General features: G+C 35.0%; 1 protein-coding gene across 1 annotated transcript; it reads left to right on the top strand.

The window, feature by feature from the left end:
• Positions 1-53,288: 53,288 nt before the first annotated feature.
• Positions 53,289-139,982, top strand: LOC126971618 (polypeptide N-acetylgalactosaminyltransferase 2-like). The gene is made up of 10 exons (XM_050817976.1): positions 53,289-53,429; positions 113,433-113,665; positions 114,029-114,127; positions 115,367-115,434; positions 119,240-119,427; positions 130,826-130,939; positions 136,052-136,230; positions 137,109-137,315; positions 138,578-138,709; positions 139,712-139,982. Exons 1-10 carry the CDS (start codon positions 53,337-53,339, stop codon positions 139,740-139,742), a joined length of 1,344 nt encoding a protein of 447 aa, XP_050673933.1. The 5' UTR covers positions 53,289-53,336; the 3' UTR covers positions 139,743-139,982.
• The last annotated feature ends 4,197 nt before the right edge of the window (positions 139,983-144,179 follow it).

The raw sequence follows: 144,179 nt of genomic DNA, 5'->3' as shown, positions 1-144,179 counted from the left end.
TGATATTAATTTTTAAATGAAAGAGAGTATCATCATTTTTTGGTAAATTTTTCAATGGTTTTATATTATTCTGCTATTCGGGACGGAGGCAAATCCAACAAATTCAAAATCACGAAAATCAGATCAGCCGTTCTCCAGATAAAAGTGTTCAAACAACTATATTGAGTAATGTATGTTAATTAAGAATTTTTATGATGATTTTAGCACCAAAAGGTATTATAAGCGCTATTGTTTGTAAGGATAGATAGATACGGATGTATGTATATGATGCTTGATAGTAATGCAAAAGTTATGGATAGCAACTGCAATGTGGAATAGATTGCTATGTCCTCCTAAATTATGTAAAACGATTTATTTCAGTCAGGATAAACATTTGCGATTTAAAAACGCGTGAGTAAGTCACGTAGAGTTGGCCGTAGGAAAAACACGGCATTCTCAAAAATATGTCTGCTTCTTATAAGAAGCAGAATCTTAAAAGGTTTGACCCTGCGATTTGTTAATAGTCATTGAAAATGTAAATTAATTGAAACTGCAGGCGTTTAAAATTAATAACTGGGTGGAGGAGTTTTCGTCCGATCTCCCGCATGCCCATCCCACCGCCTGCCACTGGACCGCACTACATATCGCGCATTCGGTTGTTAATCGTCTTAACTATTAAATTATTTGCTCAAATAATGTAGTATAGACAAAATTTATCTACAATAAATATCTATTATGTAAGTGTTATGTAAGCTATATTACTGTAAAGTTTCAATAAAATGCATTAAGTAGATTTCTCGTGAAAGAGCAGCAAACACACATCCATACAGCCAGACGTCTATACATGCTTACAAACTTTCGTATTTATAATATTATATGATACTTCTTTGAAAAGCCAGAGGGTAGGGCCTGTGGCAGGGCTGAGATTTTCACAGGGTTGTATGATAACGGCACTATATCAGTTCTCACTCTTTGCCTCAGGTGGATCTAACGTCCATCACACACAAATAATTTAATATGAATGACGCTATGCTGTGCTATGTTTTTGTAGTGTTTTACTTTCCCGCGGGAACCCGTCACTTTTATGGGATTTGTAAATTTTATAATACACATTGTTTTACCGGGAATTTAAGGGATCAACTTGACAAATTATACTAAATTAATTGCTTAAATTGAATTTACTAACGAAACTATACATTTTTAACTTTCCCACGGGAAAAGGTTGATTTTATAGTATCTAGTATCAAAGATGTTGATCGGCAATATAAGGTATCAACATGTCATATTTTATTAAATTATGTGCTCAATTTTTTTGTGCACTCAGCAATATTTGTTACTTTAGTTTTTTAGCTCACCCAAAGGAACTCTTTAATTTTCTAGGATGAAAAGTATTTAAAGTGTTGACCGCCAATATAGGGTACCAACAAGCCGAATTTCATTAAATTATGTGCAAAATTTGTAATGTACTGCGCTATATAAGTAAGTATAGGTTTTTTCCGGGATAAAAAGTATCTAAGATGTTGACCGGCAAAATAAGATATCAATATGCCAAATTTTATTAAATTATGTGGATAAGTTGATGTGTACTATATAAGTAACTATAGGTTTTTAACTGTCCCACGGGAACTCTTTAATTATCCAGGATGAAAAGTACCTAAGATATTGACTGGGGATGTAAAGTATAATCATGCAAAATTTTTAAATCTGTCCAGTATTTTCAGAAATTAGCCCGTACAAACAGACAAACAGACAGAGAAACAATAAATTTGAAAAAATTCAAGACTTGTTCTATTTCTCTTCTTACATCCCCCTGACTCGGTTTTGATCATTTTTTTCTTTGTACAGAAATTTGATCTCTACAGATTTATTATAAATATAGATTACAGACTAAATTTGCTCTCCTTTAAAGCAAAGTAAATCATGCATGTGAAACCAACAACTAAATTATTACAATCGCTTATATAAGCGACTTCAAAAACTATTCAAAGTTATTTCTAGAAAGTACGTCGTTCATAACAATGTGAACGTGAAATGTGTTATGTCTACTTCGAGCGAGAAATGTTTTAATTACAACTTCAAAATATACAAGAGGCGTAATTAAAAATTCAACAAAGGTAATTAGAAGACCTAAAAACTATGCAATGAAAACATAGCTAAAATTGTTGTGCCAATTAAAGATTTTTTACTACCGTTGTTTAGGCGAAGGATAAATAGAAAACACGCAAACAAGATGTTTTTAGACAAGTTTTGTGGTGAAAATATAGCATTTGGAGCTATGAACACGTTTTAATCCTGTTACATATACCCTTAAGTCTTAATTGTAGGTTGCTAATGCTTGCTGTTGGTTAAAGTTAACACTCCAGAGCTATTATGAATTGGCAGTTTTCTTTGCAGTTAAACAAGTTTTTCTCGGAATGATGCATTTGCTTAGTATACTACTCTCATAAAAGTTGTTCTTATAGCTTTTGATTTTTTGTGTAGGTACATTTATTCACATTAGTAATCAATAGTGAGGATTGTAAGCATTTAACTATTTGCGCCTGTTAAAATGTTACATTTTCGACGCAAGAATTTTGAAATTATTGGCTTTGTTACATAGGAGCCGTGAACCCATATCGCTCGAGGTAGCAGGCATTTAGTGTCGCCTTAATATAAATTGAATTCTGAATTTCTATTAATTAATTACCGTCTCAAAGAAGAATCGCAAGAGAGTACATGGTTCATTAGGCTGATCGTGCTTCACCCAAATTCAATCGGTCTTCTTGGTGTAACAAGCTTTCCACACCTCGATGAAAAGCTCGGTTTTAACTGGTACGAAGGAGAAAAGTGGCCAATTCTCTTCCAGCAAGACAACTTTTTTCCCTTGTACCAGGGACTAAAAGCAAGCTTTTTCATCCAGATGAGAAAACAAATCGTATACGCACCACGTGAGATAAGTAGGACATTGCCACCCTCGATTGTCACCCTCGCATTCGGCTCGGGTGTAATATTCCGCGGGTGAGATTGACCTACTTTTCTCCCTAGTATTAGTATACTATTTTCAAATGTGTATAATTGCTTTGTCGCTATGTCGTAACGACCGATATCTCGATCGTGGTCCACACTTCCAAAAATGGCACCCATTTTATCCGTTGCAGGGCGACCAGAGCAAGCACAAACTACCTACCTTAATGGCACTGCATTACTCTTATAAACATCACAATTTGTTCATGTTTTTTGCATTACACGTTTCTAATTTAATCTAATTTTGGAATAAAATTTCAAAATGAACGATCGAGCTTCTTCAAATTAAAATCCAAATAAATATTTGCACATTTTCATGTAAAAAGATCAATTAAAAATTAAATAAATTAAATTTTCCGTGTGTGTCTCTAATAAATATGTAAGTGTTTTAACTGAAATATTATGACCCGGTGAATATTTTTTGTTATGAAAATAAGGGACAAGACGAGCAGGACGTTCAGCTGATGGTAATTGATACGCCCTGCCCATTACAATGCAGTGCGGCTCAGCATTCTTGAAAAACCCCAAAAATTCTAAGTGGCACTACAACTGCGCTCGTCACCTTGAGACATAAGATGTTGAGTCTCATTTGCCCAGTAATTTTACTAGCTACGGCGCCCTTCAGACCGAAACACAGTAATGCTTACACATTACTGCTTCACGGCAGGAATAGGCGCCGTTGTGTTACCCATAATCTAGCCGGTATCCTGTGCAAAGGAGCCTCCTACTGGTTTTTTACACTTCTGCCCGTGACTTTGTTCCGATAATTCGTGTTGCGCTCTTTCAAAAAAAAATATTATTCCTTGCGGACATCGAGCTTGCAATTCGTTGCTCAATTGGACGACTACAAGCTACATAACTCGGTTAACAAAGTTCCACGGCAAACAAGTATTTAAATTCTCACCGATAGAATATCGAATTACACCAAATACAGAGTACGATCGCGTGCCTCTGCAAGAAAATTTAATATCTGTCAACATGGCCGACGATGAAACCAACCACAGAATGGAGCAATATTACAGTCGCGACCTTATTGGTTCGCTTGTATACATAATAAAGGCTTGCTGGGGGTCAAAATATTTCTTATAAGGGGAAAGTGGGTGAATTGGGAACACTTAACTTCCAACGCTCAAAAATGATAGAAAAAAGTCACTGAGATAATCCACTTTCATTGCAACCTAACCATTGCTTATTTAGCTACTCATAATTGAACAAATAAATTTATCAATAAACTTCTTATTAGATATATGAATGAAAAGATAAGATATTGTCATTCCTTTCTACCCGATCCCCTATGGGGTAATTGAGATCATCCAACGGGGTAAATGGGAACGGTATGGGGTAATTAGGGACACACATTAAATCTTTATAAATACCTACCGTATTTTAAGAAGATCTCCCAGCAATAGTACTGCATCAATATTACCTAGTTCATTACTTAATATTTACAATTTAATTTAAGTACTTAATTTTGTCACTGCACTTGACGGCTGAACCATTTCGATAGAGTTTTGTATTTCTTTTTAATGAGTCCTTGAATACTTTTGATTTATACTGGTTGGGAACTCTATCGAAGGTGATAAACTCTTGAGATAACTTTATCGCTGAGAATTATTCTTATTATTTTGTGTAGACTTTTTTTTTTTCATTTTCTACGTACGTAATATGATCGACTAATATATTACTTTTAGCTATTTTAGCATCTGGCTCTCTCACTTTTGACTTTAAAAACTGATCCCATCACATATCAATGTTTTATTCAATTTTCTTTTCGTGCCTATGCTCATACGGCGAATGAAAACTTGAGAATGAAATTCATAGAAAAAACTTCACCAAATCGCATCATAATCATTTTAACGCTAAAATAGGTTAATAATATGCGAATAAATAGCCTAATGGAATATATTTTGGTTAAATTACGAATCCCTTATATATCCCACGATAGCACTGAGTTGCAAGATAAGAAATATATCTTCCGGATTCACTTTTCTCTCAAACTACTTTTCTATCAACGCATCTCGTTTCGACACATAATTGAAATTGCTAATACCTTTGACTGACAAGAAGATCGTGCGTACTTACGAACATCTTTACCTGCAAGCTCATAAGCTTCGGTATTACCCTGTCCATCAAAGCCTTAGCGAACGATAGGGCAAGTTGAGAAAGCCTTATAAGTCTGTAATAAGGATGTCTTAGCAGACGAGGACTCTGAAATAGTTATCTAACCTGTTTAATTATAGTTATATATATAGCTATAACTACACCTATATAGGTCGATGGTTAGTGACCCTGCCTACTGATAGATGCTAGCGGTATCGGGTTAGAATTCCGGTAGGTGCAAACATTTATATGATGAATATGGATGTTTGTTTCCGAGTCATGGATGTTTATAATATGTATTTATGTATGTATAAGAAAGTATATTGTCTTGCAACCATAGTACAGGCTATGCCTAGTTTGGGGCTAGATAATTTGTGTAAAATTGTGTTAATATTATATATACATACAATTCAAATTTTTCTTTCAAAATAGGAAATAATAATAATAATAATATTCTTTTATTTGCGAAAAACTGCCACCAAATTTTTTACAAGTAGGTACAATAGAAATAAAATCACTTATTGAAAGTCAAAAACTACCTGCCTCAGACCTGAGTAGAACAGGCGCAAGAAACTGAACGGGTTTCATCTTTTTTTATAAAATTTCCATACAATCAATTTAAATAGCCTTACGGCGGTCGCTCCATTTCCAGTCTCTGGTATCATTAAGTAATTCATTTATGTTATAATAACCTTTACCTTTAACGTCTTTTAGCGGATCTTTTGAATTTTACAATACATTTGTTTTGAACATTTTTGGTAATTGTTCAATCAGTGTGAGATTCTACAATGTTTTTTCTGTTTTAGATTTCACCTTAAGGACATCCGGTCGCACACCTTTGTTTATCTTTCAGCCATAATAAGGATCTCGCCATTGCGTATTCGAACAAGAAGAACACTCCACAAGAGTGAACATCATTACAACATGTATTTTACTTATGTATGTGTATATTTTTAGGTAATAATAATTAATACTAATAGTACTTAATAAATATTTGCTAGTCAATCTGATGCCACCTGGGCCAGATTGTTCAAAAGAGTTAAAATATAATATGATGAATGCTTTTTTTAAAGTGGATTGTGTTATATTTAATAATAAACTCCCAAATGATATTAAAATTTTAAATGTATCGTAAAAATAAATTAACATCTAAGGCCTATTATAATGTGAAAGATTATTTGAATAATAAAGATAGTTGAACTCATTTGAATGCTATTGCAACTTTTGTACTTCATCCTGACTTGCACTAAATCTAATATATAAAATTCTCGTGTCATGGTGTTAAACATTGAACTCCTCCGAAGCGGCTTGACCAATTCTCATGAAATTTTGAGTGCATATTGGGTAGGTTTAAGAATCAGACAACATCTAATTTTTATCCCCGTAAATGTTAAGGGTGGTCCACACGATTTTTTTTTTAAATTCTAAGACATTCTTTTACAATTTCTTTTATTATGAGTCAGCATTAAAAAATACATACAACTTCAAATTTTCACTCATCTACGATCAACAGTTACTTTTGTATCGCGATTTTAATATCGGCAATACAACGTTTGCTGGGTCAGCTAGTAACTTATAAAGTTTTGCAGTGAATAAAGGTTTTTTTTTTACTTTGCCAAGAAATGGCAAACAGACGAAGATGTTGGTGTAGTATCTCTATTTAATATTATAGAATCAAAGTTCATTTAAATTTTCTATGTAAATATTCTGAATATAAAAATAAATTGGTTTAACCTAGCAAATCTTAAAAATGACTATCGTATTGGATTGCATTTGTGAAACTAGAGTAGTATGAGTACTGTTAGTTGATAATACGGCCGCATGGTATGTTCGGAACGAAAGCATTCACTGCGATCACTTCAAAGGACTTTTCCGACGATGCTTCGACAAGGCGATCCTCCACCAACCTTTGTAAGGGAGACGTACGACTATGTGTTACCGCTCTCGAGTGTACAACACATTAGACGACCTTGACACGTCCTAGTCGACCCCGAACGCGCAACACAACCCAAGCAGGTTAGGTCACTTCCACCGTTGTCGTGGGCGGACGCGAAGTCCTTTTTTTTCCGATCACTGGCACTCGTTACCTAGACGTAGGCTATCAATTCGCTTAAGAGACCCCGCAAACTGCAGACTTTTGATCGGCCGATAGTTTGGTTGGTTTCTTAATCAGTATGAAGATGTATGAGAGTGCGCACATTATAACGATTCGGTATTGGCCGACAAAAAAGCTTGATGGGCTACACGATTGCCTTCAAACTGAACCGTCAGCAAACTATCGGCCGACTGTTAAATCAGTACAGCGCTCTTCTAGGCGCGCACACCACCAATTGTTTAGTCGGTTAGACTCTTCAATAGCCGATTTAAAACTAATAGCGAATCGTCCATAAACTGTTGACCGATAGTTGTCTAGTATGCGCACTGATCACAGACCCAACTGTTTAGTCGGGCCAGTGTGCGCACTTAACAGCCGAACTCAACCAAACTATCGACCGATCGAAAGTCTGCAGTTTGCGGGGTCTCTTAGTGTAAAGCAAAAGCGAGAATTGAGGACTCTTATAGGAGATGCTCTTTTTTCTTAAAACATACTTTACGTTGGAAAACGCCAGAACAACTCTTTTGTGCTGTAGTCCAAGTGTCTGCTCAATGAAAATGAGCTGATTATATCACTTCGAAAAAAGTTCGCTTTGGTTTCATTATTCCTATTTCCTATGAAAAATTCCTTTTTAATGTTTAGGTGGTGCGGGTGATAAATTTTGGTTAGATTAACATTAATATGAAAAAAAATTTTAACAAAAAAACAACCGACTTCAAAGACACTATTCCAAAAGAATACATATAATGTGCACTAAAAAGTATAAAAATAATTGCGTATTTTTATTCAATCTAATTAATTAATCTAAATCTAGTTACGACTATTGTTATTTTTGGAATCGGTGTCCTTCCGCCGCGACCCGCTCTCGCCTCTCGCCTCCTCACGACTCAAGCACATCTCACCTATAACTATGTATTTAGTAACAAACCTATCTTGGATGACACCGACTCCAAAAATTACAATAATCGTAACTAGAATTTGATTAATTAATAAGATTGTATAAAAATACGCAATTATTTTTATACGTTTTAGTGCACATTTTATCTATTGTTTTGGAATAGTGGCTTTGAAGTCGTTTGTTTTTTTGTTATTTTCTTATATTTTATGATTTTTAGTGAATTTGAAGTACACTTACTAACAATTTGTCTAAATATGTGTAGATATACTTAATTTTTCAATTCAGCAATGAACGTAAGTGCTTTGCAATTTGATTACAGACAGTTAGAAATTGTGCCACAGATCGCACCCTTACTGTAAGTCGTTAAGGAGTCCCATTGATCATCAAATTCCACTACGACAATTACTTGACCATAACTATGTTATAGAAGATGACTTAAATATCCGGATAGCATAAAAAAGATTCGGCCGAGTATCGTTAATTTGCTCCTAATAATTGAAGAGTTCCGTTACTTTGTCATGGATTCCGTAATAAGAACCTAACCAAACTCTCAACAAACTATATTTGAAGTATATCCTTTCCAATAAAAAGATTCATCGAAATCGGTTGGCGCGATATTGAGTTACTCGTAAATTTATCATCCACTTTGCTATATGTATGTATAGCAAATTTAAGACTTTCAAGGTTTTCTCATGGATGCCAGTGTCAGATCTGGACCAAATTACAATGGGACCACACGGGAAGCACCAGCTTTCAAATAAAAAAAAGAATTATAAAAATCGGTTCACCCAGTCGAAAGTTTTGAGGTAAAAAACATAAAAAAAAAGAATCGAGAACCTCCTCCTTCTTGAAGTCGGTTAAAAAAAAGCCCGCTGAGTTGCGCCCATTATTCTCACGTCTGAGGCATTCTTTTTGGAATGGGTGGTAGTTTTTTTCAATAAGTGATGTCAACCTATTTTTAATAAAAATATTTGAATTTGAATATCCAAATTTAAGCCTACTCCTTACACAAATAAGATAAAAAGCTTTTCCGTTAGTAACAAGATTCAAATAAAGACAAGTTTTTTTCTTAAAACGATTGAAATAATATCACTAACGTACAGGATTTAAAATAATTAGAATAATAAGTAAGACATAGAAATCTGAGGAACAACGATGACTTTTTCTGGTTTTTATAAGAAAAGTCATACTGCTCGAAAAATTTAGGAAAATTTATTACGTTCGTAGAGTAACAGATGTGGGCTAGGATGCAGCTGATGCAAGTAAGGATGGAGACATATCTCATGTATGAGCCATAAATTTCAATAGAATATGATTTCAGTTTACATTTTGACTTTGAACGGAACTATGTTGCAGATTATGTATGAATAAGTAACAAAAACAAAATAACATTATAATAATATTTATTTCTCCAGTGAGGCTCCTTTGCACAGGATGCCGGCTAGATTTTGGGTACCACGACGCGGCGCCTATTGCTGTCATGATTTTTATTATTATGTTTCTGCAGGATGCCGTAGCTAGTGAAATTACTGGGCAAATGAGACTTAACATCATATATCTCAAGGTGACGAGCTCAATTGTAGTGCCATGAAAAAAACATGTGCGGTAAGGTGCCAGGCTAAGGAACAAATTCCTCACGCATTTTTAACTCTGAGTGTTATTTGATATCGGTATTAAGTAATATTTAAATAAAACTTTCGCTCGCCCCGATCCTCTCTGCAATCTCTTTATTTTTAACTAACTGATACCCCGCGACGTCGTTCGAGTACGAATTTTTACACCTTGGGTTACACAACTGGACTTTTACTAGGGATCCCAAATTTTTTGAAAATGTAATATAGCCTATAACACTTGGGGATAACGTAGCTTCCCATCAGTGAAAGAATTATTCAAATCGGTTCAGTAGTTGCGGAGCCTATTCAATGTTTGCATTATAAAAGAAAATGACAAACAATCAAATCTTTCCTCTTTATAATATTAGTATAGAAGTATAGATTATGCAGTAAGGAAAGGTTTGGTGTAAAAGCATTGTTTTTTTTAAATATTATGAACGTATTTGCTTTAAATTTAATATTATTATAATTTTTATAAGAGGGCAATGAATAAGGCTATGCTCGGAGTTTCCAATCAGAAATGAAGAGATCCGTAGGAGAACCAAACTTACCGACATAGTCCAAATAATGGCGAAACTGAAGTGGCAGTGGGCAGGGCACATAGTTCAACGGACAGATGGCCGTTTGGGGCAGTAAAGTCTTATGGCGACCACGTACCGGAAGACGCAGTGTTGTAGGCCTCCGACAAGATGGACCGACGATCTGGTCAAGATCACCGGAGTAGGTTGGATGAGGGCAGCGCAGGACCGATCGTCATGGCTATCTTTGGGGGAGAACTTTGTCCAGCAGTGGACGTCTTCCGGCTGATGAAGTGCCACTGGTAGAAGCAAACTCTTCTAGTTAACTAATATTATTACTTATTCCTCTCACGCTCGCATTAGTAGTTGCGTCGGTGATCATCGAATATCAAAGACTTTGAAAGAATTGAGGCGGACAGTACAAACTATTACTATGAAGTCCACATAAACCAATTCATGCGGGGGGTATGAGCGTGGCATCGATGACGCGATCAAAATTAACCAATCACATCGCTGTTTGTGCACTGTATACTACGACTAAGTTTAGTTCTATTATAATTATGCTGTAGGAGAGCCTCTTTATATTTATTAAGTTAACTAAGTCATGTGTACTCACATGATAATGAGGCAATGTTAAATATCTTTGAAATATTATGCATACTACTCGGTCAAATTGAGTGAGTCTTTTGTGGGGTGATATATGCTTTTTTTATTTATTTATGTAATAGGTACACACAACAGAATTACAACAAATACATAATAAACAAAAAAACTATCAACTAAATACAAGATAGGCTGCAACTCCACGAGGGTGTGTACTCAGCATGCTTAGCATAAATAAATAACTATGAAAATACAACAATAATAGCGATTTTAAAACTAGCTTTAGGTAATGTAGTATTATAAAAGAAAATGACAGAGAAAATATATATTTGGATAAATAGAAGTGAATAATTATGGTAATAATATTAATATTTAAAAAAAAAACTAATTAAGGAATTTATATAAACTAGATTTCCATTTACAAACAGATGAACTGTGGATGTCAGGTACTTCACTGATTTCAAGTAGTAGTGCATTGTATTGACGACAAATTCTATAGATAGGATTATGGAAGGACACGTTATTATTGAAGAACGGAATGATGAAAGGCTGATCATATCTTGAAGACCGATTGGATTAGATGAATATCCGACAAGAGGGTAGTAGAAGTTGTGCCATCGAGTATTTTGTATAAAGTCGTTAGGCCATGCAATTTGCGACGACTCTCGAGGCTCAGTAACTTGAAGTGAGATAGCCATTCCTCATATGTAGTTAGCTCCCTTTTTAGACCAAACCTAATCGTCAATACGCGAAGAAGACGTCTTTGAATAGACTCAAGCATATCAGTATATGTATTATATTGAGGTGACCAGACAATGGAGGCGTTTTTTTATACTCAAACTCATACTATTAGCACTACACCAATCGAGTAGAGTATCAAGGTCCAATTGTAGGTCAATACTAACTAGTTAGCTAATACTAACAGTTTTAATTCGACTAAAAATTTTAAGGTCATCCGCATAAAGTAGGGAAACATTTCTTAGCCTAGGGATCAGATCATTAAAATATATAATAAACATCAATGGGCCGAGATGGGATCCCTGATGGGGATGATAGAGACTCGTCGTGAGTAGAATCCCTTTAGAGCTACTAATTGACTACGATTGGATATATAAGATTTTATCCAACGTAAGAGGCAACCATGCAGACCCATAGTCTCCAATTTACAGGTCAATATTCCATGATTTACTCTATCAAAAGCCTTTTGAAAGTCAGTATAGATAGAGTCAACTTGACCATGATCGTTGAAAGCTGTACAAATAAAGTCTGTATACTCCATCAAGTTACTGACGGTTGACCTTCCTTTTAAGAAACCGTGTTGCTTCTGAGTGATATGCGGGATAAAGTGGTGGTATAGGGGGTCGCAAACTAAGGACTCTAATATTTTGGCAAAACTGGATAAGATGCTTATAGGCCTATAATTAGTACAGTCGCTAGGGTCACCCGATTTATGTATTGGTATGATGTGTGCTTCTTTCCAAACACGAGGAAAAACACCAGTTTGTAAGATTTGTTAAAAATCAAGTAAAGAGGGTCTATCAGAGCCTCTGAGCAATGCTTAATAAAGTAGGGAGGAATGCCATCTGGCCCAGCTCCTTTGTTGGGATCCAATGCATTGAGTTTCTTTAAAATATTCTCTTTAGATATGTGCACTGAAAATAGAGGATAATTAATAGTAGGCTGACTTGATAAAGAATCGTTCATGTGCCTATCTGGTTCAAATACTGATGAAAAATACTCGGAGAAGAGTTCGGCTGCGGCTTCACCACCAGTTGCAATTTTGTCACCAAACTTAATAGTCCCGGGGATTGACGGTCCAAGTCTTTTACTTTTAATATAAGAAAAGAATAGTTTGGTTGAATTATTAAGCGACGCTTCCACACTTAAAAAGGAATGAGTTATAACAAGCCTTAATCAGAGCCTTGGACCTAGAGCGTAATAACCGAAACTCGTTGAAGTCCCTCGGATTATTGGTTTTTTTATATTTTTTATGAATACAATTTTTCTCTTCTATACAGGCTTACAAAAGATTCTGAAAACCAGATAAGATAGTTCAATCGACCAATTCGCTATTTTGTGTTTCTTTTTATTGTGTCGTTAAGTATTTCATAAAAACATTTAACACTCAAGTTGACATCACTGTGGCTTAAAATACTGTCCCATGTGTTATTATTAAGTTGTAGTATACAACTTTTTGTGTCAAATTTACGAAAGTTAGGCACCATAATAGATTTGTTTTGCATATTTTTAATATTGGATTCAATAGACACATCGATCTCAATGGCTGGGTGGTGTCGGTCGGGCACACATAATGGGGAACTCTCAGATAAAGTTACGTCTGTCAGATCTGTCATAAAAAGGTCAAGAGTACGATTATTTGAATTGCGAACATAATTATATAGCGACAGGCTACCCACCTCCAGTAGATCAATAAGTAGCGAAGATTTGGTATCGTAGGCTTTACTAGGGCACAGACGAGGAAAGGGAAATGTTATCGCACGACCATGTAATACCAGGCACATTAAAATCACCGAGAATAATAGTTTTAGCATTGTTTAGATTGAAGAGCGTATTACAACAATTATCATAAAAAGTGCGACATTGAGTGACATTCAGATCAGGAGGTAAGTATACAAGGTATATATTTAAGTTAAATCCACGAGGTCCTCGGTTCTCTCGTACTGTTATCCATATATCCTCTAATGAGCTTTCAAGTTCGGGATGTCTAATTGCAGTCAGTCGGGAGTCTGGTGCATGGACGCGACGGCAGTCACAAGTGCTAGTGAATTTTGCTATGTTTTTATACCTTATTAAATTGGAAAAAGTTGATTATAGTTTATGAAAAATATATGTGTTAGTTTATAGATACATTACTTAAGTGACATATAAGTATTATCTTCAAATATATCAGTGTTTTTTACAATATTCGAATAAAAGAAACGAATATCAAAAATTTGTTGAGGGTACTTGCACCAAGTATTGTAAACAAAGATGGCAAGTAAAACCAACAAATGTTACTCGTGTGGCAAATTTCTTTCCTCATCGGATTCTATTAAATGTTGCAAATGTACCTCAGTATACCATCGGGCTTGTACAAATATTAGCCCTAACTCCCGTATCTCAAAGTGGTTTTGCAATGAATGCAAAGAAAGTGGTTATACTGATGGCAATAAACACTCCATAGCTACTGAATCGCTAAGTAACGACGGTCGGCAAGTGATAAATAAGGAGAATGTTGTTGCAGACTCCTTAGACTTGAGATGTCCTCTCATCGCCAAGAAATGTCGAAATTAAATACAACGATGGGTGAGTTCAATAACAGAATCGATCGAGTCGAGGTGCGTATGACAACACTCGAGCAGCGAGTGTCGGAACGTACACTAGAAAATGAGTGTACACAAATGAAAGATATTATCACACAATTAAAAGCTGACTTGAACGTTAGAGAGCAGGAGAGCATGATGAATGATATTCAAATTTCTGGATTGCCTGAACATCAAGGAGAAAGTATTATTCATTTGTGCCAACTCGTCGCGAAGAAAATAGGGACCACGCTTGATGTACAAGACATTGTGAACGCCGAACGCGCGGGCCCGCGTCGTCATTTAACGTCAACAGGCGGTGATAATGATAAGCAGCGCCCGAGGCCCGTGGTCGTCCGACTGTCCAGGCGGGCACTGCGCGACGACGTCCTTCAGTCAGCACGCGTGCGGCGGAACATCGATACGTCGGGCATCACAGATGGTATACCTACCCGTATATATATAAATGAACGTCTAACTTATTTCAATTGACAGTTATTCCATAAGGCAAAAGAGGAAGGACGCCGACAGGGTTGGCGTTATGTGTGGACCCGAGGTGGACAAATATATATGCGTCGTGAAGCAGGTGCACCGGCTTATCGTATTCGTAGCGAAATTGATCTCAATAAAATTTTTGGCGCGAGTTCTGTTGGATTAAATATCGTTTAAATTGTTACTTTTCTGCTATGACAATTTGTAAAAACTTAATACTTCAAGCGTATTTTCATTACAATGTAGCTGTTCACGATAACGTTAGGTTCTTAACAAAGATATTTTGTGTATTTCATAAAATTGCGATAGTTGTGTGTGTTATGTCCTCGGGGGGTATCTCAGTTATGGTATTGCTTCACGTAAGGGCCTCAATTGTTTATTATGTTAATTTAAGCGCAATGTTGAATAATTACAAAAAGAATTTTTGCATCAAATCATTGCTATATAAAAATAACAGAACTAGTCGAATTCAGACTTTAGTCATAGCTTATCTTACCTTATTAGTAATATTAATGTATCGTGATATTTTATTATTAATAGTAGTACGGAAAGAGGTTTTATATTTTATTTATTGTATGATATACTTTTCTGTTTTATATACTACAACAATATATAATATACATATTTATAATTTTTTAAATATTTTATCTTTATTTAATGGCTAAACAAAAGAAATTTAAAGTTGGATCTTTTAACCCGGGATCCCTAGGAACACACCATGATGAAATAATTGTTCTAATGGCACGACATGATGTAGATATAGTCGCATTAAACGAAACATGGCTATATCAGGGAGAAGAAGGTAAAGCTCCTCGTATACCCGGATACCGCTTACGCCATATTGCTCGAATACCTAATAATTTAAGGTCGCGAGGTGGCGGTGTAGGTTTTTACATTAAGAAGGGAATAACAGTCCGCTTTCTTGATTGTCCCACTCCGTCATTAATTGAGCAGATGTGGCTAAGAATAAAAGTAGGAACCAAAATTATTGCAATTGGCACTGCTTATCGCCCACAGTGGACTAACACAGCAATATTTCTCGACTCACTTACTGAAACGATAGGTTCGCTCCCATATTATGACTATATATTATTAGTAGGAGATTTTAACATAAATTACTTAAACTCTCAGGAAACAAGTAGCAAGGGCTTAGATAATTTTCTAACAATTCATAACTTGAAACAACATATTAATGAACCAACACATTTTACTGGGGATACTGCAACTTTACTTGATCTTGTTTGTTCGAATACAAAAGTACATAACGTGTGTCTTGACTTAGTTGCGGAGGTCAGCGCTCACACATTTATATCTTTTAATCTCAACATCATGAGGGATAAACTTTCGCCACAAAATATAATCTTTAGGCCGCTTAAGGATATAAAATCGGACAATTTGGAAAGTGCATTAAATTTAATTAATTGGCAGAATATTTCACAAGCGCCTAATGTTAATGACATGGTAGACCAATTCAGTCAGAACGTTTTGTGGTTGTTCGATATATTAGCTCCGTTGAAGACCATATGCATACGCGACCATCAATATCCATGGATAACTTATAATATTAAGTTACTCATGAGACGCAGAGATGAAGCACAAATAAGGGCTAGAAAAAACAAATCGGAGGTGTCTAAAAATTATTATAAAGACCTCAAGTCTGAAGTTACGGCCGCAATTGACAGGGAAAAAGCGGTATATTTTGACACTTATATAAATTCGAATTTACATAAATCGGAAGTTCTTTGGAAACATGTGAGAAGGCATGTTAATGTGAATCAAAAAAATTACAATGATCTTCCTGAGCACCTTAGGGATCCCGATTTATTAAATTCACATTTTGTGAATGTACCTGGAAGCCAATATGTACCGCTTTCGACTCATTATTATTATGAGAATAATAGGTATAACCGTAGTGTATTTTCTTTAAAGCCCACGAACGAAATATCTGTTTTAAAAATAATACGTTCGTTACATTCTAACGCTGTTGGTCTTGATGGTATTTCACTTGATATGCTCCAATTATTGTTACCCCACGCTTTACCCGTCATCACTAGCATAATGAATACATCCATATTATCTGGTGTATTCCCTACAAGTTGGCAAACAGCTTTGGTGAAGCCCCTACCAAAAAAAGAAAATATTAATTTAATGATAGAGTTACGACCAATCAGTATATTACCGTGCCTATCGAAAGTATTAGAAAAAATTGTTTATGCTCAACTCACAGAATATTTAGAGATAAATAACATACTACCAAAATTGCAATCGGGTTTCCGGAAACGGTATAGCACAACAACTGCTTTAATGGAAGTATTGGATAATATATTAGATGCACAAGATAAGGGGGCGGGTACAATCTTGGTCTTACTAGACTTCTCGCGTGCCTTTGAAACTATAAATAGATCTTTATTAATATCTAAGTTAAAATTGTATGGCTTTAGCTTGGACACTCTTAAATGGTTTCTAAGTTACTTAGAATATCGTAAGCAGACAGTGGAGCTTACATCATCTGATGGCAAGAAATGTTTTTCTAAATTTACTCCGGTCAATCGAGGTGTTCCACAAGGTTCCATCCTAGGCCCTATAATTTTTGCACTTTACTGCGCAGACATTGTAGAAAGTATTAGACATTGTAAGTTCCACTTATATGCTGACGATATACAATTATATATTATATGTAAGCCTGACGATGTTAGTAGCACTGTTACGAAACTAAATGAAGACTTACAACGTATTTCAGAGTGGTCAGAGTCTCATACACTATTATTAAACCCCGATAAAACGAAGTTCATGATATTAGGAACTAGAAATCAGGTCAATATTATTGGCCAACAGCATCCATTACTTCAAATAAATGGGAAAAGTATCGAAAGAGTTGGTGAAGCACGTAACTTGGGTTTATTAATGGACGAACAGTTAAGATTTGAGAAGCATACACTCACTACCGTCCGAAACTGTTTCTATCGACTTAAAATTTTATACAATATTCGGAATAATTTGTGAGAGTCTAGTTCTATCTAAATTCAATTATGCCGATGCAGTTATAAGTCACAGGCTCTTAGCAAGAACTAAAAATCTTATTCAGCGGGTACAAAATGCCTGCGCTAGATATTGTTTTAAAATCCCTCCTCGTGAACATGTCTCACCATATCTAAATAATGCTAAAATGCTAAAAATGGAATATCGGCGACAATTGCATTTCGCTACTCTTCTTTTTGGGGTTATAAAATACAAAATTCCACAATATCTTTATACCAAGTTACGATGGTCTGCTGACACTTGCAAGTATCACACTAGAGCTTCTCCTTACCTGCTCTGTGTACCACCACACCGGTCAGCGGCATTCGAAGGAGGCTTTTGTTATAATTATTCTAAAATATGGAATGACTTACCTCCTCCCCTTCGTAATATAAATAGTGTTTATACCTTTAGAAATAAATATAAAACGTATTTGTTTACACTTCAGTTGGGCCTCTCTCAAAATAAATCTTAATATGTAGTTTTAAAATAATCACGCCGCAAATCTCTTTCATAGTTTGAATGAATATATTTAATGTGTATATGTATATATGGATATATATGTTTATATATGTTTATATATGTTTATATATGTATGTATATATATTTATATATTGGGCATATAAAATAAAAAATATAAAAAAACCGGTATGCACACAAAATTACATACAAATTGGTGCAGCCGTTTCGGAGGAATTTGGTAACAACACCGGGACACGAGAATTTTATATATTATATAATCAATATATATCTAATTAATAACTGTTACGATCTAGCCGTCTACTATAATATTATTTTTTACCTTATGTTTTGAGTACTATCATTAATTTATTTTTATTTATTACATAATTATTGTATTTAATAATGGAAGCACTTGTGGCTGTTATCGCGACGGCCGGCTTATTGAAGGTAGCTACTGAAAATCAGTGTTGGGTGATACCCAACTAATATGCTGAGTAGCAAACCTTTTTGGGACATAACACTGCAAATACCACCTTATTATGTTGATATAGAATAAGCCTTACTTTAGTTTTTTAATGTATGTTAGTTTTACTAAGATTAGGTATATTATAGTAATTTTTAAGATAAGTTTTTTCATATTATTTGTTATTATATTTTGTAAATGTTCACGTGTATTTGTAGTGTTTGTTCCAAATAAAGATATACTTACTTACTTACTTACAAGTAGATTTTTCTTAAGTGCTAACAGAACACCCCTACTGGATTGCTTTGACAAACAAGTAGATTTACGGTCTCTACGAAATACCGTATACCTGTCATCCACAAATTCACTATTAGCGAAAGAGCTATCTAGGTTTTTTCGCATAAACAGATAATATCATAATTGTCAATTAGGATATTTTTGTGTATTTCCGTTAATTTACTTCTTATTCGGTTAAAATTCTGATAAAATATTATCATAAAAAAACTGATAAAAGAAAATCCGAATAACATAATAAACGTATAACCTTAAAACTAAATATTTATACAAAACAATAAGTAATATATTTACACGTACATATATATCATAAAATAAGCTTATCAAGACTTATCCTATCACCCTTATCCTTAGACAGATGTCGTGCGGCTGCATGCAAGTCCTTACATTGCTTTGAGAGGTGTTCACCCACGAAAATAGGTATTTTATCTCCACTAACTCCGATTTGAACGGAATTTAGGTAATCCATCGGATTGCCTCTATTGTATCTCTTGACGCCTGATATAATTGCATCACGGTGACGTTCAGATGGAAGTGTTACAAGTACATTCCGGGGCCTATCAGATGAGGGGTTAAGTTTGGCAATTCGACGACACGAGCGTATATCACTGTCCGATATGGGCATTTTGATTTGTTCACAAAGCTTCTTAAACAACATGGCTAAGTTCTCATTACGGCGCTCTGGAATACATTGAACCTCTAAGTTACAGCTTCTTGAAGTTTTTTCGGATTGACAAAGACGATACTCCAACTTAGCCATATCAGATTGAACCTTGGCTATCTGTGCTTCGAGTTCAGTTATTTTCTTAATAGCCTGATCGAGATTTGTTCTTGTGTCTTTTTGTTCTTTAGATATAAAGTCTGTAGTTTCAGTAAACTCTTGTTTAATTGTTTCAACAACAGCTTTCACTTCAGATTTCACTTTTTCCTGAATTTCAAGGGAGAGTGTAGATCTGATACTATCTAACTTTAAATCAATAAGCTCACTAAATTGTCTCATGTTGATTGTAGCTCTTGAATCAATATTGAGTGGTTCACACCCATTGTTCGAATTAATTGATTTAGAAAAAGAGTTATCAAGTGAGTCATTGCTTGAAATTTTGCCATGAGAGGGTTGGGAAGCAGGCAGCGATTGAGCCGCCACTGGAACATTGTTCAGCCTATGTCGCGATCCTACGGGAGTATCATCATTTCTAGTTCTACGAGTAATATTTGCACATGAGTCGCAGCGTCACGATCGATTCAGTTCTCTAATATAAGACTTAGAATATGATGACGAGTAATCAATGCATTGGTAGTGATAGCACGCTTTACATGCAACACATTTAAGTAGGTCAGACTGACTGACAGCTTTCTTACATCCCAAGCAGTTCATAGCTAATTAGCTGTAAACATAGTATCGTAAATTTAAGACGCGGAATGAACGAAGAGAACAGTACAGTTATATTCACAGTTAATAATAAATTTACAAGTACCGTCTTTATTTTTTCCACATTACCTGTTACACTTATAATTTTAACTTTTTTTATAATGTATCACAGTGCACGATCCTCAACCGTGCGACAAACAATTTAATAATTGGTATAAATAACAATTTAGATATATTTTTTTTTGTTAATTTAAAGTTATCTGTCACGAGGATCATGTTTACAACATGATCCTCGAAAATGTTCAAAACACTTATATTACGTAGTTCAAAATAATTGTTAAAAAACGTTTGTGTCTTAAAGGTTAAACGTAAATGACTTTCTGAATGATATACAGATTTGGAATGGAGCGACCGCAACCAGACTATTAAATAATAAATTTCATTGCATGATAATACATTGTTTTGATTTTTTTTATGAAAAAAAAGAAGCCCACTGAGTTTCTAGTGCCCGTTCTTATCAGGTCTGAAGCATGCTTTTTCGAATGGGTGGTAGATTCTGACTTTCAATAAGTAATTTCATATCTTATTCTGAATAAAAATATTTGAATTAGAATATTTATAAATAGAGATTAAATAAACCGTAATGGTCCCTTAACAGGTAAACATCAGCTGAATCAGTTAGTACCTAACCTGGTTATATTATAGTGTATAATCTATGCACCTAATTACCCTGTATAATCTATTAATATTAAACGATAATACTGTATATATTATAATAATATACTATAATACCCCATATATCTAAAAATTATTCAGTAAACATAATTTTTTGTGTGTAAATGTAAAATAACACATAAATATCACCAAAAATTGTAAACAAACTTTACGTTAGCGTAACCGACAAGCAAACAGCGATATTGAATAAAACCTTACAAAAACACAAATATTTGAAGCAAATAGGAATGTTTACGAATATTCCTTTGTACATAAATCTCTGCCGTCATAACTCTCTCGAAGCAATGCTCTTCTAATTCCCGGGCGCACCTGTGTCCCGTTCCTATTGTACCGCTGGAGCGACGCGACATCCACGAAACTAGACGTGCCTTATTTTAAATTTAATAACCGCTTTTGAGATTTTAAATAAATAAATAAATAAATAAATAAATTCTTTATTTTGCTAGAAAACATGTAACAATGGGTGTAAGTAGTTTTAATGTATCAATGTTATCGGCCATTTCTGGCATGCAAAATTACTATTAACAAAATTCTAGTTATTATTATAATTGATTAACAAACTCTATATTTTAAGCACTTAGGTTAATTTAAATTATAATTATTATTTTAAATGTCATTATTTAAAGACTAGAATTAATATATATTTTAAAGTCAATTTAATTTAACCTAATGTGTCAACATTTCATTTATGGAATAAAAACATTTATCTATAAGCCATGTAAAAAGATCCTTTTTAAATCGTTGGACGGGTAATACGCGTAAGCTTGGAGGGAGTTTATTAAATATTTTTATACACATGACATAGCTACATTTTCCGTAGGATGCATTATGAAATTTGTGTGCAATCACCAGTCTGTCACCGTTTCTTGTATTTCTCGGATAAATATCTCTTGCTTTTGTAAATAAATGGTCATGTTGTTTGACAAAGATACATATTTCGTATATATACATACAGGGAAATGGAAGAATACGTAATTCTTTAAACAGTGGTTCACACGAATCAAAGTAAAAAGCTCCTGTCATAGCTCTTAAGCATCTCTTTTGGGCCATGAAAGCCCTATTAGCCTCGCTAGAGTTTCCCCACAAGATTAGTCCATATCGAAGTACTGATGCGACATAACCATGATAAGCTGCCAGGACTGTACTTTGTAAAGCCGTTTTACGCAATCTATATAACACATAAACATATCTATCAATTTTTTGGCATACCATGTCTACATGCTCTTTCCATTTTAGATTTTTATCTAGAAGTACTCCTAAAAATTGAACATGCAAAGCTTCTTCTATTTGGGTATTTGTATAATTTATCTTAAGGCTATAGTTATTAGAGCGGTTACTTAAACTAAATTGCATAAATGAGGTTTTTTTAATATTAACTTGAAGATTATTATCCTCTAGCCAATTTACCACTGTATTAATTTCATTATTAATTTCACTTTCATAAATATCAATCTCATTTTTATTATTACATGTCATAATTATTGATATATCATCGGCAAATAAATAACAGTCATTTTTTGTCACACTAGGCAGGTCATTAATATAAATTAAAAATAATAATGGTCCAAGGACGCTTCCTTGCGGAACACCAAATCTATTTAATTTAAAGTTTGATTGTTGGGCAATTATGGTAGCCTTTTCGTCGATAGAATTGATCTCCACACATTGCTTACGGTCTTTTAAGTAGGACTCCATCCAGTTAAGAGCTGGTCCTCTAACGCCATTTTGCTCCAACTTATCCAACAAGATGGTGTGTGATACGAAGTCAAAAGCCTTGCTCATATCAAAAAATATTACACACGTTGGTTTTTTTGAATCTATATTTTCTGCTATTTTGTTAACCAGTTTAAATGCAGCTAATGTTGTCGACTTGTTTTTTTGAAAGCCAAATTGTTGCTTGTTTATTATATTATTTTTTGTAAAAAAAATTGTTAAACGACCATACATTGCTTTCTCAAAGACTTTTGAAAAAATAGATACGAGTGCGATTGGGCGGTAGTTATTAAGTTGTTTTTTATCGTCTTTTTTATGTAGTGGCTTGACCACCGATAATTTTAGTGCGTCTGGGAATTCACCAGTTTCAAACGACAAATTGATTAGGTATGTTATAACTGGTACTAGTTCATCTTTGCATATTTTAATAATTTTTGTGAGAATTTCATCATAGCCTACTGCTTTAGTATTCCTCAACAATTGTATTATTTTTAATGTTTCGTTTTCCGTTACTGGATTGAGAAAAATACTACTTCCAGTTTTATTTTGATTTATACAAGGTTTCAACTTTCGCTTTGTCAGACATTTATCACTGCTGTTAGTCAAATTTATCCAATAATCATTAAAACTGTTTGCTATATCTTTAGTATTATTAATCTCATTATTATTTACTATAACTGATTCTATACAAGTGTCACTATTGTTACTTTTTGTTTCATTTTTAATAATTCTCCACGTCGCATAGCATATGTTTTTACTGTTTGCTACATAATGGGTATTACTCAATTTTTTTGATGTGGCAATACAATATTTAAGTGTTCTTGCATATTTCAAATAATTATTCTTATTGCTATCGTCTTTTTTCCTACATTTTCTATATCTTAATACTCTTTTTATTTTACAGCTTATTCGAATACCTTTAGTTATCCATTTGGGCTTTCCATTGGATTCCATATTTTTAATTTTTATTCTCGGAAAACAAAGTCTATATAATAGAGTTACTAAGGAATGAAATTTGCTAAAAGCGTTATTGAAATTTTTTTCTTCATAGACTTCATTGAACGACAAGCTTTTTAGGTAATTTTTGAATATCTCAATATTATAATTACTATAATTACGTTTGTACATAAACATAGATATTTTATTTTTAATGTTAACACTTTCGAAACTTAGAATTTGTGCTGTGTTATGGTCAGAAATATCGTAATTATGTAAAGAACCTATAGCGCCATCAATATTACTTATTATATGATCAATGCATGTGCTATTTCTCGTTGGTAGATTAATGTGTAATCTAAAGTTAAAGTTTTGCACGATTTGCTTTAACTGTTGAGAGATTTTATTACAATTCAGTGTATTAATATTAAAATCTCCTGATATAATAATTTTTTTATTCTTTTTACAGTATTTCTGAAGCACGGTTCTTAGTTTTTCAAAAAATATACTTACATCAGAATCAGGTGTCCTGTAGATACAAATGATAAACAAATTTTTGTCCACTATGTCTATCCCACAACATTCAAATGCTTTCAGTTCACACAAAGTATGTAGGTATTCTAAATTTTTTGATCCTATCCCTTGTGATGTTAATATACAAACACCACCCCTTCTTTTTATTCTACTGTAATTTGATGCTAACAGATACCCATTTAGTTTTATATTACTTTCATGCCCTTTTGGAATGAATGTTTCCGTGAAGCATAGTATGTCAATTTTATCTGTATTTTGCAGATCTTCAACCATGATTTCTATTAAGTCTTTCTTTGCTAGAAAGCCAGCAACTTTTTGACGTGAATCCTTGGACTTTTTAAGTCTGATTTATGAATTTATTAACAAAGGCTTATTTATCCTCATTAATTTGGTTTGCTTTCTTTATTCTTCTCTTCGTGATTTTAGGATATTTTTTAACAAGTATTGTTGACATTTAGCTTTCATAGCTGCAAATTTTTCTATTCAGTGAAGCTCAGAATAGTATACTATGCGCGGAATATTGACACACGAGCCGAACGCGAGGGTGACAATCGCGGGTGGCTTATTTCACGTGGTGCGTATACGATTTTTTTCCCAGCTGGATGAATAGCTCGCTTTTAGTCCCTGATACGAGTGACAAAAGTCGTCTTGGCAGGAGAGAATCTGCCACTTTTGTCCCTCGTACCAGGGACCAAAAGACAGCATTTCGTCGAGGTGGGAAAAAAATATTTTTGTCTCTTCGTTAACGACGTTAAACGTTAACGTTAAGAAGACTTTTGTTTAATATTTAATGAAACGACCAGGGCCAGTGGTAACTGTGACTACAAAGCTATGTTATATTACATACATATATTTGTGTAAATATCCTATGAATAGTTTTTACTACCCTTAGTTATGGCAATCCCCACTTTTGGGACGAACAATTATAAGTTTTCAAAAACTAAAGAAATTATCAAGTAAAAATTCAAAGAGAATTACTAAGAAGCGCTTAAGGTTGGGTCACCACACAAAGTCAGCCTATTATGTTACTGTGGATGATACAATATACCAGTTGTTGTTTCTCCAGTTTATCTTTTTCCCAATACAGTCAGTTAAAAGTGCGTAAGCACTTATGACTATAATATATAGCACAATAATAATTAATAATTTTAATTTTATGTAGTCGTAGTATTGTAAATATAGTTATAAGATTTGTTTTGATTAAATGCACAATAATTATGTTAATATAACTTTATATCTATATTTGAATATTAAATATGGTCCGGCCGTTGTCTATAGTCTTGAGACGGTTCTGTTTGAGTCTATAGCGGACAGAGCCGCCTGACTATCTGAGTGGATACAATTGCCGACGGAACCTTTATTCAGGGTGGTTTCCGCACATTCAATCATATTATATAGCTTCGACTGGAAAACGGAGGCAAGGTTTCCAAAATAACAATATTAATTGACAGATTTGGCAAATCTGATATGTAATAAAACAGATAGTCAGGTCGGACTATACTGAATACTTTGAAAGAAAAGCATTACTTTTATATTTGGATGGGTTCAGGAGCATGCAACTGCAATCAATGTGCTGAAGAACTTACCAGAATTGGTACCATAAGAACTCATTTCGGTCCTGAACCTTTCTGTGGCGTCCTAAGGGATCTTGTCAAATCAACCCTTACCAAATTATGTTCACAAGAGAGTTGTAAACTCTGGAGCAACGCTCCGGGCTCAAAACATTCAAGAACCCTAATCCAGGCCTTTAACGAAAACGCTGCGAAAGGGCTAACACTAATAAAGGCATAAAGGAATTTATTTTCTCAAAATTGATTTTATTAGAATTATTATTGATGTCATTTCTAATATACTAGATACTACTACCGCTGTGGATATAAATGGCGCTTTGAGAGAGAAAAAGCGGCGCAAGAAACTCTCCCAGCCTAATACCTCGTTCATTACATAGGTAGGGAAAACTTACGCGACCTAACCAGGACCCTAAAAGGGCGAAGATAGAATAAGAATATAACAAAAGTAATTAAACTTAACAGTGACCTACAATTAATTGGCTATTTAGTCATGTGTAGCCAATAAATTTTTAATATAATAGATCACATAGGTCGCAGTGAAACTGGCTTTTTATTATGAAAATAAGGGACGAGACGAGCAGGACGTTCAGCTGATGGTAATTGATACACCCTACCCATTACAATGCAGTGCCGCTCAGGATTCTTGAAAAACCCAAAATTCTGAGCGGCCCTACAATTGCGCTCGTCACCTTGAGACATAAGATGTTAAGTCTCATTTGCGCAGTAATTTCATTAACTATGGCGCCCTTCAGACCGAAACACAGTATTACTGCTTCACGGCAGAAATAGACACGGCAGAATTGTGGTACCCATAATCTAGCCGGCTTCCTGTGCAAAAGAGACTCCCACTGGTAGGGTTGCTGCACCATACCACAAACAGACGACCAGATTTCATCCCTGTTAGAACGCGAAGATAAGTTAAAGGGTATTTTGTATGTATATTGATTGAGCTATATTGAAAGTTCATTGCTATTGGTGCTATAATTATAATGATCAAGTACGCGTGAAATGTCAGTGAGTCTTAGTAAGCTGATGTGATTGCTTAAATGTCAATAGTTCTAAGGTTTATTATGCTGACCTATGACCTATCTATAATTACTATGAATACAAACTGTTCTGAATCAAATATAAACCAGAAAAATCACTATTTATTTATCTATTCCACCTTCGCACGACACGCCACAAGTTAGGATATCATCCCCACCATCTGGATGTGTGGCGGTCCTCCACAGTGCGGTTTTCAAGGAGCTTTCTTCCACGTACTACAAAGCTATGGAATGAGCTTCCTTGTGCGGTGTTTCCGGGACGATACGACATGGGTACCTTCAAAAAAAGCGCGTACACCTTCCTTAAAGGCTGACAACGCTCTTGTGATTCCTCTGGTGTTGCAAGAGAATGTGGGCGGCGGTTATCACTTAACACCAGGTGACCCGTACGCTCGTTTGTCCTCCTATTCCATAAAAAAAAACTATTTTATAACTTATATTAGGTGTATATTTACCTACACTAGCTGACCCAACACACGTTGTTCTGTACATAATAAATAAAATACTGTTTGTTATGAATTTGTCACTAATATTTCATACCATGAAGAATTATTCGTAAAATATGCTCACTGTTGTTATAATGAAATTGTTTCACAACAGAACTTTCAATAAATTTCCCTCATAGAAAATATATCCATACAAACAAATAATGGAAATAATTATAATTATTGGTCTCAAATCGATATAAAACTATCCCATCTCTCAAGTTGGACTAAACTGGACTCCATGAAGTAATCCCCATTAAAATCCGTTCATTAGTTTATGAGTTCACTGGAAACAAACATCAGGACACTGGATTTATATATTTTTAGATTTTTATATATTTACATAACTAATTACTAACCTATATATTTACATTTACGAAGTGATGTAACTTCATAACGTTTACTAAGTGTTGTAGCAATATATTATGTTATTATCACTCCCTATGATAAATAAATATATTTCTATCTCTATTGGTTAGAGAATTAGAATTTTTGATAAATTTAGTACAAAGTTTCGTTGCATTTTTACCTGTTTGTCAGTAAATTTCTTATTTTGTCTTAAGACAGATATTTCTCAGATTAATCCGAGAATTACCTATTGGTTATTCGAGTTAGGACTTTTTTGTTTTAATCACTAAGGCAATTGTTTTTTAAACAGATCTTTAAACATTGCTTTAAAGTATGACTTAAACTATATCGATAATATATTTGACGTCCCGAATAGCGCAGTGATCAGTGACCCTGCCTTTTAGAGGTGTTATCAGGTGTATTTCAGTTATTTTCACAGCATTATGATATTAATATAGTGGATTGCTTGTAACTAATTCTAGTAGGCTTCATAAAATACATAATATCCTTAAGAGTAAATGTATACACATTTATAATAAAGTCCCAGCCACTGTTCAGGCATTATCCGTAAATAAATTTAAATGTTTTATTAAAAAATGGCTCTGTCGTAAGTCCTACTACTACAGCTGTTGAGCTGAATATCTAAGTGATCGGACAGCCTGGGACTAGATTATGATTATTATTATGATAGGAGTTTCATGCGCCGCTTCATCTCTCTCAGAGAGCCATTTGTTTCCAAAGTGGTAGTAGTATATTCGAAATGACATCAAAAAGAATTCTAAAGGAATTCATTTTGAGAAAATAAATGTCTTTTGCCTTCTTGCCTTTGATGTGATGAATGTGGATTTGTGTTTCTGAGTCATGGATGTCCATATGTATGTTTAAGTATTTAATATAGTATCTCGATGTCTTGCACTGATAGCACAGGCTATGCCTAGTTTGGAGCAAGATAATTTATGTGTGTCAATAAAAAAAATTAATAGCTCACTCTCATCTTGGTAGTCAGATAATAATTTTGCATTGTTGCCGCTAATGTTCTGACGAACAATGTGAATTATAAAAATTACTAATACTTACCACTTTTATAAATCTCGGTGGTATTCTAACCATTCTTACCCGTTAATGCGGCAGATCCTACATCTCGTTGAAAGCAATTTTCGGTGGAAGTTTGCATGGTAATGTACATCACATATTTTTCTTAGTTTTATCATTCTCTTATTTTAGAAGTTACAGGGGGGGGTGCACATTTTACCACTTTGGAAGTGTCTGTCGCGCAAACTATTCACTTTAGAAAATAATGAAACCTCAATATCATTTTTGAAGACCTATTCAAAAATACAACACATGCTTTCTTTTTTTTTCATCAAACCCATACGGGTTTTATTATAACTAAAAGTTTTGGGTTTCAGTACTAAGTATGGATACCCCCAAAATTTATGTTTTTTTTTTCTTTTTTGTGTAAATCTTAATGTGGTTCTCAGAATACATCTATTTACCAAGTTTCAACAGTATAGTTCTTATAGTTTCGGAAAAATGTGGCTGTGATATACTTACGGACAGACAGACTGACATGACAAATCTATAAAGGTTCCGTTTTTTGCCATTTGGCTACGGAACCCTAAAACACCACCAATGAGACCGACGCTCTAACTTATGCATTAAAATGAAAATGGGCTGGCCATGTCACGAGATAAACATGACCAGAGATGATCTGCGAGAGTAACTTCGTGGAGCGGCGTAGCGGGCAAGAGAAGCCGAGGTTGACCACTAACGAGATGGGAAGACGACCTCACATGGTGAGCTGGCCCACTGGATAGACGTAGCACAGGATAGAGAGGTATCTTTGGAGGGGACCTTTACCCAATCCGTTGTTCTTGCTTACTAAATCTAAATATTTAAAAACTTTATAAAAGCAAGAAATAAATCGCTTATTTATTTATTTAATGCAGAAGAATCGAATCGAGACGGGCGTACCTACCAAGAGGTGGGTTGTCTCGTATGGTGTTATTAAACAAATATTAGTAACTGATTTTGATTGACAAGTCGTAAAAAATCAGCCACGCTTTTGGACATTAAAACGCTAGCTAACGCACGCATCAATAGATATATCACGCATTATCAGGCTGTCAGGTCTTCTATATGCAAGTATATTCTAAGTTTACGGAAAAATCCGTTTCTAAGCCGATTAAACAAAACAAATAATGGAAAAAATAGTAATTATTGGTCCCAAATCGAAATAAAAACTATCCTATCTCACAAGTTGGACTAAACTGGACTACATGAAGTAATCCCCATTGAAATCCGTTCATTAGTTTAGGAGTTCACTGGAAAGAAACACCAGGACACGGGATTTATATATATTAAGATTACTATATATTTACTTAACTAATTACTACTTCTAATATCTTCTACTAATTCTTTAATTCGATTTCCAATCCATGCATGGTTGGAAAAGCGGTCTCAACACTATTTGTCTGTCTGTCTAGTTATAAGCTTAATAATTTATTTTCTTCTGAAAATTTTGCGGTTTTGTTTGAATTATTCGATAGAGCAATTAAATTAATTTATGACGGAAATAAAACCCCTTATTGTGTTTAGTGAAAGCGTGCTGGCGACGTAATTATTATGATTTATGTGTCTTTTAATTTTACAAGTAAAAGGCTATAGAGAACCCTAAATAGCAAACAAAGGGAACAGTCAAAGTGGTGGTAAAGGTAGGTGATAGAAACGTTGAGTCTCACCAAAATAACATTGTTTTATATGAGATGAGGCAAACATGCAAGAGGTTCAACTGGCTGAGGCGACAGCTCATGGATATCAGAAGCACCAGCAACCCCCCATACGCACCCGTGTACGCTTGTACACGGCAAGCATTTCTGTGGTCCTATGCTACCGTGTCCAACTAGACACGGCAAGATAGCCGCCAAAAAACTGCCAATATCTACGTATCCCTAGACAAAAACACCAGAGAGAATGTTTTACCGGGTGTATTATTAATTATTGCTCCTGGCTCTAAGAGCCATAAAACAAAGCGCAACGCTTTTGAAGACAAAATAGTATTTATTTGAATTTAGCTGGCGACGGCCATTTTTGTTTAGCATACAACAGGATCATTATTTTGTGAATAGGTTTTTTTTAAATATTTTTTAAAGAAATCATAATATCATATTATAACCTGTCCACTATATTAAAAATAATACAAAGAATTAAAGTACAATATTTTTATTTTGACGCGTTTAGCAAAATAGTCACAATTTCTCGTACAACTCTGAAAGAGCGGCGATATCACAGCACGAATCTATAATTAATCACGTTTTTTGTTCACAATAAACAAGCTTCTTTAACTAGCAACCCGTAACGTAAACTGCATAATGATACCTCGGTTAATGTAAACACAAGTGACTATAGCGTCTCAAGTGGCCACGCCGGGTTTGGCGCCAAAACAGCTGAGCAGGTGGCAACTGCGCGCGCGCGGGACGTGTGAGCATAGCACAGGGAGATGTGTTAGCGACCTTTGAGGATAGGAATGTGTTCTAAGTTTGAAGGGCAGTGGTATCGATTTTGGAAACCTGCAGCCGGTTATTGATTCCATATAGTAATGCGAGTAGTATGTGCGAGGCAAGAAATTTCTTGCTTAACGCGCGGTTGTGGAATGTTCTGTGATGAACTAGAAATTCCTAGAAATAAGGGATTGCTTGTAACTAATTCTAGTAGGCTTCATAAGATTTTTTTTATTTATTTTATTTTCATAGGGTGGCTAACAGCCGTCAATACTAAAACATATATCTACATGTTTATATATAGGCCAATTAAAAGCCTCCACAAATAGGTATTAAATAGTATTTTTTTTTACGTTTTTACAAATGCTTAAACTAATTAAAGGCATTACTATGTACTAGTTAACTACGCTTTTTTGCAATTTAAATTGACTTAAAGTATACATATATTATGTTGTCATTGTATTAGTTTTCTGTGACTTGCAAACAATCTTGTATAATATGTTTCTTAACACTACCTAAACTGGAACAAAAAAGATCTATTTCGGATGATTTTAGTTTGTTAAAATTATACGAAGTACGTGGTATAAAGGAGTGTGATCTATAGTTTGTGCGCATGAGTGGAATATGGAGGAGATTCTTTTTTCTAGAATGTTGGTACGGTATATTGAGGTTTATTTTAGATAACAAGGTTGGACTGTCAATCTTACCCTGAGCAATTTTCATAATAGTCGTTATATCAGCCATGGATCTACGGAGTGTTAATGGTAGGAGATGAAATCGAGTACACCGAGTTTTGTAATCTGTTTTGGGAATTCTGAACTTATAATTTAAAAATCTCGTAAATTTTTTCTGTATTTGTTCAATTCTTTTACTATGTATCATATATACCGGATTCCACATTTGACTAGCATACTCTAAATGACTACTAACATAAGCGCAAAAAATAATTTTTAATGTTTTCATTCTCTTGAAGCAGTTCGCTGAACGTATTATAAACCCAAGTGCTTGTGATCCCTTATTTGCAATATTGTCGATGTGACATTCGTAAGTTAGCTTGCAGTCAAGAGCTACACCTAGATCTGTGACACAATCGACCCGCAATAGAAATTGATTATTTATAGTATAATTAAATTTGATGATTAGCTTTTTACGGGAAAAACTTATAAAAAGACATTTAGGTATATTAAGCCAAAGCTTATTATTACTACAATATGTTGCTAGTCTATTGAGATCTTCCTGAAGGAGATCAACGTCATAGATATCGTTGATAGGCCGAAATATCTTCATGTCGTCAGCGAAAAGTAAATAATTGGAATGATGAAAGCATCTATCGATGTCATTTATGAAACAGATAAATAATAAAGGACCTAGGAGTGAGCCCTGAGGAACTCCAGAAGGTATCGTGATCCATGAGGAGGTGTAGCCATTTAAAACAACTGCCTGAGTTCTGTTTTTTACGTACGAACTTAACCATCTAAATAAGTTACCTCTAATACCAAGACCAGCAAGTTTCTGAAGAAGGATTCTATGATCTATGCGGTCGAAAGCTTTGGTGTAATCTGTATACACAACGTTAATTTGTTGACCACCGTCCATGCAATCAGTTAAGAAGTCAGTGAAAACAAGTAAATTAGTAACCGTTGATCTAACTTTTATAAAACCATGCTGTTGTTGGTTTAACACATTTTTAAGGCTAGGGTAAAGTTGATTATAGATGATGCGCTCAAACACTTTGGCAAGAAGACATAATTTTGAAATCGGTCGATAGTTTTCCACTTTGTCTTTCTGACCTTTTTTATGTATAGGTGATATGAATGCCGCCTTCCACCTGATCGGCATGATACCTTCATTAATTGATCTCTTCAAAAGCAAGGTGACAGGTAATGCCAATACTTCAGAACATTTGACGAGGAACAGTGCTGGTAAACTATCTGGCCCAGGTGATTTATTTAGATCAAGTGATTTTAAGAGCTTTTCTATTTGTTTATTATCAATTTCGAACTTATATTACTAATAATAGATTCATCTGAACAATTATAGGATTTGGATGTGGTAGTGGATTCTTGGAAAGTCGAATAAAAATATCTTGAGAAAAGCTCACAAATGTCCTATCCTTTATTGCCTTCATTGTCTCCATAGATCATATTAGATGGTATATTTGAACAATTACGTTTACTTTTCATAAAGGACCAAAATGTCTTGGGATTATTAGATATAATTAGATAAGATACATAATAGCTTTAAGGGTAAATGTATACACTTCTATAATAAAGTCCCAGCCACTGTTCACGCATTATCTATAAATAAATTTAAATGTTTTATAAAAAAAATGGCTCTGTCGTAAATCCTATTACCTCACTGCTGAATATCTAAATGATCGGACAGCCTGGGACTAGATTGTTATTATTTTATAGCGATAGAAATTACTGTACAATATTGTATATTTTTATTGAAAAGAGCGCAAAAAAAGAATGCTGGGAGAGTTTCTTGCGCCGATTCTCCTCTCTCAGAGCGCCATTTGTTTCCGAAACATTAGTAGTATCTAGTAGTTATTAGAAATGACATCAAAAAGAATTCTAAAGGAATCAATTTTGAGAAAATATATGCCTTTTTATGCCTTTTGATGTCAAACATTAACAGGAATATGGGAATAAAATGGGATAAGTGAGGGGATGTTCACGAATTTTCGAGAAAATAGTAATAATAAAATAACTTACCTTTAATACAGTAACATTACATTTAGTTCAGTAGTTTTTGAGTTTATCAAAAACAGACAGCACACAGACAGACGAGGTGGAGGCTTTGTCTGAACATGTAATGCAGTATAAAATATCGTAATAAGATACTTGTTAAAAACTTGATTGTACATCATAAATACATCATGTGAAGTTCAAATTCAAATTCAAAAACTCTTTATTCATGTAGGTCACGAAAATGACACTTATGAATGTCAAAATAAAAATATAAATATTGTTTCTTATTGAATTTACCGCTACTTCGTAAAGGGTTGAGAATGCTAATGAGAAGCAGTAGCAAGAAACTCATTGCCACTCTTTTAAGTCAAGATTTACATTTTAATTGTTTTACAAATCATTTCAATTACAATATATGCAAAGTGACGCAACAAAAATACTCAAATGTTAAAAACTGAAAGGCTTACACGAGTAAGTCAAAAAAAGAAAAAAAAAGAAAATTAATACTTTTAAACATAAGAGTTATTGAGTATAGAAGATGCATCAATCCACACATACTGTAAATAAATAGAGACATTATGTGAGCATTTCATAAAATAAAATATATAATAACTTTAACTTTAAAGGAAATAATAATAATAAAAAACACATCAAGCAGACATCCCGGTAACAAGATTATCCAGCCACCACGAGTTCACGAGCATGACGCATGGACCAGCCATCGCCTCCCTCAACCGTATTTTAGGGAAGGGAACGACCCGCCCCACGTCGCCGCCACAAGCAGAGGCATTTAAGCGAGCAAGGTCGGTAACTTATTTACATTTTTGTTTATTAAGATACAAGTGTAAATTATCTAAGCTAATAACATTTATTTTATCGAGTAGGTACATTTGAAGCTTTTTTGCACAGATCTGCTTTGATAATCCAATTAATGAAGAATTTATCGTCGCCTTGCTTCGAAATTATTTGCCTTATCGTATAACTTGCGCTAAAAGTAGCTACTAGAGCTCGAAAACAATCGTTTAGTCGCCAAGATTAATAGCTAGTAGAATTCTTATATTTAACTATAGAGCTTTTAATCATTTGTTGCGTTGTTTTGAGTATTATAATATAATAACAGACTTGTAAGCAGAGTATAAAATGAAAAATAGGGAATAAAAACCGTTATAGTCCCTTAATTGGTAAACATCAGTTGAATCAGATAGCATCTAAACTGGTTATATTATAGAGTATAATCTATGCACCTAATTACCCTATATAATCTTCTAAGCCCCTTATTCATAATAGTCTGCTAACATAAAGCATTGCTAATTCTCACTCTGTCTTCTTCTATTGACCTAAGTCAGAATGAGAAAAAACACTCCTTAGCGGCTGTTTAAAGTTAGCGGACCATTATGAATAAGGGGGTAATAAAATACTTTAATACTAAATATATAATAATATACTTTAATCCCCTATATACTCGTATATAAAAAAACCTGTTTCGCGTGTACCTATATTATACTGACGTAATTTTCAGTTAACATAATTTTTTATTTGTAAATGGAAGAAACTATACAATTTAACCGCATTTAAATGGGATAAGTAGTTTCAAAGAGAAAAGTACACGACAAAAAATCTTTAAACAATTTTTTTCATTATATTATCTATAAGTATAGTAAAAAAATGTTTTTTTAAATATGTTAATAATTTATAGACATTTGCGTGTACAATAAGTTGTGATACGTAAATATTAGATTAATTATTGCAGAGAAAAATAATTTAAAACGAAACAATTTTGATTAGTTTTTGCGAAGGTAGCATAACACACGTATGACTATTGCCTTAGATTAAGGATTAGTCTCCGCTACGCTCCAACTCGATACCGCAGGCGTAATCGCAAAGTGTGGCAACTAATACTACGCCCAAGTGGGCGTACTCAAGCTAGTCTCGAACAATGTGTGATATTGATGTGCCACATGTTCTATTAAGGCGAAGAGTAAGCAGAAAACACGCAAACATGATGTTTTTAGACCGGTTTTGTGGTGAAAGTATAGCGTTTCGAGCTATGAACACTATTTAATCCTGTCACACATATCCTTTAGTCTTATTTGTAGGTTGCTAATGCTTGCTATTGGTTATAGTTAACACTGCCGAGCTTTTTTGAACTACCACATTTCTTTGAAGTTAAACAAGTTTTTTGGCACGGCGTGACGCATTTTTTTGGTACTTCTCTCAGAAAAGTTATTCTTATAGCTTGAACTTTTTTGTGTAGGTTGATTTATTTAGATTAGTAGTGAATAACGAGGATTGTAAGCATATAAACTATTTTCCACACAAGAATTTTGAAAATATTGGCTTTGTTACATAGATTGCGGGCCGGCAGCCGTGAACTAATATCGCTCAAGGTCGCTGGCATTTTGTGTCGCCTTAAGCTTCGCTTATAATTGAAACTAAAATACCGGGTTGTTGTGGTAAGACTTTGTAAAAATAATACTAGAAGAAATAAGGAAGACACTGGGATCACATATCATCAGTAAGTATTTTGTTTTTTATTAAATTCAATGTAAAATAACACGAAGCATATGGTACAAAATTTGAAAGATGCCATTGAGTGTCAAGATGCCACGCACACAAGCAATTTATAGTTGTAATAAAAAAGCTATTGTTCTTAGGTAATGCGGTATCTAGTTGTAGCGCAGCGGAGACCAATCCTTAATCTATCGACGCCTATAAGCAGTAATGTGTAAACATTACTGTGTTTCAGTCTGAAGGGGCTGATTGGCAAATGAGACTTAACATCTTATGTCTCAAGGGGACGAGCGCAATTGCTGTGTCGCTCAAAATTTTTGGGCCTTTAAAGAATCCTGAGCGGCACTACATTGTAATGGGTAGGGCGTATCAATTACCATCAGCTGAACGTCTTGCTCGGCTCGTCCCTTATTTTTATTAAAAAAATCTAAGGCCTAAACATAAAATGAGACACCAAATGTCTTTATTTCACAATTGATTAGTAACGATACAGAGCTGCTAATAAAACACTGCTATAATAATTATTATATAGTTATGAATAGCTATCGGAGAAATATCTTTTAAGTGGAAGAAATACCGGAAGTTCCAGATAAACACTTCAGCTACGTTTTCAAACAACTTATGAGAAGCCGAGAATTCTATCAATTGCTGAGCATTTATTAGGGTGCCGGTGTTAGGGAACTCTTTGACGGGTGAGATCTACAAAGACACTTTCATAAACTCATTGCTGTGTCAAACTTTATGAATATATTCGAATCTTATTGTCTGCAAACTTCGTGTGCTGAAATAATATTCTTGCAACAGAAACTGCTGAATTCTTAGTTGTTGAAAACTATGTTGATGATAACGTAATTCCACGGTATCATTCCCCATCTTGTTTTTCAAATTAAACTGCAATCAAGGAGGTTCTCAATTCGTCGGTATGTTTTTTTTATGTTTATTACCTCAAAACTTTCGACTGGGTGAACAGATTTTGATAATTCTTTTTTATTTGAAAGCTGGTGCTTTCCGTGTGGTTTCATTGTTATGTGGTCCAGATCTGACAATGGCATCCATGAGAAAACTATAAGTCTTAAATTTGCTATACATACGTATAGCAAAGTGGATGATAAATTTACGAATAACTCAATATCGCGCCAACCGATTTCGATGATTCTCTTTTTATTGGAAAGGATATACTTCAAAGATAGTTTGGTGAGAGTTTGGTTAGGTTCTTATTATGGAATCCATGACAAAGTAATGGAACTCTTCAATTCTTAGGAGCAAATTAACGATACTCGGCCGAATCCTTTTTATGCTATCCGGATATTTAAGTCATCTGCCATAACATAGTTATGGACAAGTAATAATTGTCGTAGTCGAATATGATGATAAATGGGACTCCTTAACGACTTACGTCTTACAGTAAGGGTGCGATCTGTGGCAGAATTTCTAACTGTCTGTAATCAAATTGCAAAGCGCTTACGTTTATTGCTGCATTGAAAAATTTAGTTGATCTACACATATTTAGACAAATTGTTAGTTAGTGTACTTCAAATTCACTAAAAATCAAAAATAAATCATTTTTTTCCAAAAAAGACAACCGACTTCAGAAACACTATTCCAAAATAATAGATATAATATGCACTAAAAAGTATAAAAATAATTGCGTATTTTTATACAATCTAATTAATTAATCTAATTCTACTTACGATTATTGTAATTTTTGGAGTCGGTGTCATTCAAGATAGGTTTGTAACTAAATACAAAGATAGTATATGGTGGCGTCATAAATAGAGCACGGCAATACTTCAAGCCGCCCCACATATTAATTGAGTCGTGTTGTTTTGTCTATATTATTTGTTTTCTTGTTTCGGATGTTACGATATGAATGAGTGTACAAAAAAGGAGCTTACCTTCACGTCTTCCGAAACGGAATTATTGAATATTCTTGTAAAGAGGCATGCAATATTTTGGAAAATAAACAAATAGATGTAGTCAATAATAGACTGAAAGAAGAAACATGGTGCAAGCTAGCAAATAAATTCAACTCTACATCAGGTATTTATCCATAAAATGCCAAGACATTGCGGGCGAAATATTAAAATATAAAAATCTTTAAGTCGCCAAATCTGGCACGGGTGTTCTGTATCTGCTTTGGCGACTCAACATGTCCTGAAGATACCTCGTGTAGAGGCGAAACACGTGTCGAGTTTTTTAGAGACAAATATTGGCGGAATTAACACTAAAGAAAACTCAAATCATTTGGATAATTATGGATTTCCGCAAAGTAACGCCTACTTCAATAAAAATATTGCTAAAACATATTACTATTTTTTTTTTACTTTTTTGTGTAGCTGTAATAAGGTAATTAATGTTGAATTATAAATACCTATCTACTACCTAGTATTAATTGCAATGTGCCCAAGAGATGGCATAAATGCTTACTACATGTCACAGTGAAACTCAAAACTTTTGTACGGATCTAACAGTTTTATTTTAAGGCGCGGTCATACCTCAATATCAACAAAAATTGGTTTCTTAGGGAGTCGATTACAACATAACGCAATGAAAATATTCCGACGCAAAAAATACAGTGCACAAAGAAGGATTTAATGATAATTTTTAACCGAATAGAATATTCTTATATAATTTAAATTATCCAATAAAACATTTGGAAGTTGCTTCCCAAAAATAAACTTTGGAGTAAAATATCTCCGTATTTTAAGCGATAGTAATAGTGTTTTTTTAAAGAGTTGAATAATAGAATTAGTACTTTTCTGAAACTTAAACCGAACAAATTTTCAATTTATTATGTAAATTTTGAATGAAAACCAGTAAAATAAATGCCCATTTGCTTAGCTTAGCCACATGACCAACACAAATAATGTAGGGTTGGTTGTAGCGTTTACAATCCTAGTCAGTCCGCGCCTTAATGTTAATTTTTTTATAACTTCAGGTGGAGGACAAATTAAGGACTTATCCAAAAAAAAGCAAGATCTAGTAGGTGTTAAAATAAAAAGTATTGAAGATAGATCTAAGCAAGAATAAATTGAGCATGAATTGAAATGCGAGTCGATATTACTATGTTTAAAAAAAAACACTGAATAAATTAAATAAATTATCTTTTTTAATAAATGATTTGTTTATTTAAAAATTCATAATTCATAATAATAACAATGAATTCAGATAATGTACTAAAATAACTCTTTATTAACATATTTTTCCTTCTGGAATGGTTATTTACAGCATTTTCGTTACTAGAGATTCCAGCATAACTTGACAGATCTATCAAATCTATTTATGTGTGAGTCTAAATTTGGAACTTCATCTTCTTTGTTTATGGACATTGTATATAATATGGCACAAGCAACAATTATGTCTTGAACAAGCTCTATATTTACTATATGCCTATTGAGAGCATTCATTTGTCCTCTTAATTCCATAAAAAAAAAAACCAGTAGTCACTAAACACTAACGGCCATTTTCAATAACCTATCAATCCTTAGTTTAACTTAAGGTAGACAAATCTATCCTTTTAAACTTACTTACATAAGAATAACCTATCGACATAAATCATAGGACATAGCTGTGGATAGATAAGAACTTGTCATTAAACGGTGACATCAATGTATCCGTAACTAGAGATATGTTATTGAAAATGGCCGCTAATTGTCTACGGGTCTCAGGTTCTAACTCCAGTAGGTGTAAACATGTGTGTTGTATATAAATATTAGTATCTAGGGCATGAATTTTATATTGTATAAAATCTCTGTTACCCACAATATTTAACGTAAATTGGGGCTAGATACTTTATGTATGAGCGTAACTAGCGTATTTTATGGAAAAGGGAGGACAGACGAGTGTTCGGGTGCTTATGTTAAGTAATCACCGCCGCCCACATTCTCTTGCAACACCAGAGGAATCATAGGAGCGTTGCCGACCTTTAGGGAAGGTGTACGCGCTATCTTTGAAGGTACCCACGTCATATCGTCCCGGCAACACCGCACATGGAAGCCCATTCCACAGCTTTGTAGTACGTGGGATAAAGCTCCTTGAAAACCGCACTGTGGATGACCACCACTCATCTAGATGATGGGGAAGATATCTTAATTTATGGCATATATCTTCGGAACACTCCCCGTGATAAATGCGATGATAATAACTTATTATTATCATACATTTGGATTCCGATGCTAAATCTGTTATTTATCTAAGAGATTTCCACCTATATATTGACTCATCACGATATCTCTGGAACCATAAGAGGTAAAGACTTGAAATTCGGATGGAAAATTCCTTTCGCCGAGTAGAGGTTCGGATTGAAAAATGGATCTTACGAAATTATACTCGCAAGAGTTTTTTTTATTATTAACAGAGCAAAGTCTGTCGGGTCAGCTAGTAGGTACCTAGGTAACAATGAAAATGTTTAGAAAATAAAAAACGACTGAATGTAGAAAATACTTTTATTGTTTTTCGAAGTAATCTCCGTTCCTCTCTACGCATCGTTGCATTCGATGGAAGCAGTGGGCCCATTCTTCCTTAGGGGTCTCTTCTATGGCATTTTCGTACGCTTTCACCGCATCTTCAGGGCTCATAAAGCGAATACCTCGAATTTTATCTCTAGTTCTTGGGAATAAATAAAAGTAGCAGGGCGCCAGGTCAGGACTGTATGGCGGATGACTCATTATCTCGACACCTGCCATAGTCAAATATTCAACAGTCCGTTTTGCGGAATGCGCTGAAGCATTGTCGTGGTGAAGAAGGATCCTGCTTCGAGGGCGCTACTGTCGACTTTTTCCAAGACAACAGGCAAACAGCGATTGACATACCAGTCTGCAGTAACTTTCCTTTCTTCTTCTAGCACAACTGTCGCGAAATGACCTTACCGACCAAAGAATGAAGCAATCATCTTTTTTCTTGACTTCTTCCTTTCTTTACCTTAGTTGCCCTATCCTCAAAAGGAAACAGCCACTTAGCTGATTGTCTTTTGGTTTCGGGTTCGTAGCAATATATCCAGCTTTCATCACCTGTGACGATGTCAAATACAGCATTTGAGTCACCGCTGTTGAACTTATCTAACATTTGGCGAAACCAATCTATGCGAAGGTGTCGGTTAAAGTATGGGGAATCCATCTGGTACAAAGCTTCCTGACGCCTAAATTTTCGTGTAATATTTTTTGAACTTGACTCATACGAATGACTAGGCTTGCCCGTATCTGCTGATAGGTCACTCTCTTATCTTCCTTTATCATGAGTCGCACAGCACTGGTGTTATCTTCAGTAGTAGCTGTTAAAGGACGCCTCTCACGCGGATCATCATTGAGATTGCTACGTCCATGCTTAAACGCGTTAAACCAATTGTAAATAGTGGCACGAGTTGAGGCTTCATTAAGAAATGCTAATCGCAGCCTTTCATAACTTTGTTGTTGAGTAAGCCCACAACGAAAGTCATAATAAATCATGGACCGAAATTTTTCTCGCGTTAGATTCATTTTCACGTGTAACAAGAGTTTTATATTTGCCGCCAATTCACAGAAACAAATTACAAATGAATGCAATATACTACATTACATTACAAAAGAGTTCTAAAATTGAAATTCAAAAAATGTTTTCATTAGCGATGTTTCTAACTGGCCAGTTCTAAACATTTTCAGTGTTACCCACGTAATATAATAATTAAAACACTTATCACATTTGCATACAATTAAGGCTGTTATCAGACTCCCATGAGTGTATGAAGCCTTCGAGCTACATATATCTATTTAAGGTGTACTGGAACAACACAATATAAGTACCTATGCGACGTTAGATTCATGTGGCGTACGAAATGTCTGCATAAAACCTTCCAGACATTATAAGAATCAATTTATACCTAAGTACCTACACTGAAATAAGAAAGTGTATAAGTATTATGTATGTAGGCACGCAAGAAGTTACACTTCTTTGGCGTAACAAAGTAAAAATTATTGCTTGTGCTATTTAACGTTCGTTGAAAGAACAATATTGAAATAAAGAAGGTATATACACCTATATAATTTGTCTATCTTTTTTTTAAATGAAAAATAAGGGACGAGACGAGCAGGTCGTTTAGTTGATGGTAGCTGATACCCCTTGCCCATTACAATGCAGTGCCACTAGGATTCTTGAAAAACCCAAATATTCTGAGCGGCACTACAAATAGGTTCGTCACCTTGAGACAAGATGTTAAGTCTTATTTGCCCAGTAATTTCACTAGACACGCCGCCCTTCAAACCGAAACACACTAATGTCACTGCTTCACGGCAGAAGTAGGCGCCGTTGTGGTACCCATAATTTAGCCGGCATCCTGTGCAAAGAAGCCTCTCACTGGTAATCTATCTGATAATGTTTCTCCAACCTGCTAAAATAAGTAGGTATATTTTAAAATGTATATACAACATAATGTCCCCATAAAATTATATTATCACTTAATTATTTAACGTTACAAAAACATTGTAAAGCTAATTACTACAAGAAAGCAGGGAGAAGTTTTAACAATTTAAAAATGCAATCCACTCAAAGAAATTTCTAAGAAACTTGAACGTAACAAGGTATCTAGATAAACTTTTCTATCGCAATACTCTCTAGATTTAGTTTTCCTTTAGTCTTAGTTACACTAACAGCAAGCTAGTGTACGTAAACTTGTATATTGGTTCTAAATGTTATTTCAATCTGTATCTATTTTAAGGCCTATCGCTTAACGATAAAGTTGAAACTCGATTGATTAGATTGGAGGTTGATGGCTAAATATCAGAAGACTAAAAGCTATTAATACAAGGGTCTTAACGATTGTTTTCGAGTATAAAAGCCATCTGCGAACGAAAGACGACGATGCTATGAAGTTTTGGAACAAGGCAAGATTAAAGGGATAAATTGATTGTTGATTAGGGAATAAATGTGGCACAAAACTAGTCAAATTATGAGTTTTATTGTTATTAAGAGTCTCAACAAAATAGCCTCGGCCGAGTCCATTTAAAACCAAAACAATACGTGTCAGTTGTAAGCCTGTACATTAATATTAGCTTCACTAATCTGTAAAAATTATTTTAGGGTTTTTAAGAATTAATATTATTACATGACATGATTTTATCAAAATACAAACATAGTAGGAATATTTTTAAATTTTTAATCATAGTTTAAAAATTCAATTATATTTTTTTTATGAAAATACGGGACGAGACGAGCCGGATGTTCAGCACCGCCCTACCCATTATCAATGCAATGCCGCTCAGGATTCTTCAAAAGCCTAATAATTCTGAGTGGCACTACAATTGCGCTCGCTACCTTGAGACATAAGATGTTAAGTCCCATTTGCCCAGTAATTCCACTAGCAATGGCACCCTTCAGACCGAAACACAGTTTAAACATTACTGAATCATGACATAAATAGGTGCCGTTGTGGTACCCATAATCAAGCCGGCATCCTGTGCAAAGGAGCCTCCCACTGATCTGGTGAATATATTATAATTAAATAAGGTTATAAATACAATTCTACCTTCATCAAATTTCATCCAAAATTATAACGATTCTCACAATATTTATTATTATTTATATTATTGTCATCATCATCATAGTCAAAGTGAAATTAAAGGCCTATGTTAACTAAAATAAGAGGGACAAGGATTTAAGTAAAACAGAGCGATCAATGGCAAATATTACCTAGTGCCCAACATGCCTAAAAATACATAATATGTTATGAGTTTTCTAAGGGTCGAGACGAAAAGGACGTTCAGCTGATGGTAATTGATACACCCTGCCCTTTACAATGCAGTGTCGCTCAGGATTCTTGAAATACCCAAAAATTCTGAGCGGCACTACCACTGCGCACGTCACCTTGAGACTTAAGAAGATAATTCCGCAAAGATTTGTCTTTTCACCATTTCGACACGTGGTTCGCCTCTATACGAGGCATCCGCATGAGATCTTGACTCTCCGAATTCTGGAGCGCAACTTGGAACTGGAATCAGCCGAACATAATTTTGGTTTTTCGCAATATAACGCCTAAATTATTAAAAATTACTAAGTATAGAAGCTTTCACTTCTTAGCTTTTATTTCATATTATGTGAAGAAGATCCACGAGGTTCAGTAAACTGGAAAGAGTATAGAAAGTATGATGTGACCCCGAACGTGTGACAGGCTCCACCTATTTATTCTGCAGTTTTTTCTGCAGTTTCCACTACAGGTATTAGCGCCATCTGTGAGTGAACACTAGAACTGTATTCTAAATGCAAAACAACAACCCTGGATGTCTGCAATAGAGTTAACTAGAGTTCAGCAATTTAGAACACTGTACAATGCTGATGTTTTAAATACGTATTTTACTGGATACCGCCATCTAGTTAATTCTTAGTGAATCAATACTATACGGCAACTAGGTCTATCAAAATGTTAGCTTTGACGCTTTACTTGGCTCTTTGGTTAAAGTGCCATCTAGTTCTTCTTATGATAACTACATAATTCACACGAATTGAGTGGTTGTCGAAAAAGCAGGTACTCAATATGTACTTTGGCTTCAAATTGTTTCTGAAGATTTGTTGAATGAAAATAATACACACATGTGATAATTGTTTCTGAAAGTGAAATGATAATAATTAGACCATTAAGATTGCGTGTACCGCCCAATGGGATATTACATATTTTATTCCAGTAGGTACCTACAGATTAACAAAATATACTTTAAAAACCGAGTACCCACGAGTACCTAACTATTTAAGAAATTCGCGAACTGAGGTAGGAAGTGTTGTGGACTTGAGGTTAACATTACCTGTATTAACAATTTTCCTTCCACCCAGAAAATATTGAATTGTTTTAATTAGTATAATATAAATTTATAATATCGTTTTAATCGTGTGATAATAATATTAAAACTTTCATCGTGTGACTGCAAAATATGCACTAATAAAAAATATTTTTAACCGACTTCAAAAAGGAGGAGGAGGAGGAAAATCACATATAATTATTTCAATAATATTTATTTACTATATATATTGTATGGCAAATATATCTATACAACTTGAAACGATAATAGCATCGACAGCCTAGAAGGTGTCGTTGAGATTATCGTAAAAATCAGACAACCTAAATAATTACAGTAAGTAAGCTGTTTATAATATTAGGTTTTATTTTGATTAAGGCTTGGCACTTTGCTTTTGTGTACAAAATAATTTATTGAAGTTTTTAGCATTTTTTAATAATGTATATATGGCACATAAGACATTCCATTTCATCTTTTATCTCATAGAACAGCGATGTATACGACTCGCATAATATATTTTGTCACTGTTATTGGCTTAATGCCGTTTAACTTGAGTCCGCAACATATTCTTCAGTTTAAAGATCATTTATTCTCATTACAAAAAAAAAACATTACAAACTGTCACTTAAAAGTCAACATTGTGATTTTTTTTCATCGAGGAAATTTAATGATGTCATGTTTCCACATCACTGAATCGCTAGACCATATCCTGAATTTAAACTTACTGTATTTATTACAACGTGAGTGATATAGAATCGTTGATACAGTTTCATATCCGTATTTAAGTAAAAAAAAAGTTTTGTTCATACGACGAGTATTAATTTTTTACTTTACAGAAACTAATTATATAATTGTATCGTATATTTATTATTCAAACAAAACAAATCTTATATCTATATTTACAATACTACGACTACAAAAAATTAAAACTATCATTACGTGGAAGCGTACCAAGAATACTGGCAGCATTACCGCGTTGGATACCAAGGCTGATCCGTTGACCGAAATAGCTGCCAGCGCTTGGGTTTCCAGTAGCCTTATAGAGGCGTGAATATAGTATTTTGAACATTCTCCGCGCCTCTGGGCCCCACGGGCCAAGTGTCTCGACACCAAACGGCACAAAGATGTATGACTCACTGAGACCAACATATTTGCGACGCTTGCTGTCTTCGGCAGTCAAAGCAGCAGCCCCAGCACCAACTGACGTAACTTGGACTTGAGAATGAGCCAGAGTGTCGACGCGAGTAGCGTCCCACACCAGCGCCCTTCCCTGTGCCCAAGCCACCAGCGTCATTCCATCAGGACGCTTGCCATCGCGGCGGACAATACCATTTGGCTCTAAAACAGCTGGTATATTAAGAGCGGCAAATTCCCTGCGGCTGACTTCATTAATGCTGGCGAATTGTATTGCATTATAATTGTATTAAATATTGTAACTTAGTATTAGTTCTTATGTTGCACAATTAAAATTAAAAAATTAAGTATAGCTATGCTATGCTAGCATGTGGTCGTTGCCTGTTAGTGGATTGACACTTAATACAACTTATTTAGATTAATATTTAATGTAATTAGCTAGTGATTGTTGTGTTGGCGATGCTATTAAATAAATAAATATCTTGCCAATCAATTTAAGGTAGAGCACCCTTAATTTTTTTTAAAAGACGCAGTGTTCGTAGCACCCTTAATATGGTCCAATGATCTAGTCGAGATCGCCGGAATAAATTGAATAAGGGCAGCGCAGGACCGATCGTCATGGAGATCTTTGGGGGAGGCCTTTGTCCAACAGTTGACATCTTTCGGCTGAAATGATTATGATGAAGTAATTTTAGCGCCAGTTCTTCTTTGGTTTGAGGCACATAATTTAAAAAATAAGTATGTGATTTGTAAGTTTATTAGTTTTTGTCGTTTTTGAAACAAAAGTAATTTTCTTCAATGAAGATAAAATTCATAAATAATTTATAGGTCTAGATAGTCTCTTGCTGTTAGACAAACGATAAAAAACAGGCCAGGAATATTTAGTGTATGCGACAAGCTACGTCTTACACTCGCGATTTGTATAACACCTTGTGTCAATGTGCGTCAATTGCTCAAAATAGAGGTTAGTTTTAAATTCAAATTTTTCGATGTTTTCACAGCTGTCATGTATCTAGAGATATAAATGATCTATACTAATATTATAAAGCTGCAGTGTTTGTTTGTTTGTTTGAACGCGCTAATCTCTGGTACTACTGGTCCGATTTGAATGATTCTTTCAGTGTTGGGTAGTCCATTTATCGAGAAAGGCTATAGGCTATGTTTTTTTTTTCAAAATTAGGGATCCGTAATAAAATTGCTATTTTGTAACACAAGTTGTAAAATCGAATACCTATTTTTGCGTGCGCTGCAAAAACTATTGACAATAGAACAAAATGATGTACAGGCTATAATAAAGGCAATATTTTATTACTTATAAAACTATCGCGTGAATTATACTTTATATGGCAAAACAACGTTTGCCGGGTCAGCTAGTCTAAGATAAAATCAATAGAATATTTAATAACCTAACTTATAAGAACATACATTGAATTTTTATCAAAAAAGAGATTGTAGATATAAGTGGTAAGTGCTTAATTTTTATAAATTACGTTATTTAGGTAAATTATTAACTAGCGTATTAATAATCATAAGTATGATTTGACCGTACAGATTAAATATTTAATGACTTTTGCTTATGGACGATCATAGAATTTACAATATAAACTATTTTATAAATTAATCTTATAGAAATTACAATTATATACAAAGTAATTTATATATTAATCATGGATAATTTTTACGTCTAATATTTTCTACATCTTGAAGGTAACATATTATTATAAGATGTCATTAATTGATAAGTCTCGATAGAGCCTCTTTTCAATAGACAACGGACAGGCCAGGCTTATTACATTAGCTCTTGCTGCTAAACAACAGGTGAAAACAGGCCAGATTTATTACTTTAGTGTGCGTGATAAGGTATGTCTTACACTCGCGATTTGTATGTCACATTCTGTTAGGTTGCGACGTGCGTACATTGCTCAAAATAGAGGTTAACCGTCAACCTCATTGGTTTCGACGTTTTCACAGCTGTCACCAGCCTAGCTAAACATTCTAAGAAATAAGCGATTCACCCGATTGTATGAAACGTGCAGTCATTGATAGATTGATAGATTGACAGATAACGACTAAAATCTTGTTAGAAACGGATATAGCCGAATCCACAACGTTTTAAACATGTGTTCGCTTTCAAACTTAGCCGGATCATACTTTGTCGACAATCACCTTAATGTAATTACTAATATTTCAAACTTAATATCTCAAATCACTGCACGTTTCATACTTAACTAAATTTTACTTCTTACTTAGGCATTCCCCGCATCTTATTATGTAGTATTTATATCCTCTTTGGCTGTCACAGTGAATCTGGACAGCGTATCCCTACTAATATTATAAACGTGAATGTAAGTTTGTTTGTTACGCTTTAACGCCGAAGCTACTGAACCGATTTTGATGAAATTTGGTATAGCGATAGACTGGAGATTGGGAAAGGACATACATTTTATCCCGGAAAAAGGCATGGTTCCCGCGGGATTTGTGAAAATTCACGTCGATGAACTATAACTATACCAATAGTAGGTTTAGTTTGCCATAGCAGTCTTCCTCGCAGTAAGATTCATATAATATGTTGGGAACAGGAGCGAAAACGGGAACCGGAACTGGAATAGGACATGAGATAATGTTCAATTCCAAACTTGCTTATTATTTTTAAAAACCCTTTATCTATGCGGACGAAGTCGCGGGCATTAGCTAGCAACATATAAAGGATCTAAGATAATATATCATATTTTTATACTTTTTACTTACCTTTTTTGTATTTTTTTTTATTTTACAAACATATATTTTACAAGTATTATATTATATCATTAATATAAAGTGGAGGTCAATCTAGCACTTGTTTCCTTGGTAATTAAAACTTCAACGGACCGCAGCAATGCGGTTTCAAGAAATGGCTTAAATACGGAACAGGTATAAATAAGTCCATATATATTTTGGTATAAGTATGCTAGAAATATTACATAAAATTATTTATTTAATGAAATATCCTGGTGATGAACGCCCCATTCCCAATATGTGGTATTGACTAGTCATTAATGCCATTGTAATTTTGAAATTATTACTGCCTGTCATTATGTAATCATTTAAAACCCTAATGTTTATACCTACTATTATGCAGTTTCATATACTTTATAATTAGGAAATAAGATCGAAAAGGGAGCCCTCACGGGCCTCAAGGCAACTGATCGGGGCGATGGCCCCTTTCAGTGGTATAAACGCCGCCTGCAACTACAAGCGGGTCTCTGGGTGGGACCGGTTGGTCCATGGTGTCATGTCCGGTGGTATCCTGCTGCAGTGTGATCGAGCCCGCGTGATGTCGCGAGCGATCTGCGGACTGCGGCAGGATGGTAAGTCCGTGGTTGGCTTGCGCCCGCCACTCAGAAAGGTCGAGCCCACCGCTAGTGTACCGTTGAGCGCCCATCAGTCAGCGGCGAGGAAGCAGTCGTGTCCTAGGAGACTAGGTCACGTGGTAATCCTCTTATGTCCGGCGGTCGTAAATCCTGGGATCGCGCTCCATCGGCGCGAGCGAACATAGAGGTGCTCAGGCGACGAACGAAGTCGTCCAGGGTCTCCATGCGCAGGTCTCTGGAGATAACCTGATTCCGTACGAAGCGTGGTGCTCCGGAGATGGTGCGGAGCGCCAGCGACTGCTGCGCTCGTAGCGACTTGCGCCCCGTCTCGTTTGTCAGCGCGAGTTCGTACGGAGAGGCAGGTGGGACGCCAGCACGGGGCAGAGAACGTTCCGTGCGGTGAGTGTCTGGGCGACCACGTTCTTCACATGGGGCCGCATCGAGAGGGTCCTGTCGATGGTCACACCAACTTATTTGGCTTTCGGGGACCATTCGACAGACTTGCCCATGAGTGACACCGGGGGCGGTAAAAGGCGCGCCCGCCCGATGGAAATCACCTGAGTCTTCGCCACGTTGACCTTGAGTCTCCAGTCCTTCAGCCAGGTGCGAAGCGCGTCCAGTGCTCGCTGCATGCGGAGCATTCAGCGAGGTGGTAATGAACGCCGCGTCGTCGGCATACAGCGCTAAAATGACGCCGTCGTCGACTGGGATGTCTGCGGTGTATCTGCTGTAGCAGACGGGCGACAGGCAGATTCCCTGGGGCACACCGGCTCGGATGGGGCGCTCCGGGGACAGAGCGTCTTCAACCGCCACTTGAAAACGTCTATCTTCGGTAAAAGGTGGCCACAGTCTTAACTACTCGACGAGGAGCAGTAGACGTGGACAGCTTATATACGAGGCCAGCGTGCCTGACGCGACCGAACACCTTCTCCATATCAAGAGATACTGCGGCGGACTCTTCTCGCTTGTTGTAGGCGGTAGCGAGAATTTGCAGTACTCTCGTCACTTGTAAAGTGTTCGGCACGGAAACCGAACTGTTCGTCGCGTGGCTGAAGGTGAGGTGTGATGTGCAGCAACAGAAGCTTCTCGAAGACTTTCGAGGTGGTGGATAGAAGAGTAATCGGACGGTAACTCCCAGGCAGCATGATGTTCTTGCTTGGGAATCAGGATGATTCGGCCGAGCTTCCACGACGATGAAAAGTGCCCGGTACGGAGGATTCCATTGAAGCCGCGTCAGCGTCGCGATTGCTCGCGTAGGTAGGTGACACAGGGCTTCGTTGGTGATTCGATCGGGGCCTGGGGCTTTACGTAGTCTAGTTCGTCGAATCATCCTTTGGACTTGTCCGGGGGAGAACACGACGGGGTCTTCTGTCGGCACTATCGGCGACTGTAAGTAATTCTTCACATGTCACTCGATACTACGTGCTGCACATCTGCAGTCGGGTTGGGTGTAAACTGCCCGAATCGTCACCAACTGTTTTGCTACCGCTTATATAGCGGTCTGTCGGCTGCTAGTGGGGAGAGGTGACGTGACATCTTGAAAATTCTCTTGTGTTTCTAATAATATTATCTACTCTCATGTATTCGGATTAAAGCAGGAATAAAATATTTCCCATGACATTCAGTATTACTACAGGAATCGAATCTCTAAGAAAAAAGCGATTCACTCGATTGTATGAAACGTGCAGTCATTGACAGATTGACAGACAAGGGCTATAATCTTGTAAAAAACGGAGATAGGCGAAATCTACTACAATTTTAGCAACTGTTCGCTTTTAAACTTAGCCGGATTATACTTCATCGCCATATTGTAATAACTATTTCAAACTTATGTCATATCACTGCACGTTTCATACTAAACTAAATTTCTATTTTTACTCGGGCAGTCCCGGCTCTTATTACGTAGTATTTACATCCTCATTGTTATGGCGCCAAAACCCACCACCGCGCATGCGCTAAAGCAGGAGTTGCGACAAATTTTTTTTTTATTCGTTTAAACATTAAAGCATTGGCAACGACGCCTTTAGCTCATACCAATAATCAATGAAACAAGAAGATTTAAAACAATTTTAAATATTGTGAGAGGACAACGTGTTTACAAAATTTTATGAATATTGGTTTTATAGTTAACGTGTCAAAGCATAACTAATAAACTCACATTCATATTTAAAGAGTTAGAAAATATTTTACGATATAAGGCGAATATTTTATAATCACTATAACAGTTATTTAGAAGTTCCGTAACACATGTATTAGAAGAGACAATTACCCAATAGAAAACTAATTCAACCTTGCCGATATAATATGCCTATATTAAGTTTACAATTGTTCCGAATGTTAATTCTGTAAAATTATTTAAATCTTATATTATTTAAACACGATTAATGATAGAAATATTGTTTGGATGCAGTACCTTACAAACTAATTTGCTATGTATATTACAGCAATTGTAAAATACTCTATTTGATTGAAAAGAGTGGACGTTGAGTTTATTGTATGTTCTTCTCACAAACTCAACTTTTTCCGAACATGTTTTTTTATTTTTATTTTTTTATGGAATAGGAGGACAAACGAGCGTACGGGTCACCTGGTGTTAAGTGATCACCGCCGTCCACATTCTCTTGCAACACCAGAGGAATCACAAGAGCGTTGCCGGCCTTTAAGGAAGGTGTACGCGCTTTTTTTGAAGGAACCCATGTCGTATCGACCCGGAAACACCGCACAAGGAAGCCTGTTATGGTAAATTCAGTAATTTGAAAGAAATATTTATATTGACGATTCAAAAGTTTATTTAACTTTAACTTTGAATTATGTATGTACCTACCTACATTATACATACAGGATTATGTATGTTTTTTAAGTAACAGTCAGTTTAAATTAAAAAATAAATTTCAATAATTGTAAATGAATGTTGAACTCATTATGTTGACCCCAACGTTTCAATGTCGAGTATTTAACAGGTGAATGCAAGATATTTAAGCAATTGTAACTAACCAACTTTAAAGAGTTTTAAAGTATAAGAACATACTATAGATATTAAACCCATAGATAATTTATACGTCTAGATAGAGCCTCTTGCTCCTAGACAACCGCTGGAAACAGACCAGATTTATTACTTTATTGTGCTTAACAAGCTACGTTTTAAACTCGCGATTTGTGTTAGTTTGTGTTTTGAGTTTCTCAAAATACAGGTTAACAGTCAACCTCAATTATTTTCTACGTTTTTGCAGCTGTTTATGTAAACATACAAATTATCTAAGATAAAACCCAAAAACTGATTTGATGATGAACACTAAAGTCAGCAGAATTCCTTAACGACCCCAAGGTCAAAAACACTATTCCAAAACAATAGATATAATATGCGCTAAAAAGTATAAAAAGATTGCGTATTTTTATAAAATCTAATTAATTAATCTAATTCTAGTTACGATTACTGTTATTTTTGGAATCGGTGTCCTTCCGCCGCGACCCGCTCTCGCCTCTCGCCTCCTCACGACTCAAGCGCATCTCACCTATATCTATGTATGTAGTTACAAACTTATATTGGCTGACACAGACTCCAAAAATTAAAAAAAAAACTAAACTTAACTAACTTAAACTCCTTGAGGTCGGTTAAAAAACCCAAGCCCATCATGATTCATGACAAAAGCTCTAAAAGCCGTTATCAGTAATGCAACTGCACTGTGTAATTCAACGACCGATACGCGCATGACCCAAGCCAAACTGATAGTTGATACGAATGCGTTCACTCAGTTGTCGATCCGCCGCGAAGAGGGAGGGCCGCGGCAGTCCTCCGGCGAGTGTTCAGTGTCACAATGCGGCGGAATTTAAAAATAATGTTCCTCCTTGGAGGTGCGTGGATGTTAGTGCTGTTCTATTACATGCAACCGGAGCTGTCACAGAGCAAGGTAATGAATTATTAAACGCACGGTTGCGAAACTTGCATAGTCAAAATAGCTTGCGATATTGTTGGATAACATTTGGGTTAAATTCTAGGTTTTATTGTATCATAACTTAGCAATTGTTAGGGTGTTTTACAAGGCAAAAGGACAATCACCCCGTCTTTAACAAAAGTAATGCGGTACCAATATAACTTACCTTACAGACAGTCAAAAGGCTATGTACATAACAGCCTCGATTGTAAATTGATCTAGGTAATAGGTAATATTTAGAAATATTTCAGTCTAGCCTTGAGTTTTCCCAAATATCGGAAACATTCGAATGAATAATATTATTGTATTAAACAGTTTGAACAAAGTATTTGCCAAAAACACATCGATTGCTTTCAAATGAACAAAATAAGGGTAATTAGTTAATTGTCTAAGCACGTATAAATAAAAATGCTAGCTTATTTTTTTTTTATTGATAAATTCAATATGCGAAAACTTTTAAATGGTGTTAAATGTTCTCAATTAAACATAAAATAAATAAAATAATATATTATGCGATAATGATCTTGAAATAGTATGGAATTATATTTATTGGCTAACGATTTCGTAAATTTTTAAATATTGATTTTATGATGTGATTGAAATGTCTACCACAGTATGCATAATTTATGAGTCAATGCCGTACACCACCTAATGTGTACTGGGTTACTATGTCATAACTTATGTTACCTATCTATAATAACTAATGGATAATCCTAACAAAAAAAATGCGAAAATGAATTTTTGTCTATTTTCGCTTTCACGTTTAAACTTACATAATATTTTGACAGTTCAGCAGTACATCATTCAAGGACTGCGTATTTGAATTTGAATTTGAATAATGAGTAACTAATCGAGTTTAGTTATATTTTGATTATGGACTCAAGTCAGAAAGTGAAACATAATGTGCAATCTACACTTCACATGGTATGTCACTGTCATTATGGAGGATATTTATAATTCATTAACGGCCGTTCCCAATATTCAGTCTATCTCTTACTTGGGATAATTAACTATCGTGGACTTTTCTGTCCCAATAAACTTATCGACAGTAACTCACCTTATCCGTGCACGCTGTCTGTCAATGGGACGACGTATAGCTTACCAGCGATAGAAGTTTGTATGGAAATTGCAATTCACGCGTCCCAATATAAGGCGATAAGAATGATTTAGATTTTTGACAACTTTAGATCATTGACAGCTAATTATTGACAGTAGAACGTAGTAATTTATCTCTATCTGTAGATAGTATATTGGGAACGGCCGTAAGTATATAACACGTTATAATGTCTTGAAATATAATGAAAACTATTCATTTATTTACTCTGTACTCCAAAGCGTATAAATAATTTATTTTTAACTAAACAAGTAACTAATAATATAATAATATTTGAAAATACTATCTAGGCTTGATAATATATTTGAATTAGTAGAAACGGCCAAGTCATTAACACTTAATTTTTTTAATAAATTTCATATGTTGTTTCCTACTTATATACAGAAAACTTGTGATGGCTAATATTGAGAGAACTGAAGAAAAAACATGTATTTTTTATAACACCCTTAACATAGCGAAGCGATTGAGCATTATTATTTTTCGAACCTTTAAGAATTCAAATCTCTAAAAATACTAACTTTATCGTGAAAAGTCATCGCATTTTTTATTTGTATTTTAATTAAGAATATAAAAAAAATTGTCCGGTTGAAAAAGTAACAATTCCTTGCAATTGCTTAAACAATATGGCACGGGATTGTCTCATGGCAACATGCATTTATATCATCAGTAGGGCAATTTGAAGGATCGCATAAAAAGATTGCGGTGTAATAGTTTTTGGTAGTACTCATGCACTGATTCCTCCTGGTCTATTTTGTGTTTTATCACTTTGCATAGACAACGAGTTTCTCGCCACTCTTTACTAAAAATAAACTGTAACCCCCTTATTCATAATAGTCTGCTAACTTAAAGCATTGCTAATTCTCACTCTGTCGTCTTTTATTGACCAAAGTCAGAATGAGAAAAAACACTCCTTAGCGGCTGTTTAAAGTTAGCGGACCATTATAAATAAGGGGGTTAAACGTAATACTTAGACATTCGTAAGTGTCTATTTCTGACCTAAATGAGTAAATGGTTTTTATTTTATTGTTTCTAACAGAAACTTTCATAAGAGAACGTCTTATTTCTAAATAGCATAGATTTTCCGCTTACCTTAATATTTTTAAAGGAAACTTCACACTGTGATAAAGGAAACTCAAGGCCACATATATAAACATTTCATTACACAAGTGTAGCGCTAAAAATGGATAATTGTTACGAATGACAATTATAATGATTATAACGATCTTAATAAAGGTTATAATATATAAAGTTATATATTATACAGAGTACCTATGTCTGATGATAATTGTTTCTTTCTTCCTTACTTTCTTCTTCTTCCAAAACTGTGGAAGAATCCTTGCGCGGTGTTTCCAGGACGATACGGCAAACAGTATTCTATAAGACTGGCAACTCTCCTGTGATACTTTGGTGTTGCAGCAGAATGTGGGCGGCGGTAATCACTTGACTGAAGAACTGAATGGTGATATTATTATTGTCTAATGCCCATCTTCCAGCTTCAGCACCAGCTCATATCCATGGTACTATTTACTGATTATAGTCACATAATTGTCTTGTGGTCACACGTGAAAAAACTAGATTTTCAAAGTTCCTGTAGCCATTTTTGGTCTTCATTATCAATACCATGTAACGAAATGGTGTCCTTTGTTTAAAAAAACCTATTTCGTTGTTCAAATAATTAACAATGGCACAGTTGTATCATCATTTCTATTTTGTTTATAATCGGACTGATTCGAAAATATATCTACCTTTTTAAACGATTTTTTTTTTCAAATCATGTCATAAACGGACATACGAGGTAACAAACATACAAGAAATACGAAATCGAATTAGGAACCCCCCCTCCTGTTTTAGACATCGGTTGAAAATACACAAGCCTTTTGTATCACGTAGATTAAACTACTCAATCAACTCAGTAATTGAAATAAAATTTGTTTATTTATTTTAAATTACTTATACATACAATATACATATAGTTTGTAGTTGAAATGTTAATAATTATATCAAATGAAATCAAAAATCACACCTAAAAGCAGACCAGATTATGAGAAATAGAGAATTTTTGAAAGGTTTATGAGATTTTCATATGTCACTGTATTTTGAGCTTTAAACGTGATATTCTTAAAACGTCACATAATATGTCACTCGTCACAAGTATTAAGGACCGACGACAATATAATATTTTGATTAGTTTAGCCTTGTATCCCTACCAGGATCCACAATTAAAAAAAAATCACCAAATACACGATTAAAAAGAAATCTTTGTATATATGAAAAGTTGGTTTTACTATGTCCACCAGCAATACTTCTTTTTGTTATATTTTTCATGTAGGTTCTTAATAAAGTCTATTAATTAACTTTAGCTGAACTAACATGTGCATTAACTCCAGTGATTATTAATTTGACCCAGTTGTTAGATACCTAGGTACCAAGTGTTGAAACAACGAACGGTTGTCAAGACAACGTCACAGAGATTATAAAATAAGAAGTTCTCATTGTCCTTTGGTTTTAACCGACTACAAAAGGAGGAGGTTCTCAATTCGATCGGTATTTTTTTATGTATGTACACCGATTACTCTGAGATTTGTGATTTACGTAATTCTTCTTTAGTTCGATGCGGAATAGATGCCATTTGGTCCCATAGAAATTTTACATAGTTTGGCCCAGTAATTTTCATTTTATGAACATTTATTGTGAAAATTTGGCACCGACTTAAAACTATTTTTTTAATATTAAAGGCAAAGGTTTGCATTAGAGATTTTTGATATTTTTCAGATTTTGAAGTCGATTTTTTTAGACGTAGTTTTTTTTTAAATAACGAATAGAACTATATTTTGATTATTATATAACTCTTACTATGAGCCTTGTGTGAAAGCACATGGTCGCTCAGAAGGCAATGGAGAGCCCCATACTCGGAGTTCCCCGCGACGTCGGATCAGAAATGAGGGAATCCGTGGAAGAACCAAAGTCACTGACATAGCCCAGATGATTGCAAAGCTGAAGTGGCATGGGCAGGGCACATAGCTCAACGGACAGATGGCCGTTGTGGCAGTAAATTCCTCGAATGGCGACCACGTACCGGAAGACGCAGTATTGGGAGGACCAAAACAAAATGGACCGAAAATCTGGTCAAGATAGCCGGAATACGTTAGATGATGTCCTGAGGGTAGCGCAAGACCAATCATCGTGAAGATCTTTAGGGGCGGTTTTGCGGTTGGCCTTTGTCCAGCAGTGGAGGTCTTACGCCCGAAATAATGATGATTTTAAAAATATTACAGTTAACCGTGTTGTCTTAATTTTGGAACATTACTAAGATAACTCGCAGCCCATACCATGTTGCAGTCAAGAGAATTATTTCCATTCTATTAATTGTAAATCGATGAAAATGTAAATCTTGATATAAAAGAGTGGCAACGAGTTTCTTGCTACTTCTTCTCAATTGCTCAACCCTTTACGAAGTAGCGGTAGATTCAATAAGAAAAATAATTTTTTGACATTCATAAGTGTCATTTCCGTGACCTACATAAAGTGATTTTGATTTGATTTGATTTAATTACTATTAGACCCTTTATTGACGCCCACCTGTTTTGCGTTTTATGTGTAACGTTAGGAAAGGAGCGCGATATGACAAGAAACACTGACAAAGTCACAGGAAGAAGCTTGTTTTATTATATCATGAAAACTTAAATAAAAACACACTAAATGGCTACAACTTATACAATATAATAAATTTATTTATAATATAATATACTCTGAAATAATTCACCAGTGTGAGGCTTCTTTGCACAGGATGCCGGCTAGATTATGGGTACCACAACGGCGCCTATTTCTTCCGTGAAGCAGTAATGTGTAAGCCTTATTCTGTATCGGTCTGAAGGGCGCTGTATCTAGTAAAATTACTGGGCAAACGAGACTTAACATCTTATGTCTCAAGTAGACGAGCGCAATAATTGTAGTGCACATCAGAATATTTGGTATTTTCAAGAATCCTGAGCAGCACTACAGTAATGGGCAGGGCATATCAATTTCCATCAGCTGAACGTCCTGCTCGTCTTGTCCTTTATTGTCATAAAAAAAAATTAAATATCTTATATTAGATTGTAAAATGCTGATCTTTACTAATTGTCACTTCTCTTACTCAACTCATGTCAATTCAAAGCGACGAATGATCTGTAGGCTTTCAACTCTGCATATATCAATTAATGGCGTAGTCTACTTTATTCAAAGTTATAAGAAGAATTTTATGTTCACCTAAATTTTAGAACTTAATGTAGGTATTTGAATGTTGTATAACGATTCGCTTACAGTCAATAATCTTCACCGCGAAACGAATAATTATCTGTAGGAACGCAAACTGTTAATTGCATTTAAACAATTATACGATGACAAATTACCAGATAGCATCTTTTTATTAATGTTCTTCCGCACGTGTAAATAACAGCTTAGGTGTTGAAGGCTATATTCTGCATCGCCTTCGATAATCCGATGATAGTAATGTGTGGGCGGTGGAGAGTGATTTTGACCTTTCGCATTCAGTTTTGAAATCGCTTCATAAAAAGCAAAGTCTTACCCACTTATTCATAATAGTCAGACAGAGTGAGAATTAGCAATGCTTTAAGTTAGCAGACTATTATGGTTAAGGGGGGTTAGGATCCATAGTTATGTCCAATATAGTTATAGTCCTATGCTATCTGTCGATAGGTTATTGAAATGTAAGTAAGCGTAAAAGGATATTTTTGTCTACCTCTAGTAAGTTAATCTAAGGATAGACAGGTTATTGAAAACGACCGTAAGTAAAGAATACGCCTATCGGCTATCATATTCATACAAATACCAAAAAAATCGTATAAACGTTCCACAATTATGCCAAAAGTAGCAAATACAAGTGAGTCGATAGGTAACCAAAAATTTAAGTGTTACAAAATTCATAACAAATTGGTCCTTTTCACACAGAAAGATTTCTTCTAGGAGTTGTTCAAAGGACCATAATTTTCTATGCCGTGTAGAGTTAACTAATATTTGTTTATATCGTTTAGTTATAAATAAATTAAATTATAATATGATGTGTACACGGACGAGTAAAAAAAGTAGGACTCCGCGCCGTGATATAAGGAAGTGAAGCACCTTTATGCTAGTGTGTGTGCGGTTACGGGGTAATACTAGTTACACAATTTTTTCTTCGTCAAATAGTCATATATGGCCACAAATACTTATATAGTATCGTTTTTACACTTATTCACAACGCACGACGGCATTTTTAAAATATTTTATTGGGACACAAAATGATCTGTCACAGACGATGGCAAATCTCATAATGGCGGCCGATCGGCTTGTATTATTGTAAGTGTGTGCGTTGGGCTATGTATTTACACGTTTGCCGCCTTATTTTGGTGTTTCACTGTTATGTAAGGTGACACGGAGTCCTTCTTTTTTTTTACTCGTCCGTGGATGAGTAACGAGTTTTTATGATTGATGTGATTTGATTTTACCCATTTCATTTCAATTTAACTCAAATTTTACTCTGTCTCGACATAGTAAATTTTGTAAACATTATAATATTTAGAAAGTTTCAATTGTTGGCGTTTAAATAAATACTTTGATGAGTAATTGCTCACACCCAGCATTTTGTATCTTCGAATGTGTGCCAACCATCTTTCTATATTTACCCAACTTATCAGGCGACATACAGAAGCAAGTATTGATAAGATATCAAACGAAATGGGTCGTTTAATGTTTTAAATGTTGATCTCTGAAAGAGTTTTATAATGTTATAAAATTTATTATACGTTAATTTTAATATTTTTATAGGACATTAAACTTTCTTCAATTCAAATTACATTATATAAAACAATCAAATGATATTTTTAATAGTTTAATTAATTATTTGTTTAGAGTTTGATTAAATCTTAGATAATTTATAAGTTTATATACCTTCTTGGTGTTAGATAAATTATGAAATTAGCCCATTTTTATCACTTTAGTGTGCGTGACAAGCTGCGTCTTACACTCGAGATTTGTATGTCAGTTTGTGTTAGTGTGCGGCATTGCTCAAAATAGAGGTTAACAGTCAACCTTAAAATTGTCAACCAACGTGTTTTCGGATTTCGAATTATATGAACGTTTTTTCGATGATTAACAAGACCGGCAACACTCCTGTGATTCCTCTGAGTGTACAAGAGAGTATCACACACACATACCATCTGATACCTCATACATATTATGTTCGTTTATATTCATCATCATCAGCCGGAAGACGTCCACTGCTAGACAATGGCCTCCTCCAAAGATCTCCCACGAAGATCGGTCCTGCGCTGCCCTCATCCAACGAATTCCGGCGATCTTGACCAGATTGCCGGTCCATCTTATGGGGGGGCCTACCAACACTGCGTCTTTCGGTACGTGGTCGCCATTCGAGAACCTTTCTGCCTCACCGGCCATCTGTCCGTCGAACTATGTGCCCTGCCCACTGCCACTTCAGTTTCGCAATCATTTTGGCTATATCGGTGACTTTGGTTCTCCTACGGATCTCCTCATTTCTGATTCGACCTCGTAGGGAATCTAAGCATAGCCCACCATTCCCCCCTGAGCGACCATGAGCTTTATCATCAGGGCCATAGTTAGCGACCACGTCTGCGTACTGTATGGTACTGCATACTGGTTGAAAATCTTCGTCTTCAGACACTGTGGTATTTGGGACGAGAAGATTTTACGGAGCTTCCCGAACGCTACCCATCCGAGTTAGATTCTACGAGTGACCTCTGTCGTGAAATTGGACTGGCCTAACTGGATTGTTTGTCCAAGGTAGACTCGTCAACAATTTGAAAAATACAATAGGTGGGACATGGACATTTGATATGATCTTCGTCTGTCCATGTTCATATGCTCGCTATATTCATGCGAAAATAATCCTGTCGCTTGTGACATTTTGTTATTCGTTATGCTCGAGTGATCGATACTCAAACATTACCTGACCAGTCTCAAATATAATATTTGCAATCGAATCTTGCAGGAATCGAACCCTCAACCCGTTGCTGGTAGGTAGATAGAGCAAAACTCAACCAATGGGCTCACGAATGCTATATAAGAATTTAAAAATCAATGTAATCAATTTGTACTGTAAATAATTGTTGCAAAACTATTCTAGTAGTACCTTAACTACAGAATGAATCATGAAATTTTACACACGATTTCTCCTTCTTCTTCTTCAACCTTGATCTACCCAATGCTGAGTAAAGGTCTCTTCCATTTTAGACCATTTTGTGCGGTCCAGAGTTTTTTGCATCCAGTCCTTCCACACACATATCCACACGATTTCAGATATGTTTTATTCCGAGCTTAAAACCAATTAAGTTAAAGGAAAGTTGATATATAAATTTTGTTTTACTCAAATAGCATACCGTTTTAATATTCGTATTTGCCAACATGATATCATTGAAGTAAACTTTTTAATAACGGAAAACTTCGTTTATTCGTCCCATTATATGGTGTAGGAGTGACAGAGTGCGATGTACGTTAGACAGAGATGCGAAATCGGATCGATGAGGGATGTTTACGTGGGGGTAGGTTACAGAAATAGCTCTGGTGAATAAATTAAATTACATTTGCTTTTCTTCACTTTAACAGTTCAATGTCACAGAAGTCAGATTAAACATTAGTTTAAGTATATGTTGCTACTAAAACTCGTTAAATAAAGTTTGTGGGTTAAAGTCAAATTCAAATAATTAATTAGTGAATATTTAGATTGTAATTTTAAATGCATGGCTATGTTGCTAAGGTTGGGCATGAAACTTAACAAACAAACAGACAGACAGTTGTTACAGGATGCTTCGACTTTTGTAGCATCAAAAAAAGCTGTGATTCCTCTGGTGTTGCAAAAGATGAAATAGTCGTTGGTCTTCCTCTACTATAAAAAATTAGTAACTCTTATAGTAATGTGTATCGGAAGACGCAGTGTTGGTAGGCCCCCCATAAGACCGACGATCTGGTCAAGATCGCCGGAATACGTTGGGTGAGGGCAGCGCAGGAATGATCGTCGTGGAATTCTTTAGGGGAGGCCTTTGTCCAGCAGGTGGAAGTCTTCCGGCTGATGGTAATGTGTCGTACTTAAATAGTTCAAAATAACACGCAAAGTGCTGTTGCCAATAACTTTAACATCATATATGTCTTCAACCGCATTTGGAGTATTCGTAGGACCTATTTGACCTTACTCCTGCCACCGATTTCCTTAATGACAATGCCCAGGATATTAAAAAAATATAGATACACATATTGCAAAATTGTTTACTTTTTAATAGTAAATAAGCGGCCAAGTGTGAGTCGGACTCGCCCATGAGGGGTTCCGTAGCAGCAAGTAACATAATATAAAAGTTCTTATAGTTCGTTGTAAAGATTTATGACGTATTAAAAAAACTACTAACTAGATCTCGTTCAAACCAATTTTCGGCGGAAGTTTGTATGGTAATGTACATCATATATGTTTTTTTTTGTTTTATCATTCTCTTATTTTAGAAGTTGCATAGGGGGGACCCACATTTTACCACTTTGGAAGTGTCTCTCACGTGTCTTTTCTAAACTATACAGTTTAGAAAAAAATGATATTAAAAAGCTCATCATCATTTTAAAAGACCTATCCATAAACACGTATGAATTTTGAATTTCAGTTCTAAGTATGGGGAGCCCCCAAAATTTATTGTTTTTTTTTTTCTATTTCGGTGTGTAAATCGTAATGCGGTTCACAGAATACTTACCAAGTTTCAACAGCATGGTTCTTATAGTTTCGGAAAAAATAGGCTGTGACATACGGACGGACAGACAGACAGACAGACATATAAGGGTTCCGTTTTTGGCCATTTGGCTACGGAACCCTAAAAACCATCACTCGTAGTTGCACTTCTACGAGTATATGTCAGAACTGTTAACTACTAGGCTAACATCATTTCAAGAAGATCGCTGAGATACCTACTGTTCTGTTCTATTACCGAATTGTGTCTGTACTGTATCGTTTACAGCACAATTCAGAATGCACCTGTGTGAGCGAGTAGGAAATATATGCGACTTGCCAGTCACACAATAACAGCTGTTGTCAATATACTATCTATGAAGATAGAGATAAATTACTACCTTTTACTGTCTGTAATTAGCTGTCCTAATATACCCGATAATTCATTCTTATCGCCAGTTCACAGTTGCAATTTCCATACAAACTTCTATCCCTCGTAAGCTCTACGTCGTCCCATTGACAGACAACGTGTACGGATAAGATGAGTTAACGTCGATAAGTTTATTGGTACAGAAAAGTCAACGATAGTTAGGATTTTTTATCTCAAGTAGGCCACAATCGGAGATAGACTGAAAATTGGGAATGGCCGTAAGTCAGTAATCAATATACCTACGAAATTATCTGTGTTCAGCAACTTTTATGCATCAGACGCTATCAAAGTCGGTCACTAGTGTATTCCACCCACTACTGTCGTAAAAAGTTTTCTAAAACGACCAAATCCAATTCACAACTCTAAATAGAATACAAAGCAGATAAATTCTAGTAAAAACTCGAAGAATTTGGAACGAATGAAACGGATTATCGAATTAAGTCACGAACGTACAGTAGAAAGTACAAAACAGGCTATTCTGTTACATTGTCGATGTGGTCAGTCGAAAGTAAATCCTTAAATAGCTAGAAATTTACATCTTTAATGTGACTTTTGTAAGTTAGGATAAGGTGCTTTGATAAACGATAAATGTCGAAGATTTTGCAGATGGTAGAGTTCATAACGAGAATAAAAGTTTGTGAATTTACTCAGTAATGTAATGTAATATACAACTTGCGCTGTTTACATGCATACTAATAATCTATACATATAAATAAAATTGGAGTGTCTGTTTGTAATATTGAAATAACCGTTTTTTACAACAAGTTTATGAATATATATACGGTACATGCACCAAAATAACATTTTTGTCTGTCTATCTGTTTGTTCCGGCTAATCTCTGAAATGGCTGGGCCGATTTTCACGGGATTCTTATGGGCGGGTAGTTGATGTAATAAAGAGTAACTTAGGCTACGTTTATTTTAGAAAAATTCTTTTATTCTAGAAAACTAAAGTATTATTGCAATGTCCAAGAAACAGTCTAACTCTAAAAATAATTTAAATGGCAAAATAACGTTTGTCGGGTCAGCTAGTAATAAAATATATTTGAGTTAAAACAATTACAATTAAATAATTTTTAAAATAAAACTAACAATTTTAAAATTGCAAACCTAACTAACGACCGTTCTAACCGCAAGGCTGTGTGGTCGATACCACCGTGTTTTACGTGAATGCATACATATATCGATATTTTCTGCATCATAAACTTTATTTTACAGGTTAATTAGAGGTTTAATATTGGTTGTAAAGATATGAACCATTAACATAATATGGATAAGAAAAATCCAAAATTGAAGACGTAAAAACCAAATAAAAACTTTAATCCATACAAAAAATATGGTAGGATACAAGTATTAACAAAAAACGATTCGCAAGATGGAAAAATTTATACATCTAAAACTGATTGTATAAACATCCTCAATTTTGTCTATGTAATGGGTTTGAGTGGAAAAATAATAATATTTAAATATTTATCGACGATTCCATTGACAACAAAACCCATAATATTTATTTGTTGTAACAATTTAGCTATTGAAGAAGTAAAAGGTGTCAAGGTAGGTATAATACTAATCATTTTAGTACTATAACACTATTATATCTCAATACGCAATAAGCCTAGCGAAACTCTCTAAAAAAAGCGATTCACTCGATTGTATGAAACGTGCAGTCATTGATAGATTGACAGATGACGGCTATAATCTTGTTAAAAACGGAGATAGCCGAAATCCACTACGTTTTATGCAACTGTTCGCTTTCAAACTTAGCCGGATTATACTTCGCCGCCAATCGCCGTACTGTAATTACAACTATTTCAAATCACTGCACGTGTCATACAAAACTAAGATTCAATTTTTACTTAGGCAGTCATGCCTCTTATTACGTAAGTACTATTTTCATCCTCTTTGTACGCAATTGCTATTCCGTTGCATATTGAGATTAGCGACAGCTAAAGATTGAAACATAAACAAGATATTAAGTCTAAACGGAAATTCCCTAACTCTAGTAATTAACTAAGCAAAAATAATCTAAATTACAACTATACACAGTCGTCAGTACAATGGTTTGATTTTTTGTTTATTTAGCTATCGAGTAGTATTTGGATGTGTTTGTGAAGTGAAGTTTAGTATAACATAAATCCCTACTTCCCTACTAATATTATAAATTTGAATGTTAGTTTGTTTGTTACGCTCGTACGCCGGAGCTACTGAACCAAATTTGGTACAGCGATAGACTAAAGCTTGGAAATAGATATAAGCTACATTTTATCCGGAAAAATCCATGGTACCCGTGAGATTTGTTAAAAACTGAAATTCACGTCGATGAGCTTTAGCAATCTTCCCCGAATTAAGATTCATATAATATTTTGGGAACGGAGTGAAAACGGGAACCGGAAGTGGAATAGGACAAGAGATAATCTTCAATTCCAAATTTGCTTATTATTTTAAAAAAACTTTTATCTACGCGGATGAAGTCGCGGCCATCAGCTAGTACCTTAATAAACGCAATTGGCAATGGACCGATTTCCACTAAGCAATTTAATGAATAAATTTATTGCAACACAAATTTATTTAAAAAAAGGCCCGCTATGTTCCTTGGGCCCGTTCTTCTCAAGTCTGAGATAAGTGATCTTTTACAATAGTTAGTAGATTTTGTCGTTCAATAATTGAATTTAAAATCCTATTTTTATGAATGGTATGTAGCTACAACACGAAAATGTATCTCCCTGTTTTATTTTAAATTATAACCACTTTTCTGGATTTCCCTGACACTGTTGAAACAAATTTATAGAAGTATTCAGGTAAAAATTTAATGGATGAACCAAATAATTGCTAGAATTTTCGCTAATGAGCGATGTTTATGTACAAGAGCTGATTACATTTTAATGAGTGGCTTTTATACTAATCTGTTGACGGCTACCATGTAAAATGTTTAATGACAACATGCCACTTTTTATCAATGCTCCACAATAACATAATTAAGCGAAAACAGATTAGATATATAACCATATATACAGATTATAACAGTAGATACACTGACTTGCATTAATACCACTGGACAGGCTGTTCGACATGTTTGACAGCAAATTTTTTGTGCCTATTTATAGCGCCAGTTGCGAGCGTCCAGAGAACTAATTTTGACGTAAATTACAAATGGCTGCGACAGAAGCGTACAGTACTCTGAAGTATTTTTTCATTTTTAATTAATTTCGTTCGTTTTCCATGTGATTTATACTTCAGGAGTCAACGTAATAAAGTACACAATTTTTTTTTGTTGTAAATAGTTTCCCACCATCTATAGATGTTTGTTTAGCTGAGCTCATCATCACTAGTTGTAGTACCGCAGACTCTCGCCATGGCCAACAGCGCCAAAATGGCGAATATCAAACAGGCACAAAAGCACTTTGGCAGCTGCCAGTCCAGTGTTTAAATACACAGGTCATTGAGTAGATATATACACATTTGTCCTCCTGTTCCGTAAAAGAAATACAAATGGCTCAAGACCCCACAAAATAATAAAACCAAACAATAATAAACGAAAAGCGGTTACTAATTGACACAACAATGAAGTTACATAAAACTATGTTGTTTTTCGAAATTTTACAAAGATTGTCGACACAGATTCGTAGACCGTTAAAATTAGACTACCAAATTTGATATTGCGCAAATGAGAAAAATCTGGCGAGAACAATATCTACCGGCTCATTACTTGATGAGATAACTTTGGTGATAAGCTCGAGAGTATATTTACACCTTTTTGGGTTAGTGATAATAATTAATATAAATAATAACATAGTTGTAGAATAATAAATAGTACAAGGTGATTTTTATAGTCACAGGGTGAAGTTGAAGGCTGAACACTCCTGAGTAGGGGAATCACACATTCTTCTGAATTTTTCAAATTAAACGTTGAGAGCTGTTTAAATTCATTAAAATAGTATTTTATGCAAATGTTGTATAATAGGGGTCGACAAACACGAGTGGCGTGAGCCGCAGGCGAACTTCGCAATGAATGTAATAAAATAGTGGGCGCAGGGTACTTAACTTATATATTACTAACCTACCCAGCAAACGTTGTATTGCCATATAATGTATTTAAAAAATTTTTGGGGTATAAAAAGTGGATTCAACCGATTCTCAGACCTACCAAATTTATTGTACTAAAACCATTGTATTCGATTGCCATCTTGCAACCCTATAGCGGATTTGTGGATGGAACAGAATAATATAAAAATCGCTATACAATCTATTTTTAACGCTGAATCATAAAAAAATAAAAACAAAATTACGTCCAGAAAAAAAATTGGGGGGGACCTTTACATTTAGGGGGATGAAAAATAGATGTTGTCCGATTCTCCTAGCCGATATGCTTAGCGTGCATAGCGATATGATTCACGAAAATCGGTCGAGCCGTTTCGGAGGAGTTAAATTACTTACACCGTGACACGAGAATTTTATATATAAGATATGTAGAAGTGTATACCTTTTATCATAAAGTCCCAGCCACTGTTCAGGCATTATCTATAAATAAATTTAAATGTTTCATTAAAAAATGGCTCTGTCATAAATCCTACTACTCCACAGTTGAATATCTAAGGACTCTGTGGGACTAGATAGTGATAATTTTATATCAATAGCAATGACAGTACCATATTGTGTATTTTATCAAAAAGAGCGCAAAAAATATGCGGGGAGAGTTAGTTTCTTGCGCCGCTTCTTCTCAATCAGAGCGCCATTTGTTTCCTAATCAGTAGTAGTATCCAGGGGCGTGTATATCATATAGGCAATTAAGCAGTGCTTACCTCTTTATATTGTTTAATCTGGTTCCTTTAATATCATATTACCTATATATATTCTATTGAACACCCACTCATAAATTTTTTTCTTACGCTAGATAGGTACTAACCCCCTTATTCATAATGGTCCGCTAACTTTAAACAGACGCTAAGGAGTATTTTTTCTCATTCTGACTTAGGTCAATAGAAGAAGACAGAGTGCGAATTAGCAATACTTTAAGTTAGCAGAATATTATGAATAAGGGGGTAAGTACCCACTCTAGTAAGCAGTCTTTGCTTATTCCAAAGCTCAACTAAGACTAGTTACATCCACAGTGCCTACCTTGCTAGAAAACCATTGCACGCCCCTGGTAGTATCGTATATCAGAAATGACAACAAAAATCTTCTATCGGAATCAATTTTGAGAAAATAAATGACTTTTATGCCTTTTATATGGCAAAACAACATTTATGAGTCTCGTGCCAGATTTTGGCGAAACAACACGTCCTGGGGATGCCTCGTGTAGAGGCGAAACACGTGTCGAATTGTTTAAAGACAAATATTGGCGGAATTAACACTAAAGAAAACTCAAATCATTTGTATAATTATGGATTTCCGCAAAGTAACGCCTACTTCAATAAAAAAAACTTTTATATTATTAATAATCCCTATAGGAAAATCGATAAGACAGTTTTTATACCAGACTCGTCAAGCTAATTTTTATCTCTTTATCGACAGACAGATGAAACTCTCTCAAGCGTTTAACGTTTAACGACTTTGCACTCAGTATTCTATTTGGATCCTCATTTATTTGTTAAACAGAGCGTTTCAAATTTAATTCTCTCCATTACACAAGAGGTTACACTGGACAATTCGGACATCGTTTATAATAATATTTATGTAATTGTTTTGCATTAGTTACACGAATTAACTGCTAACGGCCTTAGAAATAAACTTGGTATAAAGTTATACCTGAATACAAACCAAGAATCTACAAAATGTTTATAAATAGACATTTTGCTGAAGATTGGTTTATTTTGACGTATAACGTTTCCCGTGTTGATTTTCAAGACTGCTTGACATTCGAAAAACTTCAGAATTATTATTGTTTTGACAGTGTTGTCAACAATGACCTGTACATATACCACTGGATAGGCTGTTCCATGTGTTTGACAGCAAATTTTTTGTGCCTTTTTGAAGCGCCACTCGCGAGCGTCCAGAGAACTAATTTTGACGTAAAATATAAATGGCTGCGAGAGAAACGTACAATACTCTGAAGTATATTTGCATTTTGAATTAATTTCGGTAATCGTCCCTGTCATTTATACTTCATCAACGTAAGAAAGTACACAATTTTTTTAAATAGTTTTCCTTTTGATGTTTGCTGAAGTTGTCATCACTAGTTTTAGTACCGCAGACTCTCGCTACATGGCCAACAGCGCCAAATGGCGCTGACAGACGCCAGTCCAGTGTTATCTAGTAGACGTCAGTGGTTATCAGTGATAATATAGTCAACATTTTTAGTCAGTCTCAGAATGTAGAAGAACGGGTGCAATAAACTCAATGGATAATATAAGAAATCTGTGGCATACCTAATAATTAAGAAAATGTTGGCAGCAAATTATTTTGTATTGTACAACTCAAACGCAGATAGATTTCAAGTCATTCTAATAATAATAAATAACCTATTAATTATATATATATTTTAATAGCTGTCACATACTTAGTTTATAAATTGTGTATGGCTAACATAATTTTTCTTCAAAATATTAAATAGCCAAATAAACTAAATAAAAAACTCTTCGGAAATTTATGCATTTTCTGCCCAGTTTACTTCGGAGAATGTGTTTTTTTTATGTAAATAGTCGAGACGAGCATGACGTTCAGCTGATAGTAATTGATACGCCCTGGCCATTACAATGCAGTGCCGCTCTAGATTTTTGAAAAACCCTAAAATTCTGAGCGGCCCTACAATTGTGCTCGTCACCTTGAGACGTTAAGTTTAGTCGAGATGTTAAGTCTCATTTGCTCAGTAATTTCACTAGCTACGGCGCCCTTCAAAACCGATACAAACTAATGTTTACACATTACTGCTTCACGGCAGAAATAACTGGGCAAATGAAACTCAACATCTTATGTCTGAAGGTGACGAGCGCAACTTCAGTGCCGCTCAGAATTTTTGGGTTTTTCATGAATCCTGAGCGGCACTACATTGTAATGGGCAGAGCGTATCAATTACCATCAGCTGAACGTCCTGCTCGTCTCATCCCTTAATATCATAAAATAAAAATTATGTTCTATAAAGTGAAAAAAAAAGAATATCTAACCCACAATCCGTTATACGCTAAGCATTCTAGGGATTCCAGCCGAAGCGATTCTAATATATAATCGATTTAAATTGACACTATAGGTAGGTATAATATTCACTAACTGTGAGCAACTTTCGTAAGATAGGCTAATCTTGTATGTCGTGATCCGAACATATTAAAACGCGATTTGATTTGACCTGAGGTCGAGTGAGAGGTGGCCTTAAGGTTTTAAGACGATGATAAAATGGCCCTGTGTGTATTTATCTTAATTTCCAGTTTGATTAATTCTATATGCTTACTTTATTATAAGATTGTATTAGGATGCTTTCACGTAAGATTATATTTATAATAATAATAAGTAATTTGAATTTCGAATAAAAATTTTATTAAATTTTTACCAGTGGTAAAGTTTTTTACAAAGGCTGCCGACTAGGTGTTTCTGCCGTGAAGCAATAATGTGCAAACATTATTTTGATTCAGAAGTGAGGAGATCCGTAGGAGAACGAAAGTCACATAGCACAAATGATTGCGAACTGAAGTGGCACTGAGCAGGGCACATAGTTCGACGGATAGATGGCCGTTGGGGCAGTAAAGTCCTCGAATGGCGACCACGTACCAGAAAACGCAGTGTTGGTAGGCAGCCCACTAGATGGACCGACGATCTGATCAAGATCGCCGGAATACGTTGGACGAGGGCAGCGCAGGACCGACCGTCATGGAGATCTTTGGGGGAGGCCTTTGTCCAGGAGTGGACATCCTCGGGCTGATGATGATTTTTTGAGCAGTTTGAATTGTGCAGTAAGGGATATCAAATTAAATCAAATAAAATCAAACTAGCCCTCAGCTCGCGTGACAAAATAGAAATTTTGATTTTGATTATCACTTACCGATGTATTGAATGTCTTGTTCGTATCGTCACTTTTACTTATAAAAAAAATCTTGAGATCTGCCTTACAAGGCGGAATTGGAATTTAATATCACAACCAAATTATTTTTAGAATTAGCGACGTTTTGGATTTTTTAGCGATTACACACTCTCTTTTTATGGTCCGTCGAGCTTCTTTCGATATATCACACCGTATATTGATGCATAAGTTTTTTTAAAGCAGGTTACAAAATAATCAGCTGCTCGTTAAATGTAGTAACAGACATTTTATAAAATTGGAAAAATATAATGGGATATAGTTTTAGAATTGAATGTTTAATATGAAACAGTCCCTTAAATAATCTTTCTAAAAGAATAGGATGAACCTACAACTCTCTATTTCTTTCTGTTTTTGTATCTCAAGTAAGAGATAATACAGCGCAATCCCTACAGTTCTGCCGATAAAATGACCGAAAATGTACGTCGTATGCGTTGAGTCTGTGAAATATCTGCCAAAGACATTTTGCGCGCAATGCAGAATTTTTGTGTGCCGCAGACTCGATAGCACAAAAAGTGTGTCGTCTGCGATAGGCCTTAGTATTTTCTCAACTACCGAGTTAAGTTTTTCGTTCATTCATATACAGTTTTATCTTGGCCATATACCGATGAACGAAAGCCATATAAAGGTCTCCATTTCGTTTCCCTATCATCACATAATCTACCTATTTCGTTCGATAGATTTATTTGCTATCGTACGTTATTTGTGGCTTAAGAGATGACGGGTCTCCATTTAGCTCCCTAACTTCGCCATGATCAACCCTCCTAACACTTCTAATAAAAATTAAATTAAATTGTTTGATCGTGTTATTTCTTCTGTATGCATATTCTTTTCGGTGAGTATGAAGTAGTTAGTTATTGAATGTTCTAAAATCAAAGAACTTACTTCCACGTACAGCTAATGCAATTAAATTCCATTCGCAATGTTTTCAAAATTTGAACACCTTTCTAGAAGCAAACAGGAGCGTGCATTCCGTATGCCAGCCAATTTGGCAATGCCTACCTTAATAAGAGCCTAAATGAATATATACCACTAGTGTGAAAAGTAATTTAGTTCCGTTATTCAATAACCAAATTTCTATTGAACACTCACCCAGAAATTATGTCTGCAATACCTAAATTTCTTACTATTATATTATTAGGTACTTGAAGCTATATCTGTGCCTGTGTACCTGGCTAGAAAACCATACAAAGAATATAATATAATTCTACAAGTACTAGAAGGCCGACGATGCTCCTGTAGCTCTTCGCCTCGATACCTCTGGTGTACCAAGGCAAAATAATAAGAACAAAACGGAAATCCTAACTATTACTTAGTCTAAGATCCGCGTGTGAAACTTCCCAACTTCATACCTTCACCCATCCGTTTAATGGTTGAAATTGTTTTTATTTTCATATTTAAGACTAAAAACGCAAGTAGGCTTTCTCGGAAAATGCCTATCAAGCCTTTAATTAGGTACCTAACAATTTACTTGAATTCATTTCCTACTATCACAACCCTGATGATACCGTGTTCCCAATAAAATAATTTTTACTAATCTGTTTATAAACAGATAAGGTAACATGGGGCTTTTTGATCGAGGCTTCCTCTTTGTGAGAACACGTTTTACTCAAACCCTGGTCATCCAAGTGTCTTTCACTCCTTCTTCGCAAGAAGCATCTTAATAAACAATGGCTTGGGTTATCAGGTATACCTGTCAACTCAATAGTTATAACGGGAAAAATTATCAACCTTACATATTATATAACATGCTTGATACTTTAGATTGGTATACAATTTGTAACTTAAACTTCGTAAGTATATAAAAATATTATTGAGTTTTAAATTATATATTGGCTTGACAGAAAATTATCAAACACCCCATTCGTGATATGTTTTCAACATAATTTAAATATTTATTTAAGAAACAGATAGGTGAAGGTCGCTTCTCATTCGGATCCTCTACTATTATTTTATTTCACTACAATCACCAGTTTAACGCGAGACACATTAACATTGTTTCGCGATGTAATAACATAGTAAATCATAGGCCAAATAGATTTTCTATTCATTGTTTTAAAGTACCCCCATTGTTCTATATAAATTAGAATCAAGTTACAGCCATACTTGAAGCTAACAATGAAATAATTATCACGAGGCTTCTCATTCAAGTCATTACATCGACGTCTCAGCACAAAAACTTCAAGTCATATTTTAGAAACTGCTACTTTTCTTTTGATTTCACTGGAAAATCGATCTTGTTTTTGCTTATATGAAAAGTCGATAGTTAACTGCGATTATTTTATTGAATGAATGATATCAATTATGAAAGAACTGGTGATTTATTATTTACTAGCCTTTACTCGCGACTTTGTCCGCGTGGAATTGTTACTTTGGGCAGATTTTAAAGGTGAAACTTTTATTATATAATCTCAAACTTATTCGTCTGTGTGTTGCATGTCGCGTGACGGTCGCGCGGCGCCTTTAGTTCGCAGCAGCTGACCGTGTAGTGTATAGATTATGACGATGACAGTGCTCCACGCTATTTCTAGTTAAATGTCTATAATGTGAAAAAAAGGTTTTACTTTTACCACACATTCCTTTTTTTACATTTTGGGATACTTTGCAAATAATACACTTGTATGTGTATTATTACCTGCTATTTCCGTTGCTGGCGACGCTCTTCTATGATACAGCGGACATCCCTTGTCATTGTAGACAATCTCTTTAATAGTATTTCCCTGTGAACTTTAATCTCCTATTTCATTCCCATGTAGGTCAAAGTTTCAAAAATGCTCGAACAAATACATTACTTCTTATCAAATGTCTAAATACAAAGTTTTATAGTATACATCTTCGTAAATGATGAACAACACAACTAAACAGAAAAGAGAAAATATATTGAAGAAAACTTTATTTGGTCTCTCGAATTCTTCGTTTTTATGTCTGTTTGTTTCTAAAGTAGATATTTATTAAATGTTTGTACTTAGATGATGTAATTACAATTTATTCGTTACACCTCCTTTGACTTTGAAAATAACTCTGTCAGTGTCGCGGTGTCGGTTCATTTGTATTTATTTTTAAAACAAACCTTAATTTTTACAACACTTACAATAACTCAAATTGTATGAAAATGACGTATTATAATGAACGGTGGGAGATCTCGAGAGTTTTCAAGCATTTTTAACCGACTTCGAAATGGAGGAGGTTCTCAATTAGATCAGTGTTTTTTTATGTATGTACACCGATTACTCGGAGATTTTCGTGATTCCTGTTTAGTTTGATGCAGAATGTTTGACATTTGGTCCCATAAAATTTTTCATAGTTTGGCCCAGCCTAAAAATATTAAAACATATATGATTCGCATAAGAGGTGTATTAAATTAAATCTCAATTTAGTTATTTTATAGTTTTGTTTTTTGAAATTGGTTCTTTTAAACTTAGTTTTCTTTTAATGTTAGAGTTACTCTCAATGGTAAACTTTTTGTTTTCGTTTCGGGACTAATATTGTGTGAATTTCCGGACAGTCATAATTACATCCTAAAATCGTTGGCTACAGTTTATTATCAACATATCTCCGATTGTCATGTGTAACACAAACATACACTTAAGTAGAAAGTGGCATCAAATTGCTCTAAACAGCGAAAGTGTTTGGGTCGCAACGTAAATATCAACTATTCCAGTTTCTACATATTTTTTTATATAAACATTTTAGAAGTAAACATCTTTAGCTGCTGTGAGTGATTTTTGGTAGGCGACAAAGTTATGAACTTGCGTCACGGTTTACCTCGACATGCTCCTAACGTATTGCATATGCGCCAGTCTAGCCATGCATAGTATCGCTTGTATGTAAAACATATAATGATATAAGATAAGGAATATCGAGTTTTTATCGAGTCGAGTTAGTTAGTCTTTTGTGGGGCGATGTATATCTTTTTACAAGATCCCAGAATATGTTAAAAACAAAAGTATTACGTTGTTCAAAAGAATTGTTAAAAAGCGTTTGTGTGGTTAAGGTTACTATAACATAAATGACTTTCTTAATGATACCACAGATTGGGAATTGAGCGACCGCCCATAAAATAGTAAGTCTAATTGTAAACATATTTTTGATGAAAAAAAGCCCGCTGAGTTTGTTGCGCCCATTCTTCTCAGGTCTGAGGCATTCTTTTTGGAATGAGTGGTAGTGTTTGACTTTCAATAAGTGATGTCACATCCTATTTTTAAAAAAATTATTTGAAGTTGAAGACATGTGCTGACCCAGCAAACGTTGTTTTGCCATATAAATAAGTACCCCGCGCCCGCTCATTGTATGAATGTAATGTCATTAACTCAGTTATTTGTATTGCGAATATACAAATGCCTATTGTTTTGGAATAGAGTTTTTGAAGGTGGTTGTTTTTTTGCTATTATTATATTTTTCTTATCATACAACAGTCTGCTGAAAGATTAGTGATGCATCATTTTTGAGCCACAGCCGAAATGCAATTATAATAAATTTAAATAAATATCCTCGATAGAAATTCAAACTTTTAGTTTGATTTCCTAATACAACTACAAGTTACTACAAACTACAAGTTCTTAATATTTGGAGTTGTTTAGTTTTATCCTAAGTACATAGTCTAGATAGAGTCTTTTCGTGCTAGACAACCGATGAAAACAAGCCAGGTTTATTATTTTATTGTGACTGACAAGCTACGTCTTACACTCGCGATTTGTATGTCACTTTGTATTAATGCGCGTGCATTGCTCTCAATAGAGGGTAACAATCAACCTCAATTTTTCAATCCTCCACCTGGTATTGGAGTAACAGGGATTGCGCTTAAGCTACGCTTTTATATATCTTTATATTTTGTATGCATTTAAAACCTGATTGATAAACTTTAATGCTAATAGTAAAACATGAACGGTTTCACTTACGACTAGATAAATGCTTCCACTTTTATCAAAAGACATTGACAAACTAACCCCCTTATTCATAATGGTCCGCTAACTTTAAACAGCCGCTAAGGAGTGTTTTTTCTCATTCTGACTAAGGTCAATAGAATAATACAGAGTGAGAATTAGCAATGCTTTAAGTTAGCAGACTATTATGAATAAGGGTGTGTCAATAACTGATAAAGATTAACAGCTACATAAAAGGTATTACTTAGTCAAAAAATATAGGTTCCGGAAAAATAATCAACAACATATCATGTATTAAAACCTTCTTCGAAACACGCTGGATTTTCTGGTATAAGTATTATTACTATCGGTTCAGTAGTTTTCGCTATATAACCAAAAGAAAAAACGGCTCTTGATTTTTTAATACAGATAATAATTGGCACACTTCAGTCTTAACTCATATTAGAATGTAAGAAAAGATTTGAGAGTTTGATGCCTGTAAGCTCTATAAAATAAGATAACTAGTTTATAATTTTCATTGTTTGTTTTTTCTTTAGTATAATATCTTTGTAACGCTTTAGATTTAATCTGTAATGTTACATTGTATCTTTGATAAATAAATAAATAAATAAATAAAATAAATATTGGTTAGTCCCAAATTAGGCATTTTAAGCATAGCTTGTACTATGGGTGCCAAACAATGATATCTTTAATACAATAAACATACATATAAACATACATGACTCGGAAACAAACATTAATATTCATTATAAAATGAAAGTTAAATAAAATTAATAATGAGATTTTTGGGTGTTACAAGAATCCTGATGGCACTGCATTATAATGGGCTGGGCGTATCAATTACCATTAATTGAACGTCCTGCTCGTCTCGTCCCTTATTGTCATAAAAAAAACGTTTGCACCTACCGTGATTCGAACCCGGGAACGCGGGTCAGGGTCACTAACCACTAAGCTTGTCTTAATTATGTTTTCGATAGTCATTTTTGAATTGGTTATTTGCAGAAAAATAAATGACAAAAACCTCTTGATATTGTAATAAAATATTTCAATATTTGAAGTTTATTTCAATTTTAATATAATAAACTACATTTTCATACATAAATAAATATCTTCAATACATCTTATAGAGAATATTATACTTATAGGTCGTGCACTGATAGGAGGATTAATTAGTATTTAATAAGATTTATTAATAATAATAAATCATTTATTAACGGTACATTAATGTAATTGAATGGTGAATTTTGAATATAATTGATTTAAAATTTAAAAAAACAAACAGTTATTTTATTGGCTCGGTTTCATAAATATTTGTGGCTAAGAGGCCATTTATACCCAGGTGATTTTTCTACAGCATCTCTCTCAGTCCAATAGCTTCTAATAATAGTGCTCTTAGAAGGGGAGACTTTTAGAAACTGTTTGGAGCTCGCGCCCTCCTAGATATGAGCATACTGAAACATTTTTTTTAAGAAAATAAGGGACGAGACGAGCAGGACGTTCAGCTGATGGTAATTGATAAGCTCTACCCATTACAATGCATTGCCGCTCAGGATTCTTGAAAAACCAAACAATTCTGAGCGGCACTACAATTGCGCTAGTCACCTTGAGACATAAGATGTTAAGTCTCATTTGCCCAGTAATTTAACTAGCTACGGCGCCCTTCAGACCGAAACACAGTAATGTTTTCACATTACTGCTTCACGGCAGAAATAGGCGCCATTGTATACCCATAATCTAGCCGGCTTCCTGTGCAAAGGAGCCACCCACTGGTATATATATACATATTTCACAGTGAAATAAGACTATATGAAAATCCGATCACAATTTGAGAAGTTATTGAAATATGAATGGGATTTTGAAAATTACAAAAAAAATAATATATATCAGTTACCATTACTGAACACATTTATAAATCACATTAAAAAAAAACAATGTCTAAAATTATATCCCGAAAATAATCAAATCACTTTATTCATGTAGGTCACGGAAATGATATTATCAATAAATAAATTTAAATGTTTTATTAAAAAATGGCTCTGTCGTAAATCCTACTACTCCACAGCTGAATATCTACGTGTTCGGACAGCCTGGGACTAGATTATGATTGTTTTATAGCGATAAATGACTGTACAATATTATATATTTTTATTGAAAAGAGCACAAAAAAGAATGCTGCGAGAGTTTCTTGCGCCGCTTCTTCTCTCTCAGAGCGCCATTTGTTTCCGAAGCGGCAGTAGTATCTAGTATATTAGAAATGACATCAAAAATAATTCTAAAGGAACCAATTTTGAGAAAATAAATTTTATGCCTTTTATGCCTTTATGAATGTCAAAATTTTTTATTCTTATTGAATCTACCATCTCCTATTTCGTAAAGGGTTGAGAGCTAATGAGAAGAAGTAGCAAGAAACTCATTGCCACTCTTTTAAATCAAGATTTACACTTCCATCGTTTTACAACTCATTTCAATTACAATATATGTAAAGTGATGCAACAAACATACTCAAACGTCAAATTGTAAATATCAAATGATTTTTAATATATAACATATCACATTTAATTTTCGCAGGCGATAAGAAAACCCGTCTTAAAGTCAAGGCTGAATTATATTTTCCTTAGAACAAAGACAAGTTTGTAGCAAAATATTATCATACCCTTACGTGGCAATCTATTTATGCTAAAGATAATATTATGCTTGCGCCGGGTCGTCGTCTTCCCGAACGATGGCTGGTCCATGCATCAACTTGTCAACGAGTGATGGTTGTGGAGCCAAATCGACCTGTTATAGTTAATAAATCATTGTATTTGTTGGATACGATTACTAATTATGACAGTAATCACGACCGCCATATTCACGAAGCATCCTTACACAAACAATGAATTTAAGCTCTAAAGGTTGATACATCCAATATATCATAATTTATATTTATACATTTATTTCTTTTTTTTTTAATATCTTATATTTAAATGGCTTTGAAAACTATTCATATATTAGATGCAACACCTAACAAACTAGATTGTTATGTATATTATAGCCATTGTAAAATAATCTTTTTGTAAAAAAAATTGCCGATGAGTTTATTGTATGTTCTTCTCACGAGCTCTACTTTTCCCGAATAGGTTCAGTAATTCAAATTACTTGAATATTTTGAGTGACCTTTCAAAAGCGCTTAGTGTAAGCCTTATTGAATCAAATTTATTTGACTTTGACTTTAATAATAGCTTCTTATCGAAAGCAGCTGGTTCAAAGGTCAAATAGGTACTTAATCCGTGGTCTCTAGTTACTGGAAACCTTAATTTTATTGAAGTAGACGATATTTTGCGGAAACTACTCCATAATATAGACTGCCCAGTCTCATGCCAGAGTGTGTCGAGTCAACATCTCCTAAGGATGCCTCGTGTAGCGGCGAAACACGTGTTTGAAGTCTTTGAAGACGAATATTCGCGGAATTAACACTGAATAAATCTCAAAAAATTTGGATACTTTAAAAGTTATCAATACCTACACCTAAATAGTCACCTACTATATTCCAATACATTATTAATAATAGTAATAATAATAATCATTTATTTCGGATTCTTCCATACATGATTTTCATTATTATAACACTAGAAATAATGGATTGCTTGTAACTAATTCTAGTAGGCTTCATAAGATACATAATAGCTTTAAGGGTAAATGTATACACTTCTATAATAAAGTCCCAGCCACTGTTCAGGCATTATCTATAAATAAATTTAAATGTTTTATAAAAAAATGGCTCTGACGTAAATCCTATTACTCCACTGCTGAATATCTAAATGATTATGGTCGATGTGATTATTTTATAGGGATAGAAATGACGGTACAATATTGTATATTTTTGAAAAGATCGCAAAAAAAATGCTGGGAGAGTTTCTTGCGCCGCATCTTCTCTCTCAGAGCGCCATTTACCTACCGCGAAGCGGTAGTTGTATCTAGTAGTTATTAGAAATGAGATCAAAAAGAATTCTAAAGGAATCAATTTTGAGAAAATAAATGCCTTTTATGCCTTTTCATAATATTACATCCATATTTGTTAGTACAATTTGCAAACTTAAAGTCTCGTGCCAGATTTTGGCGAGACACCACGTCCTGAGGATGCCTCGAGTAGAGGCGAAACACGTGTCGAATTGTTTAAAAACAAATATTGGCGGAATTAACACTAAAGAAAACTTAAATCATTTGTATAATTCTCGAAAGTTCTTCAACTAAAGTTAAACGAGAAAATTTTAATAACAAGATCTGATACAAATAGAATGACGTAAGAAGTGATGGTGCTAATTCTCACGACCGTGGAACTAGGGCAACTTGAGTGCTATAGTTCAAGAAACGCCTCACGGACTGCAGTCCAACAGAATATGAGCGTAAAAGTTAAATTGAAGCATTATTCGTAAGGCGAAAAGTAAGCAGAAAACACGCAAACATGGTGTTTTTAGACAAGTTTTGTGGTGAAAGTATAGCATTTCGAGCTATGAACACTACTTAATCCTGTTACACATATCCTTAAGTCTTATTTGTAGGTTGCTAATGCGTGCTGTTGGTTATAGTTAACACTCCAGAGCCCTTTTTGAACTACCACTTTTCCTTGCAGTTAAACATTATTTTAGTACAGCTCTCAGAAAAGTTATTCTTATAGCTTGTACTTTTTTGTGTAGGTATATTTATTCAGATTAGTAATGAATAACGAGGATTGTAAGCATATAAACTGTTTTCCACGCAAGAATCTTGAAAATATTGGCTTTTTTACATAGATGGCGGGCCGGAAGCCGTGAACTCATATCGCTCAAGGTCGCTGGCATTTAGTGTCGCCTTAAAACTCCGAGATTCATATAATATTGTACTAAACACATATGCCATAGATTGCTTTATTAAATCGTTAATTCTCACGACTTTTTTTTATCTTTGCACAGGATGCCGGCTAAATTATGGGTACCACAACGGTGCCTATTTCTGCCGTGAAGCAGTAATGTATAAGCATTATTGTTTCGGTCTGAATGGCGCGGTTGCTAGTGAATTTACTGGGCATATGAGACTTGACATGTTATGTCTCAAGGTGACGAGCGCAATTGTAGTGCCGCTCAGAATTTTTGGGTTTTTCAAGAATCCTGAGCGGCACTGCATTGAAATAGGCAGGGCGTATCAATAACCGTCAGCTGAACGTCCTGCTGGTCTCGTCCCTTAGTGTAATAAAAAAATAAAAAAAATGTTAACACGATTTTACTTAGGCAGATAATTTATCTGTATCTGTATCTAACTGTGTATCTAATTTATCCGTCTGAATAGAGTCTCTAACTTTTAGACAACCGATAAAACAGGCCAGGAATATTAGTTTCTTGTGCGTGACAAGCTACGTCTTACACTCGCGATTTGTATGACGATTTGCGTTAGTGTGCGTGCATTTTGCTGAGTTTTTTGGGCTCGTTCTTCTGAGGTCTGAGGCATTCATTTACGAATGGGAATGGTACTTTTGACTTTCAGTGAGTGCTTTCATATCCTAATAAAATAAAATTCAAATTTAATTAAAATATTTGAATTTGATAAAGTTACCTAAAGGTTTGGAACCCTAAGGTTTTAAGAGTCAGCTCTAAGACACATCCAAAAAACGTTTTTTTTTATATTTAAAAAAGGAATACTTAAAGGCATGTTTTCAATAATTAAATTACTTTACATTACCTACATTTAGTTTGCTATTTGTCTCGCTACATAGGTGATAAAAATAAAACATTCTAAGTTCCTGTTTTCTTCAAACCACATTTAGAAACACATATAAAATTTTAAAAACAAAATTTTATGGACGACGCGGGACTTGAACCCACGACCTCCGGCGTTCCGTGCCGGTGCTCTAACCAATTGAGCTAACCGTTTGAGTGACGTATCGTCATAAAATCTTGTATGCCTGTGCTTGTATGTATGTGTATTAATCCTAGAAGTGAGGGTTATCACTTTAAAAACATAACAAATTGTTCACACAGTAAACATCAAATTTCATTTGGCTCTAATTATAAGGAAACAATGAATAAACAGGAAACCCTCATACAATCAAAATATTATTGATAAATGTATCATAAACACGATTATATGACATGTTGATAAGACGTTACAAATCGTCCGTTACGTGTGAATGAAATACTACATGAGTAGATAGATAAAGATAGATAGCCGGCCCATATACAAAGCGCAGGTCCGGCCACACATGGAGTATTGCTGTCATCTCTGGTCTGGCGCACCCCAGGAACAGCTCGATCCATTTGACCGCGTGCAACGCAGAGCAGCTCGAATTGTCGGGGACCCAGTGCTCTGTGAACGAGTGGATCACTTGGCGTTGCGTAGAGACATCACTTCATTGTGTGTCTTCTTCCGCATTTATCACGGGAAGTGTTCCGAAGAGCTGTTTAACCTGATTCCTGCCGCCGATTTTAACTTTCGCACGACACGCCACAAGTTAGGATGTCATCCCCACAATCTAGATGTGTGGCGGTCCTCCACAGTGCGGTTTTCAAGGAGCTTTCTTCCACGTACCACAAAGCTGTGGAATGAGCTTCCTTGTGCGGTGTTTCCGGGATGGTACGACATGGGTACCTTCAAAAAAGCGCGTACACCTTCCTTAAAGGCCGGCAACGCTCTTGTGATTCCTCTGGTGTTGCAAGAGAATGTGCGCGGCGGTGATCACTTAACACCAGGTGAGCCGTACGCTCGTTTGTCCTCCAATTCCATAAAAAAAATATGTGCATACAAGGTCTGGTTCTTGACCGCTGTCTTTTAAGGATATTCAGGAAATAGAAAAATAACTACAGAATTTTTGTGAAGGAAGCATAATGCCAAGAAGGTCTTAATGGAACATTCCTAAAGAAACAGTATCCTGTTTATAATTTGAAGTTGTCTGTCTGTCTTTCACACGGCTTTTGATAACGATACTTTTGTGTGGGAAAGGTTACTATAGCACAAACGATTTTCTTAACTTTAATTAAGCGCACACCCTCAGGCTCTTTAATTATAAATGTTTTTTGTACGATATCACATTGTCATCCATATTTATATTAAAAAAAAGCCCGCTGAGTTTCTTGCGCCCATTCTTCTCAGGTCTGAGGCAGTCTCTTTTGAATGGGTGGTAGTTTTTGACGTTCAATAAGTGATTTTGAATCCTATTTTGAATAAAAATATTTGAATTTGATAATATGTCACACGCAGTGGTTTCGATACTAAAAATATTAATTTTGTCAGTTCGATTCATCCCATAACCACTTAAAGATAATAATAAATTACTTACTACTTACTAACATGCACCATTCTGTGACATCTTTCCATCAAAATGTATTAACGCCATTATAACGGAACGACCAATAACACAGAGTATATACAAGCGTCTCCTAGGCTCAACCTTCTACGCCCAAGTTGACCTATCCCAAGTCTTACCTCCGCTGTCACGTTTCTCTGTAACTTAATCCTGTCAAACTACTTTCATCTATCCTGTGTACATGAACAAACTTTCAATTAGAAATAACTGAGTGAGTAGAAAATACTGGACAATATACAATAGTTATCATAGTGTTAGTTTAAGACTACCCGCAAAATAATTAGTTTTGTTCGGATTACACAGAGCGTGAGAAAGAGCGTACAGATCAAGAGCATTGACTTATATAATATTAGATGGCGCCTGACCGGCCCTCATACATCCGGTTTACCTTTATAAATTCATATATAAAAAAGGAGACTATTTTCACCCACATTTAGATTTTACCGAATATGAATTAATTAAATCAGATTTATCAGATTCATCTTATGTTTAAAAAATTAACATTAAACTTACTGACATACTGCATTATGATTTCTGAATAAATATAATAAAATATAATATATAATAAAAGTCTTTCGATACATTTCCATAGAGCCTGAAACACACTGAAAGTAGTAAATTACCTCAGTGTCTGTAACTAGTAGACTTGAATAGGTTAAATCTCAAAGCTAAAATTAAAAAGATCATATATCCATGGCCACATAAAATAATGATATAAACTTTCATATAAAAATCTATTTAATTCATGAACATTTAAGTTTTTATAATATTTCAACTTTTAAAAAATATTAATAAATAAAAAAGGAATCGCTCCATCTATTAGTTTATGGTCTAAGATCAAGGCCTTGGTCATGACGCAACCGGCATATAATACAACTATTGCCGTGTTTCATATTTTTACTTTCGCTATTACACTTGTGGTTTTGATAACAAGTGACGTAACTAACGGGGCAATGGACAAGCACACTTTCAGCCCACATACTTTCGATTTAATCCCGTTTGTAATCTACAAAGCCGCTCGAATGCAACATTGTATAATCTGTTACCTTGTTGTAAAACGTCTACGCACAATATCAATTAAAAAAAGCTCATATTATGAAATAGTTTCAATAAGATACATAATAGCTTTAACGGTAAATGTATACATTTAAAAATAAAGTCCCAGCTAATGTTCAGGCATTATCTTTAAATTAATTTAAATGTTTTATTAAATAATGGCTCTATCGTAAATCCAAATACACCACAGTTGAATATCTAAGTGATCGAACAGCCTGGGGCTAGATTGTGATTATTTTTTACAATAGCAATGACAGTAAATTATTGTATATTTTAATAAAAAGAGCGCAGAAGAAGAATGCTGGGAGAGTTTCTTGCGCCGCTTCATGTCTCTCAGAGCGCCATTTGTTTCCGAAGTTAGTTAGTTACGATTATGGTAATTTTTGGAAACGGTGTCATCCAAGATAGGTTTGTAACTAAATACATTGAGAGCGGGTTGCGGCGGAAGGACACCGATTCCAAAAATAAAAATAATCGTAACTAGAATTAGATTGTATAAAAATACGCAATTATTTTTATACTTTTTAGTGCACATTATATGTATTGTTTTGGAATGTTAGTGTTTTTGAAGTCGGTTGTTCTTTTGTTAAATTTTTCTTTGTATCTATTATGTTCACTGCGTGTCCGTTAGATTACTAGAAGACAGCTTGCATACATTATCAAAACACAGTCATGTAAGTTCAGACAAGGTAGCAGGCTTTTTTCCTGGCACATTTCCCGAGTTGAAGTACCACTCATATCGACCCTTTATCTCTTAATCTTGATGCTGCTAATCAGACAAATTCATCTACACCATCGTCAGTGTTCCTTCATCTTTTTCTAAATTATTTTCAATCGTCTCTACAATACCCAACTGTGCATTTTGAAACGGTATAGCTGGTTGGGATCAGAGATTATGTAAATCTTTACATGTAAAAAGTCAAGCGTGCCGTAACCGAACTTAAAAGCTGACCCGGCAAACATTGTTTTGCCATATAAATTAAGTACTCCGCGACCATTCATTGTATGGATTTTTGTCATATGTTATGAAATTTCAGTATTTCAATTATTTGTATTGCGATCCCCGGCTGTGGCCTACTTGAGATAAAAATCGTAACTATCGTTGACTTTTGTGTCCCAATAAACTTATCGAAGGTAACTCACCTTATCCGTACACGCTGTCTGTCAATGGGAGGACGTATAGCTTACCAGAGATAGAAGTTTGTATAGAAATTGCAATTCACGCGTCCCAATATAAGGCGATAAGAATGACTTATCGGGTATATTGGGATAGCTACAGATTATTGACAACTGAAGGTAGCAATTTATCTCTATCTATGTCAGAGTGGTCGTGGTTGGGCTAACGATGTACATGGTGGGTCGATATTCTTTCTGAGGGTAGCTCTCCTGGTGATCATGAATCACGAACATATCATAAACTAAAGCCTTATTCAAAACTCGCTGCATCTTATGGTGAATTCATTCCGATCTGTGCAGTAGTTGTAGTAGGCTCTCAATTTATCTTTCAATGATTTAAGCCCTAAGAAAGTACTAGAAGATTCCAATGTGCCGAAATTTTCACTTCGAACGACCTATCTACATAAAAATGTTTACCAGTGAGAGGCTCCTTTGCAAAGGGTGCCGGCTAGATTATGGGTACCAACCCATTCATGATCACCGTTGTGGTCAACGGCGCCTATTTCTGCCGTGAAGCATTAATGTGTCAGCATTACTGTGTTTCGGTCTGAAGGGCGCCGTAGCTAGTGAAATTACTGGGCAAATGAGACTTAACAACTTATGTCTCAAGGTGACGAGCGCAGCTGTAGTGCCCCTCAGCATTTTTGGGGTTTTTCAAGAATCCTGAGCGGCACTGCATTGTTATTGGCAGAGTGCATCAATTACCATCAGCTGAACGTCCTGCTCGTCTCGTCCCTTATTTTCATGAAAAAAAAATCTATACAAGAAAAAAGTCGAGCGTGCCGTAACCGAACGTAAGAGCTGACCTGTCAAACGTTGTTTTACCATATAAATTAAGCGCCCGCTCATTGTATGAATAATTGTCATATCTTATGAAATTTCATTGGCTGAATAATTTGAATTGCGAACATATAATGTTTCTAAGTCAAAAAATTATAGGTCCCGGATAAGTTATCACCAACATATCATATAGGTACGAAGACCTTCTCCGCAGCTCGCAATATCTTATCGTAAATTTCGAACATTCCGATCTATTTAGTAGTTGTAGGCTCTCCATTTATTAGTATAGATTTGCTTTTTGTTGGTACGACCTTCAATAATTTGAACCTTAAGTTCTAGAAGGTTCTAATGTACATAAATTTTCACTTCGAACGACCTATCTATATAAAAATGTAAGTGTGCAAACAGTTCACACATTCAAAAGGTAATTACAGCAACGATAAAGCTTTGTTGTAGACAACATTTAAGAATAAATAATAGTGAGTCATGAATATTTCAGTCGCACAAAGCACGATTTAGAATGTAGGTCGTGAATTTAGCGTAAATTGTTACGTGAGAGACACGACAGAGAACTGTAGAGTAAATATTATACAAAGAAACGTATAAGGAATTGTTTAATATGAAAGTTTTAAGCAAAAGCAACTTTATTGATGTAGTTCTTTATATGCTAGCTATCATCTATACATATAAAAATGAATTGCTGTTCGGTAGTCTCGCTAAAACTCGAGAACGGCAGGACCGATGTGGCAAATTTTGGTCTTGAATTATTTGTGGAAGTCCAGAGAAGGTTTAAAAGGTGAATAAATAAGAAAATGCTGCTAAATTAAATAAAAACAACAAATTTGTTTTTCCTTTGATGTGTCCATACATAATTTCTGTGAGAGAATTTATTGACGCACGGTTTGACAGTTCTGCTGTGAAACAATATCATTACGACAGCAGGGTTCATATTTTACGAAGTAATTTTTGACAAATTCATATAAAAACATTATTTTATTTGTTATATAAATAACACTTTCTGTCGGGTCAGCTAGTATATATATAAAAATGAATTGCTGTTCGTTAGTCTTGCTAAAACTCGAGAACAGCTGGACCAATTTGGCTATTTTTTGGTCTTGAATTATTTGTGGAAGTCCAGAGAAGGTTTAAAAAGGTGAATAAATATGAAAATGCTAGGAATGTATGAATAGAATAAAAAACAATTATTTCGTTTTTCCTTTGATGGGTCCCCCGTCGTTGAGAAATCAAATTGAAAGAATAGTTGGTATAAATGAATAACTAATTAGAATTTTTATTTCTTTCCCACTTTCTCAGGAGGTAAAATATAAACTTAATTTTAGCTCAAATAAAATTTGATATCAATTTTTTTATGAACGATGAATCTTAATTATTGTCATAAGGAATAAAGACTTTTGTACAAGTACTATGAGCTTATTGAAGTGTGTACGCGGACGAAGTCGCGGGTATCAGCTAGTCATTTATAAAATAATCTGAATATATCAGGATTAGATTCAGTGTTGTTCTTTAAGAAATTTCACTTTGTGTTTTTCTGTCAGAAAAAAAGTGTATAAGAGCTTTATGTAGTGTCAGTCCTCTAGAATCGTGTAGACCATTATTCAAAAACAATTTGTTATGGTTTTAAAGTGATAACCCTCATTTCTAGGATTAATACACAAATAAAATTTGAAAACATAATTTTATGAACGATGCACCGGCACCGGCACGGAATGCCAGAGGTCGTGGGTTTGAGTCCCGCATCGTTCATAAAATTTTATTTTTCAAATTTTATTTGTGCATTATTCAAAAAGTAACGTCTGTTAACCACCTTCCAAAAGATATCTATATATATCTATATATCTATATCTATTCCTATATATATATAGAGAGATGCCTCAAACAATAATGCATAAAAAAATTAAAATTGTGGCTACTAGATAAATGCTTCTATAGTTTAAAAGAATTATTTAACTATAGCCAAAAATAATAGTATTTAAAAGTTATTATTTGAGAGGAGCCGAGGAGTTGCAAGAGATGGTAACTGCTATGAATGGAGCTTTTGGGAGAAAGGGAATGAAGATGAATGTAAAGAAGACGAAAGTGATGGTGCTTGAAAGAGATGAGGTAGTGACAGACTGCAATATCGTGATTGGAGATGAAAAAATTGAACAGGTGAATGAGTTTGTGTATCTGGGTTCTAAATTTACAAGAGATGGAAAGTATGAGAGTGATATTGAGAAAAGAGTGAATGCAGGAAACATGGTGAATGGAGCTTTGCACTCCTTTATGAACAGTCAGAAGGTGTCTAATAAGGCTCGTTTGGCTGTGCATGAGGGAGTGTTGGTGCCAACACTCATGTACGGAAGTGAAAGTTGGGTATGGCAGAAGAAACATGAAAGCAGAATAAATGCAGTTGAGATGAGAGCGTTGAGAAGTATGATAGGAGTTAAACTGAGTGACAGGATAAGAAATAGGAAGATAAGGAAACGTTGTGGTCTGAAAGAAGATGTTGTGACAAAAATTGAGAAAGGTATGCTGAGATGGTTTGGACATGTCGAGAGAATGAATGAAGAACGATTGACGAAGAAAGTGTATAAGGCCAGTGTGAATGATAGTGTTGGAAGGGGTAGACCTAGGCGGACGTTTCAAGATCAAATCAGGGACGTCTTGAAAAAAGTCCAGGTCAAGAGTACCCTAAACCGGAGAGCATGTATGAAAGGAATAATGAAAGTGGACGAAGCGAAAGAAGTATGTAAGGATCGTAGCAAGTGGAAAGAAGTGGTCTCTGCCTACCCCTACGGGAAAGAGGCGTGATTTTATGTATGTATGTATGTATGTTAATTGAGAGGTACCTACAAACTAATATTTATTTTATATTATATCATTCAATTATAGCTATGTAATGTGTATTAATGAGGTATAAATATAAAAATTCTAATAAATAAAATAAGTCTTTATTGCTGTTCATAAATATTATAAATGATACTTAACTAAATATATACTTAAATCTAAATTATGTAATGTTAAACAGCTTATCTTTCGACAAAGGCCTCCTCTAAAGATTTCCACGCTCTCTGTCTTTTGCTATTTGAATCCATTTAGGCCCAGCTACTCTTTTTACTTCATCTTCCCTGCGTTTAGTTTGTCGCCCTTTTCTTCTACTACCATCTCTTGGATACCAGTCGTTTATTATTTTAGTTTTTTCTTGTTTTTCTTTTAACATATGTCCTAACCATCGCCATTTCAGTGTTCTGCATATTGATTTTGCGTCTTTGAATTTAGTCATACTTTTTACATCTTTCAATTTTCCTTTATCTCTTCCTTTATCTCCGATTGCGGTTTTAAACGATTATTAAAATTCTAATATTGACAATCAAATATTTGTACGCCGACATATTAGCGAATTGTGCTGTCCATCTACCAAATGTTAAGAACACGATTCATACAAATAAACAAATTGCATTTCATTTCTTTAACTAGAACACTCTATTATGCACATTAATCCCTCTTCATAATGCCTCGCTTGTGTTCGAGGAGTAGCAAATTCTGTGGTTACCTGGAAGGCAAAGCCAAATGGGCTTTAAAATACTGGGGGTCTCTAATAGAAGGAGACACTACTTAAAGCCGGTCCTCATTTTAGTGCCCTATATAATATTGCTCCATTTCTGGTCTTGTGCACCCCAGTATTAGATATTTGTTAGTGCTCTATATAATATAGCTCCCCTTTCTGGTCTGGTGCACCCCAGTATTAGATATTTGTTAGTGCTCTATATAATATAGCTCCCCTTTCTGGTCTGGTGCACCCCAGCATTAGATATTTGTTAGTGCTCTATATTATAGCTCCCCTTTCTGGTCTGGTGCACCCCAGTATTAGATATTTGTTAGTGCTCTATATAATATAGCTCCCCTTTCTGGTCTGGTGCACCCCAGTATTAGATATTTGTTAGTGCTCTATATAATATAGCTCCCCTTTCTGGTCTGGTGCACCCCAGTATTAGATATTTGTTAGTGCTCTATATAATATAGCTCCCCTTTCTGGTCTGGTGCACCCCAATATTAGATATTTGTTAGTGCTCTATATAATATAGCTCCCCTTTCTGGTCTGGTGCACCCCAGTATTAGATATTTGTTAGTGCTCTATATAATATAGCTCCCCTTTCTGGTCTGGTGCACCCCAGTATTAGATATTTGTTAGTGCTCTATATAATATTGCTCCCATTTCTGGTCTGGTACACCCCAGTATTAGATATTTGACCGCGTGTAACTCAAAGCTCGTGATACAGTAAGCTATGGGAACCACAACGGTGCCTATTTCTGCCGTGAAGCAGTAATGGTAACATTTGTGTTTCGGTATGAAGTGCGCCGAGCTAGAGAAATTACTGGGCAAATGAGACTTAACATCTTTTGTCTCAAGGTGACCAGCGTTATTGAAGTGCCGATCAGAATTTTGGGGTTTTTCCAGAAACCTGCGTGGCACTGTATTGTCATATCAGGTGAACATCCTGCTCGTCTCGCAAACGAAACATAAAAAAATATTATATCGATTTTTTAAAATGATTAATAAAATTTAACTTTATAGACCCGTTACCAGACCACTTAATAAGAAATGCAGAAAAATTAAGATTTTTTTTAAGGTAGGTATTAAAAGATTCGATAAGAGAAGGAAGCAAAACATACTTGAATGAAATAGTAGTTTTAACCAGACTCATAAATAAACTGTTCATACACTTATAGCTGATATCAGTGGGAATAAAAACTGAATAATAGGTACAAAATAGTTAATATACATCCTTGCTTAATAGGTTCATAAGAATATGCCCCAAACACTCGACAGAACTCGTCACAGTTTTTCCTAAATTCCTTCCAAACATTTACAACTTTCGTGTCCTTAGTAAAGTCTCCTTTCAAACAGCACGCAATTCCACAATAAAGTATCATTTCGTTATTACCGATTAACCAATGAACTGGGAATCCAATAGTAATAGACATCATCAAACGAAAATATATCGAATGTGCAAGCGATAAAGCTTATATATGTGCGAAACACTACAAATTATCGATAGAACAGGATCGTGACTAGAAACCTTCGCTGCTTTCGAAACTAGTTGCCAATCCCTAGCCATTTTCAGCCAGGGTGTTATTAGCAGCTTATTTCTACTTCCTATAAGACTCGATATTCTCCTATTCACTATTTTATATGATAATTTATACTAACTATACAGCCAAAGCAAACGATATTTTTCATGCGTCAACTATTAATAATTGAGAATTAAGCTTATGTAAGCTTAACTCACATACTTAGTACACTGATACACGAAATGAGGCCGAAACGTGGAATCCTTACATCACAGCTTTCGTTCATTGTGTACCGTAAATCGCTTTTGTATCGAAAAGTCGAGAATGACTTACATACTAGATACAAGTTCTTGGCAAATAATGAGTTCAAGAGAGCTTTAGAATTCGTTGTTTGAAATGAATGAAATCATCATTTTTAACCATTGATTCGCCTAGGGTTATTATTAGCAAAGGAAGTTTAGGATTAGCGCTTAGGATTCTTATAATACCCAAAAATTCTGAAGGACTCAGCAAGTGCGCTCGTCACCTTGCGACATCAGATGTTAAGTGTCATTTACCCAGTAATTTCACTATCTACGGCGCCCTTCTGACCGAAACACAACAATGCTCACACATGACTGCTTCACGGCAGAAATAGGCGCCGTTGTGGTACCCATAATCTAGAATCCCACAAACACAAACACTTGAATTGTAAAGCTTTAAACTTTTGCAGAAATTATTTAATTTTTGCATGTATTCGATGAATGTTAATATATACCTAAAAGTGCAAAATCTTACACTATTTTTAATTTTATTTTCCCTGTTTCTGAACGTCTAAATATAAGATTTCCCTAGGGTAAACACTGGATATCTGATCCTTAATCAGATTATAACGTATGAGTTCACGCTGTCGACGTCATAGTCTTGTAAGTCCCAGTGGACGGAAGCCTCGGATGACGTCATTAAATCAATATTATAATTTACAACATGATGCTATGAATGAAAAATTGTCAGGGTTACGTACCTATTCTATTCTGTTCTTCCTACTGTGGCATCTGTGGAAGATATACCACAGATTTGCCAGAATCACGTTAGATTAGACTTTATTACCTGTATACGCCACTGTTGGTCTGACAGTATGTCATTAGCGATCGAAGTATTCATTTAAGGCGCGGACTAACTAGGATTGTAAACGCTACAACCAACCCTACATTATTTGTGTTAATCATGTGGCTAATCTAAGCAAATGGGCATTTATTTTACTAGTTTTCTTTTGTTTATTCAAAATTTACATAATAAATTGTTCGGTTTAAGTTTTAGAAAAGTACTAATTCTATTCAACTTTTTAAAAAAAGAATATTGCTATCGCTTAAAATACGGAGATATTTGACTCCAAATTTTATTTTTGGGAAGCAAATTCCAAATTTTTTATTGGATATTTTAAATTATATATAAATATTCTATTCGGTTAAAAATTATCATTAAATCGTTCTTTGTGCACTGTATTTTTTGCGTCGGAATATTTTCATTGCGTTATGTTGTAATCGACTCCCTAAGAAACCAATATTTGTTGATATTGAGGTATGACCGCACCTTAAGTAAGGACATAACTGTAACTGTAGACTCCAGTTTTGGAAGATCAGTGTCAAACAGAGAATTAAGTAATGTTTTTTTTCTTTGTTGTATTGAAGATTAAGCTAATATTTGTTCACAAATAAAACTTGAAAACAAAATTGTATGAACGATGCGGGAATCGAACCCACGACATCTCGCGTTCCGTGCGAGTGCTCTTGCAACTGAGCTTACCGTTCGAGTGACGTATCGTCATAAAATCTTGTACGCTTTGTTCAACTGTCAGATTGTGGCTTCATTTACAGGATCTACTTTACAGTTGATAACCTGCTCAACCCCAATGTTTGCGTGTTAGGAAATTGACTTGAGATGTCGCTCAAGTCCCGCATCGTTCTTAAAATTTTATTTTCAAATTTTATTTGTGTATTAATCCTAGAAGTGAGGGCTATCACTTTAAAAACATAACAAATTGCTAATATTTGTTTTCAATAATTTATTTTGTTTGAAGATGTGTATGTTATATATTTCATTTTAAGTATAAATCATCATGATATTATAAATCGACATAGCCCAGATGGTTGCGAAACTGAAATGGCAGTGAGCAGGGTACATAGTCCGACGGACAGATGGCCGTTGGGGCAGTAAAGTCCTTGAATGGCGACCACGTACCGGAAGACATAGTGTTGGTAGGCGCCCCACTAGATGGCGTATGATGATCGAACGATGGATGATCGTCATGGCGATCTTTGGAGGAGGCCTTTCCAGCTGTGGACGTCTTCCATCTGAAATGATGATGATGATAAATCATTTTCATAATGCCGTTGTAAAAGCAATTAAAACAAGATGTCGGAATCCAAAATGTCGGCCATTTTATATGATACGAAGGCACATCAAGCAGTAGAAACATATTTGCATGTTGTGGTTAGTAACCGTGGGAAATATTTATAATTGCACGTAGAGAATACTGGAATTCCAGTCAAAGCAAAGTAATTTGTTTATTGTAGTATTATTGAAGTTAAAAAGTCCTTAATGTTATTATCGATTAGCGATGGCCTCTCAGCTCAGCTAAGTGTCACAAAACAGACGACGTGGTATACTGCGATTATGTTGAGTCTACCTATTAACCTGAGAATTCAAATCAAATCAAAATATATTTATTTTCTCTCACAATAAAAACTTACAATACACAGTTTATTAAAATCTATATAGATACATTGTTATAATTGTGAGAGACCGGCGCTTGAAATAGGTAACAAAATACCTGTGCTACAAGTCACCGGGCACATGGTTAAAATAATGGAGCGAATATACAAAATATATATATATTGTAACGAAACTTAATTAGATAAACAAAACTTAATTAGATACAGGAAGTAATTGGTTGTTAAGGTGTTAGTGTAGTTGATGGTTATGTAAAGGTGTGTGTGTGTGTGTACTTGTGTGTGTGTGTGTGTGTGTGTGTATGTAGTGACTTGGTGTATGTGTTGTAGAAAATTTTTACCTTATAATATTAAGTAAATTTTCAGTTTCAGTGTAGTCCAAGTGTTTAAGCCATTCAAATAGAAGTTTTTTACTTTTTTGATAGTTTACTTTGTGTAATTTTAACTCTTTATTTATCTTATTAAACAAAAAGCTACCTAAATAACACGGGAATCTATTGATGAATAATGTATTAAATTTTGGTACGCTAAATAGTTTATATTTAATACGTCTATTTTGGGCTTCCTTTATGTCTTCCACATTAACCAGACCATGAAATCGTAACATTAATCTCTGAACGAAGAGTTGCTTCACAGTTAGTACATTACTGTCTTGATATAAAACAGAGGTAGGATACAAAAATGAACGGAAAGTACTCACCTTAAGGATGGCTCTTTGAGCTCTTTCTACTGTTATCAATTGAGTTTTTTCAGCACCTCCCCACGTGTAATTGTTTGTGTATGAAAAAAAACTACGTTTTAAAAAAACCGACTTCAAAAACTAAAAGCTATAAAATAAATTATTAGTAATTTTATTTAATACACCTCCTATGTAAACCTAATACCTTTAATATTAATAAAATACTATTATTTGTATGTGTAACCTATAGACAGATTTAAATCGGTCCATGTATCTTAGTTTAACTATATATACGGTGGTAACATACATATAAAACTATACTCGAAATTATTATTATTCATTTATTTATTTTGGACAACAATAGGTGCATATATAAAGTTAATGAAACAGCCTTAGCCTATTTTAGAAAATACAATAATAAATTACATATATGTTAGTAACAAACTTATTCTATATTGGTTGATATAATTAATAAACTTACAAACTAAAGCAGACATCCAGTCCTCTTTGAATGCGTTGTCCTGTCTGTCGGCTATCACCTTCAAAATAATATTGGGACTCCTCTCCAACCTATTTTTGACGGAGGCGATTCTTGTCCGTCTGAGAGCAGAGAAACCATAGACACGGTTCTCCACAAACATACCGGACGCGCTACAATACCATGGCATTCCCAACATTATCCTGAAGATGTTATTATATTGGACACGGAGAGCATTACTAGATTTTTGGGTATAGAGATGACAAACTCCTCCTTTTTTAAATCATTTATACGTCTAGAGAAACTATGCTGTGAAAACGTCAAAAAAATTGAGTTAAGAGTTAACCTTTATTTTGAGCAATTCACGCACACAAACACTGTCATACACATCGCGAGTGTAAGACGTAGCTTGTCACGCACACTAAAGTATTAAACCTGGTCTGTTTTTATCGATTGTCTAACAGCAAGAGACTCTACCTACACGTATAAATTATCTAAGCAAAATATAACTATGTAGCTAATTTTGCTACAATTACAAGGCCCATTTTCCAACAAGCAGGAAGGAACTGGTGGTCACTTATGCAATTAGATGAAATTGGTTTAACTTGATGAATAAAAAAATGTTAGATTTATTTCTAAATCGCCAATATTAGACCACATAGTTAAAGATAACGGGTGAAAAGGTCAAAGGCGTGTACATCACACAGCTTTGTCCAGCTCAGGAAATGGGGTATTGACGGCTTAGCACGCTTTTGTTGAATCTATCATTAGGTATGGGATCTTTAGGCGACACTAAATGCCAGCGACCTTGATCGATATGAGTTCACCGCTGCCGGCCCGCCATCTATGTAACAAAGCCAATATTTTCAAAATTCTTGCGTGGAAAACAGTTTATATGCTTACAATCCTCGTTATTCACTACTAATCTGAATAAATTAACTTACACAAAAAAGTACAAGCTGTAAGAATAACTTTTCTGAGAGAAGTACCAAAAAAATGCGTCACGCCATGCGAAAAAACTTGTTTAACTTGTTTAACAAAGAAATGTGGTAGTACAAAAAGTCTCGGCAGTGTTAACTATAACCAACAGCAAGCATTAGCAACCTACAAATAAGACTAAAGGATATGTGTAACAGGATTAATTAATTAGTATGAGTACGACGATCATGAATAGAGTCTTAAAAAAAAATTAACAAAAAAAAACAACCGACTTCAAAAATACTATTCCAAAACAATTCCAGTGTCATATATGGACCAAATTACAATGGGACCACACGGGAAGCACTAGCTTTCAAATAAAAAAAGAATTATCAAAATCGGTTCACCTAGTCGAAAGTTTTGAGATAACAAACATAAAAAACAAAAAAAGATACCGACGAATTTACAACCTCCTCCATTTTGAAGTCGGTTAAAACGCAAAAAATGTTTCAGGAACAGAATGTATGAATGTAGCGGAAAAGAGACCTATATTTAAAAAATATAAAACATATTAACGGATCATAAATTTAATATGTATGAAAACAGTTTCTTTTTCTCTCCAGGGACCATACAAAACTACAAGCACCTTATGTAGAACTACATTGTTTCAGACTAAAAATCTTAGCCACTTCCTAAAGGTAATAGAGAGATGGCGTCTAATAACAATTTCTCATCTAAATTGAACGAATCTTTACTTTTATCATTATTATTTTTTTTTTTTATGTGTAAGTACTTATATTTACTTTTTTTTTAATGATATTAAATAATAGACCATTTCAATTATAGTATAAATTTTAAAATGAATAATTAGTCATAAATATATGGCAAACATGTACTTCAGTATTAATATTAATGTAACATATTTAACATGTTTATGCAAATAAAGACTTTGATTCTGACCTTAGCCCATTCGTCCTCTTCTTCCATTAAAAATACCACAGTTAGCATTAATTACGGCAAAAAATCACACGAAGATAATTAAAAATGTTACTTCAATGCATTTGAAGTATTCTTTAATATACGTCATGTGTAGATAAGTTCGTAATGTACAAGCGATATTTAGAGCTATGTTGAATTTCACTGTTACTACTTAACCCATAATTAATTATGGGGATTATAGTGATGCCGGTATAAGATAAGTGGCAGGGACAACCTGGCGTGGAGTAGCCCCAGAAATGCAGAAATTTAAATGATTGGAGAAGGCCTTTGCCAACTGGCAACCGGACACGCATAAAAATGAGAAAAACTGATATTTACAAATGATAAACTATCCAATTAAAAGACTTATTAATTATATTTTTACTAATAACTTTGTAATATACTCATTTGTTACAAAATTGAATAAAATAATAATAAATTTTAAAATTAATTCTTTTGTATTGATTTTTGCTAACCATCAAAACTGTACGAAAATTTTAATCAATCGTGTTCAAAGTCCTTCCCCTTAAAATTCCAATCCAGTGGATTTTTATCTTTAACGTTTCCGTCTTCGTTCGTAAATAATAATTTCATTGTACTAAGGGGTTACAGTAGTAGAAAATCTGTCATGGAGGTCGCCATATGCGATAAGTTGAGACACTTTAACTTGAAAAGTCTTTCTGTTCGACGACAAATGCTAGATCTAATATTTTTATACATAATTAGAAATCAGCTCGACAGTCCATCACTCGTGCACTCCATCAGCTTACGAGTTCCCCGCCGAGTACCAAGGCGTGCGCAGGTCGGAGCTGGCCTGTTCCATCAGCCATTTGCCAAAACTAACCTTAAGCAATTTTCTCCCATACCACATCTATCAAGAACTTATACTCCATCTGTGGTGAAGTAGATATTTTTAAAGATTCTTTACCTGCTTTTAAACAAAATATTACGAGATTGTTAGGCGCCAAAATATGATTAATTTTCTTCTTCTTTTTCTTCTTTTCAAATTCGTATCTTGATTTTATAATTTTTGCTTTATTTTATATAATTGTTTTCTTGGTGTCACGGAAGCAAAGACTGTGCATGTTGTGACACCTTAATTTGTTGTACATTCACCTCATTCTTTGTTAATACTTGATATATTTTAAGCGTATTAGAATGTAACAACTACTGGTTGTCCTATAAATAAATAAATAAATTAATATTTTTTTACAAATGGCATCTATGTAAAAATGCATATTGGTGACCCCGTGACTAATGTTCTCCTACCGTTCCTCTTAAATAGTTTACTACAATGTAATATAACAAAAACCTTAGCCACAGCAACGCGTGGCCGGGTCTGCTAGTATTACAATAATTATTAGTTATAATCACGTTAATACCCCGACATATTAGAATAATAAAATACTGATGGACATAAAAAATCTAATGTAAAACTCTAAACAGTAGATCGCAATGCACAAGGTATCTTTGTGATAATGTGGCCGTACTCATCATTACTAAATTATAGTTAATTTCCTATCCTGTTCGCGTAAAAACACTGTCATTGTTTCATTGATTTTAATAAAAGAAAACCGCACGCATTGTTATATAAAATGCTAATCCGCTTACGTAATGTGAAAGTGAAGTCCTTGGCTTAAGATCCGGTTCAGAAAATCAGATCAGAACTTGACGCCAGTGTTTAAATAAAACTGTTTGTTATGCCTACGGTGTGCGTGAGAATTGTATAACAATGTGCTCAAACAAAATATAATTGATACAGACTGTCCTCACAAAATTACACTTAATCTTAGAGCACAGAAAATTGGACAGCAATGATAAATTATCACAATCATCTTTTCATTTATAACAGAACATTGTTTACTATCCCCTTAACGCAATTAGTAGCTTTGTGAAATAGTACTTTGTTCGCGGGGAGAAAGCGATTACCAACGACTAACGAGGGTGTAGTTTGCCCGAGACAAAATCGAGGGCCTTAATACACTGAATAGTGGAATCTCACATTTTCCGAATAGTACAGTTTTCATAGTACTTTATTCTACATTTACGAGGTATGTAAATAAAAAGAAGTGTGTATGTACTTATGAATGCACACAAATCGTAATACTTCATTGGCGTAACAGAATAAAAATCCTTATTTGTTATAACTAGTGCTTTTTAACGATTGTAGAAAGAACAAGTTGTAATAAAGAAACAATATTTCAATGATTACACACTATAATTTAGTCTTTTTTTTTAATTTATTTAATTATAAAGTATGCACAGTTGATACTTAAATTTTACATCTCGCCAAACTGTTGCAACAGTTTGTTGGCGAGTTTACGCCTTTAGACTATACTATAATATTGTACATCTATAATAAATTATATATAAGGAGAGTACCGGCTCTACCAGAGTCGGAGAATCCCTCCCCGAGCATTCTCGCTCGGGCTGCCCCTCGTATTCTGGGGACGGCACAGTACCGCGCACATCTAAGGATAAACAGGGCAGCAACACCACGGCACCCCGCTCCACGCTTAATGTGGACTTCTGTAATATCAGGCGAATTCACTCCAATTTAAACGCCGTCCACCGCCACCTTGAGACGGCGCAGCCGACTACACATCCCGATGGTTACCAGGTCTCTGTCGACGCCCCTCTCGGAACGTCCGACCATTGCCTGGTCAGGAGTGCAGTGCCTATCCGACGCCAACGTCGCAGACCACCAGCGACCCGCCGCGTTTGGCACTACAAGTCAGCAGATTGGGATAGGATGCGTTCCTTTTTTGCATCCTACCCTTGGGGCAGGGTTTGTTTCGCTTCGGATGATCCTAGTGCCTGCGCCGTTGCAGTAGCCGATGTGATACTGCAGGGCATGGATATTTTTATACCAAGCTCTGTAGTACCGATCGGTGGCAGATCACAGCCCTGGTTCGATGCGTCAGTTAAAGCAGCATCTGACTGCAAGAAAAAGGCGTATCGAACTTGGGTTGCGGCGCTGGGCTCAAAGGATCCGAACTGCAAAGTTCTGAAGAGGAAATATAACCGTGCCTCCAGATTTTTTCAGTGGCAAATCGCCCGTGCGAAATCAAAGCACGTCGTCAAAATCGGCGAGCATCTTTCCAGTTACCCGACCGGAACACGCAAGTTCTGGTCGTTGTCGAAAGCTGCTCTTGGCAACTTCAACCAGCCGTCCATGCCGCCGTTGCACATGAGGAATGACACCCTGGCCCATACGGCAAAAGAGAAAGCCGATCTCCTTTTTGCCTCCAACTCGACTCTTGATGACAACGGAAAAACACCGCCGACCATCCCGCGGTGTTAGAGCTGGATGTACAGCTCCCACAGAAAACTGTTAGGCGAGCTCTGTTTTCGTTAGACGCCAGGAAGTCGAGCGGGCCGGATGGCATTTCTCCAATCGTGCTTAGAACGTGTGCCCCTGAGTTGACGCCGGTGCTAACGTGTTTATTCCGGCACTCTTATTCAAAAGGCGTAGTCCCTGATTCATGGAAGTCAGCCCTTGTCCATCCGATCCCAAAAAAAGGAGACAGTTCGGATCCGGCAAACTACAGGCCTATTCCTATAACTTCCCTACTTCCAAAATCATGGAGAGCATAATTAACCGCCAGCTCTTGGTATACCTTGAGGGTCACCAGTTGATCAACGACCGGCAGTACGGCTTTCGCCATGGTCGGTCGACTGGCGATCTTCTGGTATACCTAACACATAGATGGGCGGCGGCTATTGAAAGCAATGGGGAAGGCCTGGCAGTTAGCCTGGATATAGCGAAGGCCTTTGATCGTGTATGGCACAAGGCGCTCCTCGCAAAACTTCCATCATTTGGGCTTCCCGAGAGCTTATGCAAGTGGACCTCGAGCTTCCTCACTGGGCGCAGCATACAGGTCGTTGTCGACGGTTATTGCTCAAATCCCAAGCCCGTGATCGCTGGAGTGCCCCAAGGCTGTGTGCTATCTTCTACTCTGTTTCTTCTGCATATCGATGATATGTTGGACACCTCCAACATATATTGCTATGCAGACGACAGCACTGGTGATGCCGTATACACGGGCCATGCAGGTCTCTCTCGGGAAAATGTCTACCAGTGCCGGGAGAAACTTGTGTCTTCTATCGAGTCCTCTCTCTAGAAGGTCGCGGAATGGGGTAAGTTGAACCTTGTCCAATTTAACCCCCAGAAGACTCAAGTTTGCGCATTTACCACTAAAAAAACCCCATTTGCCGTATCACCGCTCTTCGAGAACACTTCCCTTAAAGCCTCGCCTAGTATCGGAATACTGGGTCTCGAAATCTCGAGCGATTGCCAATGCCGTGGCCATCTGGAGGGCAAAGCCAAATTGGCTTCAAAGAAACTGGGCGTCATAAATAGAGCACGGCAAAACTTTAAGCCGGCCCACATTCTAGCGCTCTACAAAGCGCAGGTTCGGCCTTACATGGAGTATTGCAGTCTCTGGTCTGGCGCACCCCAGTATCAGCTCGATTCATTTGACCGCCTGCAACGTAGAGCAGCTCGAATTTTCGGGGACCTAGCGCTCTGTGAACGGCTGGATCACTTGGCCTTGCGTAGAGACGTCGCTTCATTGTGTGTCTTCTACCACATTTATCACGGGGAGTGTTCCGAAGAGCTGTTCAACCTGATTCCTGCCGCCGAATTTCACCTGCGCACGACACGCCACAAGTTACGATATCATCTCCACCATCTGGATGTGTGGCGGTCCTCCACAGTGCGGTTTTCAAGGAGCTTTCTTCCTCGTACTACGAAGCTGTGGAATGAGCTTCCTTGTGCGGTGTTTCCGGGACGATTACGACATGGGTACCTTCAAGAAAAGCGCGTACACCTTCCTTAAAGGCCGGCAACGCTCTTGTGATTCCTCTGGTGTTGCAAGAGAGTGTTGGCGGCGGTGATCACTTAACACCAGGTGACCCGTACGCTCGTTTGTATTATCACCTCCTATTCCATAAGAAAAATAACTAATTTGTAAGTTATCTACATTATGACTTATACACAAATAATATAATACTTAGTTATTAATTCATAATATTCAATATAATTAAATAGCGTTTTTATAAATATCATTAAATTTTACTTATGGTGAGTGGAATATGATACAAATTTCCAAGTTCACGAATTAAATTCAGGGTGTCGAATTTAGGTGTCGTCCTGATAATTTTTTCCCGAATGCGCCAAAATAAGTATAACTTCGTATAATAAATAATGTATAAAAAATAAAACAAAGCACTTAAAAGAAAGTGAAGTAGAAAATGAAGTATCAGTTCTCGAAAACCATCCCACGGAATGTCAGACAAGGCGATATCACATCGCCAAGCTGTTCATCGCTGCGTTGGAAGATGTCTATAAGCTTCTAGACTAAATCGGGCTGAGCATCAATATCAACGGCGAATATATCACTCACCTTCAATTTGAAGACGATATCGTAATCATGGCAGACCATGGAAGACTGAGCCATATGCTCGATGGCCTCAAGGCTGCTTCCCAAGGAGTTAGGTCTCAAAATGAACATGGACAAGACAAAGATCATGTCTAATGCCCATGTCGCACCTACTCCCGTAACAGGTGGGAACTGTACTATCGAAATTATTGATGAGTACGTCTACCTTGGACAAATAATCCAAATGCTCAGGTCCAATTTCGGGAAAGATGTCACTCCTCGAATCCAACTCGGATTGACAGCATTCGGGAAGCTCCGCATAATCTTTTCGACCCAAATATCACAGTGTCTGAAGACGTAGGTTTTCAACCAGGGTGTGTGGCCAGTGATGACATAAGGTACGCAGACGTGGTCGCTCAGGGGGCAATGGAGAGGGCTTTGCTCGGAGTTTCCCTGCGAGATCGAATCAGAAATGAGGAGATCCGTAGGAGAACGAAAGCTACAGACATAGCCCAGGGCAGTAAAGTCCTCGAATGGCGACCACGTACCGAGTGTTGGTAGGCCCCCCACAAGATGGACCGACGATCTGGTCGACGTCAAGATCGCCGGAATAGGTTGGATGAGGGCAGCGCCGGAGCAATCGTCATGGTGATCTTTCGAGGAGACCAATTTTTATGGTTCAATATTAAATGAATAGGGCGTATTTCAGGGTAGTTTATTGTACATTCTATGTAAGTTTACTTCCTCTAAGGGTAGAAAAATGGGGGATGAAATTACTTTTTATTGCAACATTTAATATAACAGGTTACATATACTTGCCATGTTGGTCCCGTAACCGAAGTGTAGCCATCGGAGGCATATTGTTTCTTGTGTTTACAATTTATTTTTAATTTTTTTTTTAAATCGATCTTTTTACAATAACTAACAATAACTTTAAATATTTTACAAGCGTATATTGTGACTAAATTGTGATTGTCATTGAATCGCCACACTATTCGGAGACTGTATTGTGGAATCAAATAGAGCTATGATTTACAGTCCTGTGACTGAAAATGAAAATGATTTTTTACGTTAATTTATAAAATAATTTGTAGATAGGCAGATAACGTTTCCTTTACAAAAATAAGCGCTCAAAGCATCCACAAATAAACTACGTACGCGACGTAGAATATTATTACAAGCACTGTACTTAAATTAAATAGATCTCCAAGTCGGTAGACACAATACCAAATTGTATATCTCCAATGACAAAAAGAGGATGTTTTTTAATTTTTCCACCTTTAAAATTTGAAAACAAAATTTTATGAATGATGCGGGACTCGAACCCACGACCTCTTGCGTTTCGTGCGAGTGCTCTTCCATCTGAGCTAACCGTTCGGGTGACGTATCGTCATAAAATTTTGTATCCTTCGTTCAACTCTCAGGTTGTGGCTTCATCTACAGGATCTACTTTACAGTTGATAACCTGCTCAACCCCAGTATATGGATATTAGGAAAATGACTTGAGATGTCGCTCTTGAAAATCTAAACAATTTGTTATGTTTTAAAAGAATAAAGATAAACCCTCACTTCTAGGATTAATACACAAATGGTCATCTTTAGATGAGCTCATATTTTCTTAGCCAGTGCTCTGTTAAACATAAAATATATATCTTTATGATTCATAAATAACTCCAGTTCAAGCTCTTTACCTAATAATCCCTGTATGTTTTGGTGCATCAGGTTTGCAATTTTACAATTATTACTTATTCTGGTACTTGTTATATTACATTGTGCTTTTACACTGCTAGACGAGTCCCCTATTGTCTTATTGTTTAATTTTGTTTGGAAAATATTCCAAATATTTGCTTAAATTAGTACACTGCTCAAGACAAGCACGAGACCTTCCATCTTCAGTCTCAGATTGCAGAGATATATGATAGGTTTTTATTGTATTATTGTTCTAGTTCTGATGTCATTTTACAATTCTTTACTACGTTTCTTGCTTCCGTTCTCTTTTCGTCCGTGGCATATCAGTGGGTACCACAACGGTGCCTATTTCTACCGTGAAGCAGTAATGTGTAAACATTACTGTGTTTCGGGCTGAAGTGTTGAGCTAGTGAAATTACTGGGCAAATGAGACTTAACATCTTTTGTCTCGAGGTGACGAGCGCAATTGTAGTGCTGCTCAGAATTTTTGTGTTTTTCAAGAATCCTGAGCGGTACTGCTTTGTAATGGGCAAGGCGTATTAATTACCATCAGGTGAACGTCCTCCTCGTTCCATATTGTCATTAAAATAAAAATAAATATCAACTCAAATTAGTGGCCAATTATGACGTTCGATAAGTGACTGTAAAAAACCTATTTTAATGGCTTACTCGCATTAAAACCGTTTCTTTATGTAATTTGAATTTAAAAAACAATTGTACTTAAATTCGGCCGGAGTTTGTCTTGTATTTTGTTTGAGAAACATTGCCGTTAACGTGAGAGCAATACATAACTGACCGTGCTTCTATAACATATGAAAGTACATATAAAATATCAAGTTGTTCCGTAAACTCTCTTACATCTATAATTACAGCACAGTATCTGAACCATTAGAGAAAGCACGGCGTAAGTAATGATTATACTATACTGGCCTATATTTATACAATTACTAGCTGACCCAGCAAACATCGTATTGCCATATAACATATTTAAAAAAAATGCGTGCGTACAAAGTACACATGTCAGAAGTGAAACCAGCATTGTGCATGAACCTCTAAACTGCATATGAAGTCCTGGTACGTGTTGCTAGGATGACACTTGATTTTAACCGCTATGAAAGGTATTATCATCACAACTCCTGGTGTCTATGCAGTAATACGTCGTGCGCATGGCGTCAGAATATATTATTAAGGTATACTCGCGTCATATATAAGACAATCTCTTCTTCAACTATGATCGCCTGGTACCATAACACCGTATAATACTTCCTATCTCATTATCTTTCATGTTATTATGAATTTATGTGTCTGCTCTTTTAACTGTCGCTTTTTCGTTTCATCGACTTTAAAAACACAACGATGATAAAGAAGTTTTCACTTCCAAAATTCAATTATTAAAACTTTGGGGGTATAAAAAAGAGATGCAACCGATTCTCAGACCTACCAAATATATCGTACTACAATAATTATTGTATTCGATTACCATCTTGCAACCCTATACCGGTTTTGTGGATGGAACAGAATAATATTAAAATCGCGATTCAAATTACTTGTAGGCTGTAGAAGGGCGAAATTTGTTTATTAGTATGTATTTTTAATGCTTAATCATAGTAAAATAAAAATTAAAAATATTGTCGAAAATATAAAAAAAAAAATAGGGTGGACTACCTTAACTTTGGGGGATGAAAAATAGATAATCGATTCTCAGACCTACCCAATATGCACACAAAATTTCATGAGATTCGGTCAAGCCGTTTCGGAGGAGTTTAACTACAAACACCACGACACGAGAATTTTATATATTAGATTAAATTGTTGATCACTTATATTAATTACTAAACAGTTACTATACTTGCAACTTTATAAGGCGCAAATTCGGCCTCACATGGAGTACTGTTCTCACCTCTGGGCGGGTGCTCCCAGCTTCTTCCATTTGACCGCATACAACGACGAGCGGCTCGAATTATCCCCGATCAAGTCAGGCTTGATTCTTTGGTATTGCGTAGATACTCTCTGCATCTTCTACCGCATTTATCACGGGGAGTGCTCAGAGGAGCTGTTCGGGTTGATTCCAGCGGCCGAATTCCATCACCCGACATTACGTGCAAAGTACCATCCGCATCACGTTGACGTCTAGCATTTCACAACCACGCGTTTTGCAAGAAATTTCTTGCCTCACACAGCCACTTTGTGGAATCAATTACCGGCTGCAATTTTCCCGAACAGATACGACTTAGGGAACTTCAAGAAAAAAGCATACTCCTTACCTTACCATACCTTAAAGGCTGGAAACGCATTTCTTGACACCTGTTGTTGCGGATGTTCACAGGCGGTTGCCTCACTTCTCCCCATTCCGTGAGCATATTTCCCGTTTGCCCCCTCTTATTTAAAAAAAATCATGCAAAATATGTTGGTGCCTATTTGGTAGACGTTCACCTGACACTAAGACGCCCTGCTCAACGCAATAAGGTTCTGTTTGGGATTCCTGTCCCAAATACTCAACCGCGATGCCGGCCTTTAAGGAACGTGTACGCACTTTTTTGAAGGTACCCATTTCGTATCGTCCCGGAAACACCGAGCAAGCAAGCACATTCCACAGCTTTGTAGTACGTGGAGGAAAGTTCCTTGAAAACCGCACTGTGGAGGACCTCCTCACGTACATATAGTAGGGATGATATCCTAATTTATGGCGTGTCGCGCGAAGGTAGAATTCGTTGTCTGGAATCAGGTGATCTCTTCGGGACACTCCCTGAGATAAATGCGGTAGAAGACACGCAATGAAGCGACATCGCTATGCAACGCCAAGTGATCTAGCTGTTCACAGAGCACTGGGTCTCCAACAATTGAAACTGCTCTGCGTTGCACGCGGACAAATAGATCGAGCTGATACTGAAGTGCGCCAGACCAGAGATAACAGCAATATTCCATATCTATTATGTGGTTGTACTGCACTTTGTACAGTGCTAGAATGTGGGCCGGCTTGAAGTATTGCTGTGCTCTATTTATGACGCCCAATTTGGTTTTGCCCTCTAGATGACCGCGGAATTGGCGTGGCGAAATAGCTCGTGTTCTCATTAAATAAGCATAGCGCTCGGGAACTCTTAAAAATTTTGGGATATAATATGCTCTATGCCATTTTCTGTACTTCTAACGACGTCCAAAATTTCATGATGATCGTTTGAGTAGTTAATACGTGAAAGCGTAACACATAAACAACCAAACTCATATTCACTTTTATAATATTAGTTATTATTATTGACACACAACACAATATACGGACGCGGAATTGCATTGTTTTGATGATATAGCGGACGAGGACAGATTACTAACATACATTTCCCGTTTTGTTAATTTAGCTAGCTTTAGCCCGCTGACTTTGTCCATGCGAATATCGAGGGGTTGCTATTTTGAGATATCGAAATATACAGCTGAATTTCTTTCACCTCTTCTTTTAATGTCTGATTCATCAAAACATTTCCAAAAAATTGGATATGCAATAAAATCCTGAATAAAGTAATTAATTATACTTGAATGAATAAAGTCATTAAATACATCTCTTATTTTATAAGGCTGGCAACAATCGTGTTATTCCTCTAGTGTTGCAAAAGATAGTTATCGGTAGCCCCTTACAATCGCTGACCCTTTAGCCCAACTATTCCTATAGAAATAGTAAGCCTTAGGGCTTACTACTTCTATATTGCCAGCAAAAAAAGCGGGATACGTTATACGTCCGAATAAACCAATCGTAAGCAAAATGTCTATTTGTAAACATTTTGCATATTCTTGGTTTATTATCTGTAACTTTATACCAAGTTTATTTGTAAGGTCGTTATGATATAATTTGCATATCAATTATCCAATATCATATTTCGTCAAAATATTCAATATGGCTATTAAAACAAAAAAACCAACCAAACGACAATGTCAAGCCAAGGTTAGTAATATGAAACACAATTACTTTTTTATTAAAATTCATAAAATAATTACATTTAGGTACCATATAATAATAATATGCATTTATCTGTAATTTTCCAATTCTTGTGTGCCTTTTTGAGTGTAACAGGCCCGTCTCACTCCCCGTATAGGTATCGAAATGGTATGTATGTGCGGCGGTCTTTACATACCTATTTTTACTATAGAAAAAACTGAACTATTTTTATAAGATGACCTTATACTAGGTAGGTACAGTTTTAGGTATAGAAGTCAACGCTAATCGTCAGAAGAGTTGAGAGTTACGCGATAGAAAGAGAGGCAACTTCTAGGTGAGTAAAAATGTGGGTTAATAGCGCCGTGCGATCTGAATTACACCTTATTGTTATTTCCTTAATTGATTTTGTAAAGTGAGACTTCCGTACTTGTACTATTAAATATTCTTTGGTGTAAGTTCCGCCAAGTTTCGCCTTCAATTCGATTCCACAGACTGGGAATGAAGCGAACGCCCTCAGGCTCTTCAATGATAAATGTTTATTGTATTAATACATTGCTATGACTACATAAAATTAAAACTATCATTACGTGGAAGCGTACCTAGAATACTGGCAGCGTTTCCGCGTTGGATAGCAAGGCTGATCCGTTGAGCGAGATAACTACCAGCGCTTGGGTTTCCAGTAGTCTTATTGAGACGAAAAGATAGTATTTTGAACATTCTCGCGTAATATTATTACATTGTAATTCATATTTTTATAAAAAAAAAAAGCTCGCTGAGTTTCTTGGGCCCGTTCTTTTCAGGTCTGAGCCAGTCTATTTTGAATGGGTGGTGTATTTGACGTACAATAAGTGATTTGGAATACTATTTTGAATAAAAATATTTGAATTTGAATTTGAAAAATTCGACACGCGGGAATGTGACTTTCTGGGAGAAGTCTGAGTCTCGTGCCAGAATTTGGCGACTCAACATCTCCTGAGGACGCCTCGTGTAGAGGCGAAAAACGTCTCGAATTAATAAAAGACGAATGTTTGCGGAACTTACACTCAAGAAGGCTCACAAAATTTGGATAATAAATGGATTTTCGCAAAATAACGCCTAGTTCAATAAATATGTAACTCTGGTAGATTACGCTCTTACTCATCGTTCTCCTTCAGTTGACTCGAGTGGACGTTACCCGAACGAGCGTTATATAACCAAGCATGATGGATGAGTCTCATTCAATATCCTGCTGCATTGCCCCGTGTACGTAGTAAATTACGCAGTCGTCCCAGTTATAACATCAATACCTTCCGAGGTGTAGTTGATTAAAAAAGATGTAAATATGTCTTATATAGCGCAAATGTTTATTGATAAAAACTAGTCTAACAGCTTGTAGGACATTATAATAACAAATTAAAATGATGATGTTATATTGCTAACATTATTACCTACATCTTTGATCCGGTTTGGTCTGATATCAGATATAATTTACATTATAATATGTATTTGGACTATATTGCTAAAACGGAGATGATTCTAGAAACATTTTTCTGATTCTGACCAGAATTTAGATCGCGAAATCAATTGCATAGTAGGGGAACCTGTTGTACCTAATTTTTGACGATTTAAGAACTTTATTTCTCAGAAGAATATTACAATATTCACTTATAGAGAGAATATATTCTTATTACTATATAATAGAGCCGTGAGAATATAACAATATCTATAATATGTCGATTATTTTTTCTTCTTTAACTATAAATATTAACAAAGTAAGTAAAGTGGAAGAAAAAAACAGTAAATACACACTAGATGAAACACTTCAAAAGAAATAACTATACAAATTATAATCTAAAGAACATTTATAAAAAAGTTACCTACACTGAATGAATATTATCAACTAAAGACATAATACTGAATACAATAATACAAGAACTACCTAGTGAATTGCGCGATCGAGCGGCGAATTTTTTTTATTTGACGACCTGGAGCCCCATTACCAAAATCGAAATACGATGTTTCGGTTGACGGATCGTACATATATCCCTATGAGGAAAGTGTTTCGGATCCGAAGATCGATACGAAGTTCGCGATTAGACATTTTGTCTTTCGTTTACCTTATTCCCAAATTCAATTGACATTTACTTTTTATGGTTATGCCTATGGTTCCGAAACGAAATCCATCCGCACTATTCGGATCCGAAGTACTTTGGTAATAGGATTTAATTCGAAGTTCGACTATCTTTCGTTTCGGACCGAAACTACGGCTTTCGATTTTGGTAATAGACCTCCTGTACCTACTCAAACAATTTTTTGCATATTTTGAAAGGTCAATTATTTGAGTATTCACCACCAACGTATGAAAAATTTATATTTGTGTTCTAATAATTAAAACGAAAAAAGGGATTTATGGCCAAGGTGCAACATACCCTTTGTACCTATGCCAGTACTGTGGTGTACCTAGGAATGGGGGTTATTTATGGAAAATATAACTATTCTTAACTAAAACCTCGTTTCAATAACGCCATATTTAACAAAAAATAAGTCATAAATTCTGAACAAAATCAAAATGATATTCAAAATTTCTTTTTTCTATTGAGATAAAGCTCTTATATTTTAATCGGAATATTATATAACGTGAACGTGAAATAATTTAAAAAAGCTATTGCATAGCATTTTTTATCAGCTTATGCAATTATTATTATTTATTTTATTTATGCAGTATTTTTTTGATAAAATTAATTTAAAAAAAAAGCAAACGGGAAGTGAGTAAAATTTTACTTGCAAGATTTGATTACAGACAGACAACGGGACAGGTGAAACTAAATAAAAATGCTTATCATAATAGTAAAAATTAAAAAAACGTGATAAGAAACTAAAGAAATTAAAAAATAATAAAAAAAAAATCAAGACGTACCCCAGGCTCGAACCTGGGACCTTCTGCACAAAAAGCATACGTGTAACCGCTGTTCCACGGCAACTGTAATGACTGTGGCGAAATATCTATATAGATCTAGTAAGTAAGTGTTAGGTTATTTTCGTTACGGAATTTCTGGATTCGGTCTCCACGCTCAAGGCCCGCGATAGAAGCTATGCAATAGCTTAAAAAATAGTTATAGCTGTACAACATCTAAATGTACCTTGGCTGCTGACCAAGGTACAATTGATTGACAGACCAAAGTACAACACTACTCCAACTTCAACAAAACTGTGGATTTCAAATAATTTGGGCTTACTTATCTCGTAACTTTAAGATTGTTCTAATAATAGTTATAGAAAAGAACCAATGGCATATAAAAACTCAGTGACTATTATAAAACGTTGAAAATTATCAGACTTCACAGCTTATAAATATTAACATTTTGCCCCAAAAAACTTTTTAACGTCGATAACACCAAACACCAGCTTAATGGCGGTAAGTGACTACTTTCAAATTGAATAGTCAGTAGTGATGTACTGAATACACTATATAATAGAATGTAACATCGCGGGAATTTTTGAAAGCAGCCTTAGCCTAGGTACATGTCGGCGTTAAACCAGGGTTTCCTTGAATTGTCCATCATGAAGAAATACAACACTAAGAGACAGACAGTTTATTGAAGCACAACTGCTAGTATAGATATGAACCGTCTTTACATAAAACAACCGCTTTTATAGCTTCCGTACAATAGATGAAACAGAGTAGATACAACTTCTTTTAAAACACAAATAAAATAAGGTATTGTAAAATAAGTTCATTTAATTTGAACAAACACTACGAAGTAAGAAAATGGCGCTGCAAGCAAGTTTCGAAATACAATTAAGAAAGACTTATTGCGTAAAATAATAAAGTTTGATACAGAATAACGAAACTAATTCGAATACAAATTAATTTGAACATTTACACATTCAATTAAATATTTTAACAATAAATGAAACATCAAACATCTTGCAACAATTCAAACAGTCAAAACAGTTTCTATTAAATTAGTTAGACCTTATTAAATAACAGTTTTATGTTTACAAATAGCTATTTGTATTTAAATCTTATATATTTCAGATATATCTATAATAATATATTCATTTTAACGATAAACTAAAACATAATTATCAATAGTTGCAAACAATTGACGGTAGGTGGCGATTTGTGCCCATATACACATAGTGCCAAGGTACAACAGGTTCCCCCATATATTATATATGACAGGGCAAGACTGTTCTCATGGTCATGACTCATGATGATCATGATCTTCGTGGATGTACTGTGAATGCAGCAAGTAAACAAACACAGTCTTACAAACACTCGGTATTATTATTAGCAACAAAAGTGACAATCGTAATAGTAGGTACACTTCACAAAGCCTTATGACAATGTAATAGGGACGTGATGTTCCTGGAATGCGCGTGTGACATAACCGCCTCGCTCGATAGCTCTTTTCTGACTACCTAGTACCTGCTCGGCGCTCGCCCGGCACCCGCTTTGGCCCGCACTCACGCCGCATGCCAATAACACCTGAGCTAAGATGAATACGAAATTAATACACGAGTTCGTCGCTAAGAAGTTTTAACTTTTATGATAACAAACTTCAATATGTTACTCGAGCCTCATTCCTCCAATTCTAAAAATATATATTAAAGTATTATTCGATGAACCAACCTCGATAGTAATAAATTCTCCAGGTGACATGTTTCTTATTTTTTTATCTTTCCAGGAAGAAAACATAGCACTAAGACTGATTAAACAACACGCAGAAGTAGAAGAACCTGAAAGTAGTCCTGCATCTGAGGAATACGGCACCGGGAGTACTGGGAGATACTTCGATGAGGGGGGATATATAGCTGGCGGGGCGAAGGACATTGATCCGTATGTTCGGAACAGATTCAACCAGGCCGCATCTGATGCACTCCCCAGCAATAGAGCAATCCCTGATACTAGAAATGCCATGTAGGTATATAAACTAAACTTTTTTATGCACCAAAAAAAGGGATAAATTGTCGGTTAGCAAAAAAACAAGAAGAATTCGCCCAAAATAGCCGCAAATTAAATCGAAATAGAACAGCTATGGTAGTCCTTTCGACTACATTACCTTGTTGATCAAAAGCTATTCATATTCAAACATTTCCTAAAGAAATAGTTTTAATTAGAATTGCGTTTGCTTACCAGGCATGCATAAACGGACAGGAGATACGCGGGGTTCGAGCGGGTCGTCACTAGTAATATATCTGCTTCATGCAACTTCAAAAAATTAAAACCTTACACTTTATAATATGAGTACAGAAAAGTTATAAGTCTGTTGTGATATTCTAGGTGTCGATTGAAGAAATATGGAGAGGACCTCCCACAGACTAGTGTCATTATTACATTCCACAACGAAGCGAGGTCGACACTCCTGCGCACAATTGTCAGGTAATATTTCATTAAATTTATTCGAAGCTTGTTTTAACAGCTCAACTAAATACTATGAACAAATTCTTCGCTTCAATTAGATACCGCACTAGCTAAGAACAATAGCTTTTTTATTACGGCAACTTGTGTGCGTGGCATCTTGACACTCAATGGTATCTTTCAAATTTTGTAACATACGTTTCGTGTTATTTCACATTGAAATTAATATCACACATATTTAACAAAGTTAATTAGTTGATTAATGGTTTTGTCGTGACGATACGATAAGGGTAAGTAACAGAAAGCAGTGGTGGTAGCAGTTGGCAACGGTGATCACCTACCATCAGATGACCCATACACTCGTTTGTCCTTCTAATCGACCAGTGGGAGGCGACCACAACGGCGCCTATTTCTGCCGTGAAGCAGTAATGTATAAATATTACTGTGTTTCGGTCTGAAGGGCGCCGTAGTTAGTGAAATTACTGGCCAAATGAGACTTAACATTTTATGTCTCAAGGTGACAGCTCAGGATTTTTGGGTTTTTCAACAACCATGAGCGGCTCTGCATTGTAACAATTACCATCTGCTGAACGTCCTGCTCGTCTCGTCCCTTATTTTCATACTAAAAAATAAACAAAAAAGAATGTAAACGATAACCTATACTATAAAACGCTATAAATCGCGTGCAACCTATAGCAATTAACACGCCGGTCATTTGATGTGAGTTATTGCCGCGTAATCTAGATTCACATTGTAACAACTGTAGATAGAGCTCATATTAAATGTTGCACCTACTAATAAATACTTCAAAATAACTTCTGCCCACATGACACTCAACTGATCATTACAAAATTTCATCATTCGCGATCTAAACTAAAAGATTTGGAGTTCATGCCAACCAGTGGAAGGCTCCTTTGCACAGGATGCCGGCTAGATTATAGATACCACAACCGCGCTAATTTCTGCCGTGGAGCGGTAATGTGTAAACATTACTGTGTTTCGGTCGGAAGGACGCCGTAGCTAGTGAAATTACTGGGCAAATGATAATTTAATCAAAATGGCAAATAAAACAAGCGCAATTATTGTATTGCCATTCAGAGTTTTTGGGTTTTTCAAAAATCCTGAGCGGCACTGCATTGTAATGGTCATTGCGTATCAATTACCATTAGCTAAACCATCCGCCCGCCTTGTCCCTTATTATCATAAAAAAGCATCTCTTATACTGCAGCTGAACTTTTCATTAAACTATTTCATTTCTAGCGTCCTGAATCGCAGTCCAGAGCATCTCATTAAGGAAATTATCCTCGTTGACGACTTCAGTGATAACCGTACGTATTCGAACCTTACTTATGATTCCATATTATGTTGAAAGATAATGGTGGCGCGGAATATATATGTATTTATATTATTTTGTGTATTTCCTACTACACTTATCTTCTATATCGCTTTTATGTACCTAAAATTATTCTTCTCCCCAAAAGCAGCGTACATGGCCACAGAGATGGCGCTAGTGTGCGCAAAGCCTTCAAATTTACTAATTACGGGAGGTGAATCGAAGGGCGGACATTATTTCTTCCAAAGTATTTCACTTTATAACTAATTAATTAGTTAGTTAGCCGATGTGTGTATACAGAATCATAATGTTAGTTGGAGATCAGCTGGAGAGAGAACGACCTCATCGAATAAGGTAGGTACGTTGCCTTCATTCCGTCATATATCCTGATTTAGGTTTTACCTAATTATAATTTTGAATCAGCCAATACAGTTCACATATTCCGCGCCACCAGATTCTATTTATAGTTGAAAAATATAGTGTTAATTGCCATTCAAAACATACATTTAAATTCACACAACAATCATATCTCTGAAATCTGAACAGTATGAATCTAAAATATATTAAATTTATTTAGAATATTTCCTTTACACAAGCGTCTATGACTTTATTACATACGGCTTTCATATTCATAGATCGCATTGCACTAATCCATAATACCCTACGCGAATAAAATATAACGCAGGACTTATTCGGTCAACTTGAATATTATTATTATATTTGAACTTAGATATTACACCAGTGAGGGGCTCCTTTGCACAGGATGCCGGCTAGATTATGGGTACCACAACGACGCCTATGTCAGCCCTGAAGCAGTACTGTGTAAACATTATTATGATTCGGTCTAAAGGCGCTGTAGTTAAATGAAATTACTGGGCAAATGAGACTGAACATCTTATGCCTCAAGGTGACGAGCACAATTGTCATACCGCTTAGAAGTTTTGGTATTTTCAAGAATCCTGAGCGGCACTGCATTATATGGGCATATCAATTACCATCAGCTGAACGTCTTACTCTTAAACTTACCCTAAATATTTCAAATATTTTATATAACTGTGATTTATTCGTATAAGCAACCGGTAGTCGTATGTACTGTTTTTTTTTTCTGTTTTGGACCTGGCAAATGCAATTAATTGTTCATTCTAAAAAGTCTACGCTTCTCCGGAATTTTCTGAGCATTTTAATTAAATCGACATTGTACTTAACAATTTCAACAAATTAAATTCAAAATGTCAGCCGCATTTCACACCCTTTCTTGGATTTGAGAGTGTGACAATAATCACACAAGTAATTCACCTCGTTCAATTACAAATTACGAGATACATAAAAAGCAATTGTTTAATCGAAACAGTTGTGCTAAAAAGCCTGTATAATAAAGCTGGTTTGAAAATCAAAAGTTTCGCAAGTCATTGTAAGAGAATGAAACTCATTTTAAAACAATGGTTGAGAATAGTGCCCGATCTAGCCATTGCCAGACATTGTAGTTACATTTCAAAACATCGCTATCTATTATGACGATATGGCCGTTCACACGATTTGGCTAATATTATTCGATTCACAAAAACTAAATGAAGTTTCATGACACGTTTCTTAATCCTCAGAGACCTATCTTACAGGTTTTAACTTGTGGTTAGTTAGTTCAATTGTATTTGTGGGTCAAATCTTGCACCTGAAATTGGAATATGTTATCATAAAAGGCTTAATATAGTATAGCAGATTATACAGGATGGTTTTTTGAGAAGGTCGTTGATGGCCAAGTCGGAAATTATGAGACTAAAGGAAAGTTATGTAGGTAAGTTGTCAGCCCTTGATTTATTAGAAAAGTAAATAGAAAAAAAAATACAAATTGCTTTAGACATCTCACTTTTCTTTAGTAATAAGTTGCTCTAAATGGTTTCCGTTGACTCTTATGCATAAGTTTATACGTCTCTCTAGTGACCTTACTCCATTTGATACCATGACAGGATTTATCCTTGATAGAATATCAATAAAAATAGTAAGATTTCTAACAAAAAGTTTGAATAGGAAGTCAGTTTTCGTCCGTGTAAAAACAGAAAATTACGTCATTCCTTTCATTTCTAGTAATACATTTCTTTGCAAAGAATGATTATCTTTGAAATTAATTCGGTTCGATTTCCGTCAAAAGTTCAAGAAATTTTAAAATACTAACTATGCTGTTATTGGTTTCTCATATATGGAGACAGATTCACGACTTTCCCCTAAGTCTCGTCGTTTCCGACTTAGCCATCACCGCCCAACTCAAAAAACCTTTACCTTCAGAAAATGTTATGTTTTTGTCATTTCCTATGCTAAATAAATACAAAGGTATTTCTATTCTTTTCTATCCTCAACCGATAAGACTGATATTTTACATGCATGTTTGCTTTGTATGACATTGCATATTTATGACAACCATGACCTTATTCCACATCCAGGATCACCTCCAAACAAAATCAAAGAAAAATGAGACATCTCCTCTCCTCTCCGCTTGATAAATTTTCACCGAAGCTAAGCGGAGAGGAGATGTTGAAATAACGATATCTTATTTGTTATCAAAATACATCTTATCTACTCTCCTCTTTGATGGAACGGAAAGGAACTCTACATCGATCAACAGTGCGAATACGCGAAAATGTACGTTTCTTTTATGGAACAGGAGTTCAAATGAGCTATATATGACCTCATGGCATATTGTCGCCACGGCCTTTACTCTCTTGTAACACCAGAGGAACCACAAGAGATACTTCTACCTTGAAGACCTATATAGCCGAATGACCCTGACTACTAACCTAGCGGTCCCGGGTTCGAATCCCGGTATGTGCAATCATTTATATGATGAATATGGATGTTTGTTTCCGAGTCATGGATGTTTATATGTATTTATGTATATTTAAGTAAGCATATTGTATTAAATATATCGTTGTCTTGTTCCCATAGTACAGGCTATGCCTAGTTTGGGGCAAAATAATTTGTGGAAAAGTGTGTCAATATTATTATTATTACCTTATAAGCCAGCCGATGCTTCAAACGTATTTAATGTACATATTTAATTATGGACACCGATTTTCATTTATGCTAGGGCTCAAGGTTTGCACCTCACGAGGTAAATCCTCAACGATTTGCATTACACTCGTTTATAACGATCACATAATATGATATGGGTTTCTAATGAAAGAAATACTTACAAAAAATAATATTACAATAATAACTTAAATTCAATATTGAAAATTTAAAAGCTTTAACTCATTGGGTGCTGAAACACAACAAATGGTGCTGAAGCAAATTGAAATGGAATATTAAATAATACACTTTTAAATGATTATGATAATTGTGACAAAGTTACGATTACACGCGTTTTAATCGTTTTTACAGATCTCGTTTTCAGTTCCCAGTTCAGACCTTTGGGTCTTGAAACGTCGCTCGCGGTTAACTAAAATAAAAATAAAAATATAACTTTCACGCAAAAATCTAATATTAAAACTAAATTACAATTATACACGTTTTAATCCTTTAAAAGTGTTTTATTTAAATGTGTAACACTCGCATTAATCAAAGAAAATACTATGAAATTAAATAGAAAAAGTTGAACTTAAGGTAAACAAATTTACTTAGCGCCAAAAACTTTGAAAACTTTAATTGATGCTTGTTTTTTGAAGGTTTTTTTAAGCTCACCTGATTGAATTTCTCATATTATTTATGCAATTTTTGCATTAGATCAAGAGAGTCAATGATTAACATACACTACTTATGCATAATCTTATTAAGCCAAAACCAAAATTTAAAAAATAATTAACTAACAGCTGACGATGGCGCGTCGTTGCGAGCGATACGGAAAGTTCAAGTGATAAGGAACACCAAGCGGGAAGGTCTAATGCGGTCGAGGGTCAGAGGAGCTGACGCAGCCACGGCTCCGGTCCTCACCTTCCTGGACTCGCATGTGGAGTGCAATGTCCACTGGCTGGAGCCCTTACTGCAGAGGATTAAAGAGGTGAGAATCGCAAAGGTTTCTAATTACTAATACTCCGTATAACGATAGTATGTTTAAATGAAATACCAGCATTCGTTGCAAGAATATTTTACTATAAAATTTGAACGTAGTAAGCAACCCAGACAGAGACTATAAACTATTCGTACATATTTGCTACAGGCCTGATATATTTCATTAGCTATTTCACTTGCAACCATCCCATCAAGTTCCATCCATACAAGTTTCCTATCTTTGGTATTCATGACGTGGCATCTTCGATGTTATCGTAGTCTTCAAGTTACCCTTTTTCGACACCTTCATCCACATTCGCTTTATCAATAAGTCCAGTCAATATACTTTAATCCATCGTCTCCACATAACACAGCTTTAACATTTCGTTCAAGTGACGATATTGTCTTCTTTAATTAACCTTTCAATTTACAAGAAAAAGCAATTGAAAATCTTGATTCCCAACCAAAAACATGATCAGTATCTAGTATAATTATTACATATTAACGTATATAAAGAATTTAATTTAAATCTCAAGTTAAATCTCTTAGCTCATAGGGCTGTACGATCCCTACTAATGTGTTTCCATTTTCGAATTTATGTGTATTTTCATTTGCTCTACGATGAAGGGAAATATCGTGAGGAAATGTACCTGCGAAGAAATTATAGGTTGTCTATAAAGTTGGTTCGAAATTACGTGCTTAAAAATGATTGAAATTAGCTTAATATCAAGACCCGAGAGAAGAAGAGAAGAGAAGAAATATTTTTTTAATTTTGTTTATGTTTAATATATCTAGACTTAAGTCAGGTGACTGGTTCTACTAAGGCAGAAACAGTGACATAGGACCCATACTCGAAGTCGAACAAGCACTTTTTTTTAATTCACCACAAATACAACGAGAAGAGAAGAGTTTAAGAAATTAACATTAGCTAACGTTTTAGTATATGAAAAGTACGCAAAAATTTCATAAACACGATTAAAACTAGTTAAATAAATCTAGATAGACCTGATTCAAGACTAGGTGCAGAAATCGTCCTTTGCCTGGAATAATTTTACATTGTAAACGTTATATAGAATGTGATTACACCGCAGTGCTAAAAAATTTGATGCAGTTAATTCATTATGAAATGAATAATATCAAGTAATGGTAAGCGCCCCTATAACGCGGTAGTGGTTCCGCGTAAAGAAAACGCGTTATAGCAATAATTCTATATAACGCGTTTGAACCTCGTTATTTGTAATAATAATAATGAATCACAATTGGTATCAAGTATTTCCAATTGTTAGCCTAGTTCTACTATTTTATTAAGGTTTTAATACACAAATCTAATAAAATAATTTAATTTTGTTATAACACAATTGACACACGAGCAAAGGTACGCGAAGCTAATTAATTCAATTCAATTTCAATATTTATGTCGAATATCCCCGCGTTAAATGCGGGACTGTTATATGGGGTATTTGAAATCGCGAAATATGAAAACGCTTTATAAGTTTACACTTTAAAGGAGTGATTACTGTAATCAAGTAGCAGAAATGATATTTTAGCATTGACATATCGGCCTTTACTGCCAAGTGGTAATGAGGTCAAATATAACACGGTTTCTTGTTGCTAAAAAATGCACGCAAAACAGCGTGCATTTATTAATGATTAACTATTTTATTGGAATACCTCCAGTATAGTAAAAAGTTTAAATACATTTATCAGATGTCAATACAGGGATATTTTTTAAGCATAGCTGGAATTGTCGGTAATATTTTGTGAGATGAGCAGGACGTTCAGCTGTTGCTAATTGATACGCCCTGCACATTACAATGCAGTGCCGCTCTGGATTCTTCAAAAACCTAAAAATTCTGAGCGGTAATAGAATTGCGCTCGTCACCTTCAGACATCAGATGTCAAATCTCGTTTGCCCAGTAATTACACTAGCTACGGGGCCCTTTAGACCAAAACACAATAATGGTTACACATTACTGCTTCACAGCAGAAATAGGCACCCGGTTAATAGGTTGTTATACCCATAATCTAGCAGGCATCCTGTGTAAACGAGCCTCCCACTAGTATTTGAAAAAAAAAAACATAATATTTAAGATTATTTTTCATTTTCTTTATCTAGAAGCCTGTTAAAGTTCGTGATAGTTTGATGGTTGAATGGTTATATCAAAAAGAAAAGAAAATACTTTAAAAATATTGCCTAAGCCAAATTCTTGCATAATTAAAAAAAACAGTAGTACAAATTATCATATTATTCTCTAATATATAAAATTCTCGTGCCATGGTGTTAAACTTTGAACTCCTCCGAAACGGCTTGACCGATTCTCATGAAATTTTGAGTGCATATTGAGTAGGTCTGAGAATCGGACAACATCTATTTTTCATCCCCCTAAAAGTTGAGGGTGGTCCGGTCCACGCCTAATTTTTTTTTTTATATATTTTTTTTTTTGTTTGATTTTGAGTCAGCGTTAAAAAATACATCCAACTTTTCACCCATCTACGATCAACAGTTACTTTTGTATCGCGATTTTAATATCGGCAATACAACGTTTGCTGGGTTCTTCTTTTTTTTATGATAATAAGGGACGAGACGAGCAGGACGTTCAGCTGATGGTAATTGATACGCCCTGCCCATTACAATGCAGTGCCGCTCAGGATTCTTGAAAAACTCAAAAATTCTGAGCGGCACCACAATTGCGCTTGTCACCTTGAGACTAAGATGTTAAGTCTCATTTGCCCAGTAATTTCACTAGCTACGGCGCCCTTCAGACCGAAACACAGTAATGCTTACACATTCTCTATTTCCCGTGGTTCCTTTCCATAGGGCCACGAAACGCTTCTTTCTTCGTTCTGTCTATATGAGCCGCCATTTTAGTTTCATGAAGTAAAGTAAGAAATAGGTATATTTTTTTTGTTTTGCTCATATCTTACTGAGGCGTACTCTATCTCTCTTGCGAATCTCATGTATTTTAATAGATAATAAGAATTATTACTGCATGAAGTTGAGAAAAAAAGTGTGTGTGTGCTTATGTATGCACGCAAGAAGTTATACTTCTTTGGCCTAACGAAGCAAAAATCATTAAAATGATTTATTCCTCGTGCTATTTTACGTTTTTAGAAAGAATAGTTTTGTTAAAATCTTGCAGAGATGACTTTGACAATTAATTGTTAATAAGGCTGTATGGGCTTGAACCCTTTGCCTGTCTTAATAATGGACGAAGAAACCTAAAAAAAAAAGATAACGAATGACGCAAACGTCAGAAAATTTAAGGAACCAACTTCAACCTGTTACTTTTGTGTTACAGTGATGCGCGCGTATCTTAAAATTTCACTCTCATAATTTTTTCATAACACGCCTATGAAGTTTATCTTCAAAAATAAAACGCTTTATTTTATTTTATCACCAAAAAATTAAATATTATATATGAAATGTCAGATTCCTCCTCTCTGAAGCCTAATTGTATAGTAAGGATACTGCAACATGAGTGGCAGAAATAAAGTACCAAACACGAACTAGTAAAAAAATAAGGACTCCGTGTCACCTTACATAACAGTGTAGCAACAAAACAAGCCGATTAACGTGTAAGTACATAACCCCACGCACACACTTACACTACTACAGGCCGATAGGCGGCCGTTATGAGAATCGGCGATCGTCTGTTACAGATCAGTTTGCGTCTCAATAAAATATTTTAGAAATGCCGTCGTGCGTTGTGAAAAAGTGTAAAAACGATACTATATAAGTATTTGTGACCATATAATTATGATTATTTAAGGGAGAAAAAATCCCCCGTAACCGCACACACACTAGCATAACCGTGCTTCACTTGCTAATATCACGGTGCGGACTCCTTCTTTTTTTACTCGTCCGTGGTACCAAATATATATGATGTTTACTTCAATTATAAAAGATTTACCTTTAAAGTCGATATATTGCCGTGTTTCTTCACCGTCAACTACTTGAAATGTATTGCACAGTAACGGAATTATAACAAGACCATCTCGATCAATGTAAAGTTGCAAAAGTGATTTGCTTTCAAAGTGTGTTACCTCACGTACCCAACAGCTGATACACCGCATTACTTTAATCACTGGATTAAATCATAAGTTAATAGCGATTTAAATGTTTAAATCAATTTATTATTACAGTGATATGTTTTTATGAGGTATAACATGTTAACTGTAACTATCATTAATTAATTAAGTTATTCATCCATATTAATTATTATATTCTATCATTAGTTCATACCTTCTATTTTGAAGTCGGTTAGAAATGAACCTGGATAAACATATTATTTTATTTTAATGCATATTCCTGATCTATACTGTTAATGTACGTTTAATTTTAATTAAAGTTGAAATTATTAAAGCACTTTCGAATTAAAAAAAAAGAAAAACATTAAAATAATACCAGTGGGAGGCTAGAAGAGATTACAACACTAGAGTGCAAGCACTTTTGTGTTTTATTTTGAAGGATACCATTGTTACTGCAATTACAATTACAGTTAAAGACTGGTAACGTTCCTGTGGTTCCTTTGGGTTTGCTGGAGAACATGGGCGGTGGTACTCACTTAACATAAGATGATCCTTTTTCCTCCTCTGCCACAAAAAAAATATAAAAAATTTCACAAATTTGTCTCAAGCTGACGTACATTGGTTGTTGCTGCTCAGAATTTTGATGTTACAAGAATCTCGAGCTGCACTGCACTGTAAGGGGTACAGTGTATGGTATCTGTACCATCAGCTAAACCCCTTGTTCGTTACTTCTTATTTTATAGGTTCCTTGTTTTGTTATAATATAAATTCCTTCATGTTATATTAATCAACCTACTAGTGGGAGACTCCTTTGCACCGGATGCCGGCTAGATTAGGCCATGAAGCAGTGTAAGCTAATGCTTACACAGTAATCTGTGTTGCGGTCTGAATGACGCCATAGCTAGTGAAATTACTGGGCAAATAAAACTTGAAATCTTATGTCTCAAGGTGATGAGCGCAGTTGTAGCGCCTCTCAGAATTTTTGGGTTTTACAATAATCTTCAGCGGCACTGCATTGTAATAGGCAGCGGGTATCAATTACCATCAGCTAAAACTCCAGCTCATCTCGTCCCTAATATCAAAAAAATATGATTTTTAATGATAATTCCGCTAAGTTTTTCAAGATCACTTCAACACATGCTTCACCCTTATACGAAGCATCTTCAGAGAGGTAGCTTAGTTCATTTACTGGTGATCCAAGTAAGGACACAACGATATGCATATAAAATTTTTGATCGCCATGAAAAATCGCCTTAAGCTTACAACTTGATCGCTGCTACTGCAGCGCCAGTTACTCAAGCGTGGTGAACGGAAGATGCAAGAGATTGCGCAACTTAGATCATCTGTGTTATCTTGGTTCTTACGCCTCTCAAATCACCTCGATGTAGTCATTGTTTTTTTAGGTGGCTCGGTCATTCTAGAACATTCTTTTATAACCTACATTCAGCACAGGTATTAGTAAAAACCGGTCAAATTCAAGTGTTAGGTACTTCCGTATTGCAGATGTTGAAATAGGTCAATCAATCAATCAAATCACTCAAATCAAGGAATATATTGACGTGTGACCAAGAACACCTTTTTATGGTTCCGTAGCCAAATGGCAAAAAACGGAACCCGTCATCAAACCCATACGTGGTATCTATGGATAGGTCTTCAAATGACGATATTGGTGTTTCTAACATCATTTTTTTCTAAACTGAACAGTTTGCGCGATAGACACTTTTAAAGTTGTAAAATGTGTGTGTATGTGTGTGTCCCCTGTAACTTCTAAAATATGAGAATGATAAAATTAAAAAAACTATATATGATGTACATTAACATGCGAACACGGAAAACGAACGAAATTAATTTAAAATGCAAAAATACTTCACAGTATTGTACGTTCCTTTGCAGCCATTTTTATTACACGTCAAAATTTGTTCTCTCGACGCTCGCGAGTGGCGCTTCAAAAAGGCACAAAAAATTATGCTGTCAAACATTTGAAACAGCCTGTGCTTAAAAACGCGAACATTATGTCAATCAGGCTTCATCAAAATGGGTCAAAACAACGCGACATAGTTACGGGTATGTTAATACAAACTGTATTATAATGAAGACGATTCTCGACTTAGTTTCGACTTGTTGCATAACAGCCATGTCATATTTTAGTGGTGTCATTATCTGTATGATACCGGTTTGTGTGACATTCGGTCGCGACTGTTCGACCTTGATACATGGCTTCATTCATATCGCTTTCATCGTAACCTTGTCCCCAAGGTACACCTAAAAGCTGATTTAATTTGCAACCGTGTTTATTTCTAACCGTACCATGAGTTAGTACCCGCGCCCCGTAGTTATAATATGAAGATTAATTATCAATCAGTACATATTATTAAACAAAGTCCTCCGCCGCGTCTGTCTGTTCGCGATAAACTCAAAAACTACAGCACCGATTTTCATGCTGTTTCCACCAATGGATAGCGTCGTTCTCGAGGAAGGTTTTAGCATATTTTTTTTAAGTTTATGTACACATTTTTGTATACATTAACGATATTTTTTGGAGTTGTTGAAAAATATAAGCCGTATATAGCCGTATATAAATATATAGCTTATAACGAAAACGCTGTCTAAACCCTTTGAGTTGTTTAGATATAAATAACATAATGATGTAATGGTGGAATTGTGTATTTTATATAAGACTATAGAAAAGTCCGGGATAGCATATTTTGTCTATCACTTAAGGATTAAATACCAAATCTTTTTTCATACTTTAAAAAAATTACAATTATAAAGCGGTAATGTTAAAGGCGTTCAGAAATACGTTTTAGTTTCATTATTACCTTTGATTACACATTCCCAATAGCTTTAGGCAGCATAATTCCTGAATACTTAGGTGCATCATTTTCTTTCTGTTGATAGAACAGAGTCTGCTGAGTCAGCTAGTATTATACAGGTGGTCCAAAAATCCATTAACATCTGGCCGGCCTAGAACGCCGAGGGACCAAGAAAACGTGGAGCGAGTAAAATCGTCTGTTCGTGACCAACCTGGACTTTCAACTCGAAAGCGGTCTGCTGTCCTTAACGTGCCAAGATAATGATGTATTAAACCGCATTCTCAAGAAAGATTTAAGTCTACATCCCTATAAAATCCAAATGGTGCAGGAATTAAGGCCTCAGGACCATGCCACTAGGTTGCAGTTTGCGAACGAAATGGTAGAGCGATTGACCAGTTTTACAAACATTTTTTTCTCAACGAGGCACACTTATACCTAAATGGGCATGTTAATAGACAAAATTATCGTTATTGGAGTGACACTATGTCATGGTGATCAAAAACCCATGCATTCCAGCCAACCAACCCAGTAACTCTTGACGAATTAAAGGATCGTATTCGCACAGAAATCCAAAACATTTCAACAGAAACATGTAAAGCTGTCATCGAAAATTTCCGCTCTAGATTGCAGCAATGCCTGAATAATGAAGGATTGCATATGGATGATATGATTTTTAAGAAATAAATTCCCCTTTTGTTTACTATAAACAATTATGATCTACTGTAATTAGTTTTTTTTAATCATCATTCCAATTATAAACGGACTTTTGGTCCACCCTGAATATATCAGGATATATCTCTCAGTATAAAATATTTCAACAAGTTAATATTTGCAGTTTGAGAAGATATTTCAGATCATTTTACACTAATTGAAGCGATGAAACGAATAAGCGCGACAATAAAACGAAACAGACTCATAAATAAATTCACACGATTTAACGTGGGAGAAAATGAGAGAGGAAGCATTATACATTATTTTGATACCAGGCGATCATAGTTAAAGAAGAGATTGTATTATGTATGACGCGAGTATACCTTAATATATTCTGACGTCATGCGCACGACATATTTACTACATAGACACCAGGAGAACATAAATATGGTATATAACGGTGATAGATGTCTTTCATAGCAGTTGAAATCATGTGTCATCCTAGCAACATGTACCAGGACTTCATAATATACAGGTTAGAGGGTCATGCACAATGCAGGTTTCACAGGTGTACTTTGTACTCACGCATTTTTTTTTCCTAAACTATTCTATTCTAGCCAATGTCATTCTCAGGTTCGTATAAATAACGTATTCTAAATATTGTCTTACTTCAGATCTTGAAAGTAAAACCTTCACATTCATATTGGTATAATAAATATCGGTCACGGACTATTCTTTCGCCACGTTCTAGTATTTCGATATAATTACGAACCGTAATATGTTAATAATAAACGGAGAAGCTTTGGAATGTGACACGGGCTGAGCAATAAAGTGAGAAATCCACTAGGCCTACACGAACGGCTAATGGTAACCGCCCACTAGCAAATGAACTTGAACAATTGAGATATTTCTATTTGACTATGGCTAATGGTAACCGCCCACTACGCAAACAAACTTGAAGAATTGAGAATTTTCTATTTGACTAATCGTAATCGCCTACTATGCAAACAAACTTAAAACACTTTTTTTATTTCAACGATTTTTATTTTATTTATTGGTTCCTTTTACCAATGGGAGGCTACTTTGCACAGGAAAACTAGATTATGGGTACAACAACGGCGCCTATTTCTGCTGTGAAGCAGTAATGTGTAAACATTACTGTGTTTCGGTCTGAAGGAAAATGAGACTTAACATCTTATGTCTCAAGGTAACGAGCGCAATTGTAGTGCCGCTCAGTATTTTTGGGTTTTTCAAGAACCCTGGCCAGCACTGCATTGTAATGGGTAGGGCGTATCAATTACCATCAACTGAACGTCCTGCTCGTCTCGTCCCGTATTTTCATCAAAAAAAATCAATTGGTAACCGCCTACTCCGAAAACGAACTTGAACAATTTTCTATATGGCTAATGGTAACCGCCCACTAGGCAAACGAGCTTAAGGGATTTAGATTTTATATTAACTTATATCTATCTTAATATACTTAATAGAGTTTTTATTAGCACCTGCTTAACTTGATGACTACCAATTTGACACGAGCGACCCAATTCTTACCAAAAGTAAACGGAATAATATTTGTTGCATAGTATTTATGTAACAAAAACAAATGTGTGTGGTATTACAAATTAATACAGTTTCCAGGTCAGGTACTTAATTAATATATTAAAACATTTAAACTGAAATAGCAAATTAATAATTAAGATATGCTTTAAACTGATTACGTCATGCACTATTTAATAAACCATTTTTTATCTGTTTTTTAAATTTACTATCCTCCACTAACTTTAGTTCAAGACGATTTAAAAATAACTTACCAATAACCTCACTGCTCAGTCAACCGTAGTATGATTTTTGAAATATAATAAATCAAAAAATATTAATCCTTGTTAACGTTTCGTTAAATACTGTTAAAATAATTCCAAATGGTATTGTATCTTATATAATATCTTGATATATGATATATCTTTCACGGACTTAACAGAATATTAACTCTTCTTCAATTACCTATTTTGGGTGGTTTTAAAGAAATATTTGCTCTGGCGTCCCATAATATGGTACCGTCTTCCAACACTCTTCCTGATGAGGAATACCTATTACCAGGCTATTAAAAACACCAAAGCATAAGTGCCAGCAAACATTAATATGTTTAACGTAGGCATATTATTACGTTGTAACATAAGAAGTGCAAATGTAAATGTACAATAATAAAATCTTCGCAAACGAGCGGTCAAGAACAACTACTTCTAGTGGTTAATTATTATCTTAATTACGAAATAGCTGATAAACAGTATTTGCAATAAGCTATTTACGTGTATCTAACTCCACTAAAGGTAATGGATCTATATTCAACTGTTTACATACAAGAGGTGTTCAATAAATACCGATTATGAGATGCAGACTCTTTGGAATAAAAAAAATATGTGTCTGTGTGCAAGTCACACACGGTAGAAATCAAACTTCTGAAAAGTTCCTGACTAAAAATACTCATTGAAAAGTATTGATAAAATAAGCAGTCGCTTTTAATAAACTGTATATTTATAAATACATACACATTAAAATTGTTGTAATCATAATTTTGCGCGGTGGCCATCTTGGATTTAAATAATGATCTCAATTTCGTTCTCTGCACCCTCGAGAACCTCGGATACGTTATCCGAATTGTTGAAATCATAACTTTACGCGGCGGCCATCTTGGATTTCAAAATTGATCCTTGATTCGCTCTGTGCACCGTCGAGAACCTCGGATAGGATATCCACATTGTTAAAATCATAATTTGGCGCGACGGCAAAAATAATAGTTTTCTGTATCGTTTCGGTTTTTCATTTCATCGACTTTTAAATCACAACGATTCTAAAGAAGTTTCACTTCAAAAAAGTAAATACTGGCTAATAGAGGAGGATTCCATAATTTAAAAAAAAATTAATATTTTGTTCTAAAAGCGGAAATCTTGATAACAGTTTGTTGGAGCGTGTTTTTGAAAATTGATAAAATTGAATTGCATGCTGTTATAAAATATCTGTGCTTAAATATTTCAGTACGGCACAAGTAAGTCTGGATTTACAGGATATATTATACCTACATGTATTTTTTGTGCAAATTCTCCATCGTTTTCTAAAATTGCACGGTGGTACAACGAAGTAAGATGTGGAGAAATACCCAACAAAAGATGACTATGGGTGGAATCGACCGCAAGTATTCTTTAAAAAAAAATTGGAATACGTTTGGCCCTAAGACTATACCTGCAACTACCGCTAATTCCATACCTACAAGCTTCAAATTGTATTTTTGACGACTTTGAGTTGTTCTTCAAATTCTAATAGAATCTCAGTTTGGTCAAGCCCTTTCGAATGGCACAACACACACACACACACGCAGTCAGACATACAGACACCATCTTAAATATCGTCAGGAACGCTTCCTAGGACCCTTTTCTTCTTCTTCGGCGTTACACTCTTGTCAGAGGTGTCGTGGTCGTCACATTGAGGGTAGTGGCCTGTTTCACAATGCGACGCCACTCGTCGCGAACTGCCGCTCTTCTCGTGAATTCATGAAGAGTATCGACAGCTTGCCTCACTTGGTACGTCCACCTCATCGGGGACCTGCCTCTTGGTCTAGTGCCCTCGACTAGGACCTTAAAACGTCGATATCTGATGAAAACTCGATTTTGAGACTACAGGAAGTTAAAAGTTATAATTACTTATTTTGGCCATTTCTGACAGCGATTTGTGACATCAAAAATAATCCTCAACAATTCATACACAATCAATTCGTGGAACTGATTACTAATTTTGCTACGCTGTGTACTTAGATAATTTATACATCTAGATAGAGCCTTTTGGACAAGAAGACACAGCTATCACAGTCTATCTAGCAGCATAAATGATCTAAGCCTGTGTACATGTATGATTGTGTTGCAGGAGCCAACGCGAGTGGTTTGCCCCGTGATAGACGTGATCAGCATGGACACTTTCCAGTACATCGGCGCGTCGGCCGACCTACGCGGCGGCTTCGACTGGAACTTAGTATTCAAGGTAAACACGATCACTATCAAACATGCAAATCGGTCTATTCTACCCGGCTACATTATCTCTGGACCTCACGTCGATGACGTCACATTGTCACTTTGTACGGTCTGCAAAACAAGCAATGCATCACTTATTAATATTCTTATAATATTATTACTAAAACGACGATTCATCTTTTCTATATTATAGATTGATGTAGAGATGTTGTGTTGTGATGCTGATTACTATTATTATAATGATGAAAAATTAATGAAAGCATCTAGGGCACAAAGAGTATTAATTTTTCTGACAGAACTATTCTTATTGACACAAAACAACAGAAACTATGAACTATTAACAACAAAAGCCAAAACTTTGCTTAGTAAGATTTGATTACTATATCACAGACCCAATAATTAAAGAATTAAAGTTTTATTTAATGTACCTTTTGCACGTACAGATTATTGTAAAAACATTTTTTTTACTTATAAGAAGCAATTTACAACAAAAAGTACAATACATTGGATATTATTAATACGGCTTTACTCACGTTTTTGTCGGTGTCGGTGTCGGTACCGACTAGTGTTGGACCATTCGGCAGTCCTTCATCATCAGAGGTGGAGGTTCGTTATCGCGAACCCACCATACTTACCCCAATAATTACATTGGATATTTTTCATCTTACTCTTCGACGTTGGTACCGACTAGTTTCGGACCATTCGGCAGTCCTTCATCATCAGAGGTGGGACGTTATCGCGAACCCACCATTTCGTGAGTCATTATTAAATTATTTATAATATTAACCCTGTGATGTCCAAGGTGATTAATTGACTATCAATAAATGCAGTTACAATCTACATAAGTTTATAACATTTGTATGTACTTATTGTATGTGTACTGCTAGAAAAAAAATGTCACTGCCCACTGTTCATAAAATGGCGGCTACTTCTAGCGTTAGCGCATGTATGTAGCTCTCGCGTTCCATTTAGCATATTTACACTACTAAATCTATCCCTTATGTTCTATGTTGTGGCAAAATTAAATAACTAACTCTAACGCAATTTCAACGTGGTAAAAAATTGCAATACCTACATTAAAAATTAGAGTTATTTAATTGCGTCACAACATTGAAAATGAATTTTATAATTTCGAGCCTATATATAATTATTTCGGGGCCAATCTCCAGATGGCGCTAGTTTTCAAATAGACAGCTCATAATGCGTAGAGAGGGCTCTCTTTTCCCTATATATTATTATACTCTTTGGTTACGCTCTGCGTGTAGTCAACCCACAGGCTGCAGGTGTAGAAAGATTGGCAATATGCCTTAATACTGTGTTTCGTTTATTTACCACATTCCTAAATGCAGGTACGTCGGATGCAACCCTTAAGTATATTATATTTTTGCGTAATAATTATTCAAAGTAGATACAATAATTTCTAATAGTAAAATAATAATAAGTATTAAATACAAAATTGAGCGGTTTCTTTAAATCAAAAGGTAACTGCATTCAGTATCTCTCACTATAAACATGTGAGTAAGGAATAGAGGCATAATAAAAGGCATAAAAGGCATTTATTTTTTCCAAATTGATTCCTTTAGAATTCTTTTTGATGTCATTTCTAATAACTACTAGATACTACTACCGCTTCGGAAAAAAAGGCGCTCTGAGAGAGAAGATGCGGCGCAAGAAACTCTCCCAGCATTCTTTTTTTTGCGCTCTTTTCAATAAACATATACAATATTGTACCGTCATTTCTATCGCTATAAAATAATCACAATCTAGTCCCAGGCTGTCCGATCATTTAGATATTCAGCAGTGGAGTAATAGGATTTACGACAGAGCCATTTTTTTATAAAACATTTAAATTTATTTATAGATAATGCCTGAACAGTGGCTGGGACTTTATTATAGAAGTGTATACATTTACACTTAAAGCTATTATGTATCTTATGAAGCCTACTGGAATTAGTTACAAGCAATCCCTTATTTCTAGTGTTATAATAATGAAAATCACTATTAAGAGCAAAAAGGTGACGATTTTTGTGGTAATAATGGAGTGATGGCATCTCATTAATTTTTAGGTTAAATTATATATGTACACAAATGTAGCCTAACCTACAGGTAATATAGTTTTCCTGGCAGGAAAAATAGATAATATTGGTACTTATATAGAAATAACAAGATACAGTAATTTCTATATAAGTAGTAGAATATAGCGATTTTTTTTATGATAAACAACATTAAACAAATATTTATAAACTTTATATCAATCTTTAAAAGGAATAATTTTATTTTGATTTTTGTTAATTTTATATCAATAATTATAATTAAAAATATATTTACATACTTACTAGTAATTATAATTATGTTTGTAGTGATGCAATTAAGTTCAAATAAATTGATGTTTTACACATCATCATTACTATAATGGTATTAAGATGATTTTAATCCTAATTAAGATTGCTAAAGATAATTCGAATAGCATTATATATTACGAAATATTTTTTATTTTTAAAAATGTTATTACATACTATAATATGCTAGGACAATCCTTTCTAAAAATGAGGGGCGCTTGCCTCAATGTAACCTGAGAGACGTTAAGGCGATACTAAATGCCAGCGACCTTGAGCGATATGAGTTCACGGCTGCCGGCCGTAACAAAGCCAATATTTTCAAAATTAAAAAAACAGTTTATATGCTTACAATCCTCGTTATTCACTACTAATCTGAATAAATGAACCTACACAAAAATGTTCAAGCTATAAGAATAACTTTTCTGAGAGAAGTACCAAAAAAATGCGTCACGTCATGCCAAAAAACTTGTTTAACTTCAAAGAAATGTGGTAGTTCAAAAAGGCTCGGCAGTGTTAACTATAACCAACAGCAAGCATTAGCAACCTACAAATAAGACTTAAGGATATGTGTAACAGGATTAAGTAGTGTTCATAGCTCAAAATGCTTTACTTTCACCACAAAACTTGTCTAAAAATAGCATGTTTGCGTGTTTTCTGCTTACTCTTCGCCTTAAGTAACCTATTTCATTGCGGGGAGTGCACCGAAGAGTTTCACCTAATTCCTGTCCAATTTGTTATATTTTTTAAAGTGATAACCTTCACTTCTAGGATTAATACACAAATAAAATGTGTCCCGCATCGTTCACAATTTTTTTTTTTTTTCAAAATTTTATTACTGCTAATTCCTGTCGTAAATTCCACCTTCGCACGACACGCCACAAATTAGGATATCATCCCTACCATCTGGATGTGTGGCGGTCCTCCACACAGCGGTTTTCAAGGAACTCTCTTCCACGTATCACAAAGCTGTGGAATAAGCTTCCTTGTGTGCGGTGGTTCCAGGACAATACGACCTTCGGTAATTGAAAAAAAACGCTACTGTGATTCTTCTGGTGTATGTAGGTATGTAATATAAGCGGCGGTGTTCAGTTCACATCAGGTGATCCGTATGCTCGTTTGTCCTCCTTTACATACTTACTAATAATTATAATTATATAGCTGATCCGGTAAACGTTGTTTTGCCATATAAAGTATAATTCACGAGATAGTTTTATAAGTAATAAAATATTGCCTATTATAGCCTGTACATCATTTTGTTCTATTGTCAATAGTTTTTGCAGCGCACGCAAAAATAGGTTTTCGATTTTACACCTTGTGTTACAAAATAGCAATTTTATTACGGATCCCTAATTATGAAAAAAAACATAGCCTATAGCCTCGATAAATGGACTACCCAACACTGAAAGAATCATTCAAATCGGACCAGTAGTACCAGAGATTAGCGTGTTCAAACAAACAAACAAACACTGCAGCTTTATATATTAGTATAGATTTGTAGTGATGCAAATAAATTGATGTTTTACACATCATCATTACTTTAATAATATCAAGATGATTTTAAGCCTAATTAAGATTGCTAAAGATAATTCAGATGGCATTATATAATATTTTTAATTTTTAAAAATGTTATTACATACTATAATATGCTAGGATGCTCGTTTGTCCTCCTCTTACATAAAAAAGAGACATTGCAAATTTATCAATTTTCAAAAAATGGGTGTGTAACCCAGATATTCTTCTATAAGATGATTGTAGCCTATTTGCCACTAAATTAATGCATCGACTCTTCATTATATTAAAAATGTTAAATATTTTATGTAACATTCTATAGATGGCACTTAAATAAGTACTATCGGCTTTTATTAGAGAGATACTTATAACGAAATATACAAAAGAATACGAACACTTCCTCCTTTCGAAAATCTTTGATTCTCAATGCCTTTTATGAACATAAGTTTTAGCTATTCAAAAGCTCTGGTATCGATTTTAATGATAGGTACATAATCTATGCAATTCGTTATTTTAAAGCGATAGCCCGCACTTCTGGGATTAATTAAACAAATTAAATTTTGTAACCAAAATTAGAATTAGATAGTCGCGGGTTCGAGTTAAAGAGCGACATCTTAAGTCAATTTCCTAATATGCAAAAATTGCAAGCAGGTTATCAACTGTAAATTAGATCCTGTAGATGGAGCCACAACCTGAGAGTTGAACGAGACATACCAAGATTTACGAACCATGCGTCACTCGAACGGTCTCTCTGTTAGTAAGAGCGCTCGGACTGGTTCATAAATTTCGGTTACAAATGTAATTTTCTTACATAATCTACGGTTTACCAACATTTAGTGTACCAACATTTGCTGTACCAACGTTTGCTACTGAAATGTTTAGGAGTCGATGACTGTTTGAGAGGCGTATTTTCAACAGTGTCTTTCTACCGACCTTTTTATGAAAATAAAGGAGGAGACGAGCAGGACGTTCAGCTGATGGTAATTGATACGCCCTACCCATTACAATGCAGCGCCGCTCAGGATTCTTGAAAAATTCTGAGCGGCACTACAATTGCGCTCGTCACCTTGAGACAAAAGATGTTAACTCTCATTTGCCCAGTAATTTCACTAGCTACGGCGCCCTTCGGACCGAAAAACAGTAATGTTTACACATTACTGGTTCACGACAGAAATAGGCGCCGTTGTGGCTCCCATAATCTAGCTAGCTTCCTGTGCAAAGGAGCCTCCCACTGGTAACTTATGATACTAATGAAGTCTTCTGTGTATTTGCAGTGGGAATATCTGTCTCACTCCGAACGCAGCGCTCGTCTGAGTGATCCAACCCAAGTAATCCGCACCCCAATGATAGCTGGAGGCCTCTTCAGCATGGACCGGGCATACTTTAATAAGTTGGGGAAATACGACATGAAGATGGACGTGTGGGGAGGAGAGAACCTAGAAATATCATTCAGGTTCGTCCAAACGAGTAATTTATTTCTTAAGAGAATAGTATAATAAGAATTGTCTTTCAGTGAAGAATTGTTTTCAAGTGAAGAATTATCTTCAAGTGAAGAATAATTCTTCAAGTGAAGAATTATTTTCAAGTGTAGAACTGTCTTCAAGTGACGAATTACCTTCAACAAAATTAAATTCATAATCAAATGAAAATATTTTTTATGTTCGCCCTTTTAGACTGTTACTTAACTGTACTTAACTACGTCTTGTATTAAACTTATATACAGGGTTATTGGTAATTTGGTGCTTCTGAAAAAAAAACATCACAAACGTGATGATTTTTTTTTCAGTTTCTTTGAAATAAGTTCTAGTGTTGGAGAGCTAAGAAAACTGTTATATTTTTAAAATAATCCGCAAGCCAAGTTTGATAACGTTTTATGTTGTTTTTAAGGCATTTCAGTGGGAAAAATTCTTCCAAATTTTTTGAAATAATATCGGTTTTCCTCTCGCATTTTTACCGATTATTGTTGTTTTAATATTGATAAATAACCAGAGTGTAATCGTTCTTATTAATCAAAAGAATAAATGTGATTTAAATTCATACTTTTTAATAATTTTTTGATTTTGCATTTTTGACATTTTTGAAAACATGATAACTCAAAAATGGTTAGCTTTTACATAATGCATAATATGGGGCTGCTTAAATTATCGCAAATAGTCATCCCCAATCACTTCTTAACGGAAATACATCAAATTACCAATAACGCTGTAATTTAATTATTATATTAATAATTAAGTAAAAACAACCGTGAGTGATTGTAAATTCAGTGAAATGTCAAAATAAATATGTTATTAAGATACGTGTATGGCTTTTCTCATTAATAACTTCTTTCAGAGTATGGCAATGTGGTGGCTCTTTGGAAATAGTACCATGTTCACGAGTGGGCCACGTATTCCGGAAGAGACACCCATACACGTTCCCTGGAGGTTCCGGGGCTGTCTTTGCGAGGAACACCAGAAGAGCTGCCGAAGTGTGGATGGATGATTACAAAGAGCTGTATTATCGGTCCCAGCCGCTGGCAAAGCAAGTGGAATTTGGAGAGTAAGTTTATCCATTACATAGATTAACAGATGGCATTTTGTGTGAAATAGAAAGAGGAAAGTGTGCATGTAAGCTGATGGTAAGGAATCACCGCTGCCCATACTCCATTTTAGGTTACAACCACACAGTAATAAGAAGAGTTTTCCTATCTCATAAAACTAATAATTTTTATAAATGTTAATATTTTGGCTAAACTACTCATCTAATACTGTCAAGTATAGACAACGTCTGAGAAAGGGAAAGAACATACTTCAATAATGCTTAGATTAGTCATTTTTGCAGTTTCGTAATAACTTATTAATATCTGTAGATATGCGTATGTGAGTCTTTTTTTGGCAATTCTGAACTTCGTTTAAATTTCAAAATAGTCCAAACACTACTATACATTTTGATATTGGTACATGTACTTCATCTACAAAGACGGACAAATTGTATGAACTATTGATAATCTCGTAATCAAGTACAGGAGCCCGCCCTATTCCGAATATCAAAATACGAAGTTTCGGTTGACGGATCGTTCATTTTTCTATTACGAAAGTGTTTCGGATCCGAAGTTCGATACGACGATTAGACATTTTGTATTTCGTTAACATTATCCCAAAATTCAAAGTACTTTGGTAATAGGATTTAATTCAAAGTTCATCGTTCTTTCGCTTCGGACTGAAACTTCAGCTTTCGATTTTGGTAATAGACCTCCAGAAATCTCATGATTAGTAAAGGAGTGAAATATTTTTTTTTTCTTATGTTTAGATGACCATAAAATAAGAAGTCAAAATCGGACGCCTAAGTTTCGATCCGAAACGAAAGAACGACTAACTTCGAATTAAATCCTATTACCAAAGTAGGTACTTCGGATCCGAATTGTGAGGACGGATTTCGTTTCGGAACCACAGACATAACCATAAAAAGTGAAGTTGTAGTTACGATCATAATAATGACAAACAACGAAAAAGTAAACGTCAAGTGTAATTAGGAATAAGGTAAACAAAACACGAAATGTCTAATTGCGATCTTCGGATCCGAAACACTTTCGTAATAGGAAAATGTACGATCCGTTAACCGAAACTTCATATTTCGATTTTGGTAATAGGGCTTCTGGGCAGATGCTACAATAGAAAAATATATGTTTCCTTTACTAGTAAGCTACAAGCAGTGAAAGTAACCGCTGATGAATTTATTGCAAAACCTCTGTAAAATATCTATACAGCTTTGATAAAATTGTTTGGAACTTGGTATAAAAAAAACTTGGAATTGATTTTCAGCATATCAGAAAGAAAAGCGCTGAGGGAGAAACTGCACTGCAAGCCATTTAAGTGGTACCTGGAGCATGTGTATCCTGAACTGCAGGTTCCGGTTCATTCTGGTGGTTACCACAGCATACGCCAAGGAGACAGGTGCTTAGATACTATGGGGCACCTAGTTGATGGCACATTGGGTAATTTAATAATTCGATAGACAGTAAAATATTGTAAAGATTTCAGTGCAAATTTTCAATTTAATTTAACTTCGACTTTTCGAATTGGCTGTTCAAATCTGTAACCACCTTGGTCTTCTAAGATTATTACTAACGCACCTAACCTCAACTTGGGCCCCTGTATAGAGTTAAAAGTGACACTTATAGATTACATTTCTTAGTGTTATTACCTATCGATCCATTTCACAACCAAACGACCAGACTGGGTAAAGACTTTCACCCTTATGTCCTTGATATTCTCCATATACACCCGAAGCGTTTTGATTTTTACTTCATCAGGTGAACAATAGTCGGCGAATAAACTTCCCACTTCAGTTTTTAACTTTGAAATAGATATGACCATACCTGTCTCAGCGGTAACACTCTATTTGCCATGGTGATAACTAAGGCTGGTACTCCTTCTGTTCACTAACCATCAGATGACCTCTTCGCTGTATTCTCCCAATCCCATAAAAAAAGCGACATAATCTATCAATAACAATGAAAGTATTTTGATCTTAGTCATAAATGATCACAAAACAAACTTTTCCCATTGCTTACCCACAAACAACAAATAACACTAGGTATGTATCCCTCGCCAAATTTCTGTTTCGCTCTGACGTTGCTGCGAACAGTTGCGAAGTATCAATTAATAGGCTATCGAAGGGGCGAATGCGAAATGTTCTGCGCGAATAGGAGCGTGGCAACTTCAGACCGAACTGGAAGTTTGGCGATGCGATATATCTTTCTCCGTCTCCAATGACACTTCTAAATCTTTAATTTAAAATATTTTTGTGAAAAAATTACACTTACCTACTCACACAAAAAATATACAGGCTAACACAGATAATTCTTCGTATTTAAAGCTAGTTGGTTGAAATTAGTTTTTGAAAATGGAATGTTTTATATGCGTGTAATAAATGTATTAAAAATTTTATTTCAGGTCTCTATCCATGTCACAACACAGGTGGTAACCAGGAATGGCTGTTCGACAGCGGGCTGATAAGGCACCACACACTCTGCATCTCAATATCGAGCGACGATAGGGTGACACTTATCCTATCGCCCTGCGATCCATCTGATGAAGCTCAACAGTGGGAAATGAAAAACTTCGTGATCAAACACGCGCATTTACATGCCTGTATAAACTCAGACAAACCTACTTTGTATCTCGATAAATGTGATAGGAATAAACTAAGTCAAGTTTTTATGTATTGAAATCTTTAAATGTATCCTTGTTTTGTATATAAGGTATTATTATTAAAGCACTAATATTAGGTATTATTATTAAAGGACTCACTTTTCAGCGGCAAAAAACTATAAATAGCTTATATATTTTAGCAGATACATTCTCAATGTAGAGCATAGATATTTGAGTTTTTATATAAACCGCTTTTAATGAATTAAAATTAATACCTTTTGTAAATATATAGCTGTACTATTATAAAGGTGCTTTATGAAAAGACTCGGCGATAGACAACATATACTCTCGAATAATCTATCTCGAAGTAGTTAACATTCCATTATATGTAAACTTACAAAAGACTCAATAAAATAAGTGTTTAATTTTGGGTGTAACCTGTAAATAAATATATATATAGAATTTATAATCATAGTAATAAACACTGTACAGTTTGTGCTTATAGATATGCGATCAAACTAATAATAGAACCTATATAATTCAATATTTAACGTAATAGTTAATTTTTAGATTTATTCCACAAAATAGCTTTTAAATGATCCTGAATCCATGAAACAAAAATGATGTTGATATAGTTTTATTTTTTTATTTAAACTTCAACTTAGACCTTAAATCGGGTCGACCTGATAAACATTAAGATTGGGTAATAGAGAACTTTTAAGACTTTCATGTGAAATTCCCCATTTTAAATTTTTAACACGCAATTCTCATAAATTTACCCTACAGAATATTGAATTGTGATAATATAATATTTATTCGAAGTTATCAAGAATAAATAAGACCATTCTTGTCTAGATTTAAACTATCACATTATATTAAAATCCATTTTATAAATATAAGTATTCGCAATCACTAAGATGTAAATTTATTCATAGTTACCAATGTATTTTACGTTAGTATTTTCTTTGATTAACGCGAGTGTTACACATTTAAATAAAACACTTTAAAAGGTTTATAACGCGTGTAATTGTAACGGTTTTACATCAGATTTTTGAGTAAAAGTTACATTTTGGAATACTGGCAGGGGTCCGGTCCCTCTGAAAACGAGATCTGGAAAGATCTTGAAACGTCTTGTTAACTAAAATAAAAATGTAACTTTTACGCAAAAATCTAATGTAAAAACAGTTACAATTACACGCGTTTTAATCCTTTAAAAGTGTTTTATTTAAATATTTTACGTTATTATTATTTAACGATAATATGCCGGGAGAGTGGAATGAACTTTAATTAGGTAAATACTTAAATCATTTATACGTCTAGATAGACTATGACAGTTGTTAAAAAAAATAGACTTCAGAATTAACCTCTGTTTTGAGCAATTCACGCACACTTACACAGTGTCATACAAATTGCGAGTGTAAAAGTAGCTTGTCATGCACACTAAACTATATTGCTGGCCTGTTTTTATCGATTGTCAAACAGCAAGAGAATCTATCTAGACGTATAAATTACTTAAGGGTAAATATTTGTAAAGAGAATTCAATATGATATTATATTAACTACTTATTGGAATTCAATTTTATGTTTAAGGTTGTGTTTACTGTTATACCTATTACGAATATTATAATAACTGTATGACTAGTTGTGTGAATATGATAGCTTTATAAATACGGAATTTGCACTATTTAAAAATAAACGTAAAGGTGTAATCTTCGCACTTCAATGTACCTATTTACTACCTACGGTATATATTATACATTCTTGTTTTCAATGTAAATAATGTTATTATATTAGCTATTTATGCAACTGTTGTGTAATAAGGGGTAAACACGAATGTGGATTGGTTACACATGAGTGTTTTAATACCCAATTATCAACAGCTGCATACAAGACTTTATCTTCACCCATAATATGAATCCTCTATAAAAGATTCTGAAACAGTTAGCCAGTCCTAGTAACCATTACATCATACAAACGAGTGTTGCAATGTTGTACTGAATTTTATTACAACACTCGTTTGGATGATGTAATGGTTATTAGGACATCAGGTGTTTTAATGTTGGCAATAAGTTAACTGTTTTAGAATCTTTAATAGAGGATTTAAAGCATATGTGTAGATAAAATAATATCTTACTTAATGATAGGTATAAATAATACGTAAATGCCATAGGTGATAGAAGTATACTTAGATATTGATGTGATTCACAGAGACTCGATTACCTATAAAAAATCTATCAGTGTTTCACAATTACATATATAAATCACTCGTAGACTTAAGTCAAATAAAAATATACGATTGTATTATAAAATTTTTATTTGTTATTTGTTTAAAATTTAATCATTAATATTATTTATTGTTATCAAAAATTGTACGTGTTTATTTTTGCTCTAATTTATTTCAAGTTGAATTTTTGTCTATTTTATGCTTTTCTCTTTACATTTCCCGTCCAATTTATATTTATGTATTGCCGCATTTTATATTCTTATGTTCGCCCACCATGGGAACAACTTTATATTAATTAAGGAATTTTGACATACCCTAAGAGAAGTATCTGTTTGTTTTTGATTAATTTTATTACGTATTTGTTCACCTGAATACAACTTCTATAACTACCTCCTTTTTTTAATGGAACGAGGTTCAATCTCCTTATTTTAAGCGTAAAATTGCCAGGGAATAATAACACGCACCCAATACTCGAAGATAAAAAAATAAATAAATATGCATACTTTAATTTACATTTTTATATTTATATTAACGGCGTCAAAAGAATTTATGAAATCCGTTATTGAATTGAGGATGAGTTTGTTAAAAAACATGCTATTATTTTACTAATTACGATCCGTACCTACAGTAAAAAATGGTATAAGGAATTTATACTACTACTACTGACAATATCCCATCAATTTACATAATTGTGCAATATTCCAGTTGGATAAAGATATTAAATTAAAATAATCACGACTTTTATAAGATCATGACATTATCATATGATTGATATGATTATATGATATAATATATATAATTTTTACAGTTTTTTTTTTATCTGCAACTAGTGAGGATCGCATATTGTGAGAAAAATTGTAACAGCAGCTGTTTCTTATTTCATACATTCCTTTTTAGTTCAAGTGAACAAATAGTAATATTCTGGGCTTAGCTACATTAAATACACAAAAAATGTGGATTTCATCATTCATTTATTTTATTCATTCACTCATCAATTTTTTATAAGGTAAGTAGTACAGGAACAGATATTTTAAAAATAGAATCCTTAAGACTAAAGTTACTTAATTTTAGAACATATTACATAATATAGATTCTGTATTATTGTTTGTTGATTTGGAATTTTTGTTAGGAGACATATACTTACCTAACTAAGTCGATTTCAGATTTTTTATTACCTATGTTTATTTGTTATTTAGATTAAAATGAATTTAACGATGCTTTGATTTATTTATTTAATCTCATCACTCCTTTAGCAGGTCATTATGAATCAAGCCTGTAATATTAATAAACCAAATCAAATCAAAATCACTTTATTCATGTAGGTCACGGAAATGACACTTATGAATGTCAAAAAAATATTTTTTCTTATTGAATCTACCGCTACTTCGTAAAGGGTTGAGCTAATGAGAAGAAGTAGCAAGAAACTCATTGCCACTTTTTTATATAAAGACTAGCTGACCCGGCAAACGTTGTTTTGCCATATAAAGTATAATTCACGCGATAGTTTTATAAGTAATAAAATATTGCCTATATTATAGCCTGTACATCATTTTGTTCTATTGTCAATAGTTTTTGCAGCGCACGCAAAAATAGGTTTCCGATTTTACACCCTGTGTTACAAAATAGCAATTTTATTACGGATCCCTAATTTTGAAAAAAAACATAGCCTATAGCCTTCCTCGATAAATGGACTACCCAACACTGAAAGAATCATTCAAATCGGACCAGTAGTACCAGAGATTAGCGCGTTCAAACAAACAAACAAACAAACAAACACTGCAGCTTTATAATATTAGTATAGATTTACATTTTCATCGATTCACAAATCCTTATAAGCGGCAGTCAGAGCACGGCAATACTTCAAGCCGGCCCACATTCTAGCGCTGTACAAAGCGCAGGTCCGCACATTGAATATTGCTGTCATCTCTGGTCTGGCGCACCCCAGTATCAGCTCGATCCATTTGACCGCGTGCAACGTAGAGCAGCTTGAATTGTCGGGGACCCAGTGCTCTGTGAACGGCTGGATCACTTGGCGTTGCGTAGAGA

The sequence above is a fragment of the Leptidea sinapis genome, chromosome 24 (genome assembly GCF_905404315.1).
Source record: "Leptidea sinapis chromosome 24, ilLepSina1.1, whole genome shotgun sequence".
Taxonomy (NCBI): domain Eukaryota; kingdom Metazoa; phylum Arthropoda; class Insecta; order Lepidoptera; family Pieridae; genus Leptidea; species Leptidea sinapis.
Note: the sequence above shows the minus strand (reverse complement) of the source record. Positions and strands in the feature narration are given on the sequence as shown.

Excerpts from the sequence above, each read along its gene's own strand:
- LOC126971618 (XM_050817976.1), top strand. The coding sequence starts at position 53,337 with ATGCGGCGGAATTTAAAAATAATGTTCCTCCTTGGAGGTGCGTGGATG. Across the intron at positions 53,430-113,432 it reads CGGAGCTGTCACAGAGCAAG|GAAGAAAACATAGCACTAAG; the intron begins GTAATGAATTAT and ends TTATCTTTCCAG. Across the intron at positions 130,940-136,051 it reads ACTGGAACTTAGTATTCAAG|TGGGAATATCTGTCTCACTC; the intron begins GTAAACACGATC and ends GTGTATTTGCAG.